The sequence below is a fragment of the Meles meles genome, chromosome 19 (assembly GCF_922984935.1).
Source record: "Meles meles chromosome 19, mMelMel3.1 paternal haplotype, whole genome shotgun sequence".
NCBI lineage: Eukaryota > Metazoa > Chordata > Mammalia > Carnivora > Mustelidae > Meles > Meles meles.
In genome coordinates, this window is record NC_060084.1 from 30,630,816 (window position 1) to 30,774,994 (window position 144,179).

General features: G+C 43.0%; 1 protein-coding gene across 2 annotated transcripts; it reads left to right on the forward strand.

Annotated features, from left to right (window-relative positions):
* Window positions 1-4,769: 4,769 nt before the first annotated feature.
* Window positions 4,770-114,529, forward strand: TOX3 (TOX high mobility group box family member 3). 2 transcript variants are annotated; one of them, XM_045989398.1, is made up of 7 exons: window positions 4,770-5,439; window positions 83,412-83,477; window positions 87,624-87,878; window positions 100,787-101,056; window positions 105,605-105,832; window positions 107,718-107,798; window positions 112,509-114,529. In XM_045989398.1, the coding sequence occupies exons 1-7, from the start codon at window positions 5,353-5,355 to the stop codon at window positions 113,283-113,285; spliced, it is 1,764 nt and encodes a 587-aa protein (XP_045845354.1). In that variant the 5' UTR covers window positions 4,770-5,352; the 3' UTR covers window positions 113,286-114,529. The 2 variants fall into 2 exon arrangements, with proteins under 2 accessions (XP_045845354.1, XP_045845356.1); XM_045989400.1 differs by having other exon boundaries at window positions 87,627-87,878.
* Window positions 114,530-144,179: the final 29,650 nt, after the last annotated feature.

Genomic DNA, 144,179 nt, shown 5'->3' on the forward strand with positions numbered 1-144,179 from the left:
TCTTAGTAAAAGTAATAGTCAACTGGGAAAATGATTGGTTTTCCAGAGTGGTTCTTGCACCTGATAGCACAGAGACCAATGTGGCCAAAGTTGGTTGCAGTAATGGGAGAAGCGATCTCATGCACATAAATATATATGTACACATACATACTATATACACACACACACACATATGTATATATATACACACATATATACACATATAATATGTATGTATATATGTATATACATAAATGTAAACATGTATGGAAAGTGAGCTGATTTTTTCCCAATTTGCTCATGCTGCATTTTTTGACCTAAGTAACAATATCACCATAATTCCTATTTCCCGATCTGAAAAGTTTGGACTCATGGAAAACTGAAGCTCACAATGACAAAGCTTGGGGATCTTTTCACACCCTAATTCCTGTGTGGAACTATCTCCCGGTGAGTAGTTTTAGAGTCTGCTCTGGGGATTTGTACTGAGGTCCCGAGGTCGGAATGCTTCCTCTATACCATCTACTATTGTGAGAGCCTTTGTAGGTCTGGACTTGATTTTATCTGCATGTGATTTAGACGACGAATGCAAAGTCGTGATTGTCTGACATGAAACTCTGAATTTCACGGAGATGAGTTATACAGATACTAAGAATCCATGCTGGATAGAAATGCTCTGCTTTATGACAGGAAGCCAAATTCAGACATAAAACCAAATATAAAATGTTTTACCAATATAATACATTAGCTGTTACTATGGGAATAGGATGAGAAGAAACTGGAGTAGCTCTGGCCTTGTTAATTTCCATTTGGAGCTGCTGTTAATTTGGCTACATTACATACTGCAAACAAGGATCATAATATTTGGATAGGACTTTTCATGACCAAAACTCAGGAAAATTAAACTGTATGTAATGTTTAAGAGTATTCTCATCTCATCTGGGCAACCAATTCACAGAGAGGTTAAATCACTGTTCACAGATTCCCTAAAAGCTAGGGTCTCAGGAAGATCTTGGGGTATAATATTTGGCGGGTTGAATGCAATCCTCATGGGAACTTTCTTGCTTAATTTGGACACAGAGTAGAGAAATAGAGTTTTCGAGTTCTTTCAAGAGGTAAGATAGTTTTCCCATCATGAATTCTCTCCTTTCATAAAAACTATTTATTTTCACTGAATCTCTTAGAGATAAGCTTGTGTATTTCCACCCCCCACCACCCCTCCACTCCTGGCTTTTTTTTTTTTTTAAAGAGATTCTTGGATCATAGTACTGTTCAATTGGAAACATCAAGCTAATAAGACTGACCATTTTGACTCAAGTCATTCAAAAACTTTACCGGAATTTTCTTATGCCCAGGAGTTGTATTTTCTGTATAGCTGAATCTTGTGTTGCCCTTCCAAATCGGTAACTGTTAGCACTCTTCAGCATAAATTCAAAGCATGCTTAAGATATGTTCTTGGAGAAGTTTCTTCAAACTCAAGGCTAACGTAGTACAAAGGAAACCTTTGTCTGTGGCATTTCAGAAACGAATGCTGACAGCCTGAAAAAGGGGACACCCTTGAGATGACAAATAGCATGGCGGTTACAACTGCATTCATGTTTTAAAGGCATCATTCTCGAGTTTTCCATGGATGGGCTTCAAAATCCACTCGAACCCTTAAAATCAGGTGGTATTCTGAACGCAACGGGCAGTAATGTCAGATCAACTCTAAATGAAACAACGTACGATTCTAGTTGTGTTGTATACAAGAGAGCTAAAACAACAGCGGGCAGAAGACCCCCCCCCACCCCCCCGCACCTTCAGGAAGGTTGTTCTTATCCACATCAGAGGTCTTGGGGTCGCTCTTCTCCAATCTTCCCTTGACCACCTTCCCTGGGAATGCTTGTCTACTGTTAAAACCTCTGTTTGCCCTCCCTGTCCCTCCCTTTCTCCACCTCTCCCTTCTTGCCTATCTTCCTTCTCACTGTCCTCACTTAAATGGATATTCATTCATTGCAACCCCCCCTGAGTACCAAGCATGGTCCAAGGTTCTTGGGGTACTGCTGCCATCCAGCATATTCCGTGCCCTCTCCTCCCCCACCCCGAGCTTTCTTTTAAAAATATCATGGAAGTACAGAGCCTGGCATCCCTCCTCCTACTTGTGAATGTGTGTCTCAGATTGCTTCTCTCAATAGCACTGGTGGCTTGTGTCAGGCCAGGATCTCCCGGTGAGTGGATGGGACAGGGCATGCGTCCACGTGTGCATATGGGATATATGCGTGTCAAGGAGTGTGACAGGTCCAAACCATAGTGTCCCCAGAGGATTTCCACGTGTGTCATCTGGGGAACCCCTCTTTCTCATTCATAAGTGCCTAAAACAGCACGGGGTAGGCAAGCAAGTAGCTGCTGAGGGCACGGAGACTGTAGGCAAGACCGTGAGGTCAGCAGCCTCCCGGAAGGACCTGTTTCTGTTCCAGGGATTTTTTCCGTTCCAAATGCCTGACACACGTATCTCAGACCCTTCACTTTCTTTTTCTTCGCCCAACCCCCCCCCTTTTAATCAAGATCTACGCTCAAAAATCACCTACCTTACCTCCTAAATCATCATCATAATAAAATAGTGACTGATGAATATTGTTCCTTTCCCCAAGGCATTTGCATCATAAGGGGGAGGGGGCGGGTTTTAAGAGGAAGGCTTTTTCAAAACAAGGGCCAAGAGGTGGTATTGGATGTGACCCGGCATTCCTAACTCCCCGGAGCCTCCTGGGAGAAGGTTCTTGCTTCAGTTTCCAGCGTCTACAGCTCAGTGCTGTGGCAACACGTCAGCCCACATGCAATTCCCAGGCTCGCAGCTAGTGGTGTTTCCGCTGTGAGTATTTGTATTCTGGATCCTCGAGGTCTGATTACAACTACAGGTTTAGTCTCTCCGTAACTCTGATTATACTTTCCCTCATCCCGTGGAATCAAGCTCAGATCACACCAGAGTGAGCACAAGGTGGGCAAGGGAAGTGTGAAATGAAAAACTTCCTCTTCCCAGCCATTGGGGCTCTGGTTAACAACTAACTATCTGCAAGAAAAAAATAATAATTTCTTTTTTGGTACCTCAGATCAGCAGGCTGCTTCTCTCCTGCGGCCAGATGCTGCCCTATACGCCATTGTTAAATACTAATAGTGAAACTTAAAAGATGTTCTCGTGCGAGGCAACAGGTGGCCACTGCACCCTCCCGCTCTGATTGGTGGAAAGGCCACAGGCGCCCAGTGGCCCAGAGAAAGGGCCTCCACGTCTGCAGTTTCAAGAACCTGCTCAATGGGGTGTTGTCCTGATAATATCTCAGCTCGCTGCCAATTTGTGCAACCCGCTGGGCCATTAGGGAGCGCCGCTGGGTTGTCAACGTTAAATGGAGACCTGGGAGAGAGGACCTAAGCTCTCTTAGCTTAGGGGGGGGGGGGGCTGGAGTCAACTCTGGGACAATGTGAGCAGTTGTTCCTTCCCTGAATACACACCGCTCTCTCGGGTGGTGTCCAAACACACGTTTCGGCTAAGAGAAGAGCAAATACACAAACTTTCACCTAATTGACGTTTATTTTTCCTGCTTGGTTCCAGAAAGATAATACTGGGGGAAGGTACACACACAGGTGTCACCAAGCTGGAGAGCCTACTTTGGAGAACAGAAGAACAGAAGAAAAGCAACCCATCTGAAGCTTGTCTGAAAAAGTTCAGGCCCCGGGCCAGCCAAGTGTGTTCAGGCGATGGAAGTGTTGGAGAGTGTCCGCTAAAATATTTGAAATTTCTCCCTTCCGGTTAAAGCAGCTTCTAGATAACCAAACTGGGGAGGGGCGGGGGGCAAAAATCCCACAGTCTTTCCTTAACGTTCTCATCTAAGCAATAAAGTCACTTCCCTTCGCTAAGGCTGAGGATCAAACTCTCAAATTAACCCAAAGCAATAAAGCAAGGGGGGGGGGCGTGGAGGGAAGAGGGGAAGGAGGGGGGAGAGACAGAGACAGAGAGAGACAGAAAGAGAGAGAGAGAGATGTAGCTTAAAGACAGAGAGATAAAGAGGAGGTGGGTGAGTGCAGTTTGAGGAAGTTAATCACCCAGAACCTTTTAGGAAAATGGGGACATTTTCTCTCTGAGAGCAGTGAATGATCCGCCTAGATCCAGTTACTCAAATGCCTTTCGAATACAAACAAGAGCAAAGGAAATACGAAGAGAACCGACACGAGGCTTAACTCGGGAGGCTTCGAGTCTGCCTACCTGTGAAAGGTCAGGCCCCAATACCCCTTCTGGAAAATACCACAGGTGTACATGGGCTCCCGGGTCCCGGGTCCCGGGAGGCCCTCATGCCGGTTTGCTGCTGGGTTAGGTGCCTCCGAGCAGGGGCCATTTCTGCGTGAAGGCGGAGTAGGGTAGACGGACCGGGGGACCGGCACCACGAGGGACGAAGGGGGCGAGGGGAGGAAACCGATGGAACCAGGGGTGGCAAGAGAGCGGACGGCGTGTGGACGCCGGTGGCCGGGGCTGGGGGCCGAGCGAAGCGGGGCTCGGAAAGGGGGGTGGGAGGGCCACACCGGGCACCGGGCTGGCAGCCGGCCCACCGAAGCGGCCGAGGAGCGGAAGGGAGCGAGGAGCGCTCCGAGGCATCGGGGACAAAGAGGACCGGAGAGGGAAGGGGGGCGAGGTGGGGAGAAGAGGGGCCCCGCGGAGGGGGAGGCCTTGGCGCGCGCGATGGGCACAGCCGGGGCTGCGCGAGGCGCGGGGTGAGCCGCGAGGGGCCGCGAGGGGCAGGGGCCGCAGCGGGGCGGGGTCGGCGCGCCCGGGGGCGGTCCGGGCCGAGGAGCGCACCGGCGGGGCGGGCGGCGCGCCAGCTGCCCGCGGTGGGAGGGGCGGAGCGGCGGCGGCGCAGGGAGGGGACCGGCGGCGGAGGCAGGAGGGGGAGAAGGAGGGGAGGGGCCGGGCCCCTTGTCTCCGCGGCTCCTCTCCTCAGTCCGCCCGGGGAGGAGGAGGAGGAGCGGGGCCAGCCGCCGCCGCCGCCGCCGCCGTCCCAGCCTCGCCCCGCGCACCTGAACTCGCCGCGCCGCCCGGGCCCCCGCGCCGCGCCCCGCGCCCCGGGCGCCCGGCCCGCGCGCAGCGCTGCCTCGGTGCCCCGGTGGGGCGCGTCCCCCGGGCCGCCTCCCGCTCTCCCGCGGCTCGCGTGGCCGCGCCTTTGTGTGCGGCGGTCGCGGCTCCCGGGCTCTTCGGGCTCCGGTCGTAGCGCTCCTCCCGCCCCGAGCCCCGCGCGCCGCCCCCGGGCAACCCCGGCCGGGCGCCCCCGACGGTGGATCTAGCGGCTTCGAGGAAGCAGGCACCGGCCCCGGCGAGCCCTAGCCCCGGCCCCCGGCCCCGGGCCCGGCTCCGGCATGGATGTGAGGTTCTACCCCGCGGCGGCCGGGGACCCCGCCGGCCTGGACTTCGCGCAGTGTCTGGGCTACTACGGCTACAGCAAGGTGACCGGGCCGGGGCCGGGGGGCGGCGGGGCGGGGGCCACCTCCCCATCCCGGGCGCGCCCCGCGCTCCAGCTCCCCGCCCGCTGCACTTTTCTCTCCCCTCTCCACGCCTTTCCTTTTTGCGCCTTCGTCTCTGTCCAACTCTTTCACTCTACTCTTTCTGCCCCCTTCCCACACCCCCCTTTTTGTCCCTCTGCCGGCGCTACACTCTCTCTCCCCCCACCGCTCCCCCCTCCAACCCCGCCGACTCTTCTTTGCTGCCCCAAAGAAGCGAAGAGCAGCCCGAGGACTGAAAGAGGGGACACGCTTGTGATTCTTTGTTGTTGTTATTAGTAAACATGGTCGCGGCGCCCCTGAGTTGGGGGGGCACCGCACGAGTCCCTGATCTCGTGGTCCGACGACCTCGCCACACCCCCCCCCCCCAACCCCTCTTACCTTCCCGGTACACTCGGGAGCTGGACCCCGGGGCCGCTCGGGGGGGGAGGAAAGGAACAAACTTTTGAGCTTTCCCTGGATTGGGCTGGGGCGGTGGGGGCGCGAAGTGTTGGGACCCCCGCAGGTGGCTTTTGCTGTCCTCTCGCTAGGGCGCCTTGGACCCCGGAACGGAGGTGCCAGCCCCTCCCTCGTTAGCGCCAAGCGGCTTCTCATCTTTCATTTTTTTGGGGAAGGGGTAAGTTTTGCATTTCGGGGAGATCAGGCTTGGAGACCTCCCCACCATGCCCTGGGTCAGCCCACCTCTTCTCCCCCCACTCCCCCGCGGCAACTTCGAGGACCGAGCTTTTCAGGTGGGTGAAGGTGGGTCTCAGAAGGGCAGCTGGCGCAGCTCGGACCGGCGAGGCGGGGCTGGAGTCGCAACCCTTGGGCCAGGGCGGCGCGGACTCCGCTTCTGGGTCCTTCCTGAAGCCCCCGGGGCCAAGCTTTGGAGGAAACATTCACCCCGAGGGCGATGTTCAGAGAAAGAGCTGTGCTCTGGATGGCCTGTGCCTTTTGAATGTGGTTTTTCTTTCCCCTTCCCCCTGCTCCTCCCTCCCCCCCGCCTTTTCTTTCAAATCGTAGTTTGTTTATGATTGCTTGGATAACAGAGGAGGAAATAAGGAGCCGCTGAAAGAAAGGTGCTATACAAAACTAATGAATAAATAACAGGAAGAGGAGGGATTGTATCTAGAGTGAGGAACAGTTTGCTGTGCCCCGTGGCTGATGGAGGCTCGTGTTCCTTTCTATTTGTTTATACTCCCGTTCCCAACTCCAGTGCTGAAGTTTGTGAAAGACCTTCAGGGTCTCTCTGCCTAACCCCTGTGTCCCTGGCGCCCAGCTCCGCGCCTGGCACCGCGGGCCTCCCCACCAGTAAAGAACCAAGGGACATTATTCAGCGTGTTTTAACCCTTTGGTGGTGCTGGCGGTGGAGGGCCGGGGTGGGAGGGGGCGTTCATGCTCTCAAAATTCCAAGACTGGTACACGAAGCTTAGAAAGGGAAGCAAGAAAAGGCCTCTGTCAGTAGCCAGGGTTAAGGGTTTTAGTTTCTGTCCTCTGATTTTGGATTTACTCAGGTTATTAAATGCTTTAAAAAGTCCCCCTTGTATGCTCGGTTAGGGACTTAGGCAGCCTAATTAAGTATGTCGTGTTTCTGAGAACCTACCTAATTGTTCCAGTGGGGTATTATTTATCTGCTTACAACTTAGCCTGTGTGTGCAAGCCTGGGAGAACTGGCCATGCTCTTATTTTTGGAAGCCATTACCTTGCTTAATGTAACTCCTTCTTTCTCTGATTTAAGATCAGCAACACTCGAATGACACCAAAATAGAAACCTTTTGTACTAATCCAGTCACTGCAGTGCGTGGCAAATCTCTCTGTTCACTGTGATCCCAAGGGTGCTTCAAGGGACCAGAGGAAATTGTGGGTGTTTTGTGTGTGTGTGTCTCTTTTTTATTTTTATTTATTTATTTATTTTTGAGCAAAGCTATTTTGAGCCCATTTAAACACAGAACATTTACTTCAGGAGGGTATAGAAAGCTCGAAACCCACCCGTTATTTATCGAGATGCTTGTTCAACTTCGTGAGTGAGAATGCAAGTTGGTTTGCTGTCATATTTTCTTTACACAGCTTTTTGCCTGGAACAGCCTGGTTTCTTAGTAATTCAGCAATCTGGTGGTCGCAAGGGCTGTGTGTACTGATTTATGAAAGTTAGACACAGTGCTTAACATTGGTGGAAATCAAATTGTACTTCTTCTAAGGGATGTCCACATTTAATTCCTTGCAGATAAAAATACAATAATCTTGCATTTGAGCCCCAATACTTTATCTTCGTACTCTTAATTTCAGCAGAGAAAAAACCCAATTTTATTCACAGTGATTTTTCTTTATAGGGAAGATGTAGTAGAAGAGGAAGTATTAACTTTGTGGGTATAAAACAGCAAGTGATAATTAAGGGTTTATAGCATTTTGTTTCACAGCTAACTTGTGTGTCTGAGGTGGTTCTATTCAGTACAGATTTATACTGAAAATGTAAAAACTAGCATACAAAGACATGCATTTATTTTAATTTGGAAATACCTGTAATTATTAATCTCTTAAGACTTAACTCTCTGTGAGGTATATTATCACTCCGGAGGCGAAATGATAGGTTTCAAACAAAGTACATTTCTGCCCTTTCTTGTTTTAACGACCATCTGGGAAACTTTAGAAGAAATACAGAACCCTCTGCTCCAGGCTTAACAAGTGAAAAGTTAGCACTTATCTTTAAATTTATTTACAAACCGTGAATAATAGGGTTTCATTCATTTCTCTCTTTAACAAATGTCCAGAGTCTTTGTATAAATTATATGTTGTGTGTATTATCTTTACATTCTGTGAGTATATGGATCCTTTTTAAATGTCAGCGCTCAGAAAGTGTACTGTCTATGGAGAATGGATGAAGGAGTTTTGAGGGTTCAAAAGTCATTGCAAGTAGGAGAATAACTTCAAATAAAATATAGCCAGGATCATTAAAATCTGTTAATAATTCATGAATCAGCCGCTGATGTATAAACTTACAGTCATCTCTGCTTTCTAAGGGCTAATTTCCATTTTAATTTCAAGTGGAAAATCTACTGTTTGAACATTTCTTTTTCTGATGTGGCTAACAAATTAAACTAACACCTATATTTTTTTAAAAGGCCGTGGGGGGTGGGGCTAGGCTTATGTTGCCCAAGTGCATTAGGGATCCACGTCTATATATCTGGAATTTTTCTTTCCCCAGGGAAGGGGAAAGGACCAGTCCTTTCCCCAGTAAGATTATATGCGTCAGATCAATTAGCATGTAGTTGTCAGAAGTCTGCCACCCCAAAATAAGCTATTGTATTGAAGGTGGGTGTGAGCCAAGTGAAATGACACAGTAGGTTAATAATGAACTTGGACCAGACTCTAGTTACTAGCTTTTTCTGTGTATTCTTAGGTTTTGTTTTGTTTTGTTTGTTTGTTTTTACCCCCTGCCCCCTTCCGAAATCTGGCTCTTGACTTCTTACCCTGTGCAGAATGGCCTTTGGTTGGTTTTACTATATCAGTCCCAAACCTTGCTTTCTAATTACTATATGTGTGATTGATCACTCTGCTTAATTAAGGTGTTCTGATGTGAGTGCTTTTACCCCACCTCCTTGGGCTGGCCTCTACCTTGGCCAGCTAGGAGAGTAAAAAGACCTGAAAGGTTGTTTGTCATTTGTCTATCTTATTGGAGACCGTGGTTCAAATTGAGGCCACACTGAGAGGGGGATTTGATTGAAACTTTTTTGAAGTTGATACGTTGCACTGGTGTGAGAACCAGTGATTTTGTTTCTAGGGCCTGGTGGAAGGGGGTGTGGAATTTTGAGAGAAGATTGAGAGATTTCCATGTGAGGTCTTCAAATAAGATAACTATTGAAGCCATGTTGTGAAAGAGATAGAAGGTTTTTCTAAGGACCGTAGACAAGGGGTCATAAACTCAAAATGCCTCTGGGGACAGCCAGTTAACCTATTGAAGATAGGGTTTGTGGTCAGATGGAGAACATGCCCCGTGTAAAGGGGTAGCCTTGCTCAGCATCCCTAGATTGTTGCCATGCCAACGTTTGGGCCCAGTATCTGCATTTTGCAGTTATTTTTCCAAGAGAATGATAATCTGAGTTTTTATGTGAAATAGCCTGAATGCTAAACGTTGGCAGCAAATTAACCCATTATTGAAATCCTTATGTAAGACCCTTAAAACATGCTCGTGTACTGCTTCTTTGCACGGTTTTGTCTTTGATAAACTCAGATGCAGCTGAGGTTTGAAAATCATTTTTTAGCAAGTCATTTATGGTTTATGTTCAGCTGTATGGATAGCTCTACTGGCGTCCACCTGTGTGGACAGTTCGGTGGAATGGGTGCAGGAAGTGGGATCTGACCACTTTCAGCGTAGTTCTGATTGGATAATTTGAATTCTGCCGTTTATTAATTTTAGGTCTTGAGTCATTGGAATAGTTCTAGATCAGGGGTTGGCAAACTGTGGCCCATGGGTCACATCTGGCCCACCACCTGTTCCTGCTTGGTTTGTGAGTTAAGAATGGTCTTTCTGTTTTTAAAGGGCAGAAAATCAAAAGAAAGATGACTTAATCAGTGTGAAAATTACATGACATTCACATTTGTGTCCATAAATAAAGTTTTATTAGAACACGGCCCCCTCATTTTTTTATATATCATCTATGGCTGCTCGCATGCTGCCGTTTCAGAGTCAGGTCGCTCTGAGAGAGACGGTATGGCTTGCGAAGTCTGAAATATTAAGTATTTGTCCCTTTACAGAAACAGTTTGCTGACCTCTGTTCTAGATCACCAGAGCGCTTGATAGCACCAGGGTCTTCCTTTGTTCCAAGACTGGGCAGTAGAAAGAAGATCTAGTTAAAGAGGTGGTGTAACTGGGTAGATGAACTATGTCAGAGACTGTGTTCCAGAGTGCTTCTAAAATGGTGGGGATTTAACCCTGGCTATACTTGAGCTATGGTGAGTGGGGTGAAGCTCGTGAAAGATACTCAGCCTCACAGTCTTACCCCAGTGCAGTTTAGTTAGAACCTCTTGGGCTGGGAACCAGGCAGCCGTGTTTCTGAAGCTCCCTAGGTGATTCCAATGTGCAGCCATGGTTGAAAACTTTGTTTCAGGCTGGGGATCCTCCTTTGGAGCAAGAAACCTCAAGGGGCAGTAGAACTGAGTCAAGAAGTTGGGGATTGCTGTAAAGTAGACAAGACTTAGGACGGAGGGATTATTGGTTCCATGTTGGCACTCACCGCCTTTTCCAGACCTCAGCAGGTCCTAAGCCCTATTGGTCTGGCTCCCCTCCACATCATATCAGACGTTAAAATGCTGTGTCCACGTCCTGCATTTATGGTGCTGACATCTTACTAGACCCTATCTGAGCTGATGCTGTTTGGTTGACTTATATTCACATGTTGTAGGCATCTGTAAGTTTAAACTCTGTCACATGTGTGTGTGGGGGGGTGTGGCCAATTAATTTTTTCCTCACATCGTAAGCATTTTTGTAAGCCCTTGAGAAGCCTGTGCTTCTAGATGTCATCTTCACTGACTGATGGATAAAATAGCCCTGTTGACACTAACTAAAGGTCCATGAACTTACCATTTCGCCACCCCAAACAGGGGAGCGTTGATGAAGACCCTGTGCCCAGGAAAGGCTGATACACAGTAAGCCACAGAGAAATAATCATAGTCGTTTTAGATCAAGTTGATGAATGTAGATGGCCACAACATTCACTGTACATGTACATATTTTAAGAACTTGCTGTTTTGGGTCACAGACAGTCAGGGGGATGCTGAGTCCACCTGAAGACTTGTTTTATCTAATTTGGACCCGTAGTTTAAAAAGTTCAGTTAGTTGTCTGTGTCTAAAAATCTTGCATGTAAATCTGGATTTTTAGGTCTGTCTGTCTTTCCTTCCTTCCTTTCTGTTTTCTTGTCTTGTCTCTTCCTTCCTCCTTTCCTCCCTCCATTCCTTCCTTTCTTCCTTCCTTGACATAATCATAAATTTGGCAGTCCTGTATCTGTTCCCTTGCATGGCAATGTTTTCCTCTCCACTCTGACTTTCTCATACTTAGCCCTTGGTGTCCCTCACCAGCACCCGGAGGCTTTGAGTTTGCAAACTTTAAGAAGAGATGAAGTTAAATAAGCAAAAAAATGTGATCCTCAAACCTAGTGAAGTGGGGTTACCACCACTGGAGAAATACAGTCCCCAGTATTCCTTAGGGTATGTAGGGTAATAGGTGAATGGGGAAAAAGTAATTTGTGATCATATTACAGGGGAGTGTTTCTCAAACTTCAGCATGCACAAGAATCGCCCCGAGAGCTTTTTAGAGCACAGACTGTTGGACCTCACCCCTAGAGGTTCTGAATCCTGGGGTCTAAGCTGGGGCTCCCACTTGATGCTGATGTTGTGCTTTGAGTACAACACATAGCACAGAGGACCTTCCAGTGGTAAGGCAAAGAGTTTGTTCCTTGTAAGAGTTTGTGAGAATGCTTTGGGCTGTAGGTAACAGAACACCCAACAGACCGTGGTGTAAAGCGTAAGAGCAATTATTAGGGTGTCAGTCTCAGGCTATTTTGGATGAAAGCAACCATGTCTTCAAGGACCCTCTTTTCTTCTTATTCTGCCACTTTTGAAGTTTCAGCAATCTCCTCGTGGTCACAAGTTGGCTGCTGTAGCTCCAGACATCACATCCTCACATGATAGCATGCAAAACAGGAAGCAAGGTAGCGGTGGGGGTGGAAGTGATAGCAAAAGTTCTTCTCTATATCTCTTAATAAGGAGGACTAGCTTTCCTGGAAACAGTTCCATTGGATTTTTTAATTTATTGATCAGAAATGGATCAGCTGACCTCAAATGGGCATAGGCCAGCCCTTAACAAAGAAGGAGTTTGCTGTGATCAACTTAGACCAATCCCCTGTCATCCCCTGGGGGCCAGGCACATTGTCACATGAGCATCAGTGATCTTAACGCTCTATGAGCGAGGAAGAAGGCCTTTGGAAAAGACAACCAGCTCTACCCCTGAGCACATTTGAAGACTTTGGCGTGGACCAGCATTGTGGTTGGAGTTGTACATTGTGAGAATGGATCTGACTTTTTGACTAGATTAGTGTAGAGCCTGACAAGAGGTAGGGGGAACAAGAGATGCCACCACCCAGTGGAGATAAAGGTGTGAGAAGATTCGAACTAAGGTGCTGTGACTATGGATGGGAGGGAGAGGAGGGCACTGAACAGAGCATCTCTGTAACTTAGAAGGGAGACAGAGGAGGCACGGGTGACTCAGGGTGTTTGAACTAGGGCTCTCAACAAATGGTAGGGTCTGGAGCCAAAGCAGAGATGTCATAGAAGAAGCTGGTTTTGAAGGAAAGCGAAAGCTGATATTGGCTATTGTGGTGCTATGTTCCCACAGAGACATCATGTAGACACGTGCATGAATGCACTGGAGAGCCCTCAGGGCTGAGGCGGACCCAAGTGGGAGTCCTGTAGGCAGTAGAGTGATGGAAATATGAGTGACTGCCTCCCCGCAAACTTTGCACACTCACCTCCCCAGTTGGCGAGCCAGTGTTTCAGAAAGTAATGTGTGGGACTCAGAAAACTTGGAAGTCCTGCTGTACCATTGCAACAATGGTATTAAAAAAGGTGTACGTGTGTGTGTGTGTGTGTGTGTGTGTGTGTGTGTGTGTGTGTGTGATGGTGCTGCCTTTTTATCTCAATAGTTGTTTGGGAAGAAACAATTTTAAATTGTTGTTATTTAGGGAGAATGATGTAAAATTTATAATAATGTAATTGAAAACCCTCTCAGCCATTTAGGAATTAAAACATTTCGTGTCTTTTCTTTATGTAAGTGGTGCAATTTCTAGCTGGATTTTATGACATGAGTGAAGTCATGAGTACCTTGGAGAATCTGTTTTGAGTATGCTTAATGAGGAAGGATGGGATTTCCGCTAAGAATGCTTATAAATAAAAGGTATTTGGAAAGTGGATTGAGCTCTTTAAAAACAAAAACAAAAACAAAACTCCCCAAACCCTGTTTAAAATAAAGTAGAGGCTTTTATTCAAGGTCTGCAGGAGCCTGTGATAGGTTTTTATCTTCTCCCTTTGTAGTAGATTATTTTGTTTTCTTTGTTTCCTGGGTTTGTATCCTTAATCCCTTCCTCAGGGAGGCCATGTTCTCTTAAATATGTTCTGTGCTTGTGCGCAGAACATCTGACCTTGGGCAATGGCCCTTCTCTTATGACCAACATTCTGTCTTTACTCTTAACTTGATTGTACTTCATTTATAAAAGAATAATTTGAATGTCTTGACAATCCATAAGTTAAACAAACTGGCCAATACCGAGAAGTATTTGGATTTTGCTCTAAACGCCTATGTGAAGGGTATGGATTCCTTGTTTTAGAGGAGATACATTTTAAGCTAGGCCTTCCTATTCTAAATGGTGGAAGTTGAATGTGGTCGTTTCTGCACTGACTGAATCGTTCATATAGAAGAGCTCTATCAAACATGGTGAGGGAGGTGAGTTTTTTTAATACTCCAAATTGATGTGATTTCAGCGATGGTACCATATTGTGAAAATTTGTAGTAATTTTTCCCTCTGATTTGTAATGAGCAAGGGGTTTGATGTACTCTAAAATTATAAAAGTTTTTGCACTTTCTCTTAAAATCTTCTTGGTATAGGAGGTAGAAGTCCCAAATGCTGACTGACTAGCAAGCTTTTATGAAATACGTATGATTGGCTGGAAGTTGATTTTCTGGAAAAAAGAGGAGTTAAACTTTACTAGAAACATTGGACACTCCAGCATACTCAGTAGATCTTTTTTTTTTTCTTTCCTCTTTAAGATTTTGTTTATTTATTTGACAGAAGAGAAAGGGAGAGTAAGTACAAGCAGGGCAATAGGGAGAGGGAGAAATGGGCTGAGCAGAGAGCCCGGTGTGGGGTTCGATCCCAGGCCCCTGGAATCATGACCTGAGTCGAAATCAGACGCTTAACTGACTAAGCCACCCAGGCACCCCTCAGTGGATCTGTCTTGTTCCTTTATGCCTGTATGTCTTTTTTTTTTTTTTAATTTTTATTTATTTTTTATTTATTTTTATAAACATATAATGTATTTTTATCCCCAGGGGTACAGGTCTGTGAATCGCCAGGTTTACACTTCACAGCACTCACCATAGCACATACCCTCCCCAATGTCCATAACCCCACCACCCTCTCCCTACCCCCCCTCCCCCTGGCCTGTGTGTGTCTTTAATGAGAACCTCAACCCTTATTATTTGGCTTTTATATAAATTCCGATAAAAGTGTTTAATGGAGAGGTAGTTAAAACTGTTGGATTTGTGAAAATTCTTTCGACTGCAAATGGGAAAAAGTCCTTAAACTTTTAATTAAATAGGAAAGGGATAGTGAGCTTTGTCTCAGGCATGACTGAACCCAGAGTTTCCAGGGATGTTATCAACACTTCCTTCTTGGATTCCCTGTCAGGCCCCCCTCAGGTGGGGGCAGGGTTCCAGCAGTAACTCCAAGGCACATCCTCATGTCCCCATAGGTGTGTGCATGTGAGTATTCATGAAGTGTGTGTGTGTGTGTGTGTGTGTGTGTGTGTGTGTGTGTTGGAGAAACAGAGTCTAAGGGAGATACTGTAATAGGTAAAAGAACTCCAGGAACGGCTGGGACAAGAGAAGTGGTTTTCTGGGGGGGTGGGGAGTGGGGGGTTGTGGTCCGGTGCAGGAGCTCACAGAGGCTGAGGGTTTGGAAAGGACAAGTAGGAAAAATGGGAAGTCACAGAAGAGAAGGCCGGAGAGGGAATTCCAGGCAGGCCTTCTGTGTGAGTGTGACACCCTAGCAAAGTTCCCATGGGGCCTGTGTAGGATGGCCCCGTGGGACAGTGTTTGGAGATGAGTTTGCATCTGTGTAGACGTTTCCTTTGGTGGTTGATGCGGGTGTGGGGGGTGCCGGCATATCTGGTGAAAGAGCTGAGGTTTCACCAGATACTGCTAAAGGATGTGTCTGTGTGTGTGTGTGGGGGGTGCATCTGCTTGGCACATGTGTGTTTCCATACGTGTATATGTGCCAGTTTTGTGGGGTGCGTGTACGTAGAGGATGACCATTTGGGGTGGGAGGAAATGAGAGGCTGTTCCAAGACTGTACCCGAAAATGTTTGAAGGAGAGAATACAGACACACGAAGAGAGAGTGATGAACTGATGGACGGATGGTCGGTTGGTGTTGGAATGAAGGCTGTAGGTAGGGGGACATTTGCCTTGAAAGTTGGCTACCCCTTCCTCTGAGATAATTGGGCAGAAAGGGAAGATGGTTGAAGATTCAGACATGCGTTTTAGTGGACAAGAAATGGGGGAGGGAGAGAGACAGAGATAGAGTGAGAAGGAGGGAGGGAAGCAGGGGCGAGGAAGAGGAGAACATGAGGAGGAATGGGTGGGGGAGATGACTGACAAACCCAGGATCCATCCCCTGCCTGTTTCTACCTCGGTTCTGGCCCTTGGTCCCTCCACCTTGGCCTTGTTTGTCTTACCCTGCCAGTATGGCCCTGCCACTTAAAAACATCTGAATATCTAAAATCTCTTCCCACCACCCCCACCAACCTCCAGTCACTGTCTTGTTACTTCATTCGTAGCGTGTATCTCTTTGAACTTTTTGTTCATTCATTCATTCATTCATATATTCCCTGTTTACCTCTTTCCACTAGCATGCAAAGCTCTGTGAAGGCGGGGATATTTGCTGACCACTCTATGCCCAGCATCTAGAACAGTGCTTAGCATGGGAAGGAAGGCATAATAAGGAGCGAACTGGAGATGAGTCAGAGTACTGTTGAGTAGACCTGGTGGAAGTTTAATCTTTTTTTCTTTTTTAATTTTTTTAAATTTAATTTTTAATTTTTTTAATTTTTAAATTTCTTTTCAGTGTTCCAGAATTCATTGTTTATGCACCACACCCAGTGCTCTATGTATTACGTGCCCTCCTTAATACCCACCACCAGGCTCACCCATCCCCTCCACCCCCCTCCTCACCAAAACCCTCAGTTATAAACACATGCTGGACCTCCTATGTGCCAGATACTTGGAGACAGTGGGAGGCGATGGTGGGGGGTCACCTGCCCTATTCTTGAGGAACTGGCCTGGAGTTGAAAGGATGATCCCTCTTGGACTGTTTTAAGATTAAATTTTATTTTAAATTTCCCCTTTCATTGTATCGTGCACTGCTGGCAGGGGACAGAGCGATGGGTGGTGAGGACGAGGGTGTGCGTCTTGCTTCGGCAGGAATGAGAGAAGAACAGGGGTTGCAAGAAGGGCAGTTTGAAATGACTGTTCTCAATCCCAAGGATCCAGGCTGGCCGAGGAAGGTCAAATGGTCAAGGACAGGAAGACTTTGCTAAAAGGCAAAGAAGAGTGTGTTAGTTAAGGTGGGCCAGCAGAAATAACATAATTTGAGTAGCAACCGCATAAATGAGGTAGACCTTCATCTCTCTTTTCTCTACTGAACTCAAGGGATAAGCAGTCCAGAGCTGTTGGGGCTTCATAGACACCTGGGAGCCAAGCCACCTCTGACTTCCATGTGACCCTTTACCCTGCAGGGTAGAGCACCATCAACATCCCTATCTAACCAGAGGAAGAAAGGTGGTCAAGGGAAAAGGGAGGTTTCCAGGGGCCACCTCGTGATACATGCTTATTTCTCATTGGTCAGCACTGAGAGCATGGCCGCACTTCTGCCTTTGAGGTATCCAGGAAATGTGGTCTGTGCCGTGACTGGCCTTGTGCCCCGCTACATGCTTCATTGCTGTGGAAGAAGGACAGGCAGGGACAAACTGCATACTTTAGCAGGTGCATGGGAGTGAGTGAATGATGGGGGAGGTCCAAGGAAGACTTTTTGGGTATCTTCATGTTTGAGGTTTTTGTGTACCAAGTATAGCACTATATTTTGGTAAACCTTATTCAATATTTTAGTTTTCATTTGCTCTTTGAAGGGTCCCCTTTTGGCGATGCACTGTGACGAGAGAGCTTTTCAGTCCTTTGTTCGCTCGGGGGTTTTATTTGGGCCATGCTTAAAATACCCAATGATTTATCTTCTTGCAGGAACTGCAAATCCTTATGTCCTGATTTTAATTGATTACCTTTATTTCTGGCCCACATTTCTCTTCTTTTTAAAAAATACCTCTTGAATTTTTATACTGCCATTTCAGCAGTCCTGACCGTTGGTAACAAAATTTTGAGTACAGGTCAATCTTCAGGCAACATTTTTTAAACTAGACTTTTTTTTTTTTTTTCTTGATGCTTTTCTTTTTCGATCAAACCCAGCTTACCTCTGACTCCCCTGCGTCTTCTTCCCTAGAAACCTGTGGTTCTTTATAATCTCGTACACTCTTTCCTCCTCTGTCCCTCCACTGGCCAATTTTGTTAACCCTTGACCATTGTGCAGCCTTGGTGACAAAGACATGTCACGGTCCTAGGCCCTTACCAACCCCCTCAATCCCCTCCCCTTTGTCTGTGTATGTTCTATCAGCCTCCAGAAGGTGGCCTCTCTCAACTTGAGGGTGACTGAACTCGGTGCCCATTTTCCTGACTAACGAAGAGCACTTGGGCCTTTGCTGTGTCAAACTTCCGTTCATCTGTTGATTCTCTTGGCCATTCTCCACAGTGGCTGGTCCAAGATTTCTGCTGGTATAGTCCACCCAGCCCTACTCTCCTTAGATGGGAGCTCTGATCTTTATGGGGAACATTGATAGTTTGCTGTCCCTCCTTGTCATTTTTCCAGACCCAGAGGAGAGCAGTTCTACTATTTGGGATCAATCTTTCCAGCGGTGCTAATCCCTTCCTGAATGTAGCGTATTCTTGGTTTTACAGACAGCTCCCGTCTTTCCTGTTTTGTTCCTTTGTACTTTCCACCAGTGCCCAAGCGTCTTGAGACCTGCACAAGAATTTTCCAGTCTTCAGGTTGCTGAGTGTCGCTTCCCTTGTGATGACGTTGGCTCCCTCCTCATTCCATCCACATTCTGTTTCGCTTCATGAAAAACTTCATGAAAAACTTCATGAAAAACTCCGGGTTTTTCGCTTAGATAAATGTGAAACGAAGACCACCACAAATGGAAAACCCTATCACTTTCCTTACACAGAAGAAAATCCTGAAAATAAACACAAGGGAAGTAAACACCATTATCCAAAGCTTACTGGAGACCTTGCTTGCCTAAGGCTTTGCCCTCTGTTTGTGGAAAAGGGAGATTTGCAAGTGTGAGGAAGGTGTTGAAGACCTCTTAGCACCAAACTGAGACTTTGTCTTTGATTTTATCTTGGGGGTGGGGAGGAACGCCAGTGGGGAGCTTGAAAGGGAATTCAAAACAGAATGACTTTCTCAAGATGTAATTAAAGGCTCTCTTGCTTTGTCGTCTCTGTACCGCCCAGAGCTGCTGCTTCTACTCAGATGTGCAGCTGTGCATGCAAGTCAGCTGGGCCTCTGGGTAAAATGCAGATCAGCAGGTCTGGGGCGAGCCTGAGAACTGGCATTGCCCACAGGTTCCTGGGGGCCGCTGCTGCTGCTGGCCGCTGGCCCCTCTTAGAACTGTAGAGTCCAAGAGAAAGGACCATGCACATTCAGAAGTCCTCCTGACTCCACGGGCCCCTGTTCCAACACGTCTCTGAACAGTTCCTCAAACCGGAAATCTTTACTTAGGCTTCCATGTCTTTCCCACCTGGCCCTCCCCAACATGCCGCAGGCCCCCTCTGTTCCATTACCAAAACTCTTGGCTCTTCCGAAGCCAGGGCACTCCACCTTGCCAGATCTGACTGCTTTCCCTCATGCAAGCTTATGGAGTGCCTCCTTAGGCCAGCCGCTGCTCTGAGCCCTGGGGTTATGCTTTTCTGATGACTCCCTGACCTCCTGTCTTTCCGCCCTCTCCCTGTGTCTCCCCTAACCTCCCATGTCCCTGGTTTTCTCTACTCTTGTATATGTGGACGTTTCCGATTGCTGTTGCTGTTACGTTGTCTGCTCTCCGGCCTCTTCCCAGGCCTTGGGGGACATCCTCCCAAAACTCGGCTTCTTCCTCTTTTGCCTCTGTATTCTTTTCACCTTGTCTGTGCCTCTTGTTTTCTGTCTTTAGCTGTTACCACTCTGGTACCATTTGTATCAGTCATCTATTACTGTGTAACAAACCAAACTTTGAGGCTTCAAACAAACCAACAAACCCACAAACCCATCTCCCTCGTGATTCTGCCAGTCCGCCCAGCAGGCTGGGTTCCCCGCTGTGTCTGCGGTTGCCTCAGGCTTGACTTTGCTTCTGGAGGTTGGCCAGCTCCGGCTGGGGCCTCCCTCTCAGTTCTCACTGCACGGAGTCCCTCTTCTCCAGCACACTGTACCCAAGAGCCTTCTTGGGGGCTGCGTTCTGAGGGGTACCCTAAAGCGCTTGGGCCCAGGTGCAGACATGTCACACCATTGCTTCTGCCATCTCTTCTGTCCCGAGCAAGTCCCTAGGCCAATCCAGACTCAAGGGGAAAGGATATGGATTCCATATGTCCAGGAGAGGAGCATCAACAATCAAGTCACAAAGGGGTGTAGACACAGGAAGGTGGGAAGGACTGTGGCTCCTTTTTGCGGCTGACCCCAAGGCCCCGGATCCCCATCCCTACCCTGACCTCTGTGTGTCACCTCCTAGATGGCAGGTGGCTCTCTACAGGAGGCCGTCCCTTCGTGGTGGGCTGGCAGTTCAAGTCCAACATAAACCTCATGGAACCCAAGTTCCTGTTCAGGTTCTTGCCATTTTTCTCAGCGCCCCTGTGTTCCCAGGTACACAAAGTGAATTTCAATTACGTGTCCCCGTCCACTCCCTTGATGCAGTGAGTCTTCATGTGGGCTCTGTTTTCCCTTCTAATGATCTGTTTTGTGTCTGTGTTTCCATGGGTCCTAGCTTGGGCCTCTGCCTAGAGTTGCAGGGTCCTCATTGACCCCCTGTACCCTGAATCTCTCCCATCTCCAGCTGAATCTATGGTCCACTTCTGCTTTAATCCTTGGAAGGATACCAGTCTAAGCTGTCATTCTCCTTCTAAAAACACTTCCAGTCGCTTGTCTTTGTGCCGAGCAGTGTTTTCTCAGACCCGCCATCTTCATCGATGCCACACCTACCTGCCATGGGTATGGCTATTTATTTGAATTTCTTTACATTGACCCATTTTAATGTTTTTTATGTTTTTTTAAAAGATTTATTTATTTGAGAGAGAGAGAACAGGGAGAGGGGCAGAGGGAGAGAATCTCAAGCAGACTCCAGACTGAGCATGGAGATTGTGACCTGAGTTGGTGGCTTAACTGACTGAGCCACCCAGGTGCCCCTACATTGACTCATTTTATTTTATTTTATTTATATATTTGACAGACAGAGATCACAAGTAGGCAGAGAGGCAGGCTGAGAGAGAGAGGGGAAGCAGGCTCCCTGCTGAGCAGAGAGCCCGATGAGGGGCTCAATCCCAGAACCCCAAGACCATGACCTGAGCTGAAGGCAGGGGCTTATTTTTTTTTTTTTTAAAGATTTTATTTATTTATTTGACAGAGAGAGAGAGAGAGAGATCACAAGTAGGCAGAGAGGCAGGCAGAGAGAGAGAGAGGGAAGCAGGCTCCCTGCCGAGCAGAGAGCCCGATGCGGGACTCGATCCCAGGACCCTGAGATCATGACCTGAGCCGAAGGCAGCGGCTTAACCCACTGAGCCACCCAGGCGCCCAAGGCAGGGGCTTATTAACCCACCGAGCCGCCCAGGCCTCCCTACATTGACTCATTTTTAAATTAATACCACTATTGCCTAAGGCAACCTTGTATAGCTTGCAATATATAAAAATTACCCATACAATAAATGCATAACTACAAACATTTTACAATCTTTATACACCAATTAAATTAGTCCAGTATGTGTAATAGGTATTGAGAGAACTGGCCGACAGGATAAATTGTTGTGTCTTCAGTTTGACATCGAAGACCCTCCATGTCTAGTGCCAGAGTTACCATATTAAGGAAAACCAAACTTCCTTAGAAAAAAGCTGTTGAATTCTCTTAAATTTTAGAGTTCTGCTCAAGGTCACTGTAGTGGTTATAGATCAGCACCACAAAATGGGATTGCCTGTCTTAATAGTTTTAGTTATTACATAGATGTATTCATTGTTCTGAAAATATTAATTTGAAATAGCTCTTTTCCCTGTCCCCCAAATCCCAGTTGTTCATCATAAATAGCTTTCTGGGTGGCATAATAGCCTTGCTCTGTCTTCCTTAATAATTTTTCAAATACCCTCTTCAATTCTGGCTTTGGCTTAACAGGTTTCTAACTGCCAGTGGGCTAAAATCATATACTACATATTTCCATTTTTATGGCTTGTCTCAGTCTTAGATTCCTAGGAAACTCTGTAGTTATGATACATACTGCTTTGATCATCTTCTTATGAAGGAGATCTTTTCTTCTTATGAAGAGCTTCTCTTCATAGTTTGGCACTTTGAATTTACTGCCATTCAAACAGGGGCAAGATGGTGGGTTGCAGTTTCCATTCTCCTTCTTCCGCCTTTCTCAAGCCTGCATGCTTATTAGGGAGAAACTTGTGGAAGTTCAAGGCAAGTGAAGAAACCCAAATCAAGTTAAGGGAATTCTGATAGACTAATGAGAAGAGTAAGACTAGTGATAACAGAAGACAAGAAGAGCGACAACCATTGAGAGTGATCTAGAAGATTCTTAAGGAAGAGAGACAAAAAAGCAGTATCTAGTTGTGGAGAGGGAAAAGAGATGGTAGATTTTAAGACATGAGGAGAACTCAACCTAAAGTTAGAGGACAGACAACACCTCATTACCCTCATTGCTTGATTATAGTTGCTGACTAAAAGTTCCCACTGGGGTATAACGTGTACAGGTTAGAATTCAACTTTCAGGGAAATTTTTTTTTTGTGATGCTAAGTTTTGCCAATCCTGCTTAATGATTGACACCACATTTTTGTTCTTTGGTTTCTTATCAGAAATTACGGTCTTGAAGCCTGCTGCTGAATCCTTATTAAAAGTTCTCTTGTTAGAAATGATACATTTGTGGAGAGTGGCCTGAAGAAGATGCAGTGCTTCCATTCATCCAGAGAACCTGATCTGATGGGAGGCTTCTGCCAGCCTGGGAGCTGAATGCTCATGACGGCCATCAGTGTGAAGGGCCCTGCGCAGTTGCCTTCCCTGACTGTCTCTCATGTGTGGAATTAGCACACTCACTTTGCGCTGAGTGGAGTTAACGAATAATAATTTTGTGAATGTCCTTTTTTAGGGCTCTGTTTAGAATATAGCCTGTTACATATCAGAGTGTCCATTTTTTTAAAAAAAGATTTTATTTATTTGACAGAGAGAGATCACAAGGAGGCAGAGAGGCAGGCAGAGAGAGAGAAAGGGAAGCAGGCTTCCTGCTGAGCCGAGAGCCGGATGCAGGACTCGATTCCAGGACCCTGAGATCATGACCTGAGCCAAAGGCAGCGGCCTAACCTACTGAGCCACCCAGGCGCCCAAGAGCATCCATTTTTGTAATGATTTACCAGAGAGTCTTCTTAGCTTACTGTATCAGGAAGAGCTGAAAAAAAAATCACTTAGTTTTATCTTAGGAGTGTTACTAATCTTGTCATTCTCGTTTCCTTCTTGGCATTAGCTTCCAAGGAGCTTGGAGTCTGACATGAAACCAGCATGTAACTGACCGACCACAGTAGTACAGCATTCCTGTATGCTGGCCATCTTGGCTTTATTACCTTCTTAATTTTATTTTTTCTTTGCCTTGATTCTTTTAAGTATTACCCCTCCTTTTAGAGTCAAAAGTGCTTTAAAAATTCACCCTCAGCTCCTTTGTGGAGAAAAGCAGGCTGTGAATAAATACTTCAAGTATTTAGAATTGCGATAAATATGTTTGTGTAGTGTCAAGGATACTTTGCTTATCTTTCTACAAGAGAAAGTTCCACTTACAAAAGCTGAAGTCTACTTGTGCCAGTATTGTAGAACTAAAAAAACTTAACACTTCCCCTTTTGGTCTTTTTATAAGGATGAATGTAATTCTCAATTTATAGCTCTCCCTAGAATTTGTTTCTTATGGGATGTTTCCCCCAGAAATATGGCATCTCTTGAAATGATGAAAATAGGGAAATTGGTTCACTCCCTGAGCCTTTCAATTAAAGTTTGAGCTCCCTTACTATTCAAAAAAATGCAAATTCCTGAAAGTTTGCATCCTGCCACAGTCAGCATCGATCTGAATTGAGTAAGTTGTGTGGGAAGATTGGACTGGCATTGGGGCGTCCATCAGACCTGTTGTCAAGTGTTGACTGGGTCCACATGTGCATCTCATGACCCATGAGTTGGCTTCCCAGTGGTTGAAAAGAGTTTCTGTGCTCACCCAGGGCATTTGTCCTTTGAGAAAGCTGGCTTGACTTGGGGAAAGCTGCCTGGTGCTTTGTGAGCCCTGCTCAAACTGAAAGAACCAACTAACTTCTTGTAAAACCAGCCACCCTCTCAGATTGATTTCAAGTGACTCATGGCCATGCAAATACACTTCACCATTGTCTTGAGGTCACTGTTTTGTTTAATCAGCTTCCTGAAAAGTGGACATTTTTATTTTGGTAACTTTGGAAAGCAGTCTCTGATTCATTCCTGCTTAAGTTGCTGTGGGTTTTATTTATCTAAGGTTAGGCCCAAGAAGTCCTTTGGATTTTGATGTCCTCGGATATCGGGTAGTTGGCAGGCTGGAAAGGCGTGCGCGCAGAAGCCTGGTTTGAACCCATTTCCACCACTTACTTATTGGCACCGGGAGCTCCATCACATTCCTGAGCCTGTCAGTGTCTTCCTCTCTTAAAATGGGCATTTTCCTCTGCTGGGTGTTGGGTAAACAGTGGTAATGAAACCAAGAAACTCCTGCCCCATCATATTCAGATTCTGGGGACTTCAAAACCCACCTATGGTGTAGGGTTATTGTGGGTGAGAAGCTCACTGTGTAGAGAATCCTAATAGTATTTGCTGTTACGTATTGATTGTAACCCCATACAAAGTACCGTTTAATGTTAGCTATTGTCATCACGGTTATTATCAGATACTGTTACTGTCCTGAGATCCGGGAAATTTCCTAACATATGGATAGATTGCTGAGCATGGACTGTGGGAGAAGAATCTTGCTACAGAATATTTTGATATTTTAACAGAACTCTTTGGGGAGACGTTAACACTTTGAGCACTGCTGGGTAGACCCTCTCTGTTCTTTTTTTTTTTTTTTTTTTTTTAAGATTTTATTTATTTTTTAAGATTTTTATTTTTATTTATTTATTTGACAGAGATCACAAGTAGGCAGAGAGGCAGGCAGAGAGAGAGAGGAGGAAGCAGGCTCCCTGCTGAGCACAGAGCCCGATGCGGGACTCATCCGAGGACCCTGGGATCATGACCTGAGCCAAAGGCAGAGGCTTTAACTCACTGAGCCACTCAGGTGCCCCGATCCTCTCTGTTCTTTACTTAGGTCAGGTTTCTCAGCTTGAACACAATTGATGTTTTGGGCCACATCATTCTTTGCTGTGGGACTTTCCTGTGACTGTGGTATGTTTAGCAGCACCCCTGGCCTCTACTTGCCAGATGCCAGTAATACCCACAGTGACAACAACCCAAGAGGTCTCCAGACATTGCCAGATCTTCTCCGTGTGTGTGTGTGTGTGTGTGTGTGTGTGTGTGTGTGTGTGTGCAAAATTGCCCCCGCTTGAGAACCACTGAGCTAGAGGAATATATTGGAAAAGCTTTCTGGTTTTGTCATTTAGGGAGTGCTAACTGGGATGAGTTACTCCTTTGTTACAAAGGGCATCGGTCTAAATATAGGGCAGGTTCTTCTCTGGGCCTGATGGAGCTAAAAGAAGCCTCCCTCACTTGCGTGTTCCTCAGAAGGGCTACGAAGGCTGGCATCCGTTCTGAGCCATGGATGGCCAGCAGGGAAGGGAGGTTCCAGGGCCAAGAACAAGAATCAACACCTGTCTTGGCACCTGCCAACGGTTTCCTCTCATTCTGATTCTCTCAACTTGTTTGGGAATCTCATGGAATTAGTAAAAATGTCTTTAATTTTAGAAGCTGTGTGATCTAGAGGATGGGGAAGAGAAGGCCTGCGTTTGTTAGAGGGAGTAAGGGACCATCATCTGGGGAATTGGTGCCATCGGGGTCTACCTGTGTCTCTAGGTGCTTGAACTAAGTCAGTTGCAAAACCTTTGGGGAGGAATTGTGAAAACACTGGTGAGCAGCTGGTGACTAGCTCTGCGTAATGATCATATTAGAATAATGGATAGGATCTGACTGTCAAGAATTTCAATTTCTCGGGACGTCTGGCTGGCTCAGTCAGTTAAGTGTCTGCCTTCAGTGCGGGTCATGATCCCAGGGTCCTGGGATCAAGTCCCGCATGGGGCTCCTTGCTCAGCAGGGAACCTGCTTCTCCCTCTGCTCCTCCTCCTCCTGCTTCCTTTCCATCTCTTTCTCTCAAATAAATACATAAAATCTTTAAAAATTTTTTTTTCAATTTCTCATCCCATTTCTTTTAATTTGGGGGCAGGCTCAAATTGACTATTTCAGATTTCTGGTCACTTCCAGTTTATAGGCTGCTTATATTTAATTTAATTTATTTATTTTTATCTTGACTCCCGTGAACCCTAAGTTCAGAAATCTCCTCTTCTTCTTTTTTTAAAAGATTTTTTTTTTTTTAAAGATTTTATTTATTTATTTGACAGACAGAGATCACAGGTAGGCAGAGAGGCAGGCAGGGGTGGCAGGTTCTCTGCTGAGCAGAGAGCCCAATGTCGGGGTCCATCCCAGGACCCTGAGATCATGACCTGAGCCGAAGGCAGAGGCTTAACCACTGAGCCACTCAGAAGTCTCTTCTTCATTTATTCCTCAAATATCTTGGGAATGGCTACCGTGTTTGGTATGGCACGCATAGAAATTTCAGAAACAGTCTTGACTTTCCAGACTTGGCTTCCAGAGAGCAGTGACCATATCTGTTTTGTTCCCTGCCCCGCTTTCAGTGCCTGGCACTGTGCCTGGTGTGTAGGAACATTTCGACATGTAACTCATTGTAAGATTTCATGCCACTATTCAGTGTCCCTTGCTTAAGGATTTTGTAGTTTTTTACTTCACACATTTTTTTGAACCATTTTGAGGCAGGATGTCTCAAGGAAGCTGCAGTGTTCGGTTTGAAAGGACAGACTCCAAGAACATGCATTGCGGTGGCCGGCATTATTTCCCAAGCAGTGAATTGCAAAGCCTACCTGGTTGATCTTTCCCAACGCAGTTGTCGCCATGACCCTTCCCTCTCTACCATGCCTGGAATTCCCAAAGGAAAGGGGGGGGAGTGCTGCAGACAACAATGTCCTCTCTCTGGCTGTGATCAGGGTTTTATTGTCAGGAAATCCCCCTTTTGAGGGACTTCATTGTCCGCATCCTCTAACCAGCTCTCTCCCATCCCCCCCAAGCCCCCGCCAGCCCACGATTTCAAGGCTTTATGGAAATGAAAAGTTGCTCTTCTTCACAAAAAAGATTGGAGGAGATAAAGTGATTAACACTTATTTTGTTCGGGAATCCATCCGAGCTGCCATCCTTGAACACTCATTTGGCTTGTTGGAAGGGTAATCTCTTTCAGAAACATTGGACAGAATTGACCAATTCATTATGTATGTAAGTCTGCTTAAGAATGTTTAATTCAGTGAGCCCTCATCTCCTGGCTTCTTAATCTCCTGCCTTGGCTATTCTGTTCTCTTTGAGTTTCTGCAACTCATTTCTCCCCCTGATTATTGAATCTTTCCCTGGACATTCCAGGCTCGGTAGAATCTCAATGAATAGATTTATGGGGGGAAAAATTCCATACTCTTTTAGATGGTTGTCGATGACTGAATTGTTCTGGGGTAATTAAATTTGGGGAACGACAAATTTAGGCGGAAAAGTAGGAGAGAATGCTTAAGCCAGTGGGAATGTTGGAGAATGTTTTCGAGGCAGTGGGAAATTTTTATAAAAGTAGCCACTTAGGAGCTCAGGGGCAGTTCTTGTAGAGTCAATTCTGGAAGATCTAAATGAAAACAAAGGAACATTTATTTCTTTATGACAGACCAAGATTTTTGCTATTTACAGGTAGGAACAAATAATTCAAATAATTTAATTCAGGAGGTATCTTTCAGTGAGCTATATTACACATTTTTAAAGTTTCTCTTTCTTTTGCGTTTTCTTGGCAGCTGTGTATTACAGAGTATTACTGCCATTATCCCCAAATACAAAAATACTGGAAAATGTTACGGTGTGCGTGTGGACGGGCTTGGGCACCTGCTGTCCCCATGGACTTCCCAGTGGGGTTGCGGGGAGAGGAGCAAAGGCTGGAAAGAGGTCCTTCCTTTGGTTGCTGCCTTTGTAATTCACGCCCTTACTGTCTCTGATAGCAAAGAAGCAATGAGATAAATTCATAAACGTTTGACAGTAGCAACTGAATTGAAATTAGTGTTTGCCCCTCTAGGTGTAGCTGGTGAAGTTACTGAAGGCAGGGTGCACACTTGCTAGCCAGTGGCCAGGATGCCTGAAGTCGAATTTGATTTATTATTATTATTATTATTTTTAAAGATTTTATTTATTCGACAGAGATCACAAGTAGGCAGAGAGAAGGGGGAACACAGGCTGTCCATTCAGCAGAGAGCCCCATGTGGGGCCCGATCCCAGGATCCTGAAATCATGACCTGAGCTGAAGGCAGAGGCTTAACCCACTGAGCCACCCAGGCGCCCTTTTATTTTATTTTGTAGGTGCTGTACTGTCTGAGTAATCTAGGTGGGTATTCTGGGGTCCAGATAAGTTTTCTTTCTATTCCTTTCCAATAGGGGGGCTGCAGGGAAAAGGACAAAAGAAAAAGAAAAGGAAGAAACAACCATGAACGGGTTCAAGTGTATCACATCATAACCCATGGATAGTCCCTCCCCCAGCCATCAACCTCCGCATTCATCAGAATAAATCTCCAGTCACTTTATTTACTGTATCTGCCTAGGTGTGGTGGGATTGGGCACACACAATCCCAGTTAGGTTCTGCAGTTTTATTTTTTTAAAGAACAATTAGGGGCACCTGGGTGGCTCAATGGGTTAAGCCTCTGCCATCTGCTCAGGTCATGATCCCAGGGTCCTGGGATGGAGCCCTCCATCAGGCTCTCTGCTCAGCAGGGAGCCTGCTTCCTCCTCTCTCTCTGCCTTCTGCTATGCCTACTTGTGATCTCTATCTGTCAAATAAATAAATAAAATCTTTAAAAAAAAAAGAACAATTAAAAAAAAACCCCACAAACCTCTTTTCTCCCCACTCAAATAGCTTTCTCTTTAGATGTTTGAAACCAGAATAGGATAAAGTAGAATTTTTCTTTTATCATGATCACTCCAGCTAAAGAAATGTTTTGGGGAATTTTACCTCAGTGGAAGAACATTAGGGGACATGTGCCAGGGCAGGGGAGGGGGGTGAGGAAAAAGCATCACCAGGCCAAGGGGTCAGGAATGGGCAAAACGGGATTCTCAGAGAGGAGATCTGGGGAGGAGATTTGAGGCCAGATTTTGGAAGGTCTTAGGCTGTCATCCTTCAGAGTTTAGGTTTTATCTTTTAGGTACTTCATAGCTCAATGGACATCAAAGGACATGCTTAGATTTCCATTTTGGAAGATTGGAACTGGCGTCAAGGGGCATCCCGGGAGAGGAGGAGTGGGAGAAGTATCTGGAGTGGCCCTGTCCTTGTCCCAAGAGCTGAGTCCTTTTCAGCCCTCTGCCAGGGGAGGAAGGGCCTGGAAGCCTTCATTCTCTTTATGTCTTATTCTGTGAATGCTGAAGTCTTCCAAAATCTCATTAGGAGACTTTGTAATCATGCACACGTACCCGTGGTGATTTGAAATCATTTGCATTTACTGCTCCATACATGTAAATCATAGTAATTTTAGGAAGAAAAAAAATCAGAAACATCTAAAAAATTCATTTGAATTCATTTCTCAAATTCCATCTTTAATATGCCCTTTTCTTTCAGGCAATCTAATGTCCTACCAGAATTTTTTTTTTAACTGAAATAGGCCACTTTTAGCCCCTATCGGATGCAGCGAGTTATTAAATTTCACGTCTCCCAGGGTTTTATTTTTTCTGATGCCATAGTTCAAGATAATGTTTTTTTAATACTACATGCAGAATTCCAGAGATTCATAATAGCTTATGACATCTTAATGTCCACAGTGACATTCCACTGGTCATATCCAACTGTGATAAACAGCTCTATACTCCATAAAGACGACAGTCACTCAGTAAAATGCAGGAAGATACAAACAGTCCCTCAATCTTATGAAAAATGTTCCAGATCCTGAATGTTAATTTTGAGGAAAACACATGCTTAAATTTAAAGTTTATGCCTTCAATTCATAGTCCTTTTATTCTTCCAGGGGAAAAAAAAATATCAAGCAGCTATGCTTTAAATGAATTTAATGAACTGCAAAGACTGACATTTTCACTATAAAAGTCACACTTCATTTAATGAGTAGTTAAATATTGATGCTATATTAAAATACAGGCAGAATAAAAATGGCACAATGGATTTCAAAATAGGAATTCAGGGTTCTTTTATGTTGAAAATTTCATGAACGGAAAAAAAAAAAGTATCGTTCATCACAATGTCTTCATAAACACAAATAGCATAGTAGCCCGCAGTACATAAATCCCAGCAGAGGAACTGAGGTCAGACATGCTTTTCAGCTGCCTGATTCTCTGTCAGTCTTTGTTGCTTAAGGACCCCATGATATTCAGTGTGGTTCCTGTTGTGGATGGGAACGAGGCTGAGATGATAGAAGGGGTAGAACCTACCTTCCTTGAGCTGACTTGGATGTGACCAAAAGGCAACTGTATGGTGGTGACTATTCTAGAAAAGTAATGGAGCTACTTACTATCTCTCCCATTGCTCCTGTGCTCAGAACTCGCCAGTGGTTCTGATCTGTTCACGGTGAGAGTCACAGTCTGCGTGCAGGCCTGCACCGCCTGAACTAGGTGACCGCCATGATGTCCTTGACCATGAACTTTCTGGGCATGGCTCACGCTGCTCTTGCTGCACACTGGCCTCCTGGTTATCACTGGAAACTCTAGCACATCTCCCACTTCAGGGCCTTTGGTTTACCTCCCTCTGCCCCCAACCCTCCTCAGATACTTCCATATCTCCCTTCTTCATCTTCTCAGGGTCTTTTGGGAAGCCTTGTATGACCTACCCTGTCTGAAATTGAACCCTCTTTCCTCCACATGATATTCTCCATCCCCTCCGCCCCTGCTTCATTTTTCTCCAAGTGGGTGGTCTTAAAACAGACTGTAATTTTATCAGTTTCCTCTCTCCTCCATGTTGGACATAACCTTGTGAGGACAGAGAGCCTTGTCTCCTTTCTTCGTTGCTTTACCCCTGTTGCCAAAGAGGAGGCATTCAGGAAGTGTTTGCGGAAGGAATGGGTGAATGAAGGAAAGGCATTTTTTGAGGCAAAAGTGGAATTTGCAAGGGAAATGTTCCCCATGATAGTTGGACCAGAGTGTCAGGAGAGGCACCTGGAATACAGATCTGGTGACCTTATGCATGGAAAGGGTGACTGCTGTGTTCTGGGTTTCCTGGGACTCTCCCATTTTCACATGAAAGACCCATGCCCATGGGACACCTTCGGTCTTGGGCAGGCTGGGACAGTTGGTTACCATAGGCACAGAGAACATACTGGAAGATGTTGGACTTTGCATGAGGACAGGACTCCCAAAACCATAGGTCACAGACACCTAGAAGATGACACCTGGTGACAGTGGACCTGCTCCTGTGTGTGGCTAGTAGCTGTAGTGAACAGGAGGACACAGACCCTTTTGAAGGCAGTGGTCATAACTGACAGCTCCGGGGAGGCCAGTGTTCTCTGAGCTCCGGAGTTTTCAAGGGGGATGAGAGATTTTCATTCTGTGGTAGTTTTTCATTTGTAAATGTTGGCAGCTAATCTGGAACTGTCTAAGGATTACATATGGCCTGTGGGCTGTCGCTTGGCTACCTCTACTGAAGTAGACCCAGACTTCAATTCATTAGGAGAGAGGGCCCGTGAATCTTAATGTTCAAGTGGTAAATGAAGAATGTGTTTATTGAATGTATTGTGTGGAGAAAATAAATGTCATGATTAGCTGTAGGTAAAGGTTTTATGTAGCTCCCATGGAATGATGTTAATATGTGTGGAGTATTTCCAAGACCTTTTCTGAGCACTGTATGTGTATTAGTCAGTTAAACCCTCAACAGCTCGGAGGCAAGCCCTCCTAATGTCCCAGCTGGCAGATGAGGAAATAGAGGCCTGGCTACACGAAGGAACTCATTCACCGTCATAGGCTAGGAGGTGTCAGAGCAGGGATTTAAACCCAACTCTTCCAGGGCCTGTGTTCCCCACCCCCCTACCTCCTCCAACTTGCTTCTCAAATTTTAAGGAGCATCAGAATCCCCTGGAGGGCTTGTAAAAATCCAGATTGCTGGGTCCCACACTCAAAGGTTCTGAGTCACTTGGTCTGGAGCGGGGCCCAGGAATGTGCATTTCTGACGTGCCCAGATGATGCTGTTGCTGTTGTCTTGGGATCTCAGTTTGAGTACCTGCCACTGCTGTGAACCATCCTGAGGCCTCTGAAGGAAGGGGTCAGGGGCCATTGGAGAGAATATACTGGCGTCCACTGGAGCTTTGGGCACACAGGTGTTCTGTCACGCTTGCCTAGTCTGGGGATGATAGTGTCTTCTGCCGTGGCAGCCATAGACAGAGGCAAAACCTATTAAACAGGCTTCAGATGGGTTTTATAGGAAATGAAGCACTTCCCTTGTGGCCTTATATAAACTTCAGTTTCCTTTCAGGCGAATACTGGAGACCTCTGTGAGTTTCCAGACATCTGACAGAGAAGGGAGGGTCACCAGCAAGCACTAGGATGGGTGCATTGGTGTAGGGCGGGAGGAAACTGGGTGGTGGCGATCTTCTACCATTGGTAGAAGCTACAAGGACATGTCATTGAACCATACTGGATTACACAGAAAGTGTTTTCTTTCCATTTCCCTTTGAGTCTCTCTTATTACATCAATGAGAAAAATCTCAGGTTGGTGCCAATCTGTCTTTAACACCTAACACTTGCTAATCTCTTTTTTTCAACACAGAGATTGAGAGACGGAAAGTGAAGAAAAGGAGAGAGGGAGGGATGGGAAAGGGAGAGAGCCAGGGACTTAGTTACTTAGTTACAGAATCCTGGAGCTAGAAGTTTGCTAGAACGAAATCACTTATTTTACTTTCATTGTATTTCTTTTGGTGATTATGTTCCATTTATGGCAAAGAATGTTGTTGTCTCCCCCCCCCCCCCCACTTAGGCTATCAAGTATCTCTTTGTTAGTAAAAAACACAGTTGTTTTTATTCAAGTGGCTGACTTAAGGAGAAATGAAGGTTCACAAAACCTTATCCATAATTCCAAAATTCTAAAAGCTCTGTAAAACCAAGTTGTTTAAAAAATAAGTTTATGGCAACACGTTTGCTGCAAAACCTGAGCTGAGCTCACACGAGACTGTTTTCATTCTGTATTTGTCCATATTAAGACATTTTGCTGCAGAAATATTTGCAGATTATGAGGTCCTATGTCCGACCACTAGAGGTATTATGTAATAGATGGAATATGTCCTGTATTACTTTTCTAAACCTTAAAAACTTTCAACTGTAAAACATATTCCGGCCCCAAAGTTTTAGGGATAAAGATGAATGTGCACCTGCTTTAAATGGCAAAAATGCATAAAGGTGTTATATGAATAATTGAAATTTGGCAGATGCTGATCTAAGTTGAAGAGCTGTGATTCGCGGTGACTCTATTAACGTGCAAGGAACAAACATGACATCTGATAGAGCACTCAGCTTTTGCTTGCTCTAAACAGTTGCTAGTGGTAGCATCTCTCTTCTTTCTGTCTTCTGCCTAAGATAAGGGGCTAGTCCTGCTGCTAAACTGATCTTAAAATAAAAGCTTCTCAGGGAAAGTGTAGTATGAAAAAATTACACTACTGTTGTTGAAAAACTGAAGACATTCAACCAAGAACCAGTTTGTAAATAGATGTAGAGGTATGACCGCAAGGTTCTTTTAAATGCAGCGATTACCCCTACAGATCTCTTTTTTATGTCTGGATTTTATGCAGTAGTACTTTGTACGGTTGGGTTTATCAGATAGGCGTTATCTGCATCCACATTTCGGTTTCCGTTGGCCATTGTTATCTGTAGGTCATTGAACTGCTGTTGGGTGTTTAAGCGTGTCTTCATACCAGAGAAGAAAAATGGCTGATGGCCCAACCCTCTCCTCCTGCCTTCACTTGCTCACTAGGATTCACTTCTTTCACCCAACCCAGTCCAGCAGAGGGACAGAAGAGGCAGAACTGGCAGAGAAGAAAGACTCAGATGCTCACAGAAGATATAGGGAAGGGTGACTGCCTAGCTCAGGGCACAGAGCATGTTGACATGAGGCTTAGTTACCTGATAACTACCTATCTGATAGTACGACCTAATCTTCTGGGAAGGTTGGCTAATGGATCTTGGTGGGCCAAGTGGTAGTGTATTTTATCAGTTCGAGTGATGAATGAACTAGCCCTTACATTTCTAGTCTAAAGAAGATGAAAGTGATTGGGAGGAACAAAGCATAAATTTCAATATAACATGTGGGAGCTAATGTCGATTTCATGGGCTTTAAACAGTTTGTAGCCTCCAAAAATATTTGTAGATAACTCAAGTGCTGTTAGCCCATCCATCTGCCATGGACGGTCGTTCACTGCTAGAAGAGGTTGGTTTTACATGTCTTATGTGATACGGTTTCCCTTTGATCTTGGTGATCGTTGTCCTCACTGTGAGGAAGGATTTCCTGATGACTGACATTTTGCCTTTTTTTCTTTTTTTTTTTTTTACCTTCTTCCTGGTCCTAAATCCAGGCTCATGAGTCACTGTCTTGTGTTTACACTCAAGTGTGAATTTTGGTATGAAACAAATTGAAATGATTTGCTTAATCACAGAATATTAATGATCATTGAAATAGGATTCAAATCAGAAACATCCTTCCATGGGAAGATGATGTTTGGAAAAGCGATTCATTGTTCATCGTGCTTGAAATCTGTAAGAAATGTATCAAGTAAAGTAGTTGTTCTTTTAATTTCTATTATTCAGGTGAACATTAAGGATTCTAAATTAGTATAAGGTACTGCTCATCTCTGTGCCATGTAGCATTTTGCTACTATTGTATTTTATCAGAGTAAATGTAGATATTTAAGAAATATGTTGCTGACAATTCTTGTAAATATTAGAATTCTGTGTGGGAATATTGATATTAAAGCTGTATTAGGACTGATACCATTAGCAGCAATAGAGAGAAGATGTTTTATTAAATACTAATTTCATATGTTATTTAACAAGTAGCTGGCTTTGAACACATTAATCTCTCTTTTTAATTCAAGGTTGATGGTCTGGGTCTTACATATTGTATCCCTGAATAGGCCATTCAATAACTATGCAAAATATCTATTTCTCCCATGGGTATTTGTGCTTTGATATATTCTGATCCTTATTAAATTTAAACAGGATCAAATTTATACAGCTCTGGCAGAGATTTATTAAAATACACTGAATGGACAGCTTGTGGGAGTGCAGTGTACTGTAATAACATATGCCTTTTACCAGAGAATAGTAATTATTGAGAATCAAATAAATCTGTAGGAGGTTAAGTATATATGGAAAAGATATCAATTGCAGATCTTCAAAACTAGCCTGAAATATTATTTGAAGATGTGTTGCCATGCAAAATAATGACCCCCATCCTTTTAGACTCTAAATATTTGGCAATATTTGAAATGCAGGTTTTTAGGGCTGTTGTAAATTCCAAAAGCAGGGGGGTGGGGTGGGGATCTGGAATTATCAGAGGGGTTACATGTGTTTAGCATATTCCATCTGTAGAAGCACCTGCTTTTTACTTCACCCTACTTTTTATTAAATAAAATTGAAAATTGAAAGCACATGTATTATACCGTTTGTCAAAAAAAAAAAAAAAAAAAGACACAGAGAAATACAAAACTGTTTTTTGGAAGCCGAAATGTGTGTGTCTCCTTTGCTTGGGGGTTTGAGAGGGCTCGCAGATGGACTGAATACAAATATTTTCATACTTTGAGTGGTTTATATTTTTTTAAATGTAATGATATGGTTTGATACTTTTGTGTTTTCCTGCATACATTCAAAGTGGTCTTGATGTGTTCACTCTGACCAGAAAGACTACAGTGTTCTTGATTTATTAGTTTGCGTGGAAAGTGATGGCATTGTAGAGACAGGTTTTTATTTGTTTATTTTCATTTATTTATTTTAAAAGATTTTGTTTATTTGAGAGAGAGACAGCACAAGCTGGGGTGGGGGGTAGGAAGGGCAGAGGGAGAAGCAGACTTCCCACTGAACAGGGAGCTGAACCCCAGGCTTCATCCCAGGACCCTGGGTTGATGACTTGAGCCAAAGGCAGAGGCTGAACCGACTGAGCCACCCAGGAGCCCCGACAGTTAGGTTTTTAAAGATTGAACCTGTGCATAAGACATATGTAGGCTTTCTGTTCTTCCAGAGCTCCCCTGGCTCTAATATTTTATCCTTCATAAATTATTTAATTATGTTACATTAGTCGTTATTAGTGCTTTTCTCCTCTGCTCTCTATTTATAGAGACTCTTGGGGGCCGGCCCAGGGCACCTCCGAGGAGAAGGGAGCTATCAGTGTGTCAAGAGGAGGTTTTGCCATAACAAACCTGGCTTGCTGCTAGATCTTTTTCCTTCCTGTATCTGAATCTCTTTCTCTGCTTGATTCTTACTGGTGTTGAGGCAGTGGCGTAGGTGGAGGTGAGCCACTCTTTCCTTGTTGGAATCATTCTGAACATCGAGTGAGACTAGACGGAAGTGCCTGGGAACGAGGGCAATCTTCGAGGGGTGGGTATCTGGAGGAAGTGACTTAAGACACTTCTGGAAATTCTCCCATTCTGCCCTAAGTTAGACTGAGCATGATTAAGGGATAGTCAGGGCAGGGGGTGGGAAATCTATTTTCTGTTCTGTATGATGGTGTCTGACTGAATTTTTGTACTTATTATTCCTTAACATGTAGCATGTGTGTGGTTGTCTAGGAGAACACCATGTACATTCTGCACGCTTTGTATTATGTTGGGTCATAGGATTTGTGTGCACATAATGTTCTAGACAGGTACTCCATAGAAATTATTCTTAGGAGTCATGGTACATCAGGGTTTGGGTTTTTCGGGGGGGGGGTGCGGGGGGTGGACTCAGATTTATTAAGATAATTTACATAAAATAAAACTTGTCAATTCTAATCGTGCAGTTTGGTAAGTTGATAAATATGATAGTTGTGAACAACCACCATGGTGATAATTGAATATTTCTATCACCTCAGAAAGTTTATTTGTAGGGGCGCCTGGGTGGCTCAGTCATTAAACATCTGCCTTCAGCTCAAGTCATGATCCCAGGATCCTGGGATCGAGCCCCCCATCGGGCTCTCTGCTCAGCGGGAAGCCTGTTCTCCCTCTTGCACTCCCCCTGCTTGTGTTCCCTCTCTCGCTGTGTCTGTCAACTAAATAAATAAAATCTTAAAAAAAAAAGTTTGTGCCCCTTTGTACAACTTACCCCTAACCACTCATCTCGTCTCTGTCTATATAGTGTTTATGGTATACATTTATTTTTAAAGCAATTAAGTTAAGCCAAGAAGTATGTAAATTTTTAAATATATCCATATTGGTAAACCTCTGTGGATTAACATATGTTTTATTTCTTCAGTCTCTTGCTACTTTTGCTGACGTTGAGTCATTATCAGAAAGAAAGAATGCCAGGAATTTTAGTGAAGAGTTTATATCAATTATAGCAAAAAAAGATTTTTAAACACCCTAAATTATTTGTTTCTTGAAAAATAAGTATAATTAATTATCTCTGTTGCCAGCCTTTCTTTTTCAGTGTTGCTAATGAATGAGATAGATTTTTTTTTTTTTAAACTAAGCTTCATGCCCAGCATGGCGCCCAACATGGGGCTTGAACTCATGACCTTGAGAGCAAGTCCTGAACTAAGATCAAGATTTGATGTTTAACTGACTGAGCCAGCCAGGCACCCCTGAGATAGATTTTTCTAAAAGCATATAGGTAATGCATCCAGGTCCCTTTCTCTTGCAATTATAAATTTTCATTTATATATTTATTTTTAAACTGGGAAAAATGTAATTTTTCTTTAATAGTGTATTGCACAGGGCTTTAAAGATCTAGTTATTGAAATTTGAAAACTAATAAAAATATTAAATGAGATTTTAAAATCTAAATATGTTAATGCTAATCTTTATTTAGCTGATTTATTTAGCTGTTGTATCCATGACCATGTTACACATCTGTGTGAAATTTGAAAGTTAATTTACATTTGAGATCATCTGTAGGACTATGAGTTTGGATTCAAATGCCCTTTCAGTTGTGAAATACATAGTTCTTTGGGTCCCCCCCCAAATATATGTGTGCATTATATTTGTGTGTGTGTGGTTGTATAGGGCTATGTATAACAGAGCCTCCCTGCAAAATACACATGAATAATAAATGAAAAGGAAAAGAGAAAAACCCAAAGTGGTTATATTGTTGCTATTTTAGACTTGCTGTTTCAGAAGATTGATTATAAAAATAATTTAAAAGCATTCTCGATGTTGATTGTGTTGATGAGAAAGTGAAGAAAATGGAAAGCTAACATATAGTTTGCTACAGCTATCCTCAATACCAAAAAAAAAAAAAAAAAGGAAGTTACAAGGGCAAAAAGCAAAAAAAAATCAGTTTAAGCTGGTCTTCTGTTTTACCTCCTTCAAACTGAGAGAGTAACATGATCACTAGCTTCATGAATGCCAGGCTCTTAAATCCTCTGCAGTAACAAGGGCATGTTTTAGTGTTGTCAGAACTTTTGTTTGCACCTGGTGTTACACTTGATCACTGAATAATTGAGTGATAATGACTGTTATTTTTAAACTAAAGTATAACATCAGGGGAAGATGAGAAACACATAACGCCCAACTTCCCAAAGGGAGTAAGGAAAATATTTGTAAGTGGAGCATGGTAGAACTGTTAAGTCCATGCAGCCAGCTATGCAAGCTCAGAGCAGAAGTCAGGGGATGATTTGTTCAACAGCTCAAAAAAATCATCCTCTTTTATTTCATAAAGATGAAAATTCAAACAAAGAATCTGAACACCAGTGACCTGGGATTAGGAAAACTATATGTAACCAAACACAACCGTTCAGGACCAAGGACAGGGACACCGGCATGCCTCTCCCCACTAAAAAATACTTTTTTTTTTTTTTATAAACTCTACATACCTATGCTTTTAAGTTACCATTTGCTTCATTTATTTATCCAGTAATACCTAGTTAGTGTCTACTGTGTGACCAAACAAGACAGACCAAAACTCTCCTCTCATGGGACTGTATTCTCTTGTGTCCCCTTATAAAGTTGGTTCCTTTCTAAAGTTACATGCTCTTTCTTTCCTCTGGGACTTGGCTCTTCCAAGATAATTCCTATCTCCCATATAAATACCTGCTCTTAGATTTTCAGTCTACTTGTCTTCTTCCAGTATACCCATCCTCTCATAGGCTTTTGGAGTCTTCTATTTCCAGCTCTATTTAGCTTGCTAGAGCTATTCTTACCTCATCTTTTATAACCACACTATGAAAACAATACCCATTTCCCCCTTTTTAAAATGGCTCTTTCAAAGTTGAATGAAGTGTGCTATGAGTAGTTTAAGGACTAAGTATCAGTCAGGATCTTGCTGAAGACCAGTCATGTGGAGTTAAATTAGAAAGCACTGGTTGGGGCACCTGTGTGGCTCAGTGTGTTAAGCCTCTGCCTTCAGCTCAGGTCGTGATCCCAGAGTCCTGGGATCGAGCCCTGTATCAGGCTCTGCTCAGTGGGGAGCCTGCTTCCCCCTTTCTCTCTGCCTACTTGTGACCTCTCTCTGTCAAATAAATAAATAAAATCTTAAAAAAAAAAAGAAAGCACTGGCTCTTGATTTATGGCTACGGTGATACCCAGAAACACAAAAGAAGACATAAATTGTCTAATAAAAAATATATTTATTTAGGTCTCAATGATTTGGAGTTTGTTAACTTTTTGTATCTGAGAGGCAATCTGATATAGTGGAAAAGTACCTAAATTTGGAGCCTAAAAACCTTCTGTTCTACTCCCACAGTTGCCGTTTATTGGCTTTGTGCCTTTGTTGACATTACTTAATATCTCTGAACTGTGATTTTTTTTCCTTCAGAAATAAGGAGATTGTAATATCCACCTCAGTTCCATTGGAAGGTTTAATGTTTCTAAAGCATCTAGAAAAATAGATGTAAATACCCTGCCCTTCTGCTGAGTAGTTTTAATGAATCAAATAAGTCCTCCTTATTTTGAAAGTTCTCTGTTTTAGATTTTTTTTTCGATCGACCTTTCCATTACATGATTCTAGATCACTCTGCTTTTATTCAGTAGAGTTAGCTTTAAAACTAGAGTAGAAGCAATGCAGAAAAAACCAAGTTACTTTTATTTTAGAAAGGAACTAACATTTACTGAACCCTTAGAGGATCTGAGGTACTCTGCTAGGAGCTTTGCATAGATTTTCCTATTTTAACTGCAAGAGAAATCGTTTTCAGTATATTTTCAATTTCTGTCTCATCTAGGCTTCTGTGATTTTCACTCATGCCTTGACTCTTACAACAGCTCCAGTTAATGTGACTATTTGGGAAGAATGGGCCAGGTCATAGATATGTCTTTACAATGAGTATACAAGGAGGAGATGATTTGTTACATTCTTGTAACAAATATCCCATAAATCTTCCATTATCATAACATAGAATGTTTCTAGGACACAGGTGATGTGTATCTGATTGCTTGGAAGATTACTGGTAGTGATAGGTCTCAGCTGGGCATGAGTGAAAATGGAGAACCAGTTGCCTTTTCTACAGCATCCGTCCTTACAAGTGTTGGATAAGCCTGTGATTTATTCGGCCTTTTGTATTGGCATATTGGCATCTCCACCTCTGTTTTCTACTTTTTTTTTTAAAGTTTTTTTTTTTTGTTGTTGTTGTTTGTTTTTTGAGAGAGAGAGATCGCAAGCAGCGGGGAAGGGCAGAGGCAGAAGCAGGCTCCCCACCGAGCAGGGAGCCCAATGCAGGACTAGGTCTTAGGACCCTGGGATCATGACGAGCTGAAGGCAGACGCTTAACCAACTGAGCCACCCAGGCACCCCTTCACCTCTGTTTTCTTAAGCCCCTATAAGAATCCACTGCCATCTATATACATTATAACCATTCATTCCTTTTCACCCGCTGCAGTTGTGCACAATGTGATATTATGTACTTACATAGTGTTTGGAATTGCAAAAAGAAAATTGATCAACTTTTGGATGTTAAGAGTGATATTATTTATTTTTGCTTACCTTGCTTACATTATGTTCCTTCTTTCCTGTCCAGGCTCAAGTCATAATTTTTCTTGGCTTTCACTTTGCTAAAGCCAGCTCAGTTTGCTTGCTTACTTGCTTGCTTTTTTCTCCCCTCCTCTCCCCCCCCCCTTTTCCTCCCTTCCTTCTTCTCCCCTCCTTCTCTCCTTCCCTCCTTCTTCTCCCTCCCCACTCCGTACCCTCCCCTCCCCCTCCTCTTCTCTTCCTCTCCCAGGCACATTCATTCTTAACTCAGGGCTTCTCCGCTCTTTCTTCTGCAAGAAATTCTTGCCCCAGCTTTTGGTTAAGGCTGTCTTCTCATAGTGTGTGTCTCAGCTCCAAGTGTCACCTTCTCCAAGAAGCCTTTCTTGGTTCCCCCCTTCAAAAGTATCTATCTATCTATCTATCTATCTATCTATCTATCTATCTATTTATTTGATAGAGATCACAAGTAAGCAGAGAAGCAGGCAGAGAGAGAGAGGAAGGGAAGCAGGCTCCCTGCTGAGCAGAGAGCCCAATGTGGGGCCCGATCCCAGGACTCTGGGATCATGACCTGAGCCAAAGGCAGAGGCTTTAACCCACTGAGCCACCCAGGCACCGCCATCTTTCTACCAACTCACTTTAAGTAACATAATCTTGTGTTTTCCTCATCTGCAGTTCTTATTGATTGCCAGCTGTGTTTGCCTATCCCCATTTGTCATGCTCAGGGACCTTGTTCTCTTTTGTTGCCAGTGACGTTGTAAGCACGTAGAATAGCACATGGCATATGTTGTATAAATGGACATATTGAGCAGTAGCTGTGCTCTGGGTAAACGGAAAACAGAGGCTCGTGTTGGTTGGAATATCCCCAGAGTAAAGTTCTGGGTTATAGAGCATTTGGGGTTGGAATCATTTTGAGGTTGACCTCCATCTGCCAGCATGGTAGTTTTTCCTTCCAGAACCTTCCAGACACTTTAGCAACTGTTCCTGAGGTAAATTTTTTTACCCCTTTGATTCAGTCAAAAGAAAGTCAGCAGAGCTAATATTTGTCTTTTCCAGAATGAGTCCTGATTTCTGAAGTATGGTAATAAAAAAGTGTCCTGTTCTTTTCATGGTCCAACTATCTTAAAGATGGACCATCAAATGCCCTCAAACAAATACAGGCCTCGGAGATTGTCACTTTAAGCACATTATTGCACATTTGATCCTCTCATTTTCTCTGAGAGGGAGGAATGGCAGGCATTAACATTTTTTAAGTTGGGAAATAGGGAAAGTGGTGTTTGAACCTGGGTTATCTGATTCCAGATTTGCTTCTCCACTGTGTTCTGCTGCCTCCCTCAGGAGCTCCACTGGGATTTTATACAAGAATTTCTTTTTTTTAAAGGATGCTACATTTTTAAGAGAGTATGGACTAAGAGTTCTCAGACTTCCTGACTCTTTAAGATCACTCTTCCAACTGGGGCAGGGATCCTTCATGTTTTCTCGGAATGTATTATACTTTTCTGGAGCTATTGGGTTACTCAGAGTTCCTGTTTTCATTCTTTCGTACAAACACAACATAATGAAGAATGCAGATCTGTACTTTATAAAGAGGCACATGCTTAATAGGAGAAACAGAACGTCCCAATCTGTGAATACTTCACCCCCCCCATTAAAATTTATTTTAAAATATCTTCTTAGACTCACTCTTCTTTTGTATTACAGATAACCTTTTTTTAAAATATACTTTTCATGAACTGTTCCATTTTGGCATCTTCAATTCAGCTTTTTCTAAGATGCACTTGTTCTGATTAATTATATTCTCCTGTCGCTTCTCAGATGGTCACAGTGTGACCTCTGGGTCTCCCTCCGTGGCCTGTCAGCCTCACTCCCAGACATTCCTGAAAGCATTTTTGTTTTCTGAGAATCACAAAAAGTTCCAGTCAATCTCGATATTCTCCTGTTCCAACACTTGGAATCGACTGTTCTCCAAGGAGCTCTGATCTTTTTTTTTTTTTTTTTTTAAGATTTTATTTATTTATTTGACAGACCGAGATCACAAGTAGGGAGAGAGGCAGGCAGAGAGAGAGGAGGAAGCAGGCTTTCAGCAGAGCAGAGAGTCCGATGCGGGGCTCGATCCCAGGACCCCGGGACCACGACCTGAGCCAAAGACAGAGTCCTAACCCACTGAGCCACCCAGGCGCCCCAGGAGCTCTGATCTTTTTGAGTGGAGAACAGATTCAAGTCTAAAGCTTGGCTACTGTTCCATGTACATACTTCTGGAAGGAAGAAATGACTTCTCCATTAGGTCATTTTAAGGAGAGAGCTGAAAAGATTTTTTTGTTTGTTTGTTAAAGTCACAAGTTCAAATAGCTATTTTCAATTTAAATCCAGCTTTACTAAATCCATTTTTATTTTGTTCTAATATAAATGTTTCATAGGTATTTCTGCTCAACATCGCTACTTTAGATCTTTTAAGGCCCTCATGCTAAGTATCACTTTTCTCTGCTTGAATCTTTATGTCTTGTGCATCACTTTACTGACACAGATATTTTGAGATTATCTAAGGTTGTCATGAGAGAAAGGGAAAAGACAAGTGAAAAAGAGCCTTGCATTTTATCTTGTAAGTGGCGGGTTTTTGTTTTTTGTTTTGTTTTGTTTTGTTTTACCATCTTTGTTCTTTCTCTTGGAAATGCAACATGTATTTTTTGAGGCACAAGGGGAGGAGGTAGGTTTCCAGGGGTTGGAGGAATATAGCTGATTTATGAGATATATTTTATCTCATAAACACCATGACTCACCACTATAGCATGAACTTGAGAAACACAGCTATGGACCTTAGACCTTGGACTTGCCAGTTCACATTTAAAGGTATTCGTGGAACTGTTACTGTCAGCCATTGTGTTCAATGTATAAGAAGATGGTATACTAAAAATCTGTTGGTTTGACCAGTCCCTAGCAGTTAATGTGTTTCTGTGTATTTAAGCATTCTGTGCGTGCTGTGTGCACACGCATACCCACACACTCACACACACAGGCATTAGGCCACGCCACATCATCTGGAGGAATTGTGAGTGGGTGGGTGTGATTGGCAAGTGTGAAATTGAATTTAATATGAGATTCTCTGTCTTAGGTAAAATATTTGAAAGAACAGTGATAGCAAAAAGCTGCCTAGCTCTGGAAAAATGGTTGATGTGTTTGGGGAGCAAGAGATCGGAATGTTAAAATTTCATTTAAATGGCAAAACAGTTTTAGGGCTAACTGAGGAATTTGGCTTTAGTAGGAAAACTTTAATTTGCCTATAACATGAGGTACAAGTTATTAATTGCACCAAAGATAACACACTAATTAAAAGGTTCATGTATAGTTGTCAGAGGTTAACAGTGCACACTGACAGACTTGGAATAGAAACTAATTATATTATGTTCTCTACATGGAGTATTTTTATCCGCTAATGTAAGATACCTTATTATAGTACTGCTTTTTTTTTTTTTTCCTCTTAGCTTGGAAAGAAATCTTTTAGATGTTCTTTGTAATAAAACTGCAGTGATAAGCATTCAAACCAATGATGAGGCTATATAAATAGCTTCGCTTGCAACATTAGCTTCAAGCATAGTTATAGAGATAATTCCAAGTAAACATTTATTCATACTTGCGGCTTAGAAGAAAGATACACAAAGTGGAACTTTCCTTAACTTGGCTGTCCTGGGTTGAAGGAACATCACAGCAGCCGGGATTTTTGGCAATACACTAATGCTTCTTTTTGAGTTACTTTATTAATAACAATCATCTTTTGATTGTTCGTATGCCAGAGATTTGAGCTTATTCCCTATTCCATGGCATTTTAAGCCTCTTCGTTGTTACATATGTAATATATACATGTATATAGAGCTATACATGTGGATTTAAATAATGAAATATATTTTATATACAAGAGTATGATTGATGATTGATGATGATGAGGATGATTGATGAGGACTTTTTAAAAAAGATTTTATTTATTTCACAGAGAGAGAGATCACAAGCAGAAAGGTTGGTAGAGAGAGAGGGGGAAGCAGGCTCCCTGCTGAGCAGAGAGCCCGATGCGGGGCTTGGTCCTAGAACCCTGAGATCATGATCTGAGCTGAAGGCAGAAGCTTAACCCACTGAGCCATCCAGGTGCCCCCTGATGAGGACTTTTAAAGAATAATAATAAAATGATCACCTACTTACTCAACACCCAACTTAATTGAAAGTTGTCATTGATTTCCTACTCTCCCTCTCCCCTTGGGGTCCTTTCTGGTGGCAGTTTTCTCCATCCCCATCCCCTGATGGTAGTCATCCTCATGACTTTATCATTTCTTTTTCTTCTTTATGGTTTGACTAGGCATCTGGTTATCCCTCAACTATGTATTGTCTGGTTTTGCATACTTCTTGACTCTGTAGCAGTGGAATTACGCTGTACATTTCCTTCTGTGACTTGCTGTTTTCCCCCCAATTATTATTTTTGTGATACTCCCCTCCCAACGGACACGCGGGTCTGTACTTCTGTTTTCACCGCTCTGTAGTATTCCATTGTATGAACATGCCACTCTGTCAGTGGACATTTGACATGTTCTGAGCATCCTGCCCTTAGGAACAGTATCCCTACAAACATCTGAGTGTCTGCACCCCAGTGCAACATGCAAGAGTTCCTTTCATCTCTTAGGGGTAGAACTCATGGGTTTTCAAGTAGGGTAACAGGCTTGATTAGGTCATGGTGAAATGTTGTCCGGAGTGGTTGCACTAATGGGTGCTCCCACCCAGAATGTGTCTCTGCTGGACAGCTTGTCCATATCAGTCTCCTTAATTATATCTCCAGATATTCGTAGGCTTGATCGTCTGATTAAATCAAAGGGAAACTTCTTATAAAATGGAAACTTAGAGGAGTTCTGCTTGGATTGCATATTTCTTTGCTTACCATGCTTCATTAGAAGCGCTCAATATCTTTGATCAAATATTAAACATGTTCTGTAACCAACCTGAAACTTAGGATGTCGTTGTAGGTACGCAAACTCCATAGCTCATTTGGGACGTAGCTGAGTTATCTGATTTACTTTCTCTGTTTCCTGGGCTTTCTACTGCCACCTAATATGGTAGATTATTATTTTCAAATAATATAATTTAGGTACCAAGGGGAGGAAAAAAAAAGATACTAGCCTCTAAAGTGTAATTCAGATCATAGATAAACTGTGAAAAGTCTGGTGGATTTCATTTCTTAGTGGATGACTTCTAGACTTCAGAACCAGGTCTCTTGGGTTATCTGTGGCATTCCTTTGCTCCATGAACATGGTCATACTGACTATAGATCATTTTCCTTAAAAATAGTCTTTGACATAATACTTTCCTCTTTCCTTGTTTGTGGCTTCTTTTATTTACTACAATATGCACAAACAGGTCAGCCTAAATGTTGAAATGAAGATGTCAGTGACTTCTGAAAGACCCGCCTTCTTCAGCTTTATCACAGGAGCACCTGGATGGCAAAGAAGGTGAGAACTCCTGTTCTTCAAAGTCCCGTAGCTTGCAACAACTCTTCAAAGTCCCTTGTTTTGTTTTTTCAATGCAGATTTTGCATTCTTTTATATAGCGTCTCTGTGTTTGCTACAATAAGTAAGTCACAGTTCCCTTTCTCTTTTTGCTTTGAGTAAAATTGATCGTTTGGGAAACTATCACCTTCACTCTGGAACTCTGCAAATGTTGTGTATGGATCCCGAGTGTCTGTGAGCCCCAGTAGCGGGGTGCCAAACACCACACATTTTAATAATAAATGTGAGCTAAAGGGGTCTCATCACCATGAGGGTCGGTGACCATTTTTTGGGAAGCTTCGAACACCGAGCAGAATTCACATCTCTGTGAGTGACTCTGTCTAGGGCTTCCAGCTACTTCCAGTCTCCATGATAACCTCCTTGGAGAATTTGACACAAACCATACTACATTATGAATGGTAGCACTTGTTCGGTGAAGTACGTTTGGAAGGGCATTCTAAAGAAAGGCAGAGTTCTAAGGAAGAGAGTGTTAAGATGTGATTTAGTCATCTTTTTTTCATCTTTACTATAATTGTAAATAGTATCGTGTCATTGGAGGCCTCTCTAGCCCTGTTCTCCTGCCCCACTAAGAGTCTTCTTTGCTACATCTTGTCTGTAGCTTCTAAAGGGTCCTCATTACTTTATGAACCTGACCAGTAGGCTTCTGGTCATGAGCGTCTTATGGTAGGGGGCTGGCCACCATGAGTCCATGGTTATTCCACTGTCCAGAAGCCCTCCTTCTTCGAAAGAAGGGCTACGGATTCACAAAGCCCTCCAGTTGCATACAGAAGCCACTTTATAAAGCCTCTAAATCTCTTGGGCACCTGGGTGGCTCGGTTGGCTGAGCAACTGCCTTCGGCTCAGATCATGGTCCTGGAGTCCCAGGATCAAGTCCCGAGATCGAGTCCCACATCGGGCTCCACGGGGAGTCTGCTTCTCCCTCCGACCTTCTCTCCCCCTCATGCTCTCTCTCACTGTCTCTCTTGCAAATTAATAAATAAAATCTTAAAAAAAAAAAAGCCTCTAATCTCTCTACAGTCCAATTTGATATATTACTTGGTGGGTTGTGTTGAGATGAAGGCAGTAAGATGAAGGCAGTAGGACTTTGTGTTCTGTCCTCTTTTCTTCATCTCGGACTTGTCTTCTACCAGTTGGCGGAAAATACTCCTGTCTGTTCTATTTGTTCTTCTCTTTTGGTAGCTGTACCTTTGGGTACCTGGGTTTTGGCAACTTGAGCATTTTGTGTGTTTCAGGCATGTGCCTAGTGAGACCTAAAACTAAGAAGTACTTCTGATGCATTGTTTTTAGCATGAGAAATTTTCATTATAGTGCTCCCCAAATTCTTGGATGTAAATAAAGTAGCCTAAGAATTTAAGGCTGAGCACCTTCTCCAGTAATATTGACTGGAAGTGTCGATTCAGGGCTAAGTTAATAAATTCATCATCAAGGTTTCAAATAAGTTTAGATAAAAATTGAGACCTTCCTAGGGATTCTGAATTTGTATGATGATACGGAATTATTAGCTCGTTGAATGTGATTTTGACTGTTTTGCATTCTCCAGAAGGAACTTGGGGCTTATCCATGAGGCCATTCTCTGGACGCCAAAGCAGTTTGTGATTTTGGTGGCAAAATCCAGTCATCAGCTTCATGAAAACACAATCTAGTTATATTGTCTAGCATAATCTGTAATTATTCCCATGCTTCCAAATTATCAATCAGTTTGTTTAATGCTTAGTTTGGAGATCCTGGCATTCACAATTTATTATAGCTAAGGAAACAAACAAATAAGTCATCCCTCAGAAGCAATAGATTAGCCAGATTATTGTTGTTTGAGCAAGAGATTAATAAAAGCAGAGCTATTATAGTGGCATAAATTAATCATTGTATCTTAACTACATTGATGACTACAATGACACCATATAGAAATGGTAAGGTTTAGAGACTCCTAGCCAGGCCTTTTCTTTCCCATCTGTTGCCTTCCTTACCTGATCTTCATTATCCTGCTTCTTTCAGAGTTTGTCTTCTTTTAATACATCACCAGGGACTGCTGTTCCATCTCCTCTTTTCATCTCCTTTTCCCATTTCCCTAGATCGAGCCCCTCACACTGCCTTTCTGTCTCTCACACTTGACTCTTTACTTGGCCATCCCAGTAGATGTCTGCAAGCCTCCTTTATTCCCTTAGTGAAACAAACCACATCTCTCCCCTTCCCTTATTTGAATCTCACCCGAGCTTTGAAATATTACTTGACCGTGCTCTCCAGCTAATGTGTGTCTATGGGGGCCTGTGGGCACAGGGACATTTCCTCATGCTCCCCATTTTAGAACGTGAACTCCTTCAGGGCACACACTGGGCTTCTTCATCAATTACCAACAACAAAAATTACTGCACAACTAGGTTGTGCCTTTGCTGCTCTCCTGTCCAGTGTTGCCAAAAGAAACGACTTAGTCCCTGTATTTTCCTGACCTATTATTTGTTAATATTTCATCTCCTACTGTCATGAATCAAAAGTGGTGATGCTGTTGGGAGACATACACCAACATAGGACCCCTTGATTTTTTTTTTTAAGGTTTTATTTATTTATTTGACAGAGAGAGATCACAAGTAGGCAGAGAGGCAAGCAGAGAGAGAGGGGGACGCAGGCTCCCTGCCAAGCAGAAAGTCCAATGTGGGGTTTGATTCCAGGACCCTGAGATCATGACCTGAGCCAAAGGCAGAGGCTTAACCCACTGAGCCACCCAGGCGCCCAGAACCCCTTGATTAAAAACAGTGACAAAGCTGGCTTTGGAGAGATGTGTGACTGCCTGGTACTGTTACTCCTGGAGTATTGTTGTGTGTCATTTCTGTGACCGCATCCTTGGGTTCAAGTCATATCATATAATAGCAGGTCTTTTCTTTTACCGCGTGGGTCTTCTTTGGGAGTTTGAGCAAAACAAATTATGGGAATTCTCTTTAGAAAACCTACCAATGTAGTTCAAACATCTACGATTACTTTCTGTTGCCTTTCTCTTTTAGAAAACATTGAGGTTCATTCAGGTTTTACACTAACTTGGGAACTAAGGTCAAAATCCGCCATCTCCCTCCGTCCTTTTACCGTTTTCATTTGCTCATGTAGGAGTACATTTTACTTAGTTATGTTGGGTATCATGCTGGGTGTGCTTTCATGTCATCAGAGATGAATTAGAAGAAAGTTGATAGCAGTAATTGTGACAGAGTGCCAGTGCTGGGCTTGAACTCTACTCACATTCACTCCTCTGGGAATGTTGATGATGCTTAAAGTCAGGATAAGGGGCGGCTGGGTGGTTCAGTCATTAAGCTGCTGCCTTTGGCTGGGGTCATGATCCCCGGATCCTGGGATCGAGTCCCACATTGGGCTACAGCCCCTCATCAGGCTCCCTGCTCAACGGAAGGCCGGCTTCTCCCTCTCCCACTCCTCCTGCTTGGATTCCCTCTCTCGGTCTCTCTCTCTCTCTCTGTGAAAAAAATAAATAAAATCTTAAAAAAAAAAATAGTCAGGATGGTCATCAGCTTGATTTCTTGAGTGAAGAAACGACACTTTGAGATGGTGGGTCACTTGCTCAGAGTCCCAGAGATGCTGTGGAACCTCGTCCTTGTTTGATGTCCTGGCCCAGCGTTCTTTCCTTGTTCTGCATTTTTACACTTTCCAAATGTCTTTAATGAACAAACATAATATTTGTGATGAAAAGAGTCTGAGAAACATGAATCTTGAAAAGAAACTCAATAGATACAAATATAATTTAAAGCATGGGTCAGCCAACTAGGGCCCTGGCTGGTTCACCTGTTTTTTGTCAATAAAGTTTTATTGGAATGCAGCTATGCTCATTCATTTCTGTACTCTCTGTCTTCTGTGGTTGATTTCATGCTACCTCAGGCAGAGCTGATGGCCCATAGGGCCTAAAATAGTTATGATCTGGTCCTTTAAGAAAAAGTTTGCTAACCCCTGATTTAAAATAATGTGAAAAAATGCATTGTTATTTTTATTAGTAGTATTAGTATTCTGCCAGTATGTTATATGTGAAGCAAGAAGCAATATTGTTTGACAGTGTTTTCAAATTCCTAGAAACTGAGTTACTGGAATTAGTCTTCAGTAGAATATCATGGAATTCTTATTTACTCCCTCAAAAAATTCTTTTATCATGATTGTAAAATACTTCCTCTGCTCTTAGTTTTGTTAAAAAGTGACATTTGAGAACTCTTTGTGCAGTTCTTCATTTTGACTACAATGTAATTAATTTTTTTGGTCAAACTTCAATACTGAAGATTTTCTTAGAAACCTCACTGTTTCTCATTAGACATGGCAGCATGGATCCGAAAATTGTTTCCTTTTCTTGAAGATCTATTCTTGTGGGTTTGAATTGCATCGTATTTATTGGAGCTTATCTTACTGGAGACTGGCTTTCTGGCTAATATTAAGGGAAGACATTTTAGAAGTAAGAATTAAACTTGAAACATGGAAGTGTGGGGCTTTTTCTACCAATGTTTGATTTTCCTCCTCATTTTGACTGTGAAATCTTTTTCCTGAAGGACTGTCGCTTTTATTTTTGTGCTTCTGGTACCACACATGAGCTGGCAAACAGTGGGTGCTCAAGAGATGCTTAATTGTTTCTGGTTAGAGGGCGGGAAGGAACTTTCAGGAAGAAATGGAGTTATGGTGTCTCAGGATACTATGTATTGATAAGCTGCCTGGGGGATGGTTTCCTCTTTTCCCTTATTGACACAGCCCAGGTTTTATTTGGTGGGTATTCAGATGATGGGAGACTGCCCTTTTCTGTTGCTACCTTCCCTCAAGTAATTGTAGGGCTTAATTGAAACGAGTCCATGCTACCCCCTGAGAAGGAAGGCGGAGAGAGCCTTCTTTGGTGGCATGATTGTCTTTTATAGATCATTCTAGATAGGGAAGGTTGTCAAAACAAATCTGTTTAGATTAGTGGCTTGAGGGCAGTGGTTTCCCTAGTACAGTTCACAGAGCTCAGGGAGTGACTTTTTTTTTTTTTTTTTTTGACAGACAGAGATCACAAGTAGGCAGAGAGACAGGCAGAGAGAGAGGAGGAAGCAGGCTCCCTGCTGAGCAGAGAGCCCAACATGAGGCTTGATCCCAGGAACCTGGGATCATGACCTGAGCCTAAGGCAGAGGCTTTAACCCACTGAGCCACCCAGGTGCCCCTCAGGGAATGACTTTTATGGCTGGAGAAAATATTAGTAATTCTGTATTTTCAATCCTTTTTTATTATAATTTTTGATGTTTTGAAATATGCATAATTTGTCAGATGGTAACCATTGTATGTATAAATTATAAATAAATTTGCATATGCTGGGAGTGGATGCCCATTTTTTAGAGCGACAGTACAGTGGCTCAAGAGTGTGGGCTTTGCATCAAAAGAAATGAAATCTTGCCATTTGCGATGACGTGGATGGAACTAGAGGGTATCATGCTTAGTGAAATAAGTCAATCGGAGAAAGACAACTATCATATGATCTCCCTGATATGAGGACATGGAGAAGCAACATGGGGGTTTAGGGGGATAGGAGAAGAATAAATGAAACAAGATGGGATTGGGAGGGAGACAAACCATAAATGACTCTTAGTCTCACAAAACAAACTGGGGGTTGCTGGGGGGAGGTGGGGTTGGGAGAGGGGGAGGGGGTTCTGGACATTGGGGAGGGTATGTGCTATGGTGAGTGCTGTGAAGTGTGTAAACCTGGCGATTCACAGACCTGTACCCCTGGGGATAAAAATACATTATATGTTTATTAAAAAAAAAAATTGGAAGGGGAGGCGAACCATGAGAGACTATGGACTCTGAAAAACAACCTGAGGGTTTTGAAGGTTCGGGGATGGGAGGTTGGGGGAACAGGTGGTGGGTAATGGGGAGGGCACGTTTTGCATGGAGCACTGGGTGTTGTGCAAAAACAATGAATACTGTTACGCTGAAAAAAAAAAAAAGAGTGTGGGCTTTGGAGCCTTCTTGTCTGCATCACTGTGTAGCCTTGGCCAAGGGGCTCAGTTACTCTTCTGTAGAATGGGTACAGTGACAGGTTAATGAGACATATTAATGAGTTAACCCATGGAGAGGGCTTTGGACTGTTTGGCACCATGGAAAGCAAGAGCAATGTGTTAACTCTGATTATTTCTATGAATATCTTTAGTAGAGGCATGTAATAAAAATAACTGGAGACTACTTATTTAGAATTTAAGACGTCAGAATCCAACTGTTCTCAGTAGAGTCCAGATTTTCCTGGTGTGTGGTTGTGGATAGGTTACTTAACCTGTCTGAGCTTTGAACTCTGAGCTTGTTAGATATAAATGGGGATCGTAATAGTAATAATAATAATGATGATAATGCCATATTTCATTGACCTAAGGCATACATTTTCTTCCACATCATAACACATCTGTAGTTGGGGTTTATCTGACCATCAGTGGTGTCTTAGATTTGTGAAATATGGTAGTTTCTACCTCCTACGATAGCTGTAAAGGATAAGTGAAGTAACTGGGATGTGATTAGCCTAATACCCAGCGTCCGGAAGGTTCTCAGTAAATATTGTTGTCAAGACACATTGCGTATGGATTATTCGAAGACGCGGTGGCGCTGAGGGCAGAGTTGTGCAGTGTCCCTGTCAGCCTTCCCCAGTCTTGGAAGTACCTCTCTGGTGCCCTGCTTAAGAAACCTGGCAGCGTTTTCACGTTCCGGAGCTCTTTGTGCGGCCTTCCATTGCGATACCATTGGTTCATATGACCGGATACTGCTGAGGTGGTACCGGCCCTGTCAACTGGCAGGGTGTTTGTTGATGACAAGGCTGTGTCAGGAGTTATGGCCTGTGCTGAGGGGGTGATGTGTGAAGGATGTACCTGTTTTATTTACAGAATCCTTGGTTTTTGTTCAGGCCGTAATGCCGCCTCCTCCCGTAACAGATGTTGAAACACACGAAGGAAATACGCAGACACAGGGTAAAATTTGATGCGAGGTGGTTTCCCCTGCCAACGGAACATGAGCAAGTGATTTCTTAGGTCTCTTAGATACAGCAGCATCTCTTTTATTTGGAGAAGAAAATCCCGTCCTACAAGGAATAGGAAATCATTTTCCAGTTCTAGAACGCCCTGTCTTTGCCGAGGTGGACAACTTCCGGCCTCCATAAGAGTATCCCTTCTCACGTTGGGTCAGATGCGAGAATTTACAGTTGTCCCTTTGGGGCTGGTGACACTTGTGTCAAAGCCAAAGATTGATGCTTGCCATGATTTTTGCTTGTCTTAGACATCTCACACACCCTTGGAAGCTGGAAGAGAACTGACTTGGAAAGAGCTTTTGTAGAGGGTCTTGGATCTTTACCTTGTACCCGGGGCAGGGGAGGGTGGTTGGTGATGGCAGAGATGTGGTCCAGCATCTTCTGTGCTCATGACCACTCCCTGTCCAGGTAGGCCTGTGTTGGAAGCGAAAGGGAAAGTGTATTTTCAGCTTGGTTAGCCTCTCGGTTACCAGGCGTGTACTCCCTGCCTCCTGAGATCCGGAGCTGGCTCTTAGATCCTCCAAGACTGCGAGGGAGGAGATTGGTTTAGCTGTGATCACGAGGTTGGCATCTTTTTTTATTGGGGGGGGGTGAAGGGCAGGGATAAAAGAGGCCCTTTGATGGAAATCTTTGGGCAATTGTACTTCTTGTCTCATTCTGTTTATTGTGGATTTTTAGAATCCGTCTGGTCCTAAAACTCTGGTTCTGGGGAAAGTGATGGATTCTTTGTACTTTGCCTAGCGTGCTTTCATTTACAGCTTTCTTTGAATCAGAAAACCTTGCCTTAGTACCACCCTCGAACATGGCTTTAGTTAACATGAGTATTTAGCACACGCCAGAAAGACCGACGCAAAGGGGCACGTCTCAGATAATTCACGTGGAATGGGTTTTGTATGTGGTTGGAAGGAAACGCCAGCTTCATTTGAGCAAACCGCCCGCCTCGCTAAGACCGATGTAGGAACACCTAATTCCCTTCTTGCCTACTGGCTTTCTAATTTTTCCCCTGTGATCATGGTTATAAAACCCAATTTCCAGGGGGTCTTGTGAATCATATTAGTAGCTTTGTGTTATAATAGCAATTTTATATTGCATTGGTATTCATTTTCACTATTACGGAATAATCAAATCAGCACCCCTCTTACTATGCCGTTGAAATAGAAAATAATGGGAACTGCAATGTAGAACCGCTAATGTGATGACACCCGCTCATTGTGCGAGGTAAGAATGTCCTCCTTTCTTGTTCCAGCTCACTTGCAACTGTGATTGAGGAAGGAAATGGAAAGCATTTCTACATCTGTGATAAAGCCCCGCATATATCCTTCATTTGAATACATAATTGTCTTTGTAGGGCTCAGGGGGTGCCTGTTGCTCCCCCCGCAACTCTCTCCCCCCACCCCCGCCCCGCTCCTGCCCCCGCCCCAGGCGTCCCCTCCCACCCTGGCGATGCGCTGGCAAGCAGGGGGCTGCATGGCCCCATTCCATACCGCGGTTTCCCTTTTAATCATGACTAACATTTGATGTCTCTTTGCATCCCGAGGAATTGTTCGCACCCTCTTTCATGCTCATTGAGGCCTTCTTCTGGCTTCTAAAAAAAAAAAAAAATGAAGAGCACATTTAGGCTACATTGTTAGAAAGTACAACAAGCCCCCCAAAGGTTCTGATTTGACAGCGATGTCGGGAGGCAGGTCAAGTGACTGCCTAATGAAGATGAATGGAGAAAATTGCTGGTACCGGGATCACGCGGGGGCTGCGGCCCAGACATTGCGAGTGTGATAGAATCTCATCGCTCCATTTATCAGTGTCATATTTGGGCTAAAAGTGAGCAGTATTGTTCTCATTTCTCCCAGATGGATAGGTCAACTTTAATATTTATTGCTCTTGTAGAACATTTGTTTGATGTATTTCCATTAACTAGGCAATAATAGAAAAGCAGTGGAGAGAAACATAAAACAGTTCTCTTCCTATTCAGTTGAAATACAGCGTACACTAATGTGTAACTATGGCTTGAAGTGCCATTGATTTCCCCCCTTTTGGTTGATGACATGATTGTATATATTAAAGATCCGTGTGAAAATAATGGGGAGGCTGCATGAATGTCATATATACTGAGAGCAGCTGGCGGGGTATAAATTGTGTTGTCTTTTGATTTTCGTGATTTGGCCATATAATTGGTACGTTTCTCTTGGTGAGATATTAAATTCTTAGCCCACTCTCATATTTTAGAATTGGGAATAATGTGCAATAGATCACATCATCCTCCAGGTTCTACGGCAAATCTCAATAAAGCCGGAATTTTCTTCACATTACAGAACAAATTGTTTTCAGGCACTGAATAATGTTGATTTTTTCTTTATATCTTTGGAGGGGGAAAACTACCTTGTGATGAGAACATACCTTCCCATATGCTTTGAATATATTCGAGGGAAGACCCTAAACCTTCAAAAGGGCAGGCTCGGCAGGGACCTCTGGCTCCCAATTTATTAGCCGATGTTCCCGTTTTGCCGGGCTAGGATCTTAGACTGCCGGGCAGACCTAGCTCGTCGCGAGGAAGGTGTTGTCTTAAGTGCAAAGCAAACATCCTAGCCATATGTTTCTATAATTTAAATTAATTTGGTACAGTCATACTGTTAATCTTTAGTGACTTGTTGATTGGCGTTTTGCAGACATATTTCTGGAAGGCTCCCAATACCATTTTCTGCAGCCTTTCTGGCAGTAGCAAAGAGCAACATTTCCACAAATTGGAATCTTGTACAGCACTGGGAAGCGAGCCAAGATTTAAATTAGACAATCACCTCTGCTCTGTATATAGCTTCTATTCTTCGGCTGTAGGCAGAGTGATTTGTTTAATACAGTCAGCCCTGTAGCATATAATAGACTGATATATGAGTCACTCCTTGGCAATGTGTGTTTCTTAAATTTATATAGATTGAACAACTGGTTGGTAATGTACTTGGTTACAGTTGTACAAACAATAACTATTAGCAGGCCTGAAACAGGCCTGGAAAAGCTGCAGTGGGCTGCTGTTTGTGAGGGTCCCGCAGCATTGCTGAATTTCGGAATAATTCCCCTTTTGAGGCTACGGGAGACTCTCTTTCATAAACATGAGAGTGCTTTTTTAGCAAAGTAGCCATAAAAGTTTTATGTCAGAGTTTTCTGTTTCTCATTTTCTATTTGTTGAAAATTGAATTGGGGAGCCTCATTTGCTTCGAAAATTAAACTTCACATCAGTCTGCATTTGGGGCTGGATAATGTGGTCGCCGGCTGTGTGTGTGTGTGTGTGTGTGTGTGTGTGTGTGTGTGTTTAATATTCGCTATTCCTTTTAAAAAGACATTGGTAGAAATACAGATTTTCTTTTCTTTTTTTCCCCCCCCAGGTTAGCTTGTCGCTGGCATTAACTGCTCCGAGGTTGAAAGAGATCTTTCTGAACAACAAAGATCTTTTCTTAAGGGAAAAAGCTTGTGCTCCAAGTTCAGTTCATGTTTATTTAAAAGATTAAAATCATTAGACCAGATCTCACTTTTTTGTCCCAAAGAAAATTGATTTTGCTCCCCATAAAAGTGGGATCTGAAAGGGGATATTCAGGAATACGCAAATAGAGGCGATGTAGAAATCTGTTTGTGCAGCTGAACAAAGCAATTCTGTTTTTTACCACTGCACATTTACTTAGCCTTGGTGTGAAGATTTCTGAACAGAATCGTCACCTGTCTTTAGAGAGTACTTCTTTTGTAAGGCAAGAGGAGATCGTTTTGATCTGAAATGTTTTAATGTCTTTTTTTTTTAACTTATGCCAACTCAAGCATTTATAAAATAACACACCCTGTAAATATTGAACAATACAAAGACATCTTTCAAAACAGTTTATAGTATGTTGCGTGTGCTCAGTGGGAGCCAAGCAGTAGTTAGCGGCAAATGATATGCCAATCAAAAATTATTATTGCGAGTATAACCTGGTATAATGCGGTATCTTATCTGCAAGTGTCAACTTGATATAAGCCAACTCTTTGTCTTTTAAAGTTAAGCTCTTGTTTGCCCTCAGTTAATTCTGTTTCCCAAAGGCTCATTTGAATTGCATAAAGGATAATCTACTTGACAGTTTTATACATTTAAACAATCTTGATTATATGGTATTTTACATGTTTTCTTAAGCTCCCAGTTACTATTTTATGTAGGCTTTTAAGTCTTTAGTTAAAGAGAATGAGAAAAAACTCATAGGTAGAACTTGATACTCCTTTGTGAACGGCATTTAATAAAACTGGATCGAAGTCCTCTTTTCACTGGCCTATGGGTCACGATGGTCGTGTCCGATCATTGTTGATGGTGGGTTGGGGTGGCCGGCCACCTTTCTCATGTCGAAAGTCCATACTGAGAACAAATGGAAGAAAATGTGATCCATGGGTTTCACCGTACCGAAATAGGGCTTTGTACCTTCGCCCGTTGCCCCCCACCCAGGATAGTTCAGAGAATTTCTAGATGACTTGGGGAGGAAATTTTAGGATCCAGTGCGTTGCTGCAAGAATCTGGAGATGATAGACTTGCCAGTTGGGCTCTGGAAGGGCCAGGGTGTCTGTCAACACCGCACTGGTGGTGAAGAGCACGCCATCTGGCAACAGGCAGACCGCCTTCCAGTCCTGTGTCCACCGCATGTGCGTGCACTGTGTGGCTTTTGAACAAGATACTCAGCTTCTCTGAGAATCAGCTGCGTCCGCAACAGGGGGAGACACTGGTGCGTCCCTCGTTGGTTCGTGGTCCAGGTAGGGTGTACTGAAATTTGCCAGTCAACGTTGTTCGTGTGGTCCCTCTCTTCGATGTTTCAGAGCCAGTGAAAAGCTGACTCAGGAGTGCTAAATTTGGGACCTAACGTTCCCTCCCCCACCACATTATTTGATAATGATTAGTGTAAAGTCACATGACTATTCTCCACGTCTCCCAACAAATCTTCCCTTCAAATTCATCTCCCGTGAATTTTGAAGAGACGTGAGGCATCACGGGAGTTTGCATTTTGAGGAACAGGAAGATTTTCCCTGTTTCCAGAAGCATTTATGGAAATCTTGACTCTTTGGAAGCCGGTAGTATGAGGTCTTCAAGGTACAGGGGTTATGTCTCTCATCAGCTGATGGACAATAGTCCTGCAAGGCCAACTTCAGCATTAGCTCCCTTGTATAGATGAGGAAGTGGGAGCTCAGAGGATTCAAGGAACTGGTGAGGAACTTCTGTTACCCCAGCTGGTGGGTGGGATTTGAACCCACATCCCCTAGACTGCACACCCATGCTCTTTTCCACAACATTAGGCACTGTTCCTATTTTTAGGGGATTTATTTGCCACCCCTCCTTGGAAGGTACGAAGGAGGATGTTGTCATAAATGGTGGAATTAAACCCCTGTTGGCCAGTGGACATAAATTCTTGTACCCCCTGGCCTGTGACGCAGGTGGTTGATTTGTCACAGGAAATCATGCAAATGAGAAAAACCTCCTTCCTCCTCCCGTATCAGATGAGCAGGTTGGTAGAAACTTGGCATATCTGACGGTAAGTGCTAAATACATATTTATTGAGGGAGGGATCGAAACACTGATGGAACCAGGCTCAAGTGAGTGGTGACATAAACAATACATGTGTCCAGAGGGTGATTTTTGGTGGAAGTTTCTATTTGAGAGATGGACCTGGTCAGAGGTCTGAAGGACATGAAGGGCGCAGGGTGGTCTTGGTCATGTAGAACCATGGCGATGACCTCAGACGCATGACAGCATGAGGAAACAGGAGATGGTAGCCCAGTGAGAAGAGTCTAGTGGCTCTAACAAGTAGACCTCAACCGTGAGATGGGGTACACATAGTCGAGGTGTATTTCTTCTTCACCTGTACAGTTCAAGGATGATCTGGTGGGCAGTGAACTTAGGCTAATGGAGGCTCTGCCGTCTTCCTTTTAAGTGCCAATAGCCAGCCGGGACAGGAAGTGGGAAAGCGACACCTGCTTCTCAACTGCTTGAGCCCGGGGAGGGAGGCCCATGCTTTCTGCTCACCCTGCCGTGGCAAGAGCATGCGTGAGAGCTGGGTGCGGGGTCTCGCGGAAGTGCAGGGGGTTTTCCAGGCCTGCTTCCTGATGGAAAGAGGAGGCTGATTTGCAGAAAAGAGTTCTCTGCAGCTGCAAATGACAAGCAGGTTTGTCTGCCAGGATAGGAGGATTCTTTTGGGAGTTGGAAAAAGAGACTGGAAAATTATTCCTCAACGTATAAGGGGAGTTTTGGATTATCAGTCAGAAGCGGCCTGCTCTGCTAAGACAGAACGTTCGAGCCTTTCAGTATTGGTGCAGATAAATGTTTAAAGAGCATGCGTCTGCAGGGAGAGTTAGAAAACGCCGGAAAAGCATCTCGAGTCCTGACATTGACTAGAAGGGGGGTGTGGCAGTGACAAGAGCTGTCTGGGTAATTAGGTGCTTAAAGGGATGGGAGTTTGGAAAATGTCTACCACCTTTCTTCCAAATAAAGGCGGGGGGTGCTTTGGAGGGATGGTGGGGGTTCAAGAGGTGGGAACAAATGTTTGGAGGAGAAGGCATGTTCTCCAACCAAGGCACAGTTTGTTAAAGAAGATTTCTGCGAGCCAGACTGGGACGAAAAGATAACACTGGGGACGTTTCCTTGGGAGAAACAGAGGGGTCGAGAAGGACAAAGAGAGTATTTAGGGCTGTCAAACATTTGTAACTGACTGTCTCTCTTTATTCCTGCCAGTAAGTCATTCTCTTCGGATGAGAATTGGTTCAAAAAGTGCTGTATTGCTTTTCATCAGCCCGTCGTTTACTTAGACGTTTATTTTTTAACCTCTCCTGGGAGCTCACCATTACTACTTTTATTTTATGGGCCAATTTATGGATATGCTGAACCTGAGTAAAAATCGTAGCTCTCACTGTTCCAAAGAGCCAGTTTCTGAGAGGAAGCAGGTCGATGGGCATGTGGGTGTGGGTGTGTGTTTGTGGGTGTTCGCGCGCGTGCGCGCGCTGGGGGAGGGGTGTGTGAACAAAGTTAAATATTTCTTTTTTTTTTTTTCAAAGTTAAATATTTCTTAACATTTCGTTACATTTATTTCTCCCTTGCACTTTATTCTGCACGAGTTGTTTGCAGTGCTGTGCCTGAGTTCCTGTTCCCTCTGCCCCAGTGATAAGTCCATGGTTTGGTCCTCCTTTCCTTTGCGAGACAGGAGTCCTTTACAGGTGCGAGTATTTAATGAAGCCTGGAGGAGCCCAGTTCTGTCCACTCATTCTGTGTTCAGTGAAAGTACAAAGTACATATTTGTTTCACTTGTAAGTATAAAGGGGAAAAACCCACCTGTTTTGCCTTCAGAAAAATTCTTTTGATCCGACTGTTCTCAGAACGAAAGCTGAGGTAAAATTTTTTTTTTGTCAGTTGGGTTGTCTGATCTACCTTGTGCCTCTCATGAAAACAAAATTGAGAGTTGAAAGACTCCACTCTTGAGGAAAAAAAAAAAGAAGATGCTTTTCATCATTCTGCGACTCAGAAGCAAAGATATGGCCTTTTATTTTTCTTGTCATAGCCGAGAACACCTGGTAACGTTTGGAGCCCCGACTCAGTTGGGAAGGGGAAGAGGGTCTGAGCTTTGATTGGCCATCTGTGTTGGGTCCTAGGTGCGGTATATTGGAAACGCAGCTTCTCGGGAATATTCTACATAAAAGGCAAATGAAGGAATTTTTTGGTAGTTTTGAAAGTGACTGGTGTGCGTAGCCCATGAAAATATTTTCAGAATATTGCCAAAAGAATTTGGAACAAAAATTCATTGTAGAGCTCCATTTCTCAAAAAGGATCTGATATTTAAAGCCGGGAACAACTGAGGGAGTACTGTTTCAAGGTCGGCCTTTGTCCTGTCAAGGGGGCCTATCTGAGCTGTTCAGATAGGAGTCCTTCAGATGCCCCGAACTTTCTGTTGCTCCAGGCGACATGGCATCCAGCCCTGAGCACTGCTTGGCATATGGCCGCATGTGTCTTCTTTCATGAGAGACAAGAAAACATTCAGAGAAGTTGTCAGGGGACACTGAAACCATACTGACGCATCATCTGAGTTTTGATATAACACCCCAACCCAGGCCTTTGAACTTGAGTTTCCACTCTTGAAGGATGAAGACGACCCTGTCAGTGACCTCCCAGGGTCATTTGTTCATTGACGCGGGAAACCTTGATTTAGCACCTACCTCATACCACTCAGTGTGTCCAATACTCAACCCAAATACTGAACACAGAGGGAAGCAGTTCCCTTGTGACATTTCCAGTCTATGGGGAGGGCAAGTATGTCTGGCAAATAATTATACAAATACAAATAAAATTGCAACTGTGGAGCTCAGACAACGTTTCACATGGCTCACACTTAATGTTCAATAACTTTGAGCTCTTGTTATAATAGGTATTAGGCAGTAAGTCCTCACGGGTGACACGCCTGTTGTCCCCGTTGTCCCCGCTTATTTAACACAAATTTGAGGGGCTGCTGAGTCTTCAGCTGTGCAAGGAAATGATGTGTCTCCTAGGGGCTCACAGCCTAAAGAGAGAAACAGACAAACAGTCATATTCAGTGTGAAAGACAGCCCGGGCATCTTGGCAGCAGACCTGTCACCATCGGATACCAGGAGGAGAGGACACTTCTAGGAGAAATGCCGAACCGAGAAGCGGAGGGTCATGGGAGTAGAGGGGGTGAGGTGGACGGCAGGGGAGGGGAAGGAACAGGAATAATTCTGTATAGATAGGGGGACATTCATTTGTGAATGGCCTTTTTGTCCTACTGAGGAAAAAAGCTTGGAGTCAGTAAGCTGTGGGCAGCCTTTGAAGGTTTTGAGCCCCACAAGGACAGGCATGGTCCGATTTCCATTTTGGAAGGCTAAACCTACTGCGTACCGATGGTGTGAATTTTGCCATGCCCATGCGTTGGCCCACCATATAGCTATTAAAAGTCACGTCTTAGAAGGTAATGGTGAGGAAAATGGTTGGAGAATACCTTTAAGCTCAAAAAGTATTACATATACACTGTGGCCCAACTTTATTTGAAAGATTACACCATACGTTGTGGAGAGGAAAGACAAAAAATGCTGGGAAAGCATTGTACGAAAATATTGGGTGGTGTATCAGGTGGGTTGAGAAATGACTTTTCTGTTCATTGTGCTCTTCGATATCCATTTTGTTCTGCAATGTAATAAAAATGTTATCGGGAAGATAAATGGAAAGAAAGGTAACTGCAGACATGGGTTAGAAGGATTCTAATCTGGAGTGGGACCTGAGGGCTGGCTGGGACTGACAGGGCCATTCGAAGAACAGTGGGAAAAAAGGTTTGTGTAGCTGACCAGGGGACTAGCCGAATGACCTCTGGTCGAAGATGAGGGAGAGGATCCAGGGCGATGTTTCGATGGAAGGTTGAACTGATAGTGGTGGGTTCCTTGAGGGGAACTTGTCTGCAGATGGTCAAGAAAAGCAGAGGATTGGTAAAGAAAAGCTCTGTGTTGGGTGTGTTGACTTTGAGTTGGTAAGACGCCCTTGGTCCTATTCAGAAGGAGCTGGAAAACTGCAGCTCAGTACAACGACTGATGTTTAGACTGGAGAGTTGGTGGTGGTTGACACGTCGGACGTGATGAATTATCAAAGCATGTGTTAAGAAGAAACTGAGAAATCTTCAGGGGGATAAGAAAACTGAGAGTAACTGTTTCCAAACGAGAATACTCTTTTTGTAAAAAAGAATGTTTGAACCTGTCAGAGGAGGAAAAGTGATCATTTTAGACTGAGACACGGTGGAGAAGTGTCCTTGGGATTTGGTATTTAGGAGTCCATGGTGGATTTGATGAGAGCGGTTCATTACAGAGGAAGACTGATGGCAGGAGGGTTAGGGGTGAATGGAAGATCTAGGTGTGGGGATGGAGCCAGTGAGTGGGGGTGGGGGAGGGAGGTGATACTGATTCGAGAGGGACTCCGTGGTCTCAGTGGTTCCTCCCCCTCCCCCCAGGAACAGGGTTGGATCATTTTTGTAAGTTGAGGGAGGAAGCGGTGCAGTGGGAAAACCAAGAGAAGAACCAAATGAGAGGTGAATTGATGGAAGTTACCTCTAGATGGGGTCGGCATTTAGAGTAATGGTGGAAGAAAGTGGTTTTTTTTCTGGTAAGGGAAGGAAAAGGATGATTTCAGGTGCTGGTTTTTGGGGTGACAGGTGAAGAATTCCACTCGGCCTGTTTCTTGGTAAGGAACAACGTTCTTTGGAGGAGGATAGAGAATGCTGGAGGGGAGGGAGCAAGGGAAGGGGAGGAGGGGCAGAGGTTTGATAGAGCTGCTCTAAGAAATGAATAGGAAGAGTTACTAGGGATTCCTGAGTGCTAACAGGGGCTCTGCTGAGATCAGAAACCTCATAATAAAGAGATAGATCATGCCTGTTGGGACATATATATTATTGGTGCTCATGTCTCCAAGGCTTATTTTAATCCTTTGTGTGTACATATATGTGTGTGTCCGTGTCTATTTATATATTCTGTAATGAAGGCTCAGTACACCTCTGTTGAATAAATGAGTCAATTGTTGTAGATTTGCAGACCATTTGGAGAGGGTCTATTTCCTGGAACCCAGATAATATAATGTTAAGACTTGAGTCCCTTTTCCTTGTTATGTTTTACTTTTATGACCTTTGTGTTTCTTTGTCTTTAGTTGGTATTTCCTCTAACACGTCAAAAAAAAAAAAAAAGTTCACAGAGAATGAAAAGATAAAACCAAATACTTAATTGTGTCCCTTCTGCAGATAGTCCTGCCAAAGAGTCCTAGGGGACAAGATGGTCCTTGCCCTTAAGAAGCTTCCAGTGGAGTGGGAGAAGTGGGTGGTGGGGGGAAGCAGGAGGAACTCCTTATTACAGCACATGCTGAGTGCCATAAAAGAGATAGAGAGGAAGGGCTTTGAAGATTCTAAAGGAGACAGCAACTCTGGTGGCCTGAGCTGAGAAGGCTTTCTGCCAGAGCTGTTTGCTCGGCATCTCCATGAATGCAAGGAATTTCGAGGGGAGGCCCCTAGCTTCAGGCAAGGGCCTGTTGGAATGGGGGTGGGAAGAAGCATTTCAGATGGAGACGGGGCGCACACACCAAGTTGTGAGACTGCGGGGTATGTTAGAGGCAGAAAATATATTCCAGGATTTCCCATACAGACAAAGTGCAGCCAGTTCGTTACTCAAATTTGGGGACATGGAAGTTCTCTGCTTCCTTAATAGAGCTGAGAGGACCTCAGATGAAAGGGAAAGGAGTCCATGTGGGTGAATTTTGTTCCTTATACAATAGAAGAATGGGGAAGGTGGATGGAATTCATTCTTCCCCATTCATCATTACTTTTGTTTTCTTTCAGAATTTATTTCCATATTTTCTTTTTAAAAAATATTTTATTTACTTATTTGACAGAGAGAGAAGTCACAAGTAGGCAGAGAGGTAGGCAGAGAGAGGGGGAAAGCAGGCTCCCCACTGAGCAGGGAGCCCGATGCGGGGCTCGATCTCAGGACCCTGAGACCATGACCTGAGCTGAAGGCAGAGGCTTAACCCACTGAGCCACCCAGACGCCCCATATTTCCATATTTTCTTAATCATTCCGTTTGCGGTTCTAAAAATTGTATAAATTGTAGAATTCACTTTGTTTCGCAGACAGTTTAAAAGAGCCCCAACGCCAATGTTTATCAAAACCAAATTGCTTTGTGAGGAATGGTGTCAAGTTTTATGAGAAATTTCCTCAAATGTCCTGTTCCTATTGCCCTGCCTTAACTTGAGCTATAAAATCTGGTCTGATTTTCTTGTTCTTAAAACGTTATTGTGAAGACACATGACAATGACAGTTTCCAACTTAGAGTTGTCCCAGACACAGAGGCAATGCTTTCTATCCTGTTTCTCCTAGTGGATGTTATTTTTCTCTGAACATGTCTGGAAGTTCCTCATGCTTAAGTGTGTGGGTCAGTAAAACTGGAGATGAGAGGTGTTTCTTGTTCAATACAAGGATTTTTTTTTAAAGATTTTATTTATTTATTTGACAGACAGAGATCACAAGCAGGCAGAGAGAGAGGAGAAAGCAGGCTCCCCACAGAGCAGAGAGCCCGATGCAGGGCTCGATCCCAGGACCCTGGGATCGTGACCTGAGCTGAAGGCAGAGGCTTTAACCTGCTGAGCCACCCAGGTGCCCCTCAATACATGGATTTTTAATTGCCCCTAGATTAGTATTCAGTCTTGAGGTTGGAGTCAACTTCTAATACCTTTTAATATATGACCTCTCCTGGCAGTGAGAGGGTATCGGGAAAGGAGGTTTTACTCCCGTTTGCACCACTCATGATGAAGGGGATGTCTTTTTTCCTTTTCCTTTTCTGTCATCTCTGACTCAGCTGCTCCAGTGGCCCCTGATGGCGAGGGATATGAGTTAGTGGCATGAACAAGGAGAAGTAGCCCTGTGCTCGTCACCACCGGAAACCCACCAGTTTCTGGAACCCACAGCACTTACAGTTCATAGGCAGGGCGAGGTCATTTCACTAATCCCCAAAGGTACATCACTGCTTTATTGTAGGAAAATCTTTTTTGTCCATTTGTTCTAAGGGATTTTCCTTGACAGTTATTTTTAGACTCTTGTTTATCTGTTGAGGGGTAATTTACATGCCATGGGCATAATGCTTGCCATCTTTCCTTCCATAATAAATCAGGAACTCATGAGGAGTATGCACATTTTCTTTATACCGGTGACCCTTGACCAGTGCAAGTTTGGACTGCATGGGTCCACTGACATGTGGATGTTTTGGGTAAATACAGTACAGAACTCTAAATGTGTTTTCTCTTCCTTATGATTTTCCTGGTAACATTTTTATTTCTCTGGCTTGCTATGTATTGGAAGGATACAGTATATATTATCTCCCACATACAAAATATGTTAATTGACTGGTTACCTGTCGGTGAGCCTTCTGGCCAACAGTAGGCTGTCAGTAGTTAAGTTTTTTGGGAATCAAAGTTATATGTGGATTTTCAGCAGTATGGGGTTGATGCCCCTTAGCCCCGCCCTGTTCAGGGATCCCCGTATGTGTGATTTGTCCTTAGCCACAGCATGCCCTCTTGCTCTCCCCTTCTGCATTCTCCCACCAAACCTGGAGTAAGTAGTTGAGGGGCTTTGGATACGGTTCCCTGCTGTTAGAAGTCTGTCTGTCTTGCCTTCACAACTCCTCAAGGGCTAGGGGTCTTGTCCCTCCCTTATATTTCTGCTCTGTGCTTTTTGTGAGTGGCAAAGGGTCTGGGTGTCATGAAACAAACAGGTACACTTCAGCCTCTGTATCTACCATCACTTATCCCTGTCTTCTTCCTGAAACCTTCTCCTGGCATCAGGAACACGACCCTCTCTAAGCTGCATCTATAACCCTTGTCACTTTCATAGGCTTCTTTGCTGGGTCTACATCTGGGTCATTAAACTCCAGTTCCTCAAGGTTCTGCCCTCGGCCTCTTCTCGCCCAGCTCTGTAGGTGCTCTGTCCATAGGGCTCATTCATGTCCCTGGCTTCGTTGAACATCTGCACCCAGCTCTCTCTCACACACACACACCGTCTCTATTTTACACCTTTCCATTAAACTACAGACATCTCTTGGTGCCTCAATCCCAACACATTGAAAATGCACCACGATTCAGCGCCCCTTCCCCCAAGACTCATTCTTTTCTGCCTCCCTTACCTCCATGAATGTCATTGCCTTGTGTCCAGTTATGCAGGCTCCAACCCTAGCTGCCTTCCGTGACAGCCCCTTCTCGCTCTCCCCTCTCACCTCATCAAATCCAGGGTCAAAATCCTGGGACTCCATCCACTTCTTAATTTTTCTCATCCCTCACCTGCACCTGCCCCCGCTCCCTGCCTCTGTCCTCCATTACCTCCTTAGTTCATGCCGCCATCATCTCTCATCTGGTCTGCTGGATTATTTTCCTAGCTGGTCTACCAGCACCCATTCCTAATCCATTCTGCACTCCATGTCTTTCTTCATGGCATACTTCACAGGAGACATTTCACCATATCTCCTCCTCTCCCCTCCCGTCCCCTCCTCTCGCCTCCCCTTCCTTTCTGTTCTCTCTTTTGGAGAGAGAGGGCTGGGGAGGGGCAGACAGAGAGTCTTAAGCAGACCCCATGCCCAGCTCGGGGCTTAATCTCATGACCGAGATCATGACCTGAGCCAAAATTAAGAGTCGACGCTTAACCAACTGAACCACCCAGGCGCCCCTCACCATGTTTTCTCTAATCATGTGATGGCCCTCGTATTTCCCTGATCAGGGCTGTGTGCTCTGTGAAGGCAAGGACATTTTGGGCTCATGCTGTATTTTCAGAACTTTAGCAAACTGCCTGGCAACGTAGATGTTATCAGAATATGTTTGCTGTTAGAATGAGTACATGAATGAACAGTAAAAATTGATTATTGCTCTTTTTTATTTCCAGGATTTTTATTTACTTACATGCTTTATGCCGATAGAGATTAGGGAAATCCTTCCTGAGCAGTTCCATTGTAAATATATATATTTTTTCTGAGTACAGAACTAGTAGGTACTAATTTTAAAAAGCATACAAAAATAAAAGAAGAAAAATTACATCACACTGTGTATGATTTTGAACCATGGTGTGTACACCCTGGCCATTTTCCTACGTTGTTAAAACCACTTCAGAACTGTTTAAAATAAAATGAATAAATTTGAGACCTACAACCTGTCCAGAATGTTTATAGTTGGTGCAGTTAAGCTCTCAGAAAGACCTTACCTAGTTAATGGAGTTTCTCTACACTCCTGGAGTCCACAAGGTTTGATGAAAGTTAGGCTGCATTTAAAGTGTATTACGTTGTGTTTAGCGTCAAAGGTACATTTTCTACTTCAGTCCTGCTGCTACTTTGTAAAACTCTGTGTCATCCTCCTGGCCTTTCATCATTCATGTTTCTTAAGAGCAGGCTGGGGACGCCTTGGTCAGTACTGGTCACAGAGCCACTCTCTATACGGTTCCAGGTGACCCCATAAAGCATGGACTTCGGGGTCTGTCATTAGAAATGTAATCGTGTCTCTTTGGTTAAGTTACTTTTCTTGTATTAAAAACTGCCCTGATTAGTAGAGGCAGCAGCTTGCTATCTATTTATTTATTTATTTATTTATTTATTTATTTATTTATTTATGTGACAGACAGAGATCACAAGTAGGCAGGGAGGCAGGCAGAGAGAGAGAGGAGGAAGCAGGCTCCCTGCTGAGCAGAGAGCCGGATGCGGGGCTCAATCCCAGGACCCTGAGATTATGACCTGAACTGAAGGCAGACGTTTTAACCCACTGAACCACACAGGCGCCCCGAGGCAGCAGCTTTAAAGTAAACTTTGACCAACACTAGAGGTGTCGGTATGTGAGGGTTTAGCTCATTTTCAAAAAAGGCGTATGAGGGGAGTTTGTCATTGTTCGACGCTAGAACGAGATGCCAACTTGATCTTTGCTCTGCTCTGCTGTGCTCCCTGGTCAATGCCAGAATCAAGAACTTTGACTCACTATAATGTATATCCTGTTATCTGGAGGGTTTATTTTCCCAGTGAGGGAACCTCATCCTTTTTTTTTTTTTAATTTAATTTATTTATTTGGCAGACAGAGATCACAAGTAGGCGGAGAGGCAGGCAGAGAGAGAGAGGGAGAAGCAGGCTTCCTGCTGAGCAGAGAGCCCGATCCCAGGACCCTGGGATCATAACCTGAGCTGAAGGCAGAGGCTTAACCCACTGAGCCACCCAGGCGCCCCGGAACCTCATCTTTTACATTAAACTCTGTTCTCTATGTACTCCCTACTCCTCCTGCCCCGTTGTTCATTCAGATATCAGCTTCCCCGCTTTATCACCTTATGAAAGTTATTAAAACTTAAGAGTGAAACAATTTGGGCAATAAGCATGGCTTTTGAGGGCATGGTCTTTCTGTGAGCGCTTATTTTTGGTATGGAATGCTTCCACAGCCCGATGGGGAAGGGAGTCGCTTATGGCCAGTACCAGATGGACACCCCTCATGGAATCTGTTACTTATCCCAGGGGGCCCTATTATACGGGGTTTGTTTTCAATATTAATCTCGATATGAAAGCAGCTGCAGTTCTTGGGGAATAAAAAAGATCATACCTCTAACTTATTTTTATGGTAGCCGAAGAAATTTATAGACAGGCTTTATAGACGGATCTTACTTTTTCCCTCCGTTATTAACCAGCGCTGTGAAATGTGTAGCAATTTTTCCTTTGTGCCATATATATTCTTGCGCTAGTAGCAATGAGAAAAAAAAAATCTCTTTCTAGGAATAAATGGAGTCGGTACAGGTTGGTAGTGTGTATACTTGAGTCACCATAAAAAGGTGCTAACATTTTATTTTAAAGCGAAGCAGTTTGTCCTTTTGTGATAAAGTTTCTAAGCAAAAATTTCCTCCCCAAATAAGGTTGTGTTTTTTAACGTGTGTCAAGAGGGTTGGGCAGCTTTTTAAGATAGTATCCGTAAACTGTCTTTAGCTTAAAAAGCAGCCTCACAAATACGCTTTTATGATTGTTTTAAGATTTTTGCATCTGTTTTACCTCGTTTTTGGTTGCCTTTGCATTTATAACTGGATACAATTGTCCTTCGTATATAGTTGAGTCACTCTTCTGGAGTAGAATTGGGATTCTGCTGAAGCGCATAAAATTTGATAAATGATTTAAGGAGAGCTGCTGACAAATTGCTGTATAATCACATCTCTTTAAATTCATGCAAGGTAATGTTAAGGTAATCTTGAATGTATTAGTACACAACGACTTTTGGGGTTGCAAGAATAAAATGCCTCCTTTATTTAGGACTACTTAAATTCATGGTTATTTTATATGAAAATGCTAGAATAAGTTTGAGCTATATACCATATTAACATCGGCATCTTGACTGAATTCCATTTTTTGTCTCCCAGATGAAATCCAAGAGATTTTATTTTATGGTTATGTTTAAGAAGCCATCAGCCTCATACTCCAATTAAAATATAGGTCTGGGGGAAAAAACTCAAAACACCCTCTTTCAAAAATAAACGTGTTATGAAATCTCAAATTACAGATTTTGGAAGAGCTGGTTGCAAGGAACGTAATTTTCCTCCTCCTGCCCCAAGACCTTATCCGAAGTGGGATTTGGAGTCTTGTGTGAGCCCTTTCCTAGTCAAAGATGTTAGATTAAAAAACAAACATAACTGGTAAGATACAGGAAACTAATGAAAGCTGTACGATCACCCATCTGGTAAAAAGTTGTCCCTACAGAATTCAGGCAATCATAAAATCACAGAAAGATGTATATAATCAAGATGTTCTTGTAGTGTGAGCAAAAGCTCTGGGCCACCAGGCTATAAAACTCTAGCCCTGACCTGTTCTAGTAGCCAAGACCCTGCCAGTGGTTTCTTAAATGCTCCTTCTTATCAAGTAGCTGAGCCTTTTTTCTTAACTTTTGGAAATGATAGATGTGAATTCATAGGGGTGAATCCTGATTGATTTAAATGATGACATATTATATCTGGTTGGTATCTTCTTATCACTGATGATTTTTGAGTAAAGTAGGCCTGCGGTATTTGGTTTATCAAATATGATTGAGACTGGAAAACAAACACATGAAATCACTTACAGTTCTTCAGGAAGAATTCATAGATTTGTTGCTCTTTTTAAAATGTTAGCCTTAGCATACCATGTTACACTGTTTCTATTTCTTGATGTATGTGCAGCAGGGGGAAAAAAAGCAAAAGAGTATTTATGTATATGGAAAGCTTCCTAGCTGACAACCAACTAGTTGATACGTACTGGAAACGCATTTAAGTAATCCTTGATTGTAGGCAATAGTCTTACACGTAGATCCATCTAAAGTCAGCGTAATGCCCACTTGAAGAAAGAACCCTGATTGTGTTTGGATAGTGCAGAAGCAATAATCTTGTAATATTTATTTTTAAAATACTTGAATGTCTTTTGTTTATGCTGAATGTGTGGACTGATTGGTATCAGGGTTTCTCAGTCTTGCTACTGTTGACATTGTGGACAGGATCATTCTTTATTGTGGGCGCTGTTCTGTGCATGGTAGGATGTTTAGCAATATCCTTCTAGATGCCAGAAGCAGCCTGTAGTCGTGACAGTAAAAACTCTGCAGACATTATCAAATGTCCCTGGCGGGGGGAGGGGGACAAAACTGCCCATGGTTGAGAATGTGTGATTTGCAGACCTCTTTGTGATCTGCCTCTCTACGTCTATGGCTTTATCTGCCATTTCTGTATTAGCATATTTGTTCTGGGTACCTGAACACCCTACACTTTAAGAGCACTGCATTTTCTACTTCAGAGATCAAAGAACAGAAGACTGATAATAGAAGTCATGGATGTTTTGAGGGAATTCATGATAAATCATAATTATAGGGACCAACTGAAACGAGAGAGGGTGAGCTTTACCATTGGTTAATAGAGTTTAGTTACGGAACTCAAGAAATACTGTAATTGGTTAAAACATTTTCATTTAAAAACCACTGAGGGATATTTGGCTTCATTTGATGGTCCTTTTTTTACATTTGAAATTTCATACGGTGCGCAAGGAACACCTCCTCCCAGGAGACTTACTAAGGGTGTTTGGTATAAATAGGTCACATCATTAGAGACCTTAAAGTTTGTTGCCGGTGGAAAGTCTCTGAGGCCCTTAGTCATTTGACTGCAGCGTGAACCACAGAGTCTGGAAGCATGAGGAAAATAACTCTGACTTTCTCTTCTCTGATTTTCCCTTTCTGTTCTTGTTGATGTTAATGGTGGTTCGCCTGAATTTGATGTGGACGGAATCACGTGTACAGAAAAAAATATAGTTTGGTTACAGGTTTTTAATGCCACTGAAGCTGCCAATTGGAAGTACTTCTGAGCTTGACCCCGAGGCACTGCCTTATCAGTTGAGGACCTACTGTGTGCCAGGCAATGATGCTCGGTGGCCAATGGGTCTCTCATATAGCCTCTGCCCTCAAAAGAGACAGGTGTGGAAGTAGATCACTGGCGCACAGTACAGAGAGACACACAGCCTGCCCTGGAGCTCAGTGTTGGGCAAGGTGGTCCCAAGGAGGACTTTTCTGAGGGGCTAGTTGTCTACCATCCTTGCTGATGATACGTATTGTGTGCTTCAGGGGAATCCATTCCCTGTAAACGAATTCACACTGAGGTGCTTCTACCAGATGAGAGCTAAGTTATTATTCCTCCCAGAGACACTAGACTCTATCACGAGACACAGCCCTCTCAAAATGCGAGTGAGGCGCTCTACTGCGGCTAGTGATGGAAACCTGCATGTGACGGCCGAAACTTCAGGGGCCACGGTCTTTCTGGTTCTACTCCTGACCTCAGGACTGATCACTACTCTTAGCTGTCATTTCAGTGCTTTTCAAGAAACCAGAACAGACCAAGCATATCTGTTTCACAAGTCGCTGGCATTACATAAAAGATGCCCACAGTTTGCTGGAAACAATAGAAAACACACAGAATAGGCATTATTCTTACTCTCTGGAAAATGTGCTCCGAATCGTATTATCTTCTGCTTTGTGTTGGCTGCTCTTCCCCTCACTTTGGTGTTTGGTCTTGCTGCCACCTACAAACATGTGTGAATCTCCTTTTATCGGTAAAGCATGTTTGAGCTAAACCTCTCCAAAGTATGCTCTGTGCCTGCTGGCTCCTGTTTCAGCCCTCCTTCTTCTGTCTCTGCCAAGAAGGCTTGTATCCCCATTTCTCTGTCAGCCAGGCCCATTTTTACGACATTAGGCCTTTGCCCAAGCGGTTTTCTCTATGACGATGCTCTTGTCTCACCAGCAAGCTCTTATGCATCCTTCAAAACCCCACTCCGGTGGCTTCTCTTCTTTGAAATCTGCTGACTATTCATGGGGTGTGCTTTGCGTTATATCCATACGCAGTAGTACCTGCCACGTGGAGTCTGAGTCTTACATGTTTTTTCCTACCTAATATCCATCATTATCTCTTTTAGATTATAGGCACCTGATAAATACTATGTAAAATATTTCCATCACCCATTTATTTTTCCCAGATGATCATGGTCCTAGCTTTCTGGGCTCCTCACTCTCAGCTTTCTGACATTTACCAAGTGCCTCTTCCATCTAAGACCATTTGCTGGGGGACCTCGTGTTGTCACTCTTCTAACACAGCCAGTCCACCTAAAGCTCCTTTCTTCTGCCCTTAGAAGTAAAGAAACAGAAATTCAGAGCGATGACATGAAGCAGCTTACCTGATGATCTTCAGCTTGTAAGTGATAGAACTGGGATTTTAACTTGGATCTTTCTGGCCCCGTTCCTTCACCACACGTTCAACAACTATTTACTGAGCACCTACAAACCGTGGGCCGCCCATTGCCCCGGGGCCAGAGGAAACCATGGGGAACCAGTTGTGAAGCCAAAAGCTACATAAAGGGTGAAGTGGGGGAGAGAGTGGTTGTTGGGTCAGGAGGAGGGCAAGTGCAAAGGCCCAGAGAAGAGAGTAAGGAGTGGTCAGGGCAGTGTGCTTGGGGCTTAGTGAGGAGGGAGTCTGGAGAAGCAACCAGCAGCCACATCATACAGGAACTTGGATTTTACTGTAAATATCATTGGGGAGCCATTGAAGTTCTTTGAGTAGTAAAACTCTCCTGTTCTGACAATAGAAGCCACGACAGTGTACGAAACAGACTTGCGTGGTCTGTTTTGGTGTCTGCAGGGCTCACTAAAGTGTTACCTTGCCATTGGTAAAGATAGAAAAGGTGGCTTTTTAGGTACAAACCCATTCAGTCCTCAGAACCCTGAAGTGCACGGAGACCCAGTGGCTGCTGCGCAGTTCTGTGGCTAGCAGGTACATCAGCTGGGATTCGAACTTGTCCGTAAGCCCAGTTCAGTGACTTACCGACTGCCAACCCACAGCTACTGTAGCAGGACGGGAGTTCAAAGCCACTTAGTGTGACTCTCGAGATGAAGTGTTCTCCATATTCGAGTCTTCCCACTCTTGACTCTGCCCAGTCTAGACATCTGCAGCCTCATGCCTGCCTTGAAGTCTTACCGGGTCTTGTTTCCAGTTTTTCCCTGTAATTAACCTTGTCCACGTCAGACTATCTGTGTGCTGGGGGCTGGGTTTTCCATTCTCTCTCCTTCTTCCTCCCAACAAAATCCTTCACAGACCTTGAGATTTAGTGCATTTTAAAGTGTTAAGATTGGCCTCGGGGACTCTCCAGGGCCTGGCTGCCTGCCATCTCCCCCAGCCTCCCCTCTGCCCCCAGTCACAGACACTTCCCTGCAGCCACATTGGTCTCTGTGTTGTTCATGTAGGTCTGCAACTTCGCATACTCTGTTCCCTCTGCCTGGGACGCCCTCTCCTTCCCCCTCCTTCCCCCTCCTTCCTCAGTTCAAGACTTGTTCCTCAGAGTGGAACCAAGTTCCTCATTCCCTTTCGGTTCTTCTAAATGAGCATGTCATTGGTCAGTGTCACTCCCTGACTTGGCCCTTAGGTTGAGAAATGTTTTGCCCTCATCTCCCTAACTGGGTTGTCATCCCTTAAAAGCAACAAGAGTATCTTCTACTTCTACTTCTTGTCTTTGGAAAGGTAGATGTATTCCCCAGACGTACGCTACTAGTTGGCATCTAGTAGGTACTGGGTTTAGAGTTGGTAAGGCCTTGTTGGGGGAGGGGGGTGCCTGGAGAAACCAGAATTACACCGAAGAGGTGACCACTTAGCCCTCTGTGCAGCACAACTGACTTCTTTTTGTTGGTGTGTATTTAAGGCAAATCAGGCCTTTCTTTTTCCATTCTCTGAATAGTGGTGACGCTTGCCGGCTGGGCCAGTCCCAAAGATGGCTCCATTTTTGTTAAAAAGAAAACTTGATTTGGGAAGCCTAGGGTCCTCTCCTCTGCTTCTAATTGTTTTTCTGCTATTAAACAAGTGCAGTTGGGTTTGAGAGGGTGTTGTGGGTATTTTTTTTTCCCTTACCACCTCTAACTAGTCCAGATGGTTATGCAATTTACAGACTCAAATATGTCCAGATCATGAAAATCCAAAGGCCCCCGTGTTTGGGTAGAGTCCATATGTTTAGGCATTGTTGTCCCTTGTGTGGGTCCACAGAACTTGTTGAGAAATCTAGTAGTGGAACTTGCATTCCCTACTTGGTCCAACTTAAGATGTTCCCATCCTTCCTTCTGCTCATGAGGGTTGGGAGAGGGGCCGATGGTCCCCTCATGGCTGGTTCCATTTTCCTGTAAGTGAGGACGGCAAGAAGAGATTAGAAATAATTGAGCCGAGCCTTTGTTGCTCTAAACAAAACAGCTCATGCCCCATCAACATTTCCATGAGATCATCATCAGATGTCTGGAAAGGTTTATTACAAAAAAAAAAAATCCATACTTGTCTAAAAGGAATAGTCGTTTTCAAATATTAGTGTGTCCTAGAATTCCTGAGAAGCTGGTTAAACATACAGATTCGTGGGGCCCCGCCACCTAGAGATGCTGATACAGTAAGCTTTGGGGAGTCGAGTAATCCCCATTTTTAACAGGCATCTGTTTAACCTGGTCAGTTGGCGTTCCCTGGCGCCCAGAGTTTGAGAAACTCTGACCTAGCCAATAAAGCAAACATTTTTTTTAAAAAACAGGGCATTTTAAATTAGAAAAAAAAAATCAACTGTCCTATATATTACGAAATATTTAATACTGAAGATTCTTGCCCCTTTGATGTTAGGTTATTGGCTTCTTCTTCTCTGGATTCTCTGCCTGCAGACCCAAATCAGTGCGATTCCCTGCAGTGTGTTTTCAGCCACCTCCCCTTCACACTCCAACCCCACCCACCCAGGCCTCTATATCTTCTCTATCAAAGGGTTGGTGCATTTTCTAGAACAAAGCATTTTTTTTTCAAGCTCAGTATGTCTACTGTTTAAAATATTCATTTTATTAGAATCTAGAACTCTTTCTTGTTTCTTCTTTTTTTTTTTTTAATTTTATTTATTTGACAGAGGGAAATCACAACTAGGCAGAGAGGCAGGCAGAGAGAGGAGGAAGCAGGCTCCCTGTGGAGCAGAGAGCCCGATGCGGGGCTCGATCCCAGGACCCTGGGATCATGACCTGAGTCGAAGGCAGAGACTTTAACCCACTGAACCACCCAGGCGCCCCTTGTTTCTCCTTTTTTCGCATAGGTATGGTTAGTGCTGGAACCTGTGGGGGGATAGATGCCTGGTTTCTCCTTTGGCTTGAATTTCAGGTGCTTAGATGGGGCCTGGAGAGCAGTTCTGCATACCAGCATTTCCCATCTGGAAATTAATTTATTTGTTGGTTCATTCAGTGCAGATTTGTTGAACACCTCCTATTTATCAAGCTCTCTCCTTGGCACTGGGACATCAGCGCAAACAGCGCAACACATGCTTATCCTCATTAAATTTACTTCTAGTTGGGGGAGAAAGACAATAAACGTGTTATGTGGAAAAGTGTTGCAGAAAAGAACAAAACGGGGAAGAGGGTTAGAAAGTGGTGGAGGAGGAGGAGAGCTGCAAAGACGTTTGATAACATAGAGTATGACATCTGAGAAAAGCCTCCAAAGGACGGGAAGTGAGAGAGGCATGAGGACATTGCTGGGGATGATGGCTCAGGTAGAGGAAGCAGCTGGTACAAAGGCCCTGAGGTCAGAATGTGTCTGGGGTCCTGCAGGAACAACAGGGAAGCCAACAGGGTTAAGGTAGGATAAACAAGGGGGAGAACATTGTCCAAGGGTCAGAGGAGAAACGGAGAGCCATTGTGAAGTCTTGGCTTCTTCCCTGAGGGAGTAGGAAGCCATTGGAAGTCCTGCGCAGAGGAGAGATGGGCTCTGACTCTGGTTTTCAAGGGATCTCCTTGGCTCTGTGCTGAGAATATACTGATGGACAGCATGTTAGAGGTGGCAGGACCAGCTGGGAGGTGACCGCTGTGGCCCACGAGGGGGTGGGTGGCTTGGGTCTGGGTGACAAAGTGGTCAGCCGTGAGGGCATAACCGGAAAGATGAGCCAACGGAGTCTTTGATGATTTGATGGGGGCAGGCAGAAAGAGTGGATTCAAGGATGATTTGTGGCCTGAGTCACCGGAAGTGAGTCATCTCCCCGTCAAAGGAGATGGGGAAGGCTGTGGGTGGAGCGGGTTTGGGGAGAAGATGAGGAATTCAGTTTTGTGCATATGATCAAGTCTGCCGATTGACATCCAAATGCAAATGCTGGAGGCAGTTGGATAGAGGAGTCTGGCACTCGGGAGATAACTATCTAGGAGTTTTTAGTGTATGGAAAAGGCAAATAATATTTTTGAAAGTTTATTTTCTTAAAAAAAAATCTTGCTTTATATTTGAACCTGTTAATATATGTATGCATATGTCTATGCATGTGTATAATTATACATATGTGTGTACATCAGCCTCTCTCTGTATTTAACTGTATATACATAATTAGCAGACATGTTTGCGCACGTCTGTATATCTTCTCCCACTCATTATACCTCCTGGTCCGTCGTTGGCAGTGTTTCGTGTCCAGGCTGTGGTCTCGTCCGTAACCTTTGGTGTAGACCGTCTTTACTGCAGGTGCACCCAGTAATCACCAGTATTTATTGTCATCTGTCCTACTGGACTTGTTGTGTTCACTCTTTGGGGCTGTCTGTCTTGACACAGACGACCACTGCTGGAAATGGTGAAAACCTGGTTATCTCGGGGAAGTTCTTTTCCGCGGGGGTAGGTAGCTGAGCTTTTGAGAGTGCGTGAACTATGCGAGTGAGCAGGGCTCTGCTCTTCCCTTCACGTGACTGTGCTTGGCCCGCTGGAGCCACAGTGGCACAGTTCATTTGGGTAAGCAACTTGACCGATGTCCTTACTGAGGCATCAAATTGGGTGGTGTTTGCTAACAAATGTAATGGGGAAAAAAGAAAAGAGAATTCGAAGGATTATCTTTTTTTTTTTTTTTTTAAGGATTACATTTGTGCCATTTAGCTGTTTGACACCCTGTAGTTAATGCCGCTTTATTAGAAGCCCATACAATTCTTTACATGGGCGTCAAAATAATTTTAGGGGAAATGATGTTGTGTGGACTCATCGGGCTGGAGTATTTTGTCTTGTGATTACAGATGGGTTTTTGTCTGTGCTGCTCTACTTTCTTCCAGGCCTTTTGCTGGACAAGCTAGAATTAACAATCTCCATTAATTTACTTTGGCACTTCACACGGTGAGACAGGCCATGAACATGATGGTTTCTAATAAATTTTTTTAGAAATCCTGCAATGCTCCTTTTTAATTGATGTCCTTCATAAATTGTATTTGCCGAAGCTGTAATTATTCATCAAGCAGCCAAAGCAAATCTATCTCCAGGTACAATGAAGATGTTCTTTTGTGAAATTATTAAGATACAGAAGTTCGACAGGCAGAGTAATTTAGTTCTGCTTTATAATTATATCTTTGGGGATTATATCTTTGGGGATCACATCTATTAGAGCCTATCAAAGTGGAAAGGACCGATCATCCCCAGTGTACTTCATAAATGCCCCTGCCTTGTAGTGACCATTTCCCCCAATATATAAGCCTTTGGAAACCATTGGAATTGGACTCTTTCTTTCACAATGTTTTTATACGCTCTTTGCCATAGGTAACTCCCTTTTCCACCCAATGTTCACTTAGTTTATTTGAAATATTTTGTTTTGACTCCTGAAATCACATTATAAAACCTTATATTGGTTGAGTTAGGGATCTTCCAAGGAAGATCCCTGAACAGCTACTATCTAGAAAGTTTGGAAATCAGCCAATTAAGATGACCCGGAATGCATAATTTTTAGAAATTCTTACTCAGGTGATTCACAAAATGCATGAAGCTTACCGTGGTACAAAATGAGGATATTAGCTTTGGTAAGGATTCAGGGAAAATAAAAGAGTATTGTCAATAAAGGCTTTGGAACAAGGTTTCGCAGAGTGTTCCCACAGACTGTTGTGGGGGAATGCAAAAGCAGCGTCCCATGGCAAATTTGGGGAAAGGGGGAGGGTTTACCATCTCCCACTTAAAGAAAAATATAAGCTTCATCCAGATAGGAACTTCGTCACCTTTCTCATCATTTTGTGGCCAGTGCCTTGCACATAGGAAGTGCACAAGTAAACGTTTGCTGAATGAATGAGCTGCAGGACTTCTCAGAACACGGAACTTGGTGTGGTGGGCACTGGGGCTCATCAAAGAGGAGCAGTGGTCCGCAGTCTTTCTCAAACCTAAGAGCCTTGGAACTCTTCCCTTGAGGAGCATTTTCCCAGAATGAGGTCCCTGGAAGTAGCTCCTGGGAAATTCTAGCCCTGAGTAAAACTGATGAAAATGGGGTCTTAACCTTGAATTGATCATTGAGTGAAATAGTCAAGGTCTTGTGGCCCTTGGAACATAAGTGGTACATGTTGTGAAGCAAGAGGGATGCCAGACTCCCATGCTTGCATCTATGATTTTGGCCACTGACCTCTAGAAGCCTCGGTCTGTTTATCTATTAAATAGGGATAATAATGACTTTTTCCCCCTAACTTGTTCTGGGTAAATAAATTGCATTTAGTCACACTTGGGAAAGTTAAAGGAAGTAATGTATGTAGAGGGTTTCTCATGATAATAATTATTATTACTATCATTATGTCTCAGTATCATCGTAAAAAAATGATGAAATTGCTTCAGTCAAGATGCATGATTATGAGACAATGAAGTTAAAAAAAAATGTGATCAATCTTTCTAAACAGCCTTTCCACAAACATTGGAATGTTTATAATGTGCTGGGCATTGTTGATTTGGGGGGGAGACAGTGAAGGCAGTGAAGGCCCCTTCCCTCATGGACCTAGGGATTTTTTGTAATATATTGTGTTTACCGATGTCGCTGTCTCTTAGAACATAAAGTAAATTTAATTGTACACAATTCAGTTAAAGTTAATTGTTCCGAGGTCATTATATTAGAGATCTGCCCCAAAGGATCACTTCTCCTCTCAGAATCAGATCTGTTCATACACAAAACGAGTAGAGGAGGATTCATAGGTCACATTTTAAAATAAAACAAATTAAATTAAGCTAGTGTTACCAGATAAGGTAAATCAGATGGAAAGTGGCATCCCTTTCATCCTGATCAGTTTAACCACACTGTAGAGTGGCCAAATTTAGCAAGTAAAAAATACACAGTGGCCTGTTATAGTTGAATCGCAGATAGAGACCCCCCCCTTTTTTTTAGTATAAGTATATCCCAAATAGTGCAGGGGACATACTTACACTTCAAGTTCTTTATTTGAAAACCAAATTTAACTGGGTACCCTCTGTCTTAATCAGCTACCCTACCACGCTGAATGAGGGGCCCAGGCACCTGTGCATGAGAGAGAGCGGCCTAAGTCAATGTTTACAGCATCTTTGTGGGGGAGGTTTTTTTCTTTTTCTTTCTTTTCTTTTTTTTTTTTTTTTTTACCCCAAACTGAACGGAAAACCTTGGCTTCTGTTTGAAATGATTTATAACTCTTCCTGCCTGATCGCCAAGTGTTTCCAAATTAAAAGCCATTAATTAAGGCCTTATATAGATACAAAAGATATGCAAGGAGTGCTTTGTAATTCCAGCCCAGTACTTCAGGTGAGAGCTTTTCAAATTACGTGGACCACTGGAACCACCTGCTTGACTAAACGCAGCGCGGCGGGCCTGTAGCTCATCAGCACACCGCGGGCCAGCGTTGTTACTGATTTTTCTCATTTCTCCAGGGCAAATACTAATTAATGGATACAATTCACAGCTGATTAGCTGTAGTTTCTTCAGTAATTACATTCGCAGACTAACTGTTCAGAAGAGGATTTCTAACCCAGTTCTTACTTCACTCTAAGCTTAATTTGTTTTTTGAATTGTTTAGGCCCTTAGTTTAATAGCCATTTTATTTTTCTTTGTTGTTTTAGGTGCTATTAGATAATAAGTGAGTTTAATCTTAAAAAAAAAACAAACCTCTCTGATAATGAGCTGCTTTCCTTAAATGGATTTCTAATTCCCCAGCAAAACCTACATTTAAATAACGTTAAAGCGGGATGCAGGCTGCCGGGCGATCTGGGGAAGCGGGATGGGTGCCTGGAATTTACGTCGTGTCCCAGGTTCTCAGAAAATACCCAAAAAGAACGTTCGGAAGGGAGGCCTTGAGATTTTCTCCTAGCGTCATTAATTCATGGAAAATTCCAAGACAGAAACCTATGCTTTTTCTTGCATATAATTAACATTGTAGAAAAATGGGGGAAAGATGTTGGTGTCTGGGGAGGGGGGCAGCAGTGCACGTCTACCTGCTCCCATATGTACTTTTCTTAACCTCAAAGTTATTTTTAAACCCCTGTATTGATATGCAGTGGACACACAACAAACTGCGCGTAGTTCACGTAGACGCCTTTGTGAGTCTGGAGACAAGTATACGTGGGTGAAAGCAGCCCCCCAAGTTTTTGGTATCACACGCCTTCAGAGAAACCAGATAAAGGTCTTTCTTAAGTGCTAACAAATACATCTTTCAGAAATCCTTATGAAGATGTTTATCCAAATGAATCTGAGGGCTCATTGTGTGAGTATGTATTTAGGGGTCGTTTTCCAGGGTGGGATTTTGCTTCTGTAGACCAGAGCGGCGTGCCGGAGCCATTAGAGCCTTTCGTGTAAATCCCGCTTAGTTCTTGGATGCCTGACATGATAAAGTGTAGCATGTCAATCCCGCGTCTGTGCGCGGATCTTACAGGTTGAGTCAGGGGCTCAGAGCCCCCTAGAATTGCTGAGGGAAGGATTACGTGGGTCTTCCATGTCTATATTTATTCTCTACATTTACCTGTCCATGTATCTGTATTTCTCTCTCTCTTTCTCTCTCTCTCACTCCTTGGAAAAGTTACGCCTTTTACTTTAAGTAATTAACTAGCTCTGTTTACATTAGAGAATGGACATATACATTTCACCCTTTGGAGGCCAAACCTGCGTGTTATTTGATGCACTGAAGTCAGGAAACAATACGTGTTATAAAAAAAGAAAGGGCATTCTTCCACCATGGAAAGATGATGAAAATAATATAGCTCCAAATAATTATGCTCACGGAGCCTTTCCATATTTCCAGACTGATAACGAAATGTTTAAAGCAACAAAACGTGCCTACTTATACCATCTGAACCTGAAAATACATTTCTGGCAAAATCCAAGTTTTACATTTTGATAACAGGTCTGTCGCAGTAAAGAGCTTATGTCTGAAATGCTGATACAGTCTTATTTGTGATGGTATGAATAGGCTATTGTGTTAGGGAATTAAATAAAAATTGCTGTGTTCATAGGATCCCGCTTATTTTTTAAACCTCTTTGCACTTAATGTTACATTGAGAGATTAAATATCACTGTTTTCAACAGCTCTGATGGACACAGATATCGTTTTCAACTCTGTTTGGAGATTAAAAAAAAATTCTTTCGTCTCATTATTTATTTATATTCATGCCACACCCCATTCACGAGAAAATAGAATTTGAGTCCCGAGAATTGAATTCTATTCCCTTTATTTCACATTTTAACCTTCTCACACTTGTGACATCTGTTCCTGAAAAGTACGCTGTGAAATCCCAACATGCTCTAAAAACGTGTCAAGGTGATTTTCTTGGGAACTTTGCCTTCGCCCTCTGACAAAGGCCGGTTCAGCAAGCCACACCCACTAGTGGTCGGTTGGCCAAATGTTTGTACATCGTCTCCCTTCGCCGCCCGTCTTGATGAGGAACACCATTTTCTAGAATTTTCAAGTTAGCTTAACTCTGTGCTCTCTTTCCTCAGAGAAGCAGCCGACAGCACGTAGCACAGAGCCTCTGTCCCAGGCCCCATTTGGTCTGAGGAAAACCACTCTTTTATCTTATGACACCGCCATTCTTGCCAAATCCCATCTGAGTTTTAAGGAAACCATCAGGATTCTTTATTTTTCTGCATATTAACGTAAAACAATCTGTTTTCTTTCAGTTCGGGAGTAACAATAATTACATGAACATGGCTGAGGCAAACAGTGCTTTCTTTGCAGCCAGTGAGGTAGGTGTCTGCCTTCATATGTCTGTTCATGTTTTGTGTGTCATTTAGATGGTTTAAAAGGCTTGCAGGGAAAAAGCAAAGTATCGAATTTATCTCTCTTATGTGGTGCAAGGTAATGACTCTGGAGGAGAAACGAGAAAAACCTTTTGGAAAAGAAAATGACCTGACAAGTCTATCACTTGTCCAGAGGCTGTTAACCAACGTTAGTAATTCACACACATCTCTTGATGTAAAGAAATGCTCATGCAAATCATGAGCAAATTTTCTCAAATTGGCATCTGAGCAAATCAAGTGGTGATTTTGAAACTTAGGGTGGAAGTGACTTTCATAGAAAATATTTCAACTTCGCTAAGCTCTGGAGATAATTTCATTAAGATGCCCTGGTTGGGGAAAGGATGTGGCAGGGTAGTATTATGGTTTCTTGGGTCTTCAGGGGAGTGATATGAAGTGAGTGTTTTGTTTTCTCATTAGAGTCCCCACAGCCTGTTACAGTGCCTGGCACGTAGTAGGTATTCAATGAATACAGATAGAATGAATGAATGAAAGGATATGTTCCAAGACTTGGCCATGGGGGGGAAAACTGGGTGGCAGACTTGAGAGGCAACACCACGTGGGCTCTGGGTCTGTGTAGAATATACTGGAACAAAGGGATCAAACGTCTTCTTGTTGCTGTTTTTACTACATGCCCTGCTTACTGTCCTATGGCTGTTTTCTGGGCTCACTGGCTGGCCCTCCAGAAAAACCTCGATCTTGACAAGATCAAGAAAACAGTTTCCTTTAAAAAAAAAAAAAAAAGTCAAACCGTGAGATTTCAGATTTTTAAAACAAGAACACACAGGTGAAAGTGGTCCAAATGGGACATTTCCTCCTGGGGTTCCTGTAATAAAAAGTCTTCATTTTCCCCAATACATTCTCAAATATAGGAAACTGAACTAACTTGACCCCAGAGGATGAAAATCATAATGGCTTTGTAAATGATCTCGGTACAGGGAAGCAAGTGGTACGAAAGAAATTAACTTGGAGAAATTAGTAGAAAAAATGAGGAATCAAGAATTAAGGGTATTCGTAGATGAATCGTTTTTTCCAGTGACCATCCTCTCTCTCTCTCTCACTGAGAAGACGGCCCAGATAAGGGATATTGTCTGGCACTGGCTGCTGTGTTGTTTGTGATAATGAACACAAACCCCATCTGTAAGGACAACATGATGTTTCATTCTGTAGGATTTTTTTCCCTACATTTGAATCAAACATTGATGAAAGCTCTACTGCCAGCAGCTGTTCAGAGACAATTTAATTCCAGCTGTGATAATTCACCGTGGCAGACATTGGCTGTTATATGTTGATACAACAGTTCTCGGGATTTGCATTTTTATCAAAAGGAACCAATGTTTTGAACATTTCAGTACAGATGGTATTTAACCATGTACATACTATTTTAACGTGTTCAAGGTAAACACTTGAAGAGTCCGTATCTGTGAGAAGGAATCATGTAGGCTCTCAATGATGAACCCGATACCGGTCATACGGCAGGGTTGCAAAAGTCTGTCTTTTTTTGTCGGTGGTGGGACCATAATAGTTACTGTAGCTTCTCAGACATACCCAGAGTTTGCACTTCCTCTTTTCTCTAAGGAATGCTTAACTTTATTGTTCATATATTACCTCTCTTTAAAAGTGTTTCAAGATCTTAGCATTTTTTTGGTTATTTATGATAATGTCATTTTGTTATATTGTTTTGCTAGGTTATGCTCTAGTAATGGACCCGAGTCTTCCTTAAAATTAATTTTTTTTTAAATTACCCCACAGGGATGTATTACATGTAAGATATCTCTCTGTTCCTTAACAAAAATAAAGACAAAAGCCTCTTTAATTTTGACCGCCTAGCAGAAGACATGCTTTACGTTAGAGTTTAAGAGCTAATCTTACGCAACGATTTTGCCGTACATCTTTTCTTGAACAAAAAATAAAGCCCAAGTAAATGTTAATGCACCGCATTATAGCATGTGCCTAATTTCCCAATCATTGCATTAAAAGTAAATTTATTTGGTTTTTTAACATTTTAATGAGCGCAAAGTAATTCAGGCAGACTTTAGGTTTGAATGCTGTAAAGTCGAAATTGTGCCTGAAACCAATTCCCTTCCCATAGATACTGCCCTGTAGATAACACCACGGGGACTCGGATACTCCGAGTTTGAAATTCACACATTTGCTTTATGTTTTCTGTCTGTGTCATGATTACCCTGACCATTTTTAAAGTACTTTAAATATTTATTGAAATAATATTTCAAGTGTTAATTACAGTGGTAATGAAAACAGCCAAATGCCACATATCAAGAATGAGTGTTTATCCGTATTGTTAATGTGATATGTTAGATTTCATTAAGCAGTAATGGGGTAGCAAATGAGTCACAAATTACAGTTGCATCTGTTACTAGACCACATTAGTGCCAAAGTAACGGCAAATGCCAGCTATAGGGCTATGTTCATTAGCCAACCACGTTTGTGGCCAATTTATCCCTTTGTGTTTGAGAACTCGGGGTACCACAGTCAGACATTGATATCTTTTGGGGGGGTCAGGATTAGAATAAGTATGTCAAAGAATCTTGTACCCATTCTAGCTTTCAAATATCTTTTTATGCTCTCATGTTTTGCATATATAGCGAATCTGCTAGGGACCTCAAGATGTCCACTTGTCCCACCGTAGCTTCCCATAGCTTGTGACCTCTTTATTTCTGGGAAGATACAATTAACAGTGGACAGATTCTATATGCGGAATGGTTTTTTTTTTCCTTGAGTTTGTTTCTGTTTTCTCACAAGTGATTATTAAGTTATAGCGTCATTAATAGTTTGAGGAGTGATGGCTTGTAGCTTCTTAATTAGTTCCCTAAACCAATTGTCGCAGTTTCAAATTACCTTGCATCAGTTAATTCTTCAAAAAAAATGCTACTAATAATGGATGATACCTTTGATCCTCTGAGCTACGAACAAAAAATATTTGACCCCTTCACTCCGCCAAAACTAACATCCTGGACCTAGTCTTCCGCCCCAACCCCACCAAATCCAAGTTATAGTTTAAGAAAGGTGGTTAGCTTAATAGAACGTGGCAACCCTGGTTTGCATCCAAACACCCAGTTTTCAAACACTATCTTTAAGACTTGAAGTAGCAATGAAGAGTGTAGTGTTGTTATTTACTTAGGTCTTGAGAAATAACACTTTTCTGAATAAGTGAGCAACCTCAGTCAATTCAGTGTGTCTGTATCAGTGTATTTCTGTGCTCATTCTGTGGTCTTTTTTGGTTTGGTTTTGTCTTTTTGTTTGTTTTGTTTTAAGTAGAGCCTGACATGGGGCTTGAACTCAAAATCCCGAGATCAAGACTTGAGCTGAGATCAAGACTCTGATGATTAACCAGCTGTGCCCCCCAGGAACCCCTATAAATAGACTTTTGAAGTTGAAGACTGCCAGAAGTGTTCTGATGAATACATATTAAAATCATCATGAAAGAAAATAACTCTCCTTATAGTTTAAATGAAAGCCCTGGGACCTTCTAATATATGCTCCGATAATCCTTATATAAAATTTTGTATTACAAACTGTTACAATTTCCATAGAAGCCTTCGCTGTGCTTGGGAATAGACCAATAAGGAAATTAAAAAAGCAAACCCCAAATTTAATATTACTTGTTTTATATGTTGTGGCAGAAAGTAAATATGTGTAATGTTCACTTCCGGATTAATGTTGTGTGTGCGCACCACAAAATCGTCAGCATTTTATGAAGCATGTGGATAATGTAAGCGGTTTGAGCTGTTTCGCTAACATATCAATAAAGTAGCAATTTGTTATATAGCCAAGTCTAATGTCGCTGATGCTCTCACTAACAACAAAGACAGATGTTGCTAATTAAGTACGCATTAAAAAACTGTTAATACTGATACTCCATTAAAACCATATGATAATGAGACTTAAATCTTTAATCAGAACGATCAGCAAAACTTTATATATGGAAATCTGTGTTTAAGATGTTTTCATTTGAGAAATAAATATTTGGCCTAGCTATGCAGTGTTATCATGCAAAATCTTTCTTTTTCCCTCTAAGGAGAAATAAGACGTAGGAAGAGAATATGAAGATGTCTCTATTTTGTTTCCTTTTAGCAGACATTCCATACGCCAAGCCTTGGGGATGAGGAGTTTGAGATCCCCCCTATCACGCCTCCTCCAGAGTCAGACCCCGCCCTGGGCATGCCCGATGTTCTTCTACCCTTCCAAGGCCTGAGTGATCCATTGCCTTCCCAGGGAAGTGAGTTCACACCCCAGTTTCCCCCTCAAAGCCTGGATCTTCCTTCCATTACAATCTCAAGAAATCTCGTGGAACAAGATGGCGTGCTTCATAGCAGTGGGTTGCATATGGTAGGTGCTACCTTTATTGCTTGAAAGTGTTTTTTTAATCGTTTGCACTTCTCTTGGTAAAGACCTGAGAACGCATGTTCTGAAACGGGCTTCTGCCCATCTGCCGATGGACCTGAGGATTATTCTTCCCGGTGCCATTTAAACACAGAGGCGAGAGGGTTATGGGTTGATGGACGATCACCTGAAGGAGGATGACCCAGCAAGATCCTTCTGATCTGAAATGATTTTCAGCAAGTCTGATCCATTGGTTGGGAAGTAGGCAGTCTTTTCTTGGCTTTGGTATAACACAGAGATGTACTTGAGTGGAAAGTCTGCCCAGGAGAGATTTTAGAAATGGAGGCCCTTACCGGGTACCTAGGCCTTTTTCATTTGTTGGATTATAACATAATGTTTATGCTACATGATTTGCTCCTACCTCAGATGAAATATCAAACTGTGATACAGAGAAAGGGAAAAAGAATAATTGCTCATAGCCAGCAGAGGAACACATAGAGTGGGTTATTGTGTGAAATATACCTAATTGTGTTATTTATTGTCATAAACATGGAATAAGGCACTCCAGAGAGCCAAAATCACTAATGCAATAATTTTGGTTCTGTTTTTCTTAGTGTGCAATTATAGTCCGCAATCACCAGAGTAAATCTGCTTAAGTATTTTAAAGTCTTCTGCTGGGATTGGTTTTTTCTTCCATCATACTATATATAATACATTTGTGTCTATCTAGGTGAGGTACTAAGCAGACGTCTTAAAACAAGATTAATAGTTTATAGGGCCTTTTTTTTTTAACCCTGCTAAAATGAAACAGATGTGTTGGTATAACAAAAAACAAATCCTATTTCTTGTTTACATATTTCTCTGCACATTAGGACCATGCCAGTGATGTTTATTGGTTTCACTGTTAATTCCCCAGATAACAACAGATGATTGCAAAATATATAGTGGATTAGCGGCGCAAAGATTCAGAGTGCTCTCTGAGATATAAGATTACTTTCCCAAATAGGATTGCGGCAACATAATTTTCTTTGCTTGTGATCTTTTGTGTTTGAGCTGAACATCAGGGCTGTTATTTTTACTTTTTTTTTTGTCAGAAAAGAATGCAGCGAACAGTAGGGAAATGGTCATTAAGTATTCATAAACGTCCCTCACCATCGCAAATAATTGTTTCCTGCGGACTTTCTTAACATTTCTGTCCCTTTGACACTGGAATGGAGGGTTCTGTCCTCTGTTCCTCTACAATCAGCCTTGTAGGGCTGTGCTCAGAAACTCATGAAAATAAAAAGGGTGTTTAGTCACCAGGGGAGTTTACCGGGGTTCACCATTATTCCCAGATGCTCAGCGAGGCTCATTTCAGTTGCAGAAATAGTTAAAAGACCATATAATGCATGCTAAATGTGTATTTTATTAAATTGGTAAATATTATTAATAATATAAGAATCTGCCTTTAAATTAAGCATCTGATGAATTACCTTGCCTTAACGCTCTAAAGCTGTTATTGCTGGTGTAAAAAAGTGTAAAGGAGGCATTTTGACTATGAAATTTCATTTCATGGTCAATTGAATTTACTATATTGGAAAGAACTAAAGATGGAATCATAAAATAATTATGATATTCACATACACTTAAAGAACAATGCTTTCACGGACTGGCCTTGGGAGAGAGGACTCAATTTTTAATGCTTCTTTTGTAATGTATTGCTAATCACTAAAGCAGTTGAATTATTTCATTGATTTTTAAAAGGAGAAGTGCTTTAGCTAAGTGCAGGCTGTTGTCACGGGTACGGACACAGACCTCATCACATTTACGGAGTGCCTTTCTGAAGTTTTGCTGAACCTGAGTGATATTTATTTTGGCTTGAAACAAACTAATCTTGTATTGAAAATTCTAGTCGGATTTCACCTTGAAGAAATGTCATGGGATTTTAAATCACAAATGTTGGAAAGAATAAAATGTACTTGGACAGAATTATGATGAATACAATGTGTCGTTGGCTTTGTTCTATGTACTACCTGACATGTTCACCTATAAACTTGAATTCAGAATCGCCAGAGGCATGGTTAAAAATAGGCTATGTCAAGGTTCTTCTAGATCTCCCTCCGGGTACTGAGTTGGCTGGCTTCATCATAATACTCCACAGCAGCTCCTTGGAGATTTGCCTTAGGAAGGTCACCGGAAAAATAATAAATAATACTTTATACATCATGCATTCGGCTTCCCGGGGTGTGCTGGATATTTCAGGATATTTCAGACCTTATCCAAGTAAGAAGTTTTATTATCCAAATGAATATGGCCGTCTGTTAAGGATTGCTGCGGTGAATTAAGACTGTCCCAGAAGGAGAGAAGCCAGCTTGTTTATGCTGTATCCAACCAGCTTCTCTTCAGAGCTTCTCCGGTTTTCCTTTAGAAAGACTGACAGCTGCGTCACATGACTGATGAGCCGCATTTTTGTTGGCAACAAACGCAACGTGTTTATCTTCCTTACCTTTATGCCATTAGACCATTAGACGTAAAAACAGAAAGCGGGAAACAAAACCGGAGGATTAAAAAGAGCCCAGTGATTAGCATTCATATTTCAACAAAGAATGCAAAGAATGGCCTCGTAGTGGAAAGCAAATTGTTGAAAAATTGAACGTCAATGCGTTTGTGACTTCAAAGAACAACCTTGATTTGCATCTGTGTGTGTTGCGGGGCGGGGGGGGGGGGGGGGGGGGGGATATGTGTATTTTGCTGGCCAGTCAAAACCAACAGTATATTCTGGTTTAAAAAAAAAAAAAAATCTCTACCTCTAAGCATTATGGTCAGTACAGATGATCATCTGGAAATTTTTTTAATCTCCAAAAGATTGCAATTCTAAAAATCTACAACGTGCGCTCCAAAGGGTTTGGTGGTGTTTTATTTATTTTTTTTTAACACCTCTCTATAATCTGCCCAGCCTGCTGAGTAGTAGTGACATCAGTAGTACATCAATTTCAGAAAGTGGATTATTTTTACTAGACAGCTATTGTGACATATTGGGTCAGTCATAAATGAAAGATATTCATGCAAGCATGCAATACTTGTAATGAAGTCTCACTCTGACCTTCTGTATGATTGATTCTGTAATTTAGTTTTCTGAGGCAGTGCCTGAAATGAAATGAAATCATGTTGAACAAGTTTTGAATACCCACAGTGCACCAGGAGAAGAAAAATCGGCAGCCCTAGAGGCTTGAGAGAGCAGCTGAACGATTTATCTCTGTGCTATTATAGCCTTTGCCAGCGTTCAACATTTCTTTCTTTTTTTTTTTTTTTTCTTATTTGGCTTAAGTACTTAATTCTGCAGGTAGCTGTAAATGGGAAAATAAAATGCTGTTCAGATTTAAAATGACAGGACAGGAGTATGTGCAGGGGACTGATAAAATATCTTGAATAGAACTGACCTTTCATGTAGCTGAAAGTTACTGGGGGATTCATCCTCATAATTACCATATAGATTATTTTTATTTCTTTCCTGCAATGAAACATTTCAGAGAGCAGTAGTGCTGATTGAATGAAAATTGAACTTGTTAACATTCTTTTCAGCTTAGCCTGTTGTACATAACAGAAGGTTAGCTTTGATGAATTTCAAAATTCTCTTTGATATCCAAGAAACAGACAGTAAAATAATTGTCTCTAGTCTGATATTTTGTATGCCCCCCAAAAGAGAATTTATAAAACACACTGATAATTCACATACTTTTTCTTCATACATTATATTTCATGTTTAGAGGACTGACATTTTTCTGTTTGATATTGCTTTGGATTTAATTGTGATACCGCATATTTATAGAAAATGCTACTCTTGTTGCTCTGGTCGTATCAGACATAGTGTTAGGACGTTGAAAAGGCAGGAAGTAAGGGAGGCATATTGGAATATGGGAGGCTCTGTACCTGTTAACGAAAAAGAAAAGGAGTGATAAAAGTCCTATAGAAGATATGCATGCAGAGAAGAAAATTAAAAGCTTTTAAAATATTCATAAGATTCTTAAGTCACACTCTGGACAGATACCACTTATAAGCAGAGAAATGAGGCTACAAGCAGAATAACACATCGAAAACTACCAGGCCTATTTTCAAAGTTTTTCTCACAATCATTGTTTGTTATGGCTCTGATTTCAAAGTTGAATTATTTTCGTTTTTACAAAATGACTTTCATGCCGTTTTTATACTTTAAAAAAAAATCTTACATTTAGAGAAATAGCAGACTTTCAAGTAATACATTGTTTTAGCGATGTTGCTTAATGTGTTACAGATAAAACAGTTATTTCATGGGTCATTAATGTGTGTAACGCGTGGAACGTTCTATTAAAACAAGCCCTTATTATTGTTATGCACATGTTCATTGCCATCGTCAACAGTCTGCACAGCTACATGCCACAGGATAATTACCACGTAGCCATTGGAGGGACCGACAGTCTCTCATACAGATTGAATGATTACGGATTGAATGATAACGACGAGTTAGATATGTTTTTGGTCAAGTGATAGTCAAAAAAAGTATTTTTATTCTGAGTCAACAGTAGAAAAGGCACCAATTACCTCAACAGAACACCCGCTTTGAGTGGAGTGGGACCTATCCTTTTCAAGTCCAAATGTGAGCACATTGAAATGGTATCAACCTTTGGCAGACCAAAGTGCCGTATATTATTCTCAATGATTAGAGAGTGATTATCCTATGTACAGAGTTGCTTTCTCAAATACCAACATCTCTTCCAGGTCATCCAAAAATTTGTGGAGTCCTGATGACTGCTTTAAAGGTGCTTCTCATCCACACTTTTAACTTAGCAATTACTACACCTTGACCATTGTGTGATCCAAATACACAGGCCACAGGCATTTTTATGATCTACCTTTCTTTGTAGAGCAAATAGCCTTGGCCCATGCATAGCTTAAAATAAATGTTCTTTTTTTCTTTTTAAAGATTTATTTACTTATTTACTTGACAAACAGAGATCACAAGTAGGCAGAGAGGCAGGCAGGGAAGCAGGCTCCCTGCTGTGCAGAGAGCCCGACGCAGGGCTCGATCCCAGGACCCTGGGATCATGACCTGAGCCAAAGGCAGAGGCTTTAACCCACTGAGCCACCTAAAATAAATGTTCCTTATTCTGTCTTTAAAGTTGAGTTAACTTCACCGTCACCTGGCGCGTGTTCCAAACTTCTGCTAACTCCGGTTCACGTGTGTGCAAACACGTGATCACTTGCTTGATTGATAACACTCAAGACAAAGAATTGTTAGAAAGTCATGCCCTGATTTATTGCCCCGGATCTTGTTTTTAGCCTATATAACCTATAGTTACCTACTGTATGGTGATAACGCCAGCACCTCCCAGTGGATCAGGGACAGGAGAGACAGCATTTTTTACATCGCTCAGATTGCCAAATAAAACTGGCATGAGGGTTCAGACATTTTTTGTAGAGGGATGAAGGTTATACTCGTGCTGTTGCCCCATTTCCTTTAATCGTGGCACCTGTCACTCTTTGAAGTGGCTTCCTTTGCCCGTACACAGCCTGTCCCCTCCTCGTGTCTGTCTCATGGGCGGCAGGCAGGCTCACACCTGGAACAGTGTTTGGGCTAGAATACACTAGGCGCTCAATAAGTGTTTTATCTGTTGCATATATGAATGAATGAAAGACAGACTGCGTATTTGCTATTAAGAGCATACCTTGACTATTAAGTAAAAATGAAAGAGAGGCCGTTTGAGGTATAAACAGCTGTAAACATGGAATTCCTCCTTGAACTTTTCCTTGGGGCCTGAATGAAATCAACAAGGAGCCGACTCCTTGGTAAAAGAAAGGAGCTATGGGGTCTACAGGTGCAATACCATTAAGTGTTTTATGGCAAACTCTTGGAAATTTTATTTTGCTTAGAAACTATTAATTAACTTTCAGGAAGACTGTTTTTCACAAAACACTCATGTGTAGGTATGTTTGATTATAACCCTAAGGGTAGCTATTAAGGAAAAATTGTCTATTTCAGGGCAGATATTTTGATGAAGTTAAGGTTTGTGGTATGTAGGTCTGTAATTATCCTTGGTATGCATTTGTCATAACGGTGTTTATTTCAGGGTTTTACTGGGGTCAGGAATACACTAGCTGGCCGTGACAGTTGATTGTTGTTCATTTGGAGACAAAGTTTTAACATAGCTATAGGACGTAGTAACTTAAATAATAGAGCGTAAAATTACCGACCTGAATTTCGTATCTGTAGTTCTCCGATCTTTATTAATACAAAGCAATTTTTATTACTGATAATTGTTTAATTGCTCCATTTCTCAAGAAATATTGATTGAAAAAACCACCCCAGTGCGAATGTGTTTAGTCACACTCGCTAATATATTTGGGTTATTTGCTTCTTAATTAGATGCTATCTTCTGTTATGAAAACCTAACATTGGATCATTACGAAGAATATTTATTTGTAAGTGTGCACAGAAGACGCACATTAGATGTTTAAAAATCTTTTATGGCAAAAAGCAGCCCAGAAGGAAGTAAGTGACCCTGCCATGAGAAAAATAGAAATAAAATAGAGTCATCATGTGTGATACCTCAAATAAGGTATCAGTCTGAAAACCTCTGTCTCGCATTCACAAAAGAAACTGGAACCCAGTACTCAAGGATGTGTAATTATATACTACTAAGCATGCAGCACACAGATATTATAATAAATGCCAACGGGGGAGGGAAAGGGGTTTCACCCATGCACCAAGGAAATGCCATGGAGGACCGGCCCTTGCTCCAGGCCTGGTAGACTATTTTAAATTTATTTATTTATTTTTTCAGCGTAACAGTATTCATTGTTTTTGCACAACACCCAGTGCTCCATGCAATACGTGCCCTCCCTATTACCCACCACCTGGTTCCCCCAGCCTCCCACCCCCGTCCCTTCAAAACCCTCAGGTTGTTTTTCAGAGTCCATAGTCTCTTATGGTTCGTCCAGGCCTGGTAGAATGAGAGAGAACAGATTTTAATGTGTAGAGGAGGTCGAGTTTTGTTGGCTGAGAAGGTAGGAGCAAACTGCCCATTCCCACCCAGCCCCTCCCACCCCCAGAATCCCGACATATCTTTATAGGATTCATGTCCAAGGGTAATACCCCACTGTAATTTAGTGAGGACATTTTTCACCTTGCCAATTGCTTTCAGTCTTGTTTAAGTCCAGGAGAAAGTCTCAGTGTGGGGCTAATAAGTCTTCCACACCTCTTTTATCCTTTTTTAAATAAGAGAAAACAGAGGTCTGGCTCAGAGCCTTAGGCAGGCCCCGTATTTAGACAGACTACAACCGTGTTGTTTCCTTTTCTGGGTATTTATTTGGCATTCCATTGGTCCATGTGTTCCTGGGTTTGAATTTATGCTAATGATCCAAAGTTTTCCTTTTTCACATAAAATTATTTGGATTTTAACAGTTCACTCAAATAATTAATGTTCAGGAATAAACTGGATCTCAGGCAATTTAAGAAAATGAGGGACCACTACCAGCAATATCCATTCCATGATTTCCTGTTTTAAGAAAAAAAGACAGGCTCTTACCAGGTGGAGAGAGAAGGGCGTGTCAGCTGAACACTCCCTGCACCAAGATGTGTGCAGACCATCAAAGTTCTGTTGAATTGTACTTATGGGCAACTAGAAAGCAGTGTGCCTCCTGTTATCTTGTGAAGTCCATGGCCTGCCCATTCAGAAAGACTTGGGTCCTCTTCAAAATGTAGGTTAAAGTGTTAGTATATATATTTATATTACTTATATTATAATTCAGTAGCCCACCATTGATTTAGATGGGTTGCCCTGGAGGGGCGATCAGTTAATATCTATTGGAATAAATAACCTGCTAGGTAGATAACCTGCTAGGTAGATAACCACCCTTTATACTTACCGTGACAGCCTTCTACACTCTGAATAATATGCAGACTTCCTAGGATACACACTACAAGACTTGTCATTTTATGGCCATTCCTTGCCTCTCCAGTTTCATAGCTAGTCCTGCTTTTCCTGGTCTGGTTTTATTTATTGGCCTCTCCTTTACTTCCTCGTGCACCGGGTCTTTACACATATTCTTCTCTGCCTTGGATGCTCTTCCCTCTTTTCTAGCAAAGTAGCTTCTACTCTCCCTTTGCACCTCGGCTCTAGTGGGTCACCTCCTCAGGAAGCATTCCCAGATGACCCTGCCTTGTACGATGGGGTCATCTGGGAATGGCTCGTTCCCACTTCTCCGATCCATTGCATTGCCCTCTTGACCTGGCCCACCCTGCTCCCACCTGTACGGGCATCCTTTCCATTTCTCAGGCATGCCACGCTTTCTCCTACCTCAGACTTTGCACATGCTGTTCCCTCTGCCTGGAACATGATTTCTTTCCCCTCCTTTTGTGGTTGGCTCCTCCTTTTCCTCCACACCCAAGATGTTTTCATTATAATTGTCTAATAAAGTAGTTCTCAAACGAGGGGCATTTTGCCCCCCATCCTCAGGGGGACAGTTGCCAATGTCAAGAGACATTTTGATTGTCACAACCAGGTTGGAGAGGGGAGGCTTCTGCCATCTAGTGTGTAGGAGGCAGAGACGGTGCTAAGCAGTCAGTCTACTGTGCCCAAGATACTCCTCCCCCAACAAAGAATTATCCAGACCACAGTGTCAATCCTGCTGAGGTTGGGAAAGCCTTATCTTATAACATCAGAGGACAGAGTGAGACCAAGGAAAGAAGGAGTTTTTTCCCAAAGGATGAACAGTTTAGGAAATGATACAAGAGAACTCTAGATAAAAAATGTAATTGTGAAAGCTAGCATTCAGCTCTTACGTTGGACGCAATTGCGGCAATCTCTTAGAACCCACACTAGTTGCTTTGCCTTTCAGTGATCGTGAGTAAGTCTCTTAAGACTGAATTCTAATAGGGAAGAGGTAATGATTTCCAAAAATGCGTGAAATCTCTTGGGGCTTTATCGATGGTTATATATTTCCTTATTGTGTCATGACTATTAGGAGAAATTGCAAGCTATTTTTGAGGAGTAGATATGAATTCTTCTTGCCTGTGCTTTGTCAGTCTATTAATCCGTTCTAAATTATGTTTAACTCGGGTAGTGTTTAAAAGAATCACATGCTGGTTTTCTAGTTTTCAAGGATTTGAGCAATTGGTCTCTTGGTTTCTCTGGCCTGGCACATAATAGGTGCTCAGTAAGTACCTTTGAACTGAGCTGACATCTTTCTTTAAGTGGGAATCCTAAGATCAAAGGAAGTATCTTTCAAAGGTTACCCTTTTTTATGGAAAACAATTGGAACTGTTAAGAGTCACCAACTTCCCCAAGGTAGTTGTGAATAATTGGCAGCCCCAAAGGAACTTGAATTTCTAAAAAGACCCTTTTACTGTTGATCTCCTTATCCTGTAACCCTGACGCATAGGAAGTTATTACGGGACAGCTGTGGACCATGGCAAAATCTAGCACATTTTGACGCATCAGTGACGCATCAGGGGTTCCTTGAAAAGACTTCAGAGGCTCTCGGTGTGTTGTCCCATGGGAGGTCAGAAAGATGGGGCCCACGTGTTTGCAGATGCAAAGGCTCTAAGTTGTGTCAGGCCTGGGCCCCAACACCAGTATGCGTCATGAGTGGTGTTCCCCTGTCCCCGCTGCGGAACATCCCCATTATTTCTCTCTCTCTCTCTTTTAAAGTGAAATGTTATGAACACACTCAACTTATAAAATAAATGAATACAGAGTGCTTTCGTTGAAGGGCAGGGTGGGGAGGCGATGGTGGTAGAGAGCTCGGGGCCCCATTCATCTCTCTCTGTCAACACATGCCTCCACTGGTGGGCCATGGCTCCCTAGAGCACAGTTTTCCCATCACCCTAGCTCCACAACATTGCACATAGAGGCTAGAAAGAGCTGATGAAGCCAAGAAAACTTATTTCCTGGCCTTCCGTTTGATGATGAGATTCATCTGGAATGCTGTAGATGTGGGGCAAGTCAATCTAGTATCTGTACGTGCTGATTTTCATAGGTATTGGAGCAAAGCAACTTCTCTGTTAATGAGAAAGTTGCATAAATCGGTCATGCCAGTCAGCTAATTTATTGTTTTACAGTCCAAATTAAGATACTTAATTCAAATGGACTCTGGAAGTGGCTTGTAAACACTTAAAACATCTAGATTTAAATAAGTCTGAAAGGACTTTTAAAGTGCATTCCGAAGAACACGTATGGAGTGTAGAATGAAGAATAAGATAGATTCAGGGGCGCCTGGCTGCCTCAGTGTGTGAAGCATGTGACTCTTGATCTTGGGGTTGTGAGTTCAAGCCCCACGTTGGGCATGGGGCCTACTTAAAAAATAATAGTAAAACTTAGAAAAAAATAAAAAGAAGAGGGTAACTTAATTGCCAGTCATTGGAGGGTGGACGTGATGTAAGCAAGCAATGGTGGAACTTGAACAGAACATGGAAGAGTAAGGGTGCCTGGGTGTCTTAGTGGGTTAAAGCCTCTGCCTTCGGCTCAGGGCATGATCCCAGGGTCCTGGGATCGAGCCCTGCATTGGGCTCTTTGCTCAGCAGGGAGCCTGCTTCCCTTCCTCTCCCTCTGCCTGTCTCTCTGCCTACTTGTGATCTCTGTCTTTCAAATAAATAAATAAAATCTTAAAAAAAAATCTTGAAAAGAACATGGAAGAGTAGACAGCTCAAATTTTTGAGGAGAAAAAGCTAAACGAGAAGTAGAATGCTAATCAAAAAAAAAAAAAAAAAAAGAAAGAAAGGAAGGAAGAGGACAAACCGATCATGTAAAATCCACTTTTGTGATACAAGTCTGCAGAGGAACACCTGCCAATAGAATGCGATATTTTAGGAACAGTGGAAGAGGATATCGATACTGTCAGTGAGACAGAAAAGAGTGTGATTGTTCTAGTACATGTGACACGTTTCTCCGGGGATGGCACAGGAATTTAATAACTCAAACTATTTAGGAATGGGAAGGTTATATATTTAAGATGTAACCCAAGCAATTAGCTATTCTGTTTTAATGGCTCATTGCTCTTTTTAGCTTTTCTTGACTCAAGGATTTTAGGTTTTTTAATTCATTTTGTGTTTTTATAAATGGAAGCATTTAAGATGCTCTTCTCTTCACCCTTCCAGTTCTACCCCTTATAATATAACCATTGTTAAAAGTTTAGATTCTCTTTTTTTTTTTTTAAGATTTTATTTATTTATTTGACAGAGAGAGAGAGATCACAAGTAGGCAGAGAGGCAGGCAGAGAGGAAGGGAAGCAGGCTCCCTGCTGAGCAGAGAGCCGGATGCGTGGCTCTATCCCAGGACCCTGAGATCATGACCTGAGCTGAAGGCAGAGGCTTAACCCACTGAGTCACCTAGGTGCCTCTAGATACTTCTTTAAAAAAATATAAAAAATTAAAAAATAAAGAGAGGGGCTATACTCTGTAATTATTTTACAACTCATTTTTTTCAATTATGATAGCTGGACTATCACTCTAGGTCACTGGTTCTCAGGTGGGAGAATTTTGTCCCTCGAGGGAAATGTCTGGAGATATTTGTGATTGCCCTGACTGGTGGGGAGGGAGAAGTTGCTACTGGCATCTAATAGAGGCCAGGGTTGCGGTCAACATCCCACAAGGCAAAGGACAGCCCCACAACAAAGAATTATCTGGTTCAAAATGTCAATAGAACCAAGATTGGAAACCCTGTTCTAAGTCAATACACATAAATCTAATTCATTATTTTAAAAAGGCTTATAATACTTTGTAGTACGGTAGATCATAATTTATTCAACTAGTTTCCTATTGATAGTTATGGCTTCTTAGTGGCGTTTATATATTTAACATTAAGAAACCAAATGCTCCAATTTAGATATTTACAACTCATTTTTTTTTTTTTTTTTGCTTCTTTAAAAAGTAAAAATAAGGTACTGGAAAGACTCAAAAGAAGAACACTTAAAAATTTGTAGGCTTGTGTATAAAATTGGATTCTGGGTCACTGTGAGTCAAGAGAATTTGGTTTCAATAAGAATCACAGACTCACACTAAATGACAAGTCTTAAAGTAAGTTGTTTAAAAGCACGTCTTCATTTTTTTGATTCTTTGGAATTAAAGAAACAGCGGCAACAACTCTGCAGCCTTTTACATGACTGCCAAAAACAGAAGGCTGCTTTTGAAGGGACTGCAGTGATTTTCAGAGAAGTCAATTCTGATGATCTCTACCTCTTCCTTATACATATTTTTAAAATCCATTAGCCCATTAAATCATGGCGGGTTGAAGGAAAGAAAACAAGGCAGGTTTAAGAAGAAGAAAGTGATATCCAATTCCAAAGACATTGAATGACTTCCAGATGCCCCCGACAATGTAATTCAGAATCGGAATGACCCTCTGGTTAACCACAGAGGGTTTTATAGAAAGGGTGCCCTGAAGCAAACAGATGTTGGCTCTGTGCTTCCCTAAGCCCGTGCTCCCTACATGTCAGATGCATTCCCGGAAGGATAAAATAAAGACTGGATTCACCTTCCCTCACAGAGCTGGGTCAAGGGGAATGGAGGTAGAATGTGCGTGTGAGAAGGACAGAGGACTAGACCAACTGCTGAGCCAGAAAGCCCGAGCTTCTGCTTCAACCCTTTCTTATCCGTTTCCTCCCAAGAAACAAGAGTTGGAAGTTTTCTTTCATTGCCAGATCTTTTATTAAATTTCCTTTAAAAGTCATCCAGTGACAGTTCTAGAGTGAAATAGACTAATGAGGCTGGACCATCTGGGCTTTGTGCTTTTGACCTTTCAACTTTTGAGGCATGAGTCCTTAGAGTTAATGAACAGGGACCATCATCCTGGAGTAGGTCAGACCTATCTAAGGAACCAGTGCTAACATTTTCAGCTTGTTGATATTTGGGAAAACTAAGATCTCCCCTCCCCTCCCCCCACCATTGTCTGTTGTCTTTTTAGGACCAGAGCCACACACAAGTGCCCCAGTACCGTCAGGATCACTCATTGATCATGAGGTCCATTGTCCACATGACTGATGCTGCTCGCTCTGGGATCATGCCTCCCACTCAGCTCACCACCATCAACCAGTCTCAGCTCAGCGCCCAGTTGGGGTTGAATTTGGGAGGTGCCAGTGTGCCACACACATCTCCTTCACCACCAGCGAGCAAGTCTGCAACCCCTTCCCCTTCCAGCTCCATCAATGAAGAGGACGCTGATGAGTCCAACAGAGTAAGTTGACTAACTGCCTTCGTTGTGTCACTCCCTAAGATTTCGGAATCACCCCATGCTGTGTCCTTGAACTTCCCTCATGGTATTACCTTCTTTCTGCATTTGGCTAGCATTTAAGTTCATGACAGTTGAATTTTTTTCTTCTCTCTTTTACGTACTTATTTTCTGTGAAAAAGCGTATTCCACTGGAAATTGGGAGATCTGGCTTCTCCTACTGGTTATAAGGCATTGGAATGTCACTTAACTCTCGTAGGCATGATTTTCCCATTCTGCGGAAGGGAGGACTTCCACTAGATTCCCCAGGAGTTCTGAGGCGCTCTGCTTCTAAGGTAATGTTCATGTGGATAAGTTTCATCCAGTAGTTGGCTGAGGCACTGTCATGTTTGACAGCCTTACACCTTCTATGTTTATCACTCAGTAAGCTCTAACCGTTCCATATCTCTGCTTTTGTCATGGAGAATGATAATTCAAACATACATGGTTTGAAATCAAAACTTAATTTCAGGGAGGACTTTTCTGAATGCTTAGAAAGGTATTCTGTTTCATCAAAGGTACCTGTCCTAGGTACATTCCTTTTTCATCATATCTTGTACACCTACTTAATACTAGCTCCAGATGTGATTAGAGGTACAATTGATGTATCTTGGTGTGCTAAGATTGTAATCGATTCTGCTTGGGAGAGCGATTTGAAGAAGACTTTATTGAGAAGGTGATATTTGAATTAGGTCTAAGAGGATACATAAAAGTTTGTGAGGCAGAAGAGAGAGGCCAGCATTCTGGTCGAGAGAGCAGTGGAAGTACACGTCAATTTATGAGTATCATGAACGGTTTGATGTAGGGAGGAAAGAAATAGGAATTGAAGAAAGCAGTCGCTGAAATGTGGTAGCCTTTCTCCTGCAGGTAGTTGAGAGCTGATTAATTATTTGCATAGAGGAGGGGCATAAGCAACGTATGCTTTAGAAAGATAGCTTTGGCTGTGTAGAAAATGTATTACAGAGGGAGGGACTGGAGGGAAGGAAAATGATCAACAGTTGCTATGAAGTGTTTCCTTTTAGCCAAGGAAGGAATGGACAGGAGGTACCAGATTAGCGGGACTTTTAAGTAAGAGGGAGAATCATGAGGTGTTGGTAATCCACTGGGATTTGAAGGCATGAAAGATAAATGGGATTTTAGTATGAGAGCCAGCAAGGATTATTAGTGAATGAGAGAATCGGCCCAGAAAGAGGAGTGTTACTTTTTCTCCCATGGAGAAGATGAGAGTTTGGCATGGTCTGGGTTGAATTGAAAGTAGCCACGTTTGAGTCTAGAACTCAGTTCATGGGGAGGAGGGGGTGGGACTACACTTTTGGGGACCATCAGCACCTAAATGTGAAGATATGGAAGTAATCGGGATTTCTCAGTGTGTGTAAGGAACAAGTCAAGGCCAGAGCCCTGAGCATCATTTATTTTTAAGTAGCAAATGGAAGAAGAGGAACTAGAGAGGGTTGAGAGTGAGGAAGAGGAGGGAAGGGAGGTAAGAATATATTGCAAGGATTGGAAGAAGAAGGGTTTGATCTGTCCTGACACATCAGTACCCCCTGGACATGTTAGCACCCCACTGGACATGTTCACATCTCCTGGACATGTTAGCACCCCACTGGACATGTTAGCACCTCACCAGACATGTTAGCACTCCACTGGACATGTTAGCATCTCCTGGACATGTTAGCACCCCACTGGACATGTTAGCACCTCACCGGACATGTTAACACCCCACTGGACATGTTAGCATCTCCTGGACATGTTAGCACCCCACTGGACATGTTAGCACCTCACCGGACATGTTAACACCCCACTGGACATGTTAGCATCTCCTGGACATGTTAGCGCCCCACTGGACATGTTAGCACCTCACTGGACATGTTAGCACCCTGCTGGACACAGATGGGGTCAGTGCATTAATGCATTAACAGTCTCTGCTCACAGATTTCTGTGAAGGTGACCTGAGAACAATGATTATAAAGAAACTCAAGAGACGTGAAAAAGGCCCCGCTAAGTAAAAGCTGGCCAGAACACAATTCACATGGATTCCTTTCATTTCACTCACATTGCCACAGATCTTCTACTCACTTTTGTACCACTCTGAAATTGTCCTGGCTAAGGAGAACCTTATCCGCGACTCCTTGCTTACTCTGTTGTAAGCAAGGGTCTAGGTTCTGTGTAAAGGCACAGAATCCAATCGGTTATCTTCTAAGCACCTGAGCTGAGAAAGAAAGATTAAAATCATCATTGAGGGTAAACTTTTTCTCCACCTTCCCCCTTCCCCAACCCTCAGGTTTCTTTTGGAGAATTAATTCTGAGCTTTTGTTTAAACTGTGAGATTCTTCATTTCAGGTTTACTCTTCAAAGGTAATGATGATTAGGGGAAGTCATGGTTATCCGAGGGAAATATCAAAGGTTGTCACCATGGAATGCTGGTTTACAGAGAGAGATCGAGCTTTTTTTCTTTTGGAAAGGCTGCTCCGGAAGTTACTCTTACCTGGCCGTTGGTCGGGGCATGGTTGGTGCCAACAGTGCTAGCTTTTCTTCCAAGAAAACAGTATCCTTGTTGGATTCAGTTAGAAAAATTTGTGTCTCTGTGGTTTTTTTTTTTTCCCCACCATGGGGTTTAAGTGGTATTTTTCACAGAAGGAAAACTTGGCCCCTGTTGAATCTCTAACTGAAAAGTACCCGAGTCTCTTACAAGTTCAGATTCATTAACTAGAAATAAACAAGACTCACTTATCCTGAGAATTTAGAGAAAAAAACAAAAAAGACCATTGAAATTGATTGAATTAATCGTGAGTTATGAAAGATGGCATTTTGGCGGAGAGTTGAGATGTGGCTCACCACCACTGGAGGTGTGTAAACTACTTGTGTGAAGTACACAGTTGTTATGACTCAAGGGGGGTTCATGGAGAAGTAGACTTGTGGCCCCCCCCCACAATCTTGAGGGTTCAGAGCTCTCAGAGACAAGTTACTTCACAGTCTTCTCCCTAAGAATTTTAGTAATCGGATTAAGTTCCAAATGACTCTCATTCAGGAGGTAATGATACTCTTGGAAAATTTGAATTTAGGATTCGAGACTCAAGGCCCTTAAAAGCCAATCTGTTAGTAACTTGAGTCTGTCTCTGTTGATCTTCCCCACGGCTGGCTTTTAAAACCGATTTTGTCACACGCTTCAGCTTTCCCGACGAAGTTAGCTACAAAATGATCTTCAGTTCAGTCCTGTTGTAATCTAGGGAGAGAATGCAAGGCTGATGAATTTTTCCTCCTGCCCTTCTAATAAGTATATTATATGATCACGAAATTTGATGATGGGAGCAGGAGGTGAATCTGGAGCTCCATGGTATATGAACGTGGGGAGTTATACCCAGGTCATTTCTGTGGCCTTGATCTCAGAGCGTGCCTATGGTAAATATGTGCGAGGCACTTACTGTCCCTGTGGCAGTCGGCTTCTGAACAGAGTTACTTTCCGTGAGACTATTTTCTTTCTTTTTATTTATTTATTTATTTATTTGACAGAGAGAGATCACAAGTAGGCAGAGAGGCAGGCAGAGAGAGAGAGAGAGAGGGAAGCAGGCTCCCTGCTGAGCAGAGAGCCCGATGCGGGACTCGATCCCAGGACCCTGAGATCATGACCTGAGCCGAAGGCAGCGGCTTAACCCACTGAGCCATCCAGGTGCCCCCCGTGGGACTATTTTCTTATCGATCTTTCTTTTCAGCCTTGGTGATTTTAACAATCATTGCACTCTTAGAGGTTTTTAATTTTAATGAAGAAAAAATTTCCTCTCTATCTCCAGTTAAAGGAATTTTGACATTTTTTATAGTTCTTGTTAGTCTATTGTTTCGAAAGTTATCATGACTTAAAGAAATAAAGATGACTTTTCTTTTATTTTGCAAGCTCGGGGATTGTAGCTAATTTCCGCTAGTTTCGGAGACCCATGAGCAAGGTAACATTCTGATAAAATAAAAAAATGAAGCTTTGCGAAAATCGATTCATGTAACTATGGCCAGGGACCTCATTTAAAATGTCTGGATATGATCAACATCCGGAATTACTTACAGTTACTTCTAAAACCTCCGAAAATGTAAAATATTTTATGTCCACACATGGTATGCATACACACACACACACACACACACACACACACGTGCACACATACACACGCATGTCTTTGCCTGGTACAGAAAACAATGAACACTGTTATGCTGTAAATAAACAAATAAAAATAAATAAATAAATAAAAGAAACCATTCTGTTTTTCATTACTCATAATTGCTATTTAGAGCATATGTTGTGAATGTATTGAAGATACTTCTGGGTCTCATTAATCAATGTTCTAAATGCTAATCTCTGCTGTCCAGTTAACTCTAAGAAAACTCACCCCTCCCCTGCTTTTGCTGGGGATTCCTCTGTTGATGAATCAGCTGAACAAAACCTTCACAGTACAGTTACAGACCTGGGTAGGTCTTGCCACCTTCTCTGCAAAGACATTCTAGGCAGTGAATTTTCTTCCTGCTTTGCAGGCCATTGGAGAGAAAAGAGCTGCTCCAGATTCTGGCAAGAAGCCCAAGACTCCAAAGAAAAAGAAAAAGAAAGACCCCAACGAGCCCCAGAAGCCGGTGTCAGCATATGCCCTGTTTTTCAGGGACACACAGGCTGCAATTAAAGGGCAAAACCCCAATGCCACTTTTGGAGAGGTCTCAAAAATCGTGGCATCCATGTGGGACAGCCTTGGAGAAGAACAAAAGCAGGTGAGGTGAAGACCCAGCACGGCCACATAGGAAAAAGTCACCAGAATATTTCCTGGACTTTTTCCTTTCCTTTCCTTTCCTTTCCTTTCCTTTCCTTTCCTTTCCTTTCCTTTCCTTTCCTTTCCTTTCCTCTCCTCTCCTTTCCTCTCCTCTCCTCTCCTCTTCTTCCTTCCATTCTTTCTTTTCTTTTCTTTTCTCTTTCTTTCTTTCTAAGATTTTATTTATTTATTTGAGAGAGAAAAAGAGCGCGAACGGGGGGCAGAGGGAGCAAAGGGGAGAGGGAGAAGCAGACTCCCTACTGATCAGGAAGCCCCATGTGGACTTGATCCTAAGACCCCAGGATCATGATCTGAGCCAAAGGCAGATGCTTCACTTAAGCCTGAGCCTCCCAGGCACCCCTCTTACATCTTTCCTGCATGAACGTTCACTTACTATGACTGTTTCTCATCAAGTCCTTTCTAAGCTATGGAATTTAGAAACACAGTTGAGTAAATCCAAGCCCCTCCCCAGTTACATGGATTTCTCAGTCTGCCTTAAGGGTGCGTGTTCAGAACCATTCAGAGGAGAAATGGGGAAATTCAGTGGCATCCTGCACACCTAAATTTTGATGATCATCTTTTCATTTTAAGTAATGTGAAATTTGCCCCCTTTGTTCAGAAAGCGCACTACAAAGGGATTAGGTCCATCCCGCTTGCCTTTTCTTTGATCATCTGTCCGAACCCTTATGCCATCCTGGTGGGTCTCCAAACTTTGAACCCACCTCCACGAGTCTCACTACCATCACTGGGCATTTGAAATTTTATTCCAAGGTCATTGAAAAGCTCGGCCATATGAGAGGTATTGAGTGATTAGCCAAGCTGGCGGGAGATACTTCCTTAGCATCTGGACTCCTGGGCCTCCCCTTACAGCATCTCTACCACGAACAGAGAGGAAGAATGGCTTCCTTGCTCCTTGCATGAAACTCCCAATGACCATTAGTAGGACTGGACATTCCATGTCTTCAGATGACTGGACCTCTCTTAGTAATAAAATAGAATCACCATGTCAGAAATGAAGATGGGGGGGGGGATCCTTGATTTTTCTTTACAAATCATGACCTCATTCCTACTAGCTTGGGATGGTGCAGTGCAGCTGTAGAATTTGACCATTTATTGTTGTATGTGGCACACTGATTTTCTGTCCCTGAAATGTAATCCTAAGGGGACTGGCAGACTCCTACCTCTTTTATCTCTGGAAAGACGGTTGCACTTTGGTCTAACAGACGGCCACCAGACACTGTTAAGAAAAGGAAGCGCCCATCACATTTAATATATTGGGACTTGTTCATGTAACTCATTGGCCTCACTAATGGAAATTTCTCATTCCTCTTTTTTTTTTTCCCTTCCAAAGAAATCTGAGGTGGTTTCATCTTTTCTCTTGTGCCTTCACAACACCGTACCTGTTGTGGTTGGTCTTTAATTCCTCTGATTTGGTGCCGGTTAGAAATGTGTGTGAGGGAAAGGAGCACTGATGGAGAAACTCGCGATTTTCTGTAATTTGACCCATTTGTAGCCAATTTGACTCTTCTTGTACCTTATCTCCTGCCCTAGCTATGACGCCCTCCACTGTTTCTCTCAAGGCATCTGCGCTACAACTGGAAATCTTGTTTCCATTTATCATCGGAAACATCAAGATTGTGCTCCGATGAGTGTGGCAGGGTTTTGTTTTAATATGTCTGTGTGTGTGTGTGTGTGTGTGTGTGTGTCTGTGTTCACATTTGAAAATCAAAGCCACACAGACCAACTTTTTAGGTGAGGTCGGTTGTGACCTCATTTGCGCGGCTGTGATTTTATGGCTGAGAAATTGTATGCTAAAGGTGGTGCTAATTGTGGTCTTTTTTTAATAGGTGTATAAAAGGAAAACAGAAGCTGCCAAAAAGGAGTACCTGAAGGCCTTGGCCGCATACCGGGCCAGCCTCGTTTCTAAGGTAAGCCTGTGTGGGGATGGCGGGTCTCTGAGTCACGGCGTTGAGAACACCCCCTGGGCGTTGAAAACATCAAGGCAGCTCCCCTTAGAGTTGACCAAAAAAAAGCCATCTTGGACAACTCATAAACTCGTTTCCATGAGAGATGACCACAGTGATGGCCCAAAAAGTAGGAGTTAATGGAAGCTGCTGAATCTGAATTGTTTCCAGAAGATTCTGTGGTCTCTCTTTTGAAACTATTTAACAGACACAAATAGGGTAGGCAGGTTTTTAAAAGCCTCTTTATCTTTGCTTTTTGTCAGGGACTGAGATCTATGCGAATGTCCTCTGTTTAAACGGGTGGTGTTTTGGTCATATTTGGGACATCCTAAAGTAAATTCTCCAATGGTTATATTATTGTAATAGGGGGTGTCGCATTTTTGACCAAACTGTTCCACATCAGATAAATAAATAAACTTCATGATTATTTAAAATAAAATTGTGCTCCAACTACTTAAAAAAAAAAACATGTATATGTATTATACATAGAGTATAAAATGGACCCTGATGTATTATAAAATGCACCAGTATCCCAAAGCAAATGTCAGTCTAGATTATTATTACCTTGATCCAGAAGGAACATGAGCTATTAGGTTATATTTTAACATTTAATTAACTTTGTCTTTGGCCTTCCTAGAATTTAGAGAGGCTTTGGGGAGAATAATTTGAACTTATGTTTTTGCTCTTGATGTATTTCCTCTGGCAATCGGGCATTCCATTCCATGATCTTGCGCGTTGCCTCAGGTACCACGTAGGGCTGCAAGGCATGCTAGGCGTTGCCAGCAAAGCTGTTTAGAAAGGATGTCATTCCTTTTTTTCTCTTCCTCACCAGAGCTGTTTCTTCTTTATATTAAGATGTACCATTGGCAGCTGATCAAATCAGATCAGGAGAGGTCCTCCCTTTTTTCCACTGCCAGCTGTTAGGACACCTTCCACTTCATTAGAAAGAGAAAACATTCATCAGGTCAATAGCAAAACCTTTTTCTGAGGCACTGCAAGACCCATCATGTAAGATGTACCAGTCCTGGCCTCAGATTTGCATATTGGCAGATAACAGCCAAGTGTGTGGGCTACAGATGTTAAGAAGGGAGGTATATAGTTGGCTAATGAGATGGGGTGACGTGAATAGGAACAGTGTACATGTACTTCCTAAGTGGATCATTTATTCATTCATTTACCCAGAAGCAGGAATAGGTGATCTTTGTGCATTAGAGCATGAATAATTGACCACACATGGATTTCAGCCAAGAGCGGGTATCTCAAAAGGCATTCAGGAAACAGCAACCACAATTGGACTCATCGAGTCTGTCACTGAGGTGGAAGGGATACTGTGAAAGTTACATATGGGCTCCAGAATCAGGATTCAGAAGTAGCTCCGAATGGAAGTCAGCGATTCCCGACAACTAATAAGATGGATTTTAAAAGGAAGAAATCGAAAATAGTGTTTGTTGGGTTTTATGTTTTGTTTTGTTTTGTTTTTCATTAAGTTAGTGCAGTTTGAGAGCATCCTTAATTTATATTCAGAGCCCTCGCAGGAACTAAAATGGTCCTTGATGTAGATGTTCAGAATAATTTCAGTCTGAACCAAAAGTATGAGATAGCTTCCAAAGTGGTGAGCTCACATGAAGCAGTATCCATTGTGCAGCGTGGTGATGAGACCACATCTGAAGAATTTGTTCTGTTTTGGCCCCTACAATTTAAAAAGGAATGGAACCAGCTAAAAGCCCTCCTGGAGGGTTGCCTCCACGATGGTGAGGACTGAAAATCAGACTATATTCAAATAATTGAAAGAATCAGGGGGGCAAGGACTTGGGGGCATGTGATCTTGGTCCTCAAGTTAAAGGTCATCACCTGGGAAGCCCAAGTTTGAACTCTGTGCCCCAGATAGAAGATCTCATCCAAGGAGTGAGGTCACAGGCAGCAAAAATTCAATGTTCATTAGAAGTCGTGAGTAGGGGGGCACCTGGGTGGCTCGGTGGGTACCTGCCTTCGGCTCAGGGCATGATCCCGGGGTCCTGGGATCGAGCCCTCGCATCGGGCTCTCTTCTCAGTGGGGAGCCTGCTTCCCCCTCTCTCTCTGCCTGCCTCCCTGCCTACTTGTGATCTCTGTCAAATAAGTAAATAAAATCTTAAAAAAAAAAAAAAAAGAAATCGTGAGTAGGGTTGCATCACACATGCATTTAATTTTTGCCCCTACATTCAGAGCCTGGGCCCCCTCTCTTAAGATGTGTCTGTACTATATTACTTTTTTTTTTTTTAAAGATTTTATTTTATTTATTTGACACAAAGAGGGAGAGATCACAAGTAGGCAGAGAGGCAGGCAGAGAGAGAGGAGGAAGCAGACTCCCTGCTGAGGAGAGAGCCAGATGCGGGGCGATCCCAGGACCCAGAGATCATGACCTGAGCCGAAGGCAGAGGTTTTTTTTTTGTTTTTTTGTTGTTTTTTTTTAAGATTTTATTTATTTGACAGACAGAGATCACAAGTAGGCAGAGAGGCAGGCAGAGAGAGAGGAGGAAGCAGGCTCTCTACAGAGCAGAGAGCCCGATGCGGGGCTCGATCCCAGGACTCTGGGATCATGACCTGAGCCGAAGGCAGGGGCTTTAACCCACTGAGCCACCCAGGCGCCCCTGTGCTATATTACTTTTAATCTTCCCAACAACCAACAAAAATTAATAGGAGCCTAATAGTAAAACATAAGGAAGTAAACCTGGCAGGCAAGCAAGAACTCTTTCATCCACTCATTTCTATTCCCCCCTAGGGTGGCATCTGAAATGCACACGGGTATGATTACCCAGGTGTCTAAATATAGATTCCCTTGTAGTTTTATCCTAAGACTAGCTGGGTGATTTTTGAACATTGGAGTATATAAGAATTTTTTTCTTGTGTATATGTACCACACTGTGTGTATTTTACCTTATGGGTGATTTAACGGTTTTTTAAGATGGTGAATGAGTCTTTGCAGGTTTCTTCTTACCCTAAGGCTTTAGAATGTGCCCCTCCAGTAGGCATGCAAGGCCACCAAGCCTCTGCATGAAACCAGAGAGCTGTCCATGGATGCACGGTGCTTTAAATTGATAATGTGTTCAAACAGAAGCCATTAGCCATGGCTTCTCCCACACTGAGTGATTTCCAATACAAAATCACCTCTCAGGTTCCTTCTCATGGTAGATTTTTAAAATGTGAGTAATACAAATCTGAAAGTAAGCATTCCATATCATTGAAGAGACTTGATATCAGCTCCATGCCTCCAGAAACATCTAATTCTGTGACAAATAAGAGAAAAAATAGCACAATTATGTCCATCACCATTGCATGAGTAAAAGTATTTATTTTTGTGGCTGTATTTGTGTATGGTCAGTGCAGAATGTAATAGGTCATTTCTCTGTGTCGTTGAGCCTCACATCCGATCAGTTGTTCTTATCCTGTGAGAGGTTATAGAGTCATCTGAGTGCTGAACATTCTTCCCTCATCTAGGACTCCTGTGATAAATTGTGGAGATCTTTGAAAATACCGGGTCAACTAAAACAGTTTCTTAGGTTGTAAAATACTTCCATTTAGTATCTCTGCAGAATTGTGTTACATTTTTCTTACATTCACGTGAGCACGGTTCCACGCTGCTATGCCCGTACAGAGCCCTGATGTTTTCGAGTCATGATTTTCTGGTAATAGTAACTGTTAATTGGTAAAAATTGCTCACATATGCTGAATGCTTCTGTAGGCCAGGCCCTATTCTAAATGCTTAACAAATATGAGTCAGTTTAATGCTCAAAACCTCTGTGTAAGGTAAATGCCATAGAACCCCATTTTGTAGGTAAGGAAAGTGCGGAACAGATGGGCGCATTAAGTTGCCTGAAGTCACCAAGTTGTTAAGTCATAGAGCACAACTGGAACGCAGGCAGCTGATACTCTGTTGTCTTTCAATATGTTTCTTAGTGATGCAGGTCAGCTCAGACTTAACTGCTGAAGAAGTGTATCAGCCGCCTTTTGCTACATCATGCTGTGTAACAACCAGCCCCAAAGACTCCCAGAACAGAGGAGTCTTTATCTCAGAGGGTGCCAGAGAACTGGCTAGTTCTGCAGTCTCGGCCTGGGACGATCTGCGGGTCTGCTCCTCAGTCTGCAGTCAGCCTGGAGGTTGGCGGGGGCCAGGCTCATTCACGTACATGGCAGTTGGCTGGCTGACTTCCGAGTGGTGACTGGGCCGTATGTCCCTTACCACACACATGGTGATAGCAGATTCCCAGAGCGATTAGAAGGGACCAGGCTCGGCCAAGGTCCCAGGGGTGGGGGATTTCACTCTCCCTCTGGGGAGGGGAAGCTAAAAAATCACATGACCAGAGACTTGGGTCTAGGGAAGAATGAGTCATGGTGGTCATGTTTTAAAAACCCATTTACAGGGGTACCTGGGTGCCTCAGTTGGTTAAGTCACTGCCTTTGGCTCAGATCATGATCCTGGAGTTCTGGGATCGAATCCCGCATCAGGCTCCAGCTCCATGAGGAGTCTGCTTCTCCCTCTGACCTTCTCCCCTCTCATGCTCTCTCTCTCTCTCTCTCTCTCTCTCAAATAAATAAAATCTTTTTTTTAAAAATCCATTTACAGTACTTAAAAACAGTTCAATCTGTCAGTCCCTGGCTATCTTAATATTTGGGGACTTTTCTCCCCCACCATGCAGGCTGCTGCCGAATCAGCAGAGGCCCAGACCATCCGTTCCGTTCAGCAGACCCTGGCGTCCACCAATCTGACATCCTCGCTCCTCCTCAACCCTCCGCTGTCGCAACACGCAACTGTGTCGGCCTCCCCTCAGACTCTCCAACAATCGCTCCCTCGGTCAATCGCCCCCAAGCCCCTCACCATGAGACTCCCCATGAACCAGATCGTGGCGTCGGTCACCATCGCAGCCAACATGCCATCGAACATTGGGGCCCCGCTGATCAGCTCCATGGGAGCGACCCTGGTGGGCTCGGCCTCCTCCACCCAAGTGAGCCCTTCCGTGCAGACCCAACAGCAGCAGCTGCAGCAGCAGCTGCAGCAGCAGCAGCAGCAGCAGCAGCAACAGCAGCAGCAGCAGCAGCAGCAGATGCAGCAGATGCAGCAGCAGCAACTGCAGCAGCACCAAATGCATCAGCAGATCCAGCAGCAGATGCAGCAGCAGCATTTCCAGCACCACATGCAGCAGCACCTGCAGCAGCAGCAGCAGCAGCACCTCCAGCAGCAGATCAGCCAGCAGCAGCTGCAACAGCAGCTGCAACAGCACATGCAGCTGCAGCAGCTGCAGCACATGCAGCACCCGTCCCAGCCCTCCCCCCGGCAGCACTCCCCCGCCGCCGCCTCCCAGATGACGTCGCCCCTCCCCGCCATCGGGAGCCCCCAGCCTGCCTCCCAGCAGCACCAGTCGCAAATACAGGCTCAGACACAGACTCAAGTACTGTCGCAGGTCAGTATTTTCTGAAGACGCCCGCGGCAGAGGCAGGTGCGCTCGGGGGTGGGCGCACGGAAGGAGGGTCCGCCGCGCGCCCGCGGCCGCAGCCCATAAGTGGCTGTCGGGGACGTGGAAACGTGTAACAGATCACATGGTCCTCTCAAGTGTCTATTAGATAGGCAATAAGAACACAGTGTAGCTGAGTATCATCTTCTAGCTGACTATAAATCACTTTGTTTTTAAACAAGAGAAGCTGTGCTCTTTTATGTGATGCCTTTTTTTATTTATTCAGGCTATATACCTACAATATGTGAATCAAACAGTTTAACGAATCCTGGGACATACTGATGACTGTAGACTGGCCTCTCTGAGTCATAGAAAATGGCCTTATTTCCCCCCCAGAAGTGAATAAACCACATTTCGAGGCTATTTGAACTTCCGGAGCCCTAAAAAAATAAAAAAGCACAGTCCTAATTACCTGAAATACGAAGATCCAGTTTCATACAAACATTTGTATGACGTGAATTGTTGATGGCATTTTTTGTCATGAAAAAAAAATGTAAATCACAGACTTTTGCCAAAGCTCTTATTTTTTTTTCCTAAATCTCTCCAGAAAAGAAAAAAAAAATGCAAGTGATTAGATTCCATTATTGACTCATTTCCACTTTTTTAACCCATGACTTCTCCAAATCAGACCACAGTATATGTTGTAACGATATCTATGGCCACTGTTAGCCCATTATACTCATTCCAATTAGAAGAAAAGAATGTGAATATTATATTCTGTGTTTTGAGTGACAAGTTTCAAAAAATAAAAACACTGTATTTTTAAAAAGGGAAATGCACTTAAATGAAAACAGTTATTACAAAAAGTTAAGATTTAAAAAAAAATGCAAGAGTTTTTATTATGATGTGATACCGGTAGACTATTTAAAAAACGCACCACATCTGAATAATCAATGTAAATATTTTCTTTCAAAGTTGTAAGTTTTCATATCATGTGTTGTAAAGTTTTCATAAATGAGGCTTTAACGTAAACACTGGTGACATAAACCATTCATTGCTACGTTGCTTATTGTGTTTTTATGCTGTTTTATACTTTTTTATGAGTTATGATAGCAGCAATTAAGTTGTTTGTATTTTGCTTAACTAAAACAAAAATGCTTTTATCTTGCTATAGAATAAACACATTTCAGTAAAAACTGTGGACTGTATTTTGATGCAACAACCCGGAAAATGTTCACTTTTCAAATAAAATGATATGTCAAATTTCACTTTTGGTTCCTTGAATACGTATATGATGGGAAAGGATGCCACGTACCAACATTTATTTGAGCCAAAGCATCATCTTCTGTGTCCAGTTGGAAATAGGATATTTGTTGCTAGGAATTTGGATCGTATGGTCCAAATCCAGGACCTCTTAAGAAAATCGGAAGTATATATTTTTTGATGATCATTTTGTTAAGAGGCAAGTGGCAAGGTAAGTATAGAGGAAAAAGCGGTTGTCCTCTGTCTGGGGCTAGAACTCACAGCATTGTGTTATTGCTATTAAAAAGGGTGGTGAAAATAATTATTTCAGTGTTCATTTCTTCCCCCCTTTTCTTGCTCTGTAGTGGCTCCTCTTTGAGAACAGTGTGAACCACTATCCCCAGTTGTCTTGCATGATTAATTACAGCATCTGTCCTGTCAGAAGCTATAATGAAGAGGTCTTGATAAAAATTGCAAATTACCACTGGCAACAGTCTTAAACTGCTTATGATAAAATGAAAATTAAAAACAAAGTGTCAACCCTGACCAGAATCCTAATCTGGCAAAAATGGGGGTGTGGGTTATGGTGTCCATAGTTCCTGTGCGTGAGACATTTAGAAAGAAACGGGATGTGGATTCCTCAAAGTTGTTGTTGTATTTCAAAGAATATTTACTGTATGTTGTGGGTTATGAATAATGAATTCAGCTTTCAATATTTCATAATCCTCTTGTACTCTGTATTATGTACAAATATTGAACAGCAAGAGATTCTAATTATAAATTTATAGATTTCTTGCTGTAGGAAAATTTATGTCTAAATTGAAGCTTTTCATAAGATGTATTAGTTGACAGGTATCAGTGTTCAAACAGTCTTAGAACGATGCCTAATCACATCTACAAGGAGGCAATTGTGTTCCACAAAGAAATGATCTGCCTCCGACCCATCAGAAGCAGAGCTGATGGTAAGAGATTTTCTGTGAATTGAAACTAACATTACATAACAATAAGAACCATTTTATATTCTGTTGTGAAACCTTTAGACAAATGTCTTCAAAATTAATTGCTAAACTACATGTGACAGTAATTGTGTATTAGTTCTGTTATTGTCATTTTGAAAACCCATGAAGTATTGCTTGGGAAAAAAATGTCACTAGTGATAAGACTTAATTGCAAGCGAAGTCTGTTTTCAACTGTTTGCAGTTAGAAGCAGGTGTTGCAACATCTATTAAATGATTTTATAAATCTTGGGTTTTTATCACATTTGATTAAATGCTGCTCAGCCACTGACGATCCATTTCAAGGGGAAAAAGTAGTTTAATGACTACAGTTTAGGAAAATTAATCATCAGGCAAAACTGTATGTTTAAAATGTCAAAAGGCTTGAATCATGAAAAGACTTCTCCAACCTTGTCACCCGATTATTTTTCTCAGGATTCGCTAAAGCATATTATGGATCAACCTGTATTTCAGTTTATACATGTGACTGGTTCCTAGTCCTGAAACGCCAGTAAGTACTTGCTGTGCTGCTTTGGTTACAGGTCAGAAATAAATCAGGGCAATGAAAAATAAGGCACGAGAAACGTGGTAACTGATTAGTAGGATTTCTAAATGGTCTAACTGCCTTCCCTCCTAAGTGGTCTCGGGCATTAAGGAGGCTCCTGCGCACTACCCACCCCCCCATCACGCACCCCCCACCACACAACTCCCCCCCATCTCCACCACACACACCTTTTCTCTCCCCCTGCCAGGTTACTCCTGCTAAACACGTTTCCTTTTCGCGGTAACCTGCACCACCATATGATGGAGGAGCATAAGAGGGTTCTCATTTTTAGCTGACACGGGGTCATTAGTTCTCAACTCAAAGAACAAAAGCTTAAATGCCTTCGTGCAGCATAATTTCTGCCATATATTATTACCACCTGACGGAGGTTTGAAGGCGTTCTAGACAGATGGATTAATATCTCAAGTTTAAGGAGAAGTCCTCCGCTGTGTCCATTCAGCGGGCTTCAGACCTCTGAATGGTTTCTTTCCCGTAACTCACTTCATGGAGCATTTTTCAGCACTGGACTTCAATCTAACCTTTCCTCCCCCCGCCAACCACCCCCACCCCTTTTGTTTGGCTTTTGTTTTGCAACAGCTGTTATTATCGGTTTTGGTCAGCTGTGATTGCTGGAGGCAAAATAGGACCAGATGGTGTTTTGCTATGCATGAATGGCGAGTTAGAGGCGTTGAGATTGAATAGGCCAAGTTTGAATGGTGTCTGTGCACCACCTGCCTGCCTGGGCTGTGGCGTCCACATCACAGTAGCGTGATCTGCCACCGATCTACTAGAATCGGATGGGAAAGTGGGGCGCTGGGGTGGACGGTCCCCATATTTATTGATCTTCCATGCACTCACAGAATAATGCACTGTACAGTCAATTTGAGTTAATTGGATATGACACAGCATGGGCGTGCAATCTATCACTCTAGAATTCTGGTTCGCTTTCAGGATTTCATTGCTCACGCACACACACACACACACACACACACACACAGTAATAGCAGAAATTAACGGGCTAAGTAGACACAAGTCTAAAAAAAAAAATATGTCTAAAATTATAGACAGGAGTCCCAAGGTTGAGGTGTGGGGAAGGCAAGGACATCTCGTCGGGATGCTTGTGTCAGCTAACAGTGCAAGGTAAAGAAAAGCTATGATCCGGGTGTGTTCAGACAGACAGCCCTCCTAGTTGTTAGTTACTCATCAAATATTGCAAATTTGTAAAAAACAAAAACAAAAACAAACAAACAAACAAAAAAAACAGTGCCTTACTGGGATAATCACACGGACGCACAACCAGATTAGTATTCTCTTAGAAAATATTCCTAGATAGTTTTCACCCCTCAAATATAGTTAGCTTGCCAACTATCTGAAGTAACCTTCAGGATTAAACACTTTTCCTGAGTTTTAAAGTCAGTGAACTGTTCAACCCATGTTGATTGTGATCCTACAGGTGTGAAGGCTATGCGTATCCCAGCGTGTTGCGGAGGGGAAAAGCTTAACCACCCACGAATCACGGAGTGAGATAGGCAGACAGGCTCTCCATTTGCCTACTGCCCTAATTACTTAAATTTACTTCTGCTACATGCAAAACACTGTGATGGGTCCCAAAGGAGACGCAAAAATAAACAAGACCTTCTGTTTACTTTGTATATGTTTGAACTTTTCCATAATAAAGATTTAAAAAAGTAAAAAAAAATAATAATAACAAGCCATCTTCAACATCAGGAACATTTTGTTTATGATGGCAAAGAAACGTACCCCCCCAGATAGAATGATGAGTATGCCTACAAGAGACATATAGCACATTGTTCTGGGTGGGGTTTTTTTGGTTTTGGGTTTTTGGGGTTTTCTTTGGTAATCTAAGAAATTGAACATTTATTGAGAAAGGGAAGAGATCACAATTGGTTAGGGGTATTAGGGAAGGCTGCATGGGATCATTGGCATTTAAGATGTACCTTGAAGTTTGGGTGGGATTTCAGTGGGCCAGGATGGAAGTGATACCCGGACAAGCAGAACAGGAGAAAAGCCATTTAGGTCGATAGCACCAGACCCATCAAAACAGCAGTAGACAGTATAGCAAACCGGACACAAAGTGCTTCTGGGAAGGGGAGCAAGAGAATGTACTAGAAAGGAAATTAGGAGTTAGATTTGTCAAAGTTCTGGGTAAGCCCTGCAAGGGACTTGGGCTTAACTCAAAAGGCTCTGAAGTCCAAATGAGCAAGCTATGATCAAGACTGATAAAATGCATGAAGGGTTTTATCAACTGACTTCTAAGAAGGGGGAATCCAGTTGGCATTGAAGCAGAAAGGAAAATGGAACAAGATTCCCACTTGACAATGTACCTCACTATTCTAATGACTCACATTCCTCAATAAATCTGTGAATTCGCGTCGTCTCACCTCACCCCACGTCTACCTTCCTGGTGCAAGAACACACCAACAACACAGCCAAAGGAAGGCATTTTGGGTGACGACTGTAGAATAAGCCTTATCCCTGCATTAGCATCGAGAGGGAGATCATTTTTCTGTGTTTCTGCTGTGAAAAGAAAGCTATTTTCACCACTGTAAAAAGTACCTCTCAGTGCTTGAACTCAAATGTGATGAATGATGAAAAGAAGCCCGTGCTTTGTTGCTGAGTAAAACCTCGGGCAGGCAGCACTGGGAGGGATGTTGGTTATGGTCTCAATTTAATTTCAAAGACGAACCTTCACAGATAGAAAACGTGAATGTGGATGTACACTTCTTAGCAGAGGAATAATGCTCTTCTGTAAAACATCTCATTATCCCGAGCATGTGTATCGTGCTCTGCCCTTTTCAAAGCCATTCCCTTTCTAGTTAGGCAGGTGTTAACCTCCTGTAACAAATTAGGAAACTGAGGCACAGAGAGAGTTGTAACGTGTTCCAGTAGCTCTGTGTAGAAGAGGCACAGTCGGAACTGAAATGGAAATATTCTCATTGTAGCTTTCCTGTGATTTCATCTTCTAATACTTGCATATGAATGGCATATCTAAGATACATATTTATATCTGTTTTATATTGGTATACAGGATAGGTAAATAGATATGTATGTGAATAGATGATAGATATAGAGATAACAGATGATTGATAGACAGATACTTGCATAGATGACAGAAATCCATCAATACAAAAGAGAATAGTAACCCATGTTTTCCTTATGGCTAGACAGACCATAAACCAGAGTGAACGCCGCCTCGTTTGTGTTCTCCAAGGGGCGTCATGCCACATGGCAGGTTTTTGAGCGTGAATACTTTCCAGTCAGATTGTTTTCTCTACCAAGGTCTCTCTGTAATTATTTTGTATTCAGACAAACAGCTTTGACCTGTGGCGTTTGAGTGTTAGGACCAGAGTTAGCCCAGAAATGCCAAAGCATGACACCGTACCACCTGTGCAAAAAAGAAGGAAAAAATTGGGTTTGAAGGAAGATGGGGATGGGTGAACATCAGGTAGATGTGTGTCATTATGCATTATTTAGGGCATTCTGTGAATCAGTATTGAGCAAGGGAAATCAATGCCTGTATAGGAAAGGCATCTCCTTAAGGATTTTGAGGTAGCGACCCTGCCTACTGTTTTGTGAGTGACCGCTCCATCTCTGTGACCACAGCCCTCCCTCCCAGCTGAGCGAGGTGGGCTCTACCCCGGGCCACCACTTGTTAAAGGAAATACAGAGGTGAGGACCTGGCTAATCCTTTGTCCCCTGTCTGCAAGATTTTGTTATTGCCACAACTTTAAACGAACGGAGCTCTAAAGCTATATCACAGACAGTCACTTGCTAAAATCAAATAGAAATGAATGACAATTCTAGGGGCGCCTGGGTGGCTCAGTGGGTTAAGCCTCTGCCTTCAGCTCAGGTCATGGTCTCAGGGTCCTGGGATCGAGTCCTGCATCAGGCTCTCTGCTCTGCGGGGAGCCTGCTTCCCCTTCTCTCTGCCTGCCTCTCTGCCTGCTTGTGATCTCTCTGTGTCAAATAAATAAATAAAATCTTAAAAAAAAAAAAAAAGAAATGAAATGAATGACAATTCTAAAAGCCAGAATGCCAGGCATGAGCATTCTGGTGAATGAATATTTGGGGGCCGGGGTGGGGGGGCTTTCATTTGCTAAGTGCTTGAGTGACTTATACTGAAAGAAAGGACTCTACAGAGTCCTGGTTATATTAAGACCCACATCTTACACTTAACCAGATTTTTGGCCCACTTTTTCTTTCTGGTCAAGTCGCCTCGCATCCAAGGATCTATTGTTACCCGGTAAGTTTCTTTCTGATACCAGTCCTTGTTACATGTCATGCCTCTGACATGCAGAGAGAGTCTTAATTTTCACTCTGTCACAATGAGAGAAAATGATGCCATGTTCTAAACCTGTCTTAATTGGTAATTTGCAAATTTGATACAAGATCTTAGTCCAAATCATTCAGGCCTGCTGTTCCCACCCCCCGCCTCCGCTCATTCTTAATCCTCTCCTCCGTAATTGCTATTGAGTATGTAGAATCCCAGGGGACAAATAATAGCATCTGAGGAAATTACCTACACGTAGCCCGACCTCGGGTGTGCTTTTTTGGATGCCAAATTAAGACATCCGTCTTTGGATGTTTGGACAGTTACCTGGAAGGACTGGCACCATTTTCTCCATAATAACATTTTTATAAATTGTGTCCAAATGCTGGCATACCTAGCATGGGACTTTTTAATGATGTTCAGAATGTGTTGGCCAACGAATGTGAGGAGAGCGATCGCTCTTTTCAAAGCAGAACGTAATTCCGTGGGGGACATGTGCTAGCCTTTTATATGCAGAAAATAAAATCCTTGCTTAAGCTATTTGGAGGTAGAAACATCTTACCCCTCCTCCCCCAAAAAGTGTGCTTTCTCACAGTTTAAATCTTAAAATCCGAGTTAGCAAGGAGATTGGGATGATGAGCAGGAAAAAATTGCAGGGCTGAAATACACTAAGAAAAGGTGGCTTCTACTAGCCATCTTGCTTCTAAGTCATTGAGAGCCCTGCTTGGCCTCAGTTGACGAGTAGACACAAACAACCAGAATGGCTTTCAGAATGGGTGCAAATGATCTTTTTTGCATTGGGTTAACTTCTCTGAAGACATTTATTTGTAGGTTGTGCCTGAAGTTTGTTTATTGCTGAAGAACATATTATTTGTTGGGGATAAAATATGTGCTTTGTTCATATTTTGAACAAAATAGGGAAGTCAGACTCTTTAGAAGGTAACTTTCTACAGAGGTTTAAATTCTTTTCTCTTTTTTTTCAGATTTTTTTTTTTTTAACAGACAGCACAAGCCACTGGGCAGAGAGAGAAGGGGAAGAGGCTTTGCACTGAGCCCGATTCAGGGCTTGATCCAAGGGGCACCTGGGTTGCTCAATGGGTTAAGTGTCTGCCTTCAGCTCAGGTCATGATCTCAGGGTCCTGGGATCAAGTCCCACATCGGGCTCCCTGCTCAGCGGGGAGCCTGCTTCTCCCTTTGCCTACCACTCCTCCTGCTTGTGTGCTCTCTCTCTCTCTCTCTCTGACAACTAAATGAATAAAATCTTTAAAAAAATAAATTCTTGAATCAAAACTGTTTCAAGATCAGAGTCACTTTTTAAAAAAATTGTTCTCTGTAGTTGCTAAAATTTTTTACAAAGTGAGGGGCCTCTTCCTGGGGAAAACTTCCTTTGGGGATTTCTGGAGGCAAAGGCTGGTACTCCCAAGACCTCACCAGCACTTCCCCAAGGGAAATTTACAAAGCACCATTTGGTCAATTTCAAGTGCCTACATCACTGTCACTCCTGCAGGAAATGAACACAGTTCTCCAGAGCATATTAAGCATGGTCAGTGCTACACAAAAACTCTGCAGAAGTGTGTCAGGGGTCTGCATACGTTGGCCGCGATTCCTGCAACAGGCCTGAGCTGACAGGTAAGTAGGAACTACGTCAATGAAAGAGAACGCAGCCCAGGAAGGAGGAGATCGTTGAATTCCTGTGGTTTCCAGGGGCCCAGGGAACAGCCCTGAATCTGCTTGGCCCCAGAACTAATAAGCTGCATTTTGTAAGCCTGTATTCTTAGAACAACTAAGAGTTTTATGTTTGATACAGATGGTGTTTATGTGGAGTATACGAGCTCAGCGTGAGAAGTAGTCATAAAACAGACTGGGGTTTGGTATAATTATTCACAATTACTATTGTATAATTGGATGCCATAACTATTATATAAAAAATATTTTAAGAAGTAGACTCTGTTCATACTTTCATAATAGTTCTTAACAATAAGAGACATATGCTGTAAACATCGTAACATATTTTATGGTGTTTACAAACTTCTACAAGGTTTGGCAAAGTTGCAAATATAAAAAGCCCAGGTTCTCCTTCTTGCATCCCTAGGAAAACCAGTTGCCCTTACTTGCTTCCAGTAGCAAGCCACCTGGGACTTGAGGAGCCAACTGCTGTAGGCCACTGAAATGAATGGATAGTTTTGGATATATCAGTATTTTAGCAGTTAAAAAAAGGAAAAAAAATGGGTCTGTGCTGTTGAAAGCACCCAATTCTTCAGTTTTTTCTAAGCAAAGTTCTGTTACGCCACATTGTGACAACTGGCACGTCGGCATAATGCTTATTTTAATGTTTCTGGATGGAATTAGTGAATCTACAGACATCAGATCATTATACACATAAACTCTTATGTCTTCTAATAGGAAGAAAAGATGAGCCTATGTCCCTATCACCCCCAAGCTACAAAACCAGCACAAAGAAAATTCATTAGCGTTTTCAGCAAAACTTCATTTCCTTTTAATTGCATTTACAAAGCAGGTCTGTGTCCGTGAGCGCAGCAGCTCTTCTCGCCGGGAACAGTAGAGCATGGGAAGTAAATTTCAGAACAAATGACTTCAGTGAGAGTCTTGTTTTCCAATGCATGTGTAATGGACACTGAAATCAATGCAGCTCTCTCCAGTGCCCCCCTCCCCACTCCTACTCATGGGTGGCATCCACTGCTGAACTTTTGCCTGATTCTTGAGGGTAATTATTGCACTCTGATGACTAGAGTCTTTATTACAGCGGTATCGGGGGGTTTCCAACGTTCCTGTGCTATCATCAAGAAGTGAGAAGCATCTTTACTGTCTGGACCCCTCTCTAATGTCCGTGATTCCTAATGCAGAGGAGTGAGTGCCAGGCTGAAGACTATTACTCACATAAGCTCGCCCCTTGTGGCTCCGAGGACCTTGCCCTTGAATATAATTTATCTGCCAGGTGACAACAAGCATGATGTCTTCTGCCTTAGCAGCCAGGAAGAGTGAGAGTCAGCTCCCTTGTTATGACGGAGGCCAATACTGAATGTTCCAAGCCTAGATTGAAACAACCTGTTTTAGGCATGGTTTCCAAAAAGGAGAACTGCTCCTGGTTGTCCTCCTTGGCCTTGGAGGAGGGACGCAGTGAAGCATGGCTTTGGTACCCTGCTGCATTACGCCTGGGTGTGCGGCTGGCTCCTGCCTTCCAGAGATTCTCAGCTGTCTTGCTGTTTCCTGCACCCGGAAGTTGGCCAAGAACGCTCCTGACTCCATGAGTGCGGCAGCATGTATAATCAACTCGGGATCAGGTTCTCTTGCAAAAGAGAATATGAATGTTCAATAAGCAAGGATGCTCAGGATTTTGCCTCCTTGGACCTGCACTGGCACACCCTATTTTTTTTTTAGTAGAGATCAGATAAACATGCATATGCATTTATGAACTACTAAGCTTAACCAGTATATCAAACTGTTTATTTTATTTGACTATATGTTACCCCTTTTAATCAACCTGGCTCAATTCTATAGTACAAGCAGCAAGCAGCCCAAGAGACTGTCAATGAAAGAGAATAATTGTCCTTTTTTTTTTTTTTTAAAGATTGATTGATTGATTGATTGACTGGTGAGAGAGAGAGAAAGAGAGCACAATCTGGAGGAGTGGCAGGCAGAGGGAGAAGCAGACTCCCTGCTGAACAAGGACCCTGATGTGGGACTTCATCCCCGCATCCTGGGATCATGACCCAAGCCAAAGGTGGATGCTTAACCAACTGAGCCACCCAGGCGTCCCACAATTGTTCCTTCTGGTGTTAGTCTTGGAGTTTAGGATTTTATTTCCAAGACCCTAGTTTCTGTTAATGGCTCACTGTGAATGCTACCAATTAATTATTCTCACCTTTTCACGTTTACAAATGTTATGATTTTTCTCTGAGCTTTATGAAATGGAGTATCAATGGACTTGACTTCTTATGCTTTATCCCATTATCTTATTGGCTCAAGTGTAGGCATAATATTAATAATAGTATTCTCATACATTCATGCATCTGTTCACAAATATTTATGTGGTGCCTTTGCTCATGGAGCACTTGAGTTAACACACAAATAAGCAGTTAATGATTATCTTCTTTGTTGTATATGTTGCTACTGATTTTAAAGCTCATGGAATGCAGGGTCTTACATAGAATCTTTCACAGTCCCTCATCACCAAGGAAAGTGCTCTGTCCACAATGAAGGCTTAAATATGTTGGTTGACTGATTTTTCAGAAAATTTTCATGTGAAATCAATAAGAAGACTTTATTGATTTTAAATAAGAGTTCTTAACTTTTAATCAATATTTACTTTCTTACTAATTCTTTAGTTTAAGAGTAGTATGTTAATAACAGTTACTGCAGGGGGATGGCAAGATGACGTCAAATGATCTGTCCCAGACTCTGGAGCACTGGGATGGTCCCCAAAATCCAGCTTCACAAGGAGCACATGAGCAGGGGAAGTTGAATTGGTTGGATTTTCCCATGGCCCCTAAGAAGATCCCGAATTTGACCATGACTCTTAGTGCTATCTCAAGCTTAAGCCGTTTGGTCCAGGCCCATCTTGCTAAGAGAGAAGAAATTCCAAATTGACATTGTGCTAGCGTATCTCACCTCCAAGAAAATGGGACTTCTGCCTTCCACACTGATCTTTCTCTTTGCATCACCTCAAGCTTTCTGTATATCATTTGATCCATAAAACTTAACTCTTTCAATTTTTTTTTAAGTAGAAGTGATTCTGTACCTCATGGCTGCGTGAACATTGTCTCTTTCTTTGGCAATAAGCAACTTTTGGTGGAAGGATGATGCCTTCTACTTCTTTGGAAGCCCCGCAACAGGTGCTCAAGAGATAGTGTTTAAAGAAATAGAATTAACAAAATGGATTATTGCGTTCATTCCTGTTTTAATTAGGACTCTCAGTTGTGGGAGATTAAAAATCCAAATCAAATTGGCTTAGGGGAAATAAGGGAATTTATCTGCTCATGTAACTGAAAAGTCCAGGGATAGAACTGGCTTCAGGCACAGCTGGTACCAAGAGCATGGACAAGTCATTGGGCTCATTTTTTCTGTCCTCTACTGTGTTCTCTTCATCCTCAGCTTCCACTCATTGACTTCTGGAAGTCCTGGCTTACAATACCCTTACCACTGGCATTCCCAGGAGGAAGGAGAGCGTACTCTCTCCCCAACCCAGTAAAATCTCACTGTGTTAGGTTGGTTCTGATTGGGTCTTGTGCGCCGGCAGAACCAATCACAGTGGGCTAGGATAATGTACCACTCTGATTGTCTAGGCTCAAGCCACGTGTTCATCCCTGGAGAGGATGGATTTCGCTCCCCTAGAAGTGCGTGGAGGAAGAACAGGGAGAGGTTGTTCCCTTCTGGGAAATTAGAGAATTGTCACTAGAAGAAGAACAAGTGGATTCTAGGAGGCATTAACCGTGCAAGTAACACACTTTCTGCAAAGGAAAGTCCTCTCACAGAGCTGGCTGATTCAAAGCATCTAACAGGAGCCTGGGAAAAGGGTAAATTTGCCTTTGGTGTGTGCCAACATAATTAGTTCTGTGGCTTTGGGGATGCGTTCGCTCTTGCTCTCAGCCTGCCTTTTAAGTGAGGACATTGCCTGGAGTCAACCCGTATAGTCCATCCCGGAAAATTGAGGCCGTATGACCCGCCTATTGTTCAGAATCCCCCTGCATGGTTTTATGTATATAAAATAAGGAGAGAGAGTCTTCTCTGCAAAACCTACCAAAACATCCAAGCTCACTTGCCTCCCCTCTTGAGCTCCCCTGTGTGACTGTTGAATAAATGATTGAACGTGGGACAGCACTTATCTTCCTAACAATAGCCCTGCAAACATCCAACACTGTCAGATGCTTTTCTGGCATTTGAAAGTGTGCCTGCAGCAAAACCATCTATTGAATGTTTGCTGTGACTAAGACCTCATGGACAAAGAAGGCTGTCTGTAAAGCTGCCATCATTTGGCAAAAGTCCTCTCTGTGGGGCCTCCTGTGGGAAGAGGAGAAGAAGACACCGTAGGTGACCCCTGCCCAAGCTCTTACACTGACTCGATGCTTTACATTCAGCACGGCTGGGATGGACTCCAATTTGAGGACTTTTCAGGGTGTGGGACTGGGAGTTGGGAAGCATCCTTGGCCCTCCACAGCCAAGTGATATCCTGGAGGTTGCATTTGTAACTGGAAGGCACTGTGTCTTGACGTCTTTCCACGTCATGCAAACTCCTGATCCAGATTGGATTTGCCAATGGGGACGTTGCCTCTAGTTTTTCAGTACAGTTATGTTTCCTAATTTCAAAAACTGTTGATATGGTATTTCAGAACTCTAAATGAATTATGAAGAGCTGATAATGAATTCCACAAAGATTTGGTTTATTTTATTGGTAATGGGCACCACTTAGTGATGGTTTCCCTGCTCTTTGTGATTTTTCCTTGTCTGGCACTGTTTCCTGATACATTGGACAGGGTCCTCCGACATAGCCTTTCTGGCCAGAGTTGATGGACCAGGGACACCTGTGCTCCATTGAGCCAATCAGATCAACCCCTTCCAGAACTTGCCAATTGGAGCAGAGCCTGAGGGCCAATGGAGTGGAATTAATGTTAGCACTTCGCTAATATTCTCAGTCTTTTCTGTTAAGTATGCAGATTCCAGGCTACTCCCTGCAAAACTGATTCAGTAAGTTTGGATTGGAAGCAGAAATCAGTTTTAGCAAGCACTCCCAGGTGCTTCTTATCCTCACGTTGATTTGGAAAATAACTTGTTGGAAGTCTAGGAATTTCCGCTCAGGGTTCTTTATGGTATATTGGCTCTTCCTTCCCAAGTTCTTGAGAGTGTTCAACTCTTTATACTATAAATAAACTTAACACATTCTCTTTTGTCTTTTACATTGGCTAAAATTAGTTTCTCTTGCTTACAACGGAAGACTACTAATTTGGAAATATACCATGTCTCGAGGGACCAGTCAAAGGGCATTACATGTTGAAACCAGAAGGAGCTACAGATGAATACGGAAGAAGTTGATGAGCTAATTAAATCACATTGCTAGCCGGTTGAAGATATTCCATACTATGGTATGCCCTACAGTCATTTGTCCCGGGAAAGAGAAAAACGTGGTAAATGAGGGAATCTAACCCTTTGGGCAAATGAACAAACAGTAGCTATTGCTTTTGGAGTCCTCTGTGACCTACTGTTAGATGTCTGATGCCTTCTTTTGCTTCCTATCATTGTATTTTCAGAAAGTGCCGACACCCCCAGGCTTTCCTGGTCAATATCCCCTTTGTGTGAGAATGAAGTGTTCAACTTCAGATGTAACATTGATATATGAGATAAACACGTGGCTAAACTGGAAAAGCACCATGATGCGCCACTTGACAGCTGGATCAAGAAAGGCCAGTAGACCAAATGCTTTTTCCTTGAGCCATAGTGAGTTCTTCTATTTTCATATAAAGACTCTTAATTCCCAGGTAGTAACTTCTAACCACTTAAGTGAGGTGAGCCTGTTAAATGCATGTGGATGTTCTTGCCAAAGGGCCAAAGTCTAGCAGTCATATTACGTGGCTAGCTGTTTACTTAGCCAGAAATCTCTTGCTAAACTTTAGTCTTAAGCACTAGATTTGCAGCTCAGGGCTCTCCAAACTAATAGCAATGCAAGAAGCAGAAGTTTCCAAAGTGGGTGTTCTTCATAAGAAGGAAGGTCTTTTCATGAGGATATATGTATGCATATTTTATGGTCCCAGAGTGAGGGATATGTGCAAATAAGACATCTATTTCTTGAGTTCTACTGTACTGGTATACTGTCTCTTTCCCCTGTTCCCGAGAGCCAGACCTTACAAATGTCTTTCACTACCCCTTCCCCAAAATTTGGTACATAGATGAGACTCTAAGTCGCTCTAGATTTCCCTAACAGTACCAGGTTGGACTTGTCTGACAGTGCGACCCTGGGCAGCCCAAGATAATTTGATATACAGAGTAACAGTGTCCACTATAATATATCAAACCCTTCTTCTTATTTCTCAATCTTGAACTGCCTTTTTGTCCCCTCACACTGACAGCCTGCTATCAATTCCAGCTGGGAGAACACAGTCTCGATATTTGGCAGGTAATTAGTTGGCTATATATCAGCAAGAGTTGGTCATTTTATTAAGCATGTTCACATCTTGTTAGCAGTTCCTCACCAGGGCCCATCAGCTCTGTGGCAGCTTTAGTTCATTCATCTAATATTAAGTCCCCTGGGTAATGAGGAATTGGGAAAGAGCATTCCAGGGGAGCAGTATTTGGTGTTCTTATTTTGGCCTTGCACCTCGGGATCTGATATCAGCTGTAGAAGCCCACTGTCAGGACGAAGTGCTGTCTTATTTTGAGTCCCTACCCTACTCCCCATAAAAGTGTATCAGTTAAGGTTGCTCACAAAATACCAGAGTGGAACCGATGCTATGAATTCTGAAAAGCTTCAAACCTTCTTTGATGTCTCCTCTGCTGTAGTGAGACTATCTTTAGATCCGTGCTTACAGCCTCTGCCAGTTTCGTGGTTGCGTTGCCAAGGTTGTCGTGTGCCTTAGAGTTTGTTGTGACTTACCTATTGCTTATGTGTTAAGTATTGATTTCACTGATGGACAAGGCTAGCCTGAATTTTGGGGTCCATCTTCTACTCCTCCTTATGTTCATAGTGAAGTAGAATTTGCAGAGTTGTTTGATTGCTTAGTATCTAGTCCTCTTCTCTTGGTATCTGAATCCTGGTTCTTCCTTACTGTGTGTGGAATGGGTGTTGCTGACTCCATTCTTGGCCCCAACTTGGACATACGAAGCAGGCCTGGCCAATTAGAGCATCACATCTCATGGGTCGCAAGAATAGACTTAGAGACCCGCATGGTCTCTAAGACTGGACACAGCCACAGTCTAAATCTCTAGGGAAGGGAACATCTCTACCTGTCGTTAGCTTGTTCAAAAGTAAGTGGAAGGTTATCGTAACCGGCTCTAGGAGATACGCTCCCGTCGCTGAAAATGGCATCCAACAGAGGAAGGCGAAGATGATGCAAGAGCTAACCTGAGTGTGGGGACATGATTGAGGCCGCTTGACCCCGTTGTGCCATTGTTGGTTACAGACCTCTTGTTCCAAGCTGCTTTCAAGATTTGTTCTTTGTCTCTGAGACTTGTAAGTTTTACTATTAGATGTCGGGGTGTTGACCTATTTTTTGCTGATTTTGAGGGGGATTCTCTGTGCCTCCTGGATTCTGATGCCGGTTTCCTTCCCCAAATTAGGAAAGTTCTTGCTATAATTTGCTCCATTACACCTTCTTTTTTTTTTTTTTTTTTTTTTTAAGATTTTGCTTATTTATTTGACAGGGAGAGATCACATGTAGGCAGAGAGGCAGGCAGAGAGAGAGGGAGGAAGCAGGCTCCCTGCTGAGCAGAGAGCCCGATGCGGGGCTCGATCCCAGAACCCTGGGATCATGACCTGAGCCAAAGGCAGAGGCTTAACCCACTGAGTCACACAGGTGCCACTCCAATATACCTTCTGTCCCTCTCTCTCTTTCTTCTTCTTCTGGGATCCCAATTATCCTAATATCATTTCACTTTATGGTATCACTTATCTCTCCAATTTTCCCCTCATGATCCAATAGTTTATCTCTCTTTTTCTCAGCTTCCTTATTCTCCATCATTTAGTCTTCTATATCACTAATTCTCTCTGCTGCCTCATTTATCCTAGCAGTAGCCTCCATTTTTTGATTGCACCTCATTAATAGCTTTTTTGATTTTAACTTGGTTAGATTTTAGTTCTCTTATTTCTCCAGAAAGGGATTCCCTAGTTTCTTCTATGCTTTATTCAAGCCCAGCTAGCATCTTTATAACTGTCATTCTGAATTCAGTTCTGACATCTTACTAATGTCCATATTGATTAGTTCCCTAGCAGTCAGTTCTGCCTTTTGTTCTTTTTTTTTTTTTGAGGTGAGTTTTTCTGTCTTGTCATTTGTCCAGAGTAGATGAATGAGAGAACAAAATGCTGAAAGGATAACAACGACCACAGAAAAATATACACTAACCAAATCAGAAGAGACCTGAAACCAGGGGAAGAAGCAAGGAAAAAAAAATATGATCAGGCTGGTGAATAGAACAGAGCCACACACTGGATTTTGGGTGTATTTTGGTCTGTTAGAAGAAACTGCCTCCCAAAATTTTAAAGAAAGGACAACTTATATATATACAAAAATAAGGGTAAACACAATGAAGGGATGGAATATGAGTGTAAAGATGAAAATTAAAAATGGTTTTAATAAAGGAATTGATAAGAAGTGGGTTGAAAAAAAGAAAATAAAAAGGAGAGAATGCGATCAAGCTGGCGACTAGAGAATGTGATCAGCCTGAATGCGATCATGCTGGACACTAGAACAAAGCCATATGCTAGATTTAGGGTATATTTTAGTCTGTTAGAAGAAACTCTACCCCAAAATTTTAAAGAAAAAAAAACTTATATGTGTACAAAAAATAAGGTTAAATACAATGAAGGGATGGAATATGACTATAAAAATGAAAATTAAAAAAGATTTTTAAAAAAAATATTTTATTTATTTATTTATTTGACAGAGAGAGAGGTCACAAGCAGGCAGAGAGGCAGGCAGAGAGAGAGGGAGAAACAGGCTCCCCACTGAGCAGAAGAACAGGCTCCCCACTGAGCAGAGAGCCCGATGCGGGGCTCGATTCCAGGACCCTGAGATCATGACCTGAGCCAAAGGCAGAGGCTTAAACCACTGAAATACCCAGGCGCCCCTTAAAAAAGATTTTTAAAAAGGTATTGATAAGACAAAGTAGAGTAAGTTAAAATAGGAAAGAGGAAAATTCAACAAAAGAAAAAGTAAAAGAAAAAAATAACGAAAATTTTAAAAATTCAACTTCGAAAGACTAAAGGATCATGGGAAAAAAGCCATGAATTCTATTTGCTTATTCCCCTAACATTGGTATTTTTCAGTTCTCATCGATCAGTAAATTTGGTCTTGGCTGGATGTTCTTGCTGATCTTTTCGAGGAGGGGCCTGTTGCCGTGCCCGAGGCGGAATTGCATGGCCCTTGCCAGGGGCCAGGCTAAGTAATCTCCTTGGGTTCCCTCTCCAAACTTTTGTTCCCTGAATGCGTTCCATAGAGCTCTGGAGGACGGGAATGAAGATGGCGGCGTCCCAGTCTCCAGCCTGGAGGAGCGGAGAGCTTGGGGCCCCACTCCTCAGTGACCTCAGAGAAAAGCAGTCAATCACTCCCATCTCCCTGGTTTCCGGCGGTGCTCTGTTCTCACCTGGCCTGTGACCGAGCGTTGCTATCTCAGGTGCACCGCCCAACAGATTCTTGCTGCGTGCTCCTGCACCGTTTCTCCCAGTGGAGGAAGGGGGAAGGGTCTCCCCCAACTGCCACTTATGGGGCTCCTTCTCGAAGAGCAGTGGCCCAACTGTGCTTTGGATCATAGTTTATGGCAACCCCGAGCTGAGAGCCCCTCCTCAGCTCTGTCTCTGCAGCCAGTGTCCCTATTCCCATACCTGGGAGCTTTGCCACACTCAGACACTGCCAGGCTTTCTATGGCCCCGTGGATCCTGAGACCACACTATCCCCACGAGGATTCGACCCCCCACTTAGCCACTGGAGCGATGTCCCTCCGTGGAGCAGACTTCAAAAGTTCCGATTTTGTGCCTTGCTGCTCTCTCACCTGCCGGTAAGTGGCTCACAGAGGCTCCTTCCCCACTCCCCTGCTCTGTCCTCCTAAATACCACCTTGGATTCACTTCTCCACACATCCTACCTTGCAAAAAGCGGTCGCTTTCCTGTTGCTAGAATTGCTGCTCTTCCTCTCTTCGACCTCCTATTGAGTCTGTAGGTGTTCAGAATGTTTTGGTAACTATCTAGGTGAACTCCTGGGAACCAAGGAAATTTAGATCTCCTACTCGTCTGCCATCTTGTTCCAACCTCCAATCTGGTTTTTGTTGTTGTTGTTGTTGTTTTTTTTTCCTTCATGCAACTTAGCACTCTCTGAAAGGACCCCATTCATTTTTTTGTTTTCTTGGATATTGCCTGTCTCCTTCCCCTAAAATGTGAGCTCCCCCAAAACTTAAACTATATTCGTTTTAGTTTCTACTGAAGCCCTAGTATGTAGAATATCACCCAGAACATAATGGTCCCAGGAAATAGTTGTGCAGTGGGATAAATTTTAATTAGTCATTATTTTCCCTTTCTGCCTATGTGAACAAACATAACTAAGTCAGTCTCAGATTTTCATTGAGATCTGACTGTAATACGGAGGGTTTTGCAATGCCCACCTGATTAAACTTAAAATTAAAGAATGAGAGATGCTCAGAAAGAGGGAAAGTCTTGAAGAAAAAAAATCCCCAAACTCTTTTTTTCCCCAAAGTACTGCAACTGATTTTCAATGTTTACTTCAGGGTCCCTTTTCAGCATTCATTTTCCCCCACTTCCATCATCAATCATTGTCAATTTGAAAAAGTACAATACTTAGGGTCATTTATCTAGACCTATTGGAGTCTAAAATTATGCGGCTTCAGTCAAATATATGTGAATAAAGACTGTCATTTCTGATTAATGACATGTGACTTGAATGTCTCACAAAATCATTTATGCCATCCAAGCTTTACAGAAAGGTTATTATGTAAGGTCTTCCCCTCATGTTTTCTGCTTTTCTCTCTAAGAATCCTAGAGGATCCAATTTCTCAGTAGGAGAAAAAGCAAGTGTTTAATGATTTCAGTTGTAATTGTTACTCTGGTCCTTGGTTTGCTGGACCAAGAGTATTTTTCAAGTTGAAAATTCTCTGCCACTGGATGGTTAGGCAAGCTTATGATGTTGCTGTTTTGCAATTTTTGTTGCCAACATAGCCTTCTCTATTATTGAAAAAATAATCCATGTAAGACACTAATCTTATTCAGTTGATGCAGAAAAAAGAAGAGTTGAAAAACATGCCAATTCTTTGTCGATTATACTTTCCATGATTCATCAACTCTCTTCTTGAAGCATAAAATTCCACTTCAGCATAGATCCAAAAACATGGAAAAGAAAGATTTAGAAAGCAAACTTAGAAGGAGGAAAAGCCAGGCCTGAAATAAGAATTTAAAAGAGAGAGAAAGGGAGAAAATTTTCCTCTGAAGGGACACTGTCTTCTTCTCCTGAAGGGTATCACCCTCTCAGACTCTTTCCACAAAATCTCCTTGGGAATTCTTTTCTATCACTAGGCGTGTACGAGGAGAGCGTGAGCAGCCATCAGTCACGTGCTAAGGTTTGACGAAGGCAAGTGGCTGGAGCATGTGTTGAGGGACGGAGGTACTTCCTCCCTGGCCTTGACATTCCCTCTGAGGTGGAGGGAAGGCCTCAGATGTGGTACTCCTAGTTTTCTTCTCCTTCTCCTCTCCTTGGGGGGTTAGAGTGGACCTACTTGATTGTAAGTAGGAGGGGAATGACTGAGTATGGGAGACTCAGATCTGACCTTATTTCTTCGGGGAGTGAGCTATCCACAAGGATCATGATATCTCTGCTTCCCCCTTTCACTCTGGGGGAAGCTTCCCTGGCCCAGTGATGCTAAGACTAGGTCGTTAACTCTTCCTGACGTGCTGTTAGTATGGTATCAGTACGGCTCGTCTTCGGCCTTGATCCCTATTAATGTACTCAGTTGGCTTTGGCCTTCACCTTTTTTCTTTGTTTCTTCAACTGACATAGAAGCCAGCTCTGGTTGGGAGGCTCTGTTTTCAAGGACCTCCCTCAGAGAATGGAATAGGGTGTGACTCCTTGGGTCATAGTGGGAAAATGACAGAAACTCATAGCATTGTACTTGAAAAGTCCAATAGCATCTTGGTCCCTTTATTTTTTTTTTTAAGATTTTATTTATTTGACAGATACAGATCACAAGTAGGCAGAGAGGCAGGCAGAGAGAGAGGAGGAAGCAGGCTCCCTGCTGAGCAGAGAGCCCGATGCAGGGCTCGATCCCAGGACCCTGGAAGCATGACCCAAGCTGAAGGCAGAGGCTTTAACGCACTGAGCCACCCAGGTGCCCCAACATCTTGGTCCCTTTTTGAGTACCCTCTGCATAATAAGCATCTCTAATTTTTTTTCTTTTGGAGACCTGTTTCATACAATAAATTAGGGAGTCCCTACGATGCACTAAGCTCTGTTTCAGGTCTTGATATAAATACAGAAGACCCATGAAACGTGGCCTTTGCCTGCAATATTGTACTTTGGGTTAAAACTCATTTTAAAAAAAGGGACAATGGGCCATAAATAGATGAAACTGCCTATGGTTTGGGTGCTGAGAGAGGGAGAAAGGTGAAGACTATGGTGGATGGGGAAGACTTCTTGGAAGAGAGAGCACCGAGCCTTTAAGGAAGACCAGAGTTAGAATAATGGAGGAGCCGCATAGCCATGATTCTCTTGGTTGCAAGGGACAAAATCAAGTTCAAACTGATGTAAATAAAAAAGGGAATGCCCTTGTTCACATCTGAAAACCCCGGAGGGAACACTGTGTTTAGACATAGCTGGATCCAGGGAGCCCGGTGGGGTTCTCTGAGTTTGGTCTTATCTGCTCCATCTCTTGATTTATATCTGCTTTACCTTATGCTGGCTTCATTCCCAGGCAGGCTGTCTCTTTGGTAGCAAGAGGTCTGCCAGGATGTCCAGATTTAAATCCCATCAGCAACCCTAATGAAAAGCAAATTCGTTCTGCTAAACAGTTCCCCAAATCCTGGAATTCAGCCTTATGGGCTCTGATTGGGTCATATGTCCATCCCTGAAACAGACATCGTGGCTGTCTGGTCCTATGAAGCAGAGGGTAGAGTCATGGGGATCGCAAATGGGAGGGGTGTTTCTTCCTGGAAATTTGGGGTGCCGTCTGCAGATGCGTGGGCGAGTAGGTGTTAGATCGACAAATGCAAGACATGGCTATAAGAGGGAAACTGACAAGTGTGGGGGAAATGCTCTTTAAAAAATGCCTAGAAATATGAGGGAGTATGGGGTTTGGTTATGGAGTGGGAGCTGAAGTAAACCTTAATCAGAAGGACATCATGAGGGGGAAAATGCTGTGTTCTAGGAAGGAAGAAGGGAGAATAAAGACTGACGAGAACGTAAAATTATCTCAGGAATGGTGAGTAAATGAAGCTGGAGAAGCAGAGTGGACCAAAACATCAAAGGACTAGAAGTTATCTAGAGCTAGATTCCATGCAGTATGTGAAAGCAACCAGCCATCGAGAGAGGTTAAATGTATCTTCAAACACTGCAGACATTACTTGCCATGCTGGTCTGTTACAAAAACCGCCGATCTGTTTTCCTTTTTGGAGCAAAAGGCAGTTGACTCACCAGCATGACTTCCTCTTGGGCCTTCCAACCAGGCTAAGCCCTTTTCCCTGTCCCGTGACTGGGTCAGAGGTGTGCATGGGATCCAGCCCATCTCCCACAGGCTGAAAAGTCTGTTGGAGGAATTTCTGCGGAAAGGGTTCTCTTTCCCTAGAAAGGGACTATTCTTCTTCACCAGCCTATTCTGGGAAGACGTGAGAACCTAGATCCTTCATGTCATCGTCAGACTAGACAAAGTCCTGCAGTATACTTTACTCTGGGCTTTCTGTTATGCGGTATGATGAATATCTTTGTGGTTTTAGTCCATTCCAGTTGGGTTTTCTGCTATTTGCCACCAAAAGCATCCTAAGGTATGCTTTTTAAAAAATTTTTATTTTTTTTTTCTAAGGTATGCTTTTTATTACTGGAAATACGAACATGGAAACTTACTATAAGTCATGTATTTATTCCTGTATTACACACACAATAAAATCCTCATTAAAATAAAAAGAAAAATTTTTACTATCATGCAATAAAAAAGGCTAGAAGGAAACGGACCAAAATCTTAATAAGTCCCTTTTAGGGACCTAAATCTAGATGGTGTGATTTTTTTTTTCTTTTGGTTCTCTTTTTCTTCAAATGTTATATTAGAAAACTTGTTACTCTTATAAAAGTTAGGAAAGGTAAGATTTTTCCCCATGACCAACCCAAATTCAATGAATCTGAATTTTGAGTAATGGACTATTTTTGATATTTTAATTTTTGAGCACCTCAGAACCCTTTTGATTTCAAAAAGTTGTGATTAGAAGTCATTCGTTTTGCATGGAGCACTGGGTGTTGTGCAAAAAGAATGAATACTGTTACGCTGAAAAAATAAATAAAATGGAAAAAAAAAAGAAGTCATTCGGAAATTTATGAGTCATTTTTCTCTCTTTTAACTTGTGTGGTAACTGGAATGGAATTTTTCTTTACTGACGGCAAATGTCTCAGACTTCAGGTCATTTTTCTGAAGGTCAAGGCCTGGAGATACAGGCCGAGCTGGTGTTGGAAATTAAGCTTAATCTATACTGACTGGGTACTGCCCTGGAAATTGCCTTCCTGCCCTGGCCTGTTTATGAGTCCCTCAGAGTCATTCCTACTCTATTAGTTGAATGATTTCAGACTTCTTTTTAAATTGGTTTCCTTTCTTTTTAGGAAAAAATTAATTAAAAAGAAAATGTATCTCACTGTCATAGTATGAAAACTGGTGTCATTTGGGATAAATAGAAATCAACCCATAGGGATAACCCAGATAAAACTGAATGATATTAATCGTATTCTATTTTGATACTGTTGAATGCTAAAGGTTCTAAGCTTGGATCCCGATCTGTCTTTATTTCAAAGGGAGATTATCACAAGTTAAAGAGATGGTGGAGAGTCTATTAGTACTCAACTGAGTCTTCTTGAGAAGTGAGAAGGGTTGAAAGGGATTAACTTTCTCGCTATGAGATTCAATATGATTTAAAAGTGCATTCCAGTGCCTTTTAAAATCACTTTCTCCAGACCACCCAAAGTGAGTCATCTACCACTTAATATTCGTACATCGCTGGTCCTATCTGCTGCGTGCCACATTTTAGGAAACAATGTACTACATTGGTGGCTGCATATTTAAAGCAGTCCGTGGGAACCCCAGCATGCATGCTTGCACATGCGCGCACACATGCACGTGCACAAACATGGTTCTCAAATATTAGCGTGCAACAGATTCCCTTGTAGGGCTTGTCGAACAACACAGTTTCTGACTCACCAGGCTGGGCACAGAGCCTCAATATTTGCATTTCTAATGAGATCCCAGGTAACACAGACACTGCTGCGGAAGACCACACTTGGAGGAGCCATGCGCTCAGGAAGGGAAGAGCCCATGTATTGCTAACTTCAAAACAATGTCGCCTTCACCCTTCTGTTGAAGCCAGTCCATGCGGGTCTGTAGAGTAAGCAGAGGAATAGAGCAGAGCGGAAATCCAGATGAATTAAGATGCACACAGTTTTTAACCTTTACTCCAGCTAGGAGTACATCAGTTCCTACAAGTTGATCTGCGGCATCAAGTAAATAGATCTGCTCAGAGGAAAGGTCAGTACACATGTTCTGCTACAATGTAATTTTAGTCTATTGCCCTGTGCCCTATTACTCTCTCTGGTGCAAGAAATACAATGGTGAAAAGCTAGCATTTAATTGTCTCTTCTCTACTAAAAGCCTCTCGGCTCACAGAATATTCATGAGAACTAAGCAGATGAGCTCCAGCAGACAAGCCTGGCCAGCCTCAGGATCACACCCACCACTTCTCCGTGGCTGCTGCTTTCCCAGTTCCTCCCCCGTGTTTGAGAGAGGGCTCCTTTTCCATCCTCAAGCAGTTCGAGACTCTGTTCTCCTGCCTCTTCACTCACTGCATGCCATTCCCAAGAACCAGAACTTAGGAATTCTTTCAGAAGGACGCTCTGATCCCTTCTTCCTGCGGGGTGCGAGCTATCTGCCAATTATGGAACTGTGTTTAGTTTCTAGGACTTAATAATTACTTTAATTTCACTTCATACTGTTCTGAAGAACTCTTTTCGAATGAAGGACACTCAGCATACTCCTAGCGCTCGCCCGGAACAGACGCAGCTAATCAGAATGTGTAGAATTAAATAAAAGAGCAATTATGGGAGGCTGTGATGTGTTATAACAGATGTACCAAACAAGGCTCGATCAACTCATTGCTCGGAAGAGAAATTATGTATTAAGGCGGTTTCAGTACAGATCTTGCAAGCACAAGTGGGAACACTTAACAGGGTAGAGGAGGAGAAAAAAAACCCTAAGGACGTGAAGCATAGGATTTCATCAAATGATTCCAGATAGTTCATTTATGTCATGTACTGATTTCCATCAGGTGTATCTTCCCATGGTCTCCGGTGCTCAGTTCTGTCATGAATGATCTGTTCACAGGAACAAGGTCCCCTTCAGATGACCATGAAGGAAAGATCACTAAGGATAGAGACGAGTCCCCTGGGAGATATGCCCAGCCTTAAGAATCTGGGATAAGCCTCTGGTCATCCAAGTTACTCACCTCTCCCTTCTTTTGGGGTGACTCATGGTGCACTAGGTGGGAAAGCCCAGGTGCGACTGGCAGCAGGCTGAATGTATGGTGTCTTGTTTCCCCAGTTGCTCTCCGGGCCCCCATCTAAGTTATGCCAGCCTCTCAGGGAATGTTTTCCCTAAACATTGCATGGTTAAAGCAGCTGGATACTTAGAGCTCATTAGCTAAATTAGATTTATTTCAATACCAGTTTTATAGGACTTAGCTTTTGCTCTGGAGGCAAACTCTTGCTAGGGAATGTGCGGAGAGGAAGAAAATGTAGAAAACAAGTTTTAGGTTCTCCAGAGGTTTATGATTCACTAATAAAGACAAGGCAAGCCCAAGCATTTCCAAATTTGAGAAGAGCTGTCTCTAATTGCCATTAAAAAAAAGAAAAAAAAAAGGATCTAATTGTTCATACGCAGCCTACAGGGTAGCAACTGCGATGCTTTTAGGAGGATCTGGGTCTTGACCTAGTCTTGGGAAAACCCTGAACTTCAGGCGATTTGCTGTCATCTGACAGGTGTGATTCGGCAACCAGGGTTTAGAGATGCCATCTTTTCTTTGAAGCCTTTCTCCATTTGTCCTCTGTACAATTTGTGTGGTATTTTACCTTTCATTGCAATGGCCACTTTTGCTCATCCCCTTTGTCTCAAGATCTTTTATCTGTGTGTCTATCATTCTAGCTACATTTTTATACAATTTATAATTGGGGCACCCGGCCAGCTCATTCAGAAGAGCGTGTGACTCTCGATCCCAGGGTCATGAGTTTGAGCCCCACATTGGGTGGAGAGATTATTTAAGTAAATAAATTCAGCCATAAACTTTAAAAAAATATTATTATAGGGACACCTGGGTGGTTCAGTTGGTTAAGCCACTGCCTTCAGCTCGGATCATGATCCCAAGATCCTGGAATCAAGTCCTGCATCAGGCTTCTTGTTCGGGGGAAGCCTGCTTCCTTCTTTCTCTGCCTCTGCCTGCCACTCTGCCTGCTTGTGTGCTCTCTGGCGCGTGCTCTCTTTCTGACAAATAAATAAAATCTTTTAAAAATATTATTATAAAATGATCATTTTTATAAAATTTGCAAAAGTGTACAGCATTTTTTTCCCTCCCGTTTGTCCTGTATCCACAGCTAGGCATCATGTTTTTTAGGAGATGAGTAAGACTGCTCCTTCCTCTGTGACCCTTTACCAGGGTTGTTTAGAACAATGCTTCTTCCATAGAAACACTAAGTCTGCTGATTGAATAAAATGGAATAGAACGGCCTTGGCTCTCTAGGTCAGAAATAGCACAAATCTCAGGTATGGATAATGAGCAAAGGCTTCTTTCATTTACTTTTACCTTCTTTTGAATAGTCTGACTGGTGCAGAATGAGGTCAGAGGGCATGTGAGGGATGTTACGGCTGTAAGCTGAGTCAAGACATGACAAACCACACCAGAACAAACATGGTTTTCAATCCGAAGAGTGGGGCTCCAACGCCCCCCCAAGACTGTACCAAGGTGAGTTCCGGAACCCCTTTACCACTTGGGACACCAGCGTCCCTCTCCATCAAACAGGCCCCAGAATAGTCTTTACCCTTGTTTCAAACATGGATTTGGTGGGGATTCAGTGAAATAGTATGTGAGAAACATGAAGAGAAGTTGTGATCCTGTGCAAATAAATAGAAATTGTTGTTTATGATGATAAAACCGAGAGAATGGAGCACACATTTAAACCTGCATAAACCAGTGTGATCAAGTCCAGACAGCCTGGCAGTTTCAATAAATCTCATGGCTTTGCAAAGTTTCTATTGTTTACTTGAAAAATCATAACATTTTCCAAAAAAACAAATATGGGCCTCTTTCATTTGGGCTGCCCCAAAGAATGAGGCATACAGATGGTGAGCAAATGGGCTGCTGGATTACCGAGAGGCCGCTGGATTAATCGTGCTTTTCATCAGGCTGGGCGATCTTGGCTGGAGAAAAACAGGGTTGTCCGGGACTTGCCCCATACCTGCGTGTGCCTGTCGAAATGCCACAGGCATGAGGGGATCTAGAATCTGTCCTCAGATCTTTTTCCTGCTCCAAGCCAAGCCCTAATGAAAGCTTGGAAAAGGTGAGCCTAGTCATTGGTACTTACAGAGCCATCTGTGGGTTTTGCCTCCCTGACAGTTTTTTCCTTTTATTTTTTTTATTTTTTTTATTTTTAAAGATTTTATTTATTTATTTGACAGAGAGAGAGATCACAAGTAGGCAGAGAGGCAGGCAGAGAGAGAGGAGGAAGCAGGCTCCCTGCAGAGCAGAGAGCCCGACGCGGAACTCGATCCCAGAACCCCGAGATCATGACCCGAGCCGAAGGCAGCGGCTTAATCCACTGAGCCACCCAGTTTTTTCCTTAAAGAAGGACCCTGTTCTTTCCGCCCCTGGGGAGGGTCATGTGACCCAAAGCTGGCCAATCAGGTTATAGCATTGGTCAGGTTCTTGAGGGCCCCTCACCAAGGCCATTCTGGGTCAAAGACACCCCTTTCTTAGAACTTGTATCCAAAGTCCTCTTTGTGTCCATGCTAGTAGGATGCAAGTTTGGAAAGCCCAGTGGCCTGGCGTGTAGGAGAGTATGCCTGGAATGGGGCTGGTGCTAAGGAAAGCAAAGCCCAGAGATAAAGTCACCTGCCTGGCTGTGTTGTTTGGCATCTGGACGCTGGCCCCATCAGCAGGTCCATCCTTGGAGTGGACAGTGGGAGGACAGCCCACACACATTTCTCAGAGGCAAGGGGGACAACAGTGAGCTGGGGGAGCCTTATATACTGGGGTGTGCTTTATCCTCCTCTGAAAAGACAGCCTCCCCCTTCCACCTGGCCCATCCCTCCTAACTGGACCAGTTATAGGTTGTTTGTGATTTGCCCTTGAGGTCATTTTGTGTCTGACTTTTGACTCCCCAGCAGACTGACTTACCTTTGAGGGCAGAGTCTTCTGGGGGCTTGATTTGTCTCTCCCCTGGCCGACAGAGCTGCTGCAAGAGTCCAGCCTCAAGATTCATCTCTGCCGGGACGACTCGGGGAATGGGGATGTTTATGCAAATCTCAGAGGACAGTGGCTTCTTCATGGGTCCCGTGGGGAACCCAGAGGGGACAGTTTGCTTGCCTTTGGCTCAGATTCTTCTCTCTTACCAGCCCCAACAGACACAGGGAAGGAACTCTTCCAGAGCTTCTTTGGGGATTCCCAGGATTGAAGGGAGGGGGCAGAGGGCATGGAGGGTTAGTTGAGCAGGTCTCCTACTTCCTTCTGCCTTTGCCATCTTGTGAAGAGTGACGTCACCATTTCTGCTTCCTAAAATGTAACCTCACGACACGGCCAGTGTAGCTCTGTGAGTGTGGAGAAGCAGGTCAGAGAGAACACAGCCCCTCAACAACCTTGTCTTCTAGGCTCCGGATCGGGACGTTCACCCAAGAATCATGGAGTCATGGCTCATTTAGTTTCTCCCTGTTTCTCTTTCCATGGGGCCCTCCGTCAGACCATTCAGGCTGACAAGGGGTCAAAGGCTCTGTCCTCACTCTGTTACCTTCTTCCCATCACCCTCTCCCCCTGAATCACTTCCTCTTCCTCTAGCCAGGAAGCAAGAGGTCCATTCATAGCCAGGGATCCCCCAGTGAACACAACCAAGTCCCAGGGTCACCCGAGCTGGGGCATTGTTATCTTAAAAACCACTATAAAATGGACCTTGATGATTGCTTTACAAAATGCTTTCTCTTTCACATATATAGGTCGTTAATGTTTTATAATGTTGTGTTGAGTCAGGACCCTTGGTCCGTGAATGGCACCCACAATCAAGAAGTTTGTAAAAGCCAGGAGCACGTTTAGAAAACGTGTCTCCATAAAATCACTTCTCTTTCCACAACATCGGCTCCTGGGCCAAAAGATGGGAGACCAAGCTCATGGTCCCCTAATCGTCCACAGAGATTTCTTCTTTAGCTCCTCTGGGTGGCTATGGAGCCCCCTCCTACCCTGTTCCATCTGGGGAACTTTGAGCCACTTGGGCTGGAAATTCAACCCACTCTCCACTAGGTACTTGAACAGGGCCGCTAGCATCTCTCAGTGCTCACCAACCCTATTGGTTCCCAGGGACTCCAGGAGAGGGTTACGGTGGGCATGGTCCCCCTGGAGCCAAATTACTCCCTTGCCAGATGAGTTGTGATTATTATGAATGATAAAGAGGTTCAGTACTTTATTATTTTTACTTTTAAAAATTGTGAAGCAAATGTTTCTCTCTGCACCATAACTGATCATTTTAATTTCCTTGCTTTTGCTATAATAAAAATTGACGTTAAAGGATGCCTGAGGCACGGTAATGAGAAAATGAAATTAGTTTTTCAGTTGACTGATCAAAAGCATTTTATATGTGATAATAAACAGTTTATTTTACTCTTTTGCTTATGACATAATTAATGGCAAAAATATTTTCCTGAAATTCATATTGTCTGCTGAACTCTCCTTCCAAGTTCCAGGAAAATAATATTTTTGTAATTCTCTAGACTGGATTAAAAAAAAAATAAACTTTACCACTCCCTTCTGAGGAGACTTTATAATCTTTGTTTAACCCTTCATGATTTGTGGCTACTATTGGACCATCCGGGTCAGGGGGAATGCTTGTCTGCTGTATTTCCTTCCCAGGGGACAGCAATATTTTTCTGTTGAAACTGGAGTCAGTCCTCCCAGTGGTCTTGTTGTATCGCTCTTCCTTAAAGTCTGAGAAACTCAGGTTTGTTGTCAGGATTAAAAGGCACAGGTTTATAAGAGACTATGGACTCTGAAAAACAACCTGAGGGTTTTGAAGGGTCAGGGGTGGGAGGTTGGGGGAACAGGTGGTGGGTAATGGGGAGGGCACGTTTTGCATGGAGCACTGGGTGTTGTGCAAAAAGAATGAATACTGTTACGCTGAAAAAATAAATAAAATGGAAAACAAATTAAAAAAAAAAGGCACAGGTTTTTTGTTTGTTTGTTTGTTTTTTAAATGTAGACGGGGGACGCCTGTGTGGCTCAGTGAGTTAAAGCCTCTGCTTTTGGCTCAGGTCATGATTCCAGGGTCCTGGGATCGAGCCCTGCATTGGGCTCTCTGCTCAGCAGGGACCTGCCTCCCTTCCTTTCTCCCCACCTGCCTCTCTGCCTACCTGTGATCTCTGTCTGTCAAATAAATAAATAAAATCTTAAAAAAAATGTAGATTGGTTGTAAACCAGCCAACTGATTCTGAACTTCTTTGATTTTTGGCTTTGAAAAATGTGTCGCTTTTCTCCACTAGCGAGGTAAGACAATGATGGGTTTGAATGACTGCTGCACTGGGATTTGAAGTCCTGGCCACTAATCCCAGATATCTCCTTCTCCAACCATAAGGTTGGTATTGAAGTTTCATTTAGCTGTATCTCAGTTTCCTCATTTGGGCAACATCTTAAT

Excerpts from the sequence above, each read along its gene's own strand:
- TOX3 (XM_045989398.1), top strand. The coding sequence starts at position 5,353 with ATGGATGTGAGGTTCTACCCCGCGGCGGCCGGGGACCCCGCCGGCCTG. Across the intron at positions 83,478-87,623 it reads CTTTCTTTGCAGCCAGTGAG|CAGACATTCCATACGCCAAG; the intron begins GTAGGTGTCTGC and ends GTTTCCTTTTAG. Across the intron at positions 87,879-100,786 it reads ATAGCAGTGGGTTGCATATG|GACCAGAGCCACACACAAGT; the intron begins GTAGGTGCTACC and ends TTGTCTTTTTAG.